At 41.2% G+C, this 128,642-nt stretch overlaps 1 protein-coding gene across 1 annotated transcript; it reads right to left on the bottom strand.

The window, feature by feature from the left end:
* Nucleotides 1–10,709: 10,709 nt before the first annotated feature.
* On the bottom strand, nucleotides 10,710–111,355 carry fgfrl1a (fibroblast growth factor receptor like 1a). Its single transcript, XM_050042065.1, has 8 exons — nucleotides 110,831–111,355; nucleotides 109,126–109,225; nucleotides 71,829–72,101; nucleotides 28,366–28,443; nucleotides 21,367–21,666; nucleotides 17,479–17,651; nucleotides 17,207–17,387; nucleotides 10,710–16,897 (listed from the first exon to the last, which is right to left on the bottom strand). The coding sequence occupies exons 2-8, from the start codon at nucleotides 109,184–109,186 to the stop codon at nucleotides 16,464–16,466; spliced, it is 1,500 nt and encodes a 499-aa protein (XP_049898022.1). The 5' UTR covers nucleotides 109,187–109,225; nucleotides 110,831–111,355; the 3' UTR covers nucleotides 10,710–16,463.
* Between the last annotated feature and the right edge of the window lie 17,287 nt (nucleotides 111,356–128,642).

The following is a 128,642-nucleotide window of genomic DNA, read 5'->3' on the forward strand; positions in this document are numbered from 1 at the left end:
AAATAAAGTCACATCATTCTCTTCCCCCCTTTTTATGTCTCTTCCCTCTTTTACTTTCCCCTCTGCACACACACTCTCACACACACCTCTGCGTGCCTCCAGGCTGTACAAATGAGCCCTGCCACTTCAGAGAGCTAAAGAAAACTATTCTGATGTCAGTGGTAATTATTCAGCAGCGTGTTCCCACAGCTTTGCCACCCCTCCCTCCCTCCTTCTCTCCTTCTCTCTCCTGGTCTCTCCATCTCCATCTTTCTATGTGTGTGTGTGTGTGTGTGTGTGTGTGTGTGTGTGTGAAAGAGAAGCTTCTCTCTTAATCTGATCCAGATTTCACACTTTGTCACTCAGTATTTCAGTCTTGTACCTTTTGGTGCTGTAAGTGTAATCCCCTCTAGGCAAGACACGACATGAACTAAATGATTTCACACCGGAGCTATTTGTCTTTTCAGAGGTGCACAGAAAGTGTTCCTGTTTAGGCCCACGGTGTATAATCACCTTTACTCTTCAACCTTTACAAAGAGGAATAATGAAGATGTTCTTGTGTGAAATACAACCAACCAAAAAGAAACACAGAGAGGATTTATTTAGGAACCATTTAACTTATTTGTATACTCTGAATCCAAACCTTTATTATTATTATTAGTATTATTACTTCCATTTTTTTCCCTGTTAAAGCTTTTTGAGGGGAGTTTGTCTTTATCCAGTGAAAGAGCCAAAGGTCAGAGGATGTTGAATACTGTACAGATTGTAAGACACCTTGAGGCAAATTTTGATCTTGGCTGGGATTTTTTAATGCTTGTACAGTGGAGCATGCTACAAAGTGTTTCTCTTTCTTTTGCCAATATAATATAATATATATAATCAAAATGGGAAATAATTCCCTCCAAAAATGCTCCACATCTCACCGATTGACCCAAGAAAGGAATGTTGCTTTCTCTGGTTGTAGCTGAATTATTTTGGCTGGTTTCATGTAGCCCTGTATAATATATATTGATACAATTATCTGTTAGCTTTCAGATGAATTGTATTAATCATGTGATTGTGTCATCATTTTACAAAATACCATGATCATGAATGAATATATTCATTTTCTTATTTTAAACAAACAAAGTTGTTTAATGAATTATTTCTGATTTAATGCACAACAGTGGAACTGGGTTTATTGCACTGAACTCTTAATATTTATATACACCTGATGAGTTTCATAATGGTGAAGTGTAAATTGTCTTATTTATATGCTGATAGTGATTTCAGGAATATCACTTAGTCTGCACATGGTCGTTGCCTGCAATATATCTATCGAAGAGACAAATATTAACCTGGGAGAGTCTCAAAAGGACCACAAAGAGATGCAAAGGAACCAGAAGGACATAAAATGACACAAAACAACCGCAAGGAGGCACAAAATGACTACAAAACAACCAAAAAGACAAAATTACCTCAAAGACATACAACAACCAGAAGGAGACACAAAATTACTATAAAATGACACAATGACCAAAAAAATACACATAATTACCTCAAAAAGACACCAAATTACTACAAAGGGACACAAAACAATTACAAGGAGACACAAAATACCTTCCAAATGAACAAAAAGTCACACAATTATGTCAAAGAGACATAAAATGACCATAGAAAGACAAAAAAACACAAAAAGATTCCTAATGACTACAAAGAGATGCAAAACCACGACAAAGTTTGTGTGTCTTGCTCCCAAGTAGGAGAGGTGGTGGGGTCCTCTGGATATCTGTGCCCTGGGGCCCAATGTCTCAAAATCCACTCGTAAATTTAAGGTGATATTCAGATTAATACATACAAATAATTCTTTAAGCAGATAGAAACACTGACTTGACACTAAAGTGATCAGCCTGTAGGTGGAGCTATAGTCTATCTCAGCCCTGCATATATCATGATAGCTTCAGTGTGCATTCCTCTGCTGTGTGTGGAGGCCTGTGGACCACAGCTGCCTCTGATAGGGATCTACAGGATGAGGAAGGGACGCTCAGGAGGGCACACACACACACACACACGCACATTCACATCTGCTGCTTTTGAAGAGGGTGAAAAGGATGACATCGAGGAATTGTTGGACACAGGGCAGGGCAGGGTTGTTTCATTTTAGCGGAAGAGAGCTGAATAGGGGCGGTTTATGAGTCAAAGAGGGACAGGTGAGGATGGGTGACCTGGACCACTCGTACAATACACACACACACACACATACACACAGGCATCCCACATGTGAAGGCAGGCAGGCTGTTGCCTTTGAAGGGGCCCGGCCTCCTCCAACTGTCCCATGCATGCTTGAGTGATGTCAACACGGCTGTGGAAAGATTCCTTTCCTGTCACACGCACGCACGCACACACACACACACACACACCAAACGTCCTTATCACACACAATCTCTTTTCACACACCAACTTGCCTTTTTTACTACGTCCTCAAACAAATACACACACACACACACACACACACTGGTGCTTGCGTAACACACACTGACTTTCTTCCCCTCTTTTTCTGTCTTACACACACCGACACACACACACTTGGCAGGATGTGCGGGGAGAAAAAGGGGCCGAAAGACAACACCGAGATTAGGAGGCTTTTGTCACGGCTCTGTGGCAGACTTTAAAGGCCTTGGCTCCCTTCCCCTCTGCCAGATTTCTTTCTTTTCTCACCCTGTCTGTCCACATCCCTCTCTTTTCACGGGGGGAAGGTAAACATTTGGTACAGAGACACGGAGAAAGGGAGGAAGGGTAGAAGGGAGGGATGGGTGGAAGAAGGATGGAAGCCGCCTGTTGCCCCCTTTTAGCCTCTTTTTTGTGTGTTTTTGTTTTCTTAGTTTTAATGGCGGCTTTGTGGCTGTGTGGAGGATGAGTGCAGGGAGGGAGAGGTATGCAAACAGAGCAGCGCTTCAATGCCAGCCAGGTGTCTGTGTTGTTCACATCTGTGTGTGTGTGTGTGTGTGTGTTGCATGCATCTGCGCTATTGTGCCTGTGTGCATCTCTGTGCAAACCTCCATGTGTAGCTGTGTGCACATGCTGTCAGTCTTTTTCCAGAGTGTGTGTATAGGTATCTGTCTGGTTTCAATGAGAAGATGTGTGTGTGTGTTTTTCCCCAGGTGTGTGTCTGTGTGTGAGCCCTTCATGGTCACTGACTCCATTCACCTGAGTCGTCCTTTCACAGTGAAAAGGCAGTTGCCGGTAAAAAAGCTCTTTGGACAGCTTCTCTTCATCACCAACCACAGCTGCTGTTGACTCAAGCACCCAGGAATCTCCTCCGTGGGTTAACACCCTTTCAACCAGCCAGTCACACACCAGGACCCTCTGAGAGCCAGCATAAGGTCCTGCAAGACCTCAGGGTCTCAGGGACTGAACACTTGCTCCAGCAGTGGACGAGACTGAGTCAAAAGCAGCCAGTTTATTGATCGGAGGAAGAGAAGCTGCAAAAAAGAAAAACAAGCCTTTACACGTAGTTATGATGACTTTCTTACTCAAAAATAAATCCTGGTGAAAGTACGCTCTCTGACTCAATCAATTCCATCACTGTTTCTAAAGTGACATAGTTCTGATTACGTGTATATGAGCTGACTTTGTCATTAGGAGGTGGAGAGCATGACACTGAGGCAAGATGACTGCCAAGCAGCAGACCACCACTCCATCCATCGATCCATCTGGAAGACCCCAAGGCGTTCCCAGGCCAGATGAGATACATAATCCCTCCAGTGTTTTCTGGGTCTGCCCCAGGGCCTCCTTCCAGTGGGATGTGCCCAGAACACCTCTAACAGGAGGCGCCAAGGAGGCATCCTGATCAGATGCACGAACCACCTCAACCAACCCCTTTCGACGCGGAGGAGCAGCGGCTCTACTCAGAGCTCCCTCCAGATATCCGAGCTCCTTACCCTATCTCTAAGGCTGAGCCCAGACACCCCACGGAGGAATCTCATTTCGGCCGCTTGTATCCGCGACATCATTCTTTCACTCACTACCCAGAGCTCTTGACCTATAGTCATGGCACCACCACTCAAAACCAACAAATGCTGGTTTATTTAATGAGATTTCTGCAAATTTCCAGCTGGGCTTATAGGGACTAAACAGTGTATTTTAAAGATATACGACCGTTAAATTTCAGTTAGTAGTCCGGGCTATTATTTGCTTTAACACGGAATTGGCTTATATTAGAGACAGGCTTTTAATTCCTTTGATGCACTGCAAAGATGGGAAAAACAGTCAATTTTTTATTTAAACCAGTGTGAATATGTCTTGTTTAAAATCTTTGTTTCGAATAATAATAATAATAATAATAATAATAATAATAATTTGAAGAAGTCATCACTTTTTTTTGTGTCTCTCTTGTTTACCAGGCCGGTAAACCTGAAGCAATTTCGGTATTCTCTGGTGCTCATGGTTTCAGTAAAATGAACTGAATGATTGTATTGTGGAGAATCTTGCCAAGCTAACAATATGTGAAGCATGTTCATATTGACAAAAGTTTAAACATTTATATTTGTATTTGCAATCCAAGCAGCTAATTAACGTTAGCTCCAGCAGGAGGCAAACAATCTGGTTTTACACATCCAAAGAAGTTTTATAAAAATGAACTACAAGGCAACCAGACCAGGCGTCTAATTGAGACAGGCGTTTATATGTCAAAATGTGTAGCCACAACAGGCTAGTAAAAGGGACGGGATCCTAAATCGGGATCAGGCTTTTAATTAAAGTTTTACAGTGCGCAAGATTTTCCTGTGTAGCAATGTATAGAGTAATACAGAACGTATCCCTCTCAGTCGTCTCTTGTGGCCCACTAGAAGTGTAAGGCAGTAGACTGACTGTATTTTCTATTTAATTCTTATTTTCTGTGTTTGGGACGTTTACAGGCGTGTGCAATACGCACATTTTACCCAGTTTATCAATCTGTATATCTCCGTTGTGGTATTGGAGATCTGGTTATCTCCAGGATTTTTGAGAAATTTGAGTGTTTCCTACGAGTATTATTGTCCCTGTAGCTGACATTTAGTATTTTTGTTATTACTATTTTTGAAATGTCTCATTAATTTGTATATACTGATGAAAATGCACTACTGGTGTGCCAGGTCACATGACCAGGGTTTGGGACCTTTAAAGATGGCGTCTCCCTGCATATTCATTCATGTAAGCATCTGAGGAAGAGCTGACATGGCTCGAAACGTCATGCTTTAAATAAATTGCACTTGACTGGAGCTGTTTTGGTGTGCGGACTTTACTTGTTTTTACATACCTTTAAGCCAAAACATAATCTTTTCCAAATCTGAACCAAGTAGGTTTTTTTATGTCTTGACTTAACCACACGTTAACCACAACATGAAAATGAAAATTCAAATGTGACGAAATGTAAAGTTTCAACATGTTTGCTTCATGTGAAATGTACAAATGTAACATGTCTGTGGTTTGCAGAATGCCAGCATTGATGTAGGTGATTGGGATGAGAAAAACTGGACTTGCAAAACCTAAATTTAAAAACTTTAAGTTATTGTCTGGGCAGCACGGTGGTGTGGTGGTTAGCACTGTCACCTCACAGCAAGAGGGTTCCCGGTTCGATCCCGGGTGTGGGAGCCCTTCTGTGCGGAGTTTGCATGTTNNNTGGTTGTCTGTCTCTATGTGTCAGCCCTGTGATAGTCTGGTGACCTGTCCAGGGTGTACCCTGCCTCTCACCCAATGTCAGCTGGGATAGGCTCCAGCCCCCCCGCGACCCTCAAGAGGATGAAGCGGTTAGAAGATGGATGGATGGATGAAGTTATTGTCTTGGTATCCATGGTTACAAGACAACTACACACACATCACACTATTCCTGATAATTTAAGTTAAAGTATTTAAATAGTTGTGTCAACATGCAATATTTGTTTATAAAAAAATGCATCAAACAAGCACAAAATCATAGTAAAAAATATATATATAAGATAAAAAAATTGACATTTCTATGTGACACTAATTCTGTTGACTGAAGGTTCATGTGAGAAGAAATCCAAAACATAACAGTGACTTAAACCCAACAAAGGATTCATCCTTCATCTCAGCAGCTCAGGAATGTCTCCAGTGGATTCACACTGTTCTGCTCAGTCAGCCTCACAGTCGAACACACTGAGGCACAAAGACCTGAAAAACCTAAAGGACTGAGAGGTCAAAGGTCACATTCACAGAAAGCTTCAGCCACAAATGTACAACTCTGACAAAGACTTTTCTCTTCATTTGTTACTGTACAGAAATATTCGTAGGATCCTTTTTGAGTGAAGAAATCTTTCTGCAAAACAACAATAAACATTTCTCAGTGTGAGGCATGTTCAGATTATGACATGATATAACTGACAGTCGGGGAAGAGATTAACATTTCACTAGATTCAGATGTGTCTATTAAACCAACATGAGCCTGCTGAAGCTCTGTCAGTGAGACACAGCTCATCAGGTCACATGTTTCATCCAGGTTAAACTGCAGATAATGTCATGTGAGATAAATAAAAATAAATACACGTGTATTTCAACCAAACGAGCCCCAAGAAAGCATTAAAATACTGTAAAGAACTGTGATAATGACTTTTCATAAAGCAGGACTGATGTGAGCCGTGGAGCTGTCACAATTTTGTTTTTTTAATTAGACATTAAAGGTTAAGATTATTTTAACCCTTTGAATCCTGGAGCGACATCACTTTTCTTGTGCTACTTGCCGAAGCTTTTCTCGAGTATTTAAACCTTTGAGCCTTTGAGCAAACTGGTGCGATTTCTTTAAAAAATATGGGATCAAAGGCAGCGAGCAACTAATCATTATTATAACATTTTAGAATAATGTCATAGAATTAATATAATTTTTAACCACTCTACAGGTCAGTTACTTGTCACTTCTTTCCTTCCTTCCTTCCTTCCTTTCTTTCTTTCTTTCTTTCTTTCTTTCTTCCTTCCCTCTCTCCTTCCTTTCCTCTTTCTTCCTTCCTTCCCTCCTTACTTTCTTCCTTCTTCCTTGCTTCCCTCCTTCCTTTCTTCCTTCCTTCCATCCTTACTTTCTACCTTCCCTCATTACTTTCTTCCTTCTTCCTTCCTTCCCTTCTTTCTTTCTTCCTTTTCCCTCCCTCCTTACTTTCTCCCTTCTTTCTTCTCTCCTTCCTTCCTTTCTTATTTATTTCCTTCTTTACTCCCTTCTTTCTTCCTTCCTTCCTTCCTTCCTTCTTTCTTTCACTATTTTCTTGCCTTCTTTTATTGTCCATTACCATCTTCCCATGTTTTAAAATAAATCAAACCCAGGTTGCTTGGGTTTTAAAGGGTTAAAAGTTATTGATGCCTTGAAAACAAATAAAAGAAAAGAAAACAATATTTGCCTTGTTAATTTGAACATTAGTAAACACTACACTTGACTGAGGGCTGCAGAGGGGACAGGAGGTGTCAGTCCTCTGTGACACTCTGTCCTCCCTTCCTGCTCTGCACATTTCTTCCCCGCCTCACTCGACACCTCCACTCTCTCCGCTCATCTCCTCTCCATTTTCTCATCTCCTCTGGTCGGTGCAGAGCAGCAGTGAGCTCAACACATCTGTCAGCAGCTCAGCTCTGTGTCATCCTCCTCCTCCCTGCTTCTCTTCATCTTCTCCTCCTCTGTCTGTCCTCCCTCCCGACTCTTCAAGTCAATCAAATTCACAGGAGGAAGAGTAAAACGCAGGAGAGGCTATAATCTCTGCGATAAGAGAAGAGTGAATGTCAAGGAGGAAAAAAACCTTCAAAAGTCACATATTTGTCTCGTAAGGTTTCTTTTATCAGGCCAGTTTTTCCTTCTCTTATCTCGCAGTTAGAAAAATGAAGCATGTAAAACGTCTGTCAGAGCTTTAAATCTTACGAATCACCGCCTCCACTGTTTCTTTAACTCCAGTGAAGCTTCCCAGACGCAGCGAGACCCCACAGATCCAGGGTCTGTAAATCCCTGCATTAGGTCACACACTCATGAGTAACTGTTGAACTTGCAACAGTTTCAAAACCGCAGATTCCTGTGAGGGATTTTCCTCCTCTGTGTATTCTCACTGTTTCTTTCCCCCAGTTCAGTCTTCAACATCACAATCCAAAAAGTTATGAAACAGTATATGCATATTAATGAGCCTAGGTTATGTCCTTTTATATGTGTGATGTCTGATCCAATTGAAATGGAATCTGAGCAGATCATTTACAGTCATGGTTAGACTCTGGGAACGTTTTATGAAGTGGTTTTTAATCTACCTGGCTTTTATTTATTGTTTCATCTTTAGTTTCATCGTTCTCAAAAGTGATGTTTGAATGAAACTATAAAGTCCCGCAGAGTAATAACGGCTTAGTCATTTAAATAAATGTCTGTTAGCCTCCCATCACGTAACTGATAAACCACAATAACTCAACTTACCAGACTTAAAACCAGTCGACTGAGCCTTTAAAGTTGTCAACACGTGGTAACCAGTGGCTCTTTCCTTCGTAAAGTCTGTTGCCATATTATTTACAATTGGAAAAAATCTGTTGTTTGTTGTTGGATCAACTTTTGTGGCAAATATGGGGACTGAAAAATCTTTAGTCTGTCTTTGTTTGTGCTTGTGTAGATGGGTGGGTGGGCTTGTTTATTTTTATATATATATATACACATAATTTAACCCATTACACAGCTTTTTGCAAATTACCCATCAGGTACCTGACACTGGTCTTTAACACAGCTGTCAATCACTGTGGTCAAACTGATCAAATATGAATCAAAACTCTGTTACTGCATTGCTTATTTCTCACCTCAAATGTTTTCAGAGACATATTGTAGTGGACTCTTTAGCTGAATGGTAAGTAAACTGCATTTATATGGTGTTTTCTAGTCTTAGCAACCACCCACTGTGGACAATTTGGTGTTCAATATCTTACCCATTGCAACTTTGACATGTAGGCTACAGGGCTGGGGACCGAACCACGGACCTTTTGATAGGTATCACTGGACTACTGTACATTTATTATGTTAATCTGTTCTGTGCACACGACGNATATGGTGTTTTCTAGTCTTAGCAACCACCCACTGTGGACAATTTGGTGTTCAATATCTTACCCATTGCAACTTTGACATCATCATCACTGGACTACTGTACATTTATTATGTTAATCTGTTCTGTGCACACGACGTCTATTGCACGTCTGTCCGTCCTGGAAGAGGGATCCCTCCTCAGTTGCCACGTCTGTCCGTCCTGGAAGAGGGATCCCTCCTCAGTTGCTCTTCCTGAGGTTTCTGCCATTTTTCCCCCGTTAAAGGGAGTTTTTCCTTATCCGCTGTGAGGGTCCAAAGGACAGAGGGATGTCGTATGCTGTAAAGCCCTGTGAGGCAAATTGTGATTTGTGATATTTGGCTTTATAAATACAATGGAATTGAATTTAACTGAACAGATGAACTTGCCCCCCAGGCTGTCTCCTTGGCTCTGATTGGTTGTTTTTATTCATGTGTGGTGGTTTCTTGCAAATGCCATTAAAAGCACGAGGAGGTAGGCAAACAGTATTGTCATGGATGATCTGACTCGTGTACTACTGTCAGGATAGTTTCAGAAAACATGATAAAAAGTTATTTTTATAAATCACCAAGTGTGGCTATGATTATGTTTACAGCTTGTCCTGCTGCCCCAAAGTGGCCAAAAAATGAGTATGGCTGCTTTAAATGTGCAGAGTTAGAGTCAATTTAAATGTAAGGATGTCCTGGATGATGGGTGCCCATGCTGTGACAGCCACAAATGCTCACTAGACCAAAATTCGAGAGCGCCACCTACAGATACTCAACTTCCAAGTCTAAGGATGTTTCACAGTCAAGCTGTCTCTTAGACTGGGTCACCACACATTTTCATGGACGAAATTTAAAACTTTTCCATGACTTTTTAAGGGCCCATAATAACTTTTTTCTTATCCCACTTGCCCAGCATTTCTCAAACATCAGATTCAAACTCTGTTCAAACATAATGTCTGCTAGCTGGCAAACATGAAGGGAGAGAAGGAGCGCACGTGAGGGTAAACAAAACTTTGTCACACATCAACACATAATAGAGCTTCTCCACTGAAAATTACTTTAACAACTTCATCGCACACACAAAAAAATTCATGACTTTTCCAGAACTTTGAATGATTTTCACTAATTCCAGGAGTTAAGGTTGTGATTGTGAAACTGCATGACTTTTCCAGGTTTTCCACGCCTGAGGGAACCCAGCTGAAAGGTGCAGAACAAAAACACCAAATTAGAAAACCCCCCTTCAGAATGTGCACAACACTGTTTAAAGTCGTCTATTATCATCTGGTCCTGTTCCCATGTCCTGCCCTGTTGCCACCTCCGCCCTGCTGCAGTGCCCTGTCCTTTCAACAGTGTTTTCTTTCATCGTCTCCTTTCCCTAAATGAGTCAGAGACGGAGAGACGGAGAGACGCTGAGCCTTCACACCCTCCATCTGCACGCACTGCTTGTACATCTCTCATCTCTCCAGACGGACATGTTGACAGACAAAACGCCGGCTGCAGCTCTCACAATCGGAGGGCTGCAACTATTTAGAGGACGTTCACTTAAAGACAGTCCCGTGGCACCGTGAGGTATTGTACTCCACTGGAATCTCTCGTTGTGATGTAACACACAGAGGCAGAAACTGACAGATCCTCACAGCGATAAATATCTTGTCTTACAGAAACCGTCTCACTTGGACTCAATCTTTAAGAACAAAGACATATAAGTAGATTTAACTTTTTTAATGGCACAGATAACATGATTACAATGGGAGAAAACAAAATTTTAACCTAAATGACTAGACTGTACAGGATTGTCGATACAAAGATTATCGATAAAATTTCGTATATTCCGTCAGCATGTATAAATACGGTATCTTACAATGACATGAACATGGTATTTGCTACATAGCTTACATTACTATTATAACACAAAATCCACTCATGCAGTATAATGCCCAATTATATGAAAAATAAAACATGTTTAAAATAAATTAGAAACACTTTCTGTTTGAATCTCAAGACATTTTTTCGATGTTTCCTGGGCCAATGTGTTGCTAGAGCTACTGTATGGTCCAAAGCATTCTCATTACATTATCTAACACTATCATTTCAACACTAGTGTCAGTCCATGTACGTGCTCGTGCACATATACAGTCTGTCTGCTGGCAGTCCGTTAGCTTTGACACAATGAAACTTACATGGGTTTAACAGAAAAACACGGCACTGACTGAGGGAAAGTTTTACGGTTTGGAAACGTTTCCACACTCCGACATTAGAGGAAAACTTTAAAATGAAGGAACACGCTCCAGCTGTTCAGGGTGACTCTATCCACAGAAGTTTTAAAACAGAAAAGATGGGAGGCCAAGAGGAACATGTCACAGGGAGAGCAGCTAATGCAATATTTCAAGTCCTATTTTGAGTTTGAGCTAGTGAGATAAATATGTGTATCATTTGCTGTTCTCGTGTATTTCAATTTTAATTTGTTCTTTGTAATATAGATGTATTTTAATGATTTTACAGGAAAGAAGACACCAAATTTGGTTGGAAAATTAACAAGACAGACGGCGGGTCACAGGCTGTCTCTGTTGGAGGTATGAGATGCACATTTTGTTGATTCAGCCAGTTAAATAGGACTTATTACAGGTATACAGTGAGACTGCATGCCGGGATGGTAGATATATATCACTCTGATAAATTATCGGCCGATAATGAGTCATTTATATTATGTATAATTCTGATAATGAAGGAAATAGCCAATAAATATAGCTGATAATACAACACAATACAAACATGCTGTTGCTGGTTTGGAAAACACGCTTGCAATGAGGGTTCGATCCCAGTTTGCCTGACTCCCCCCTGAAACAGCGAACTTTCTGTTGCTGCTGTTACACAGGTTAGACCCAGCACTGAAGGAGCTGCTGTTGTCTCACTGAATGGTCAGTTCAACGTCTGCCCGGTTAGCACGCGCTAACATAGCAGCAGCGGCTAACACTGGACACTGTACTGTTAAATGGTCCCAACAAAGTCACTAAAATAAATGAACATTGTAAGAGTCAGAACTGTTGTTGTTTTTGTTGTGTTAACAATAGTGATGTCATTTAGGTTTGGTTAGGTCAGAGCTACAGAATATTAAATCATCCATATTTGCTCACTACATTTTAGCCTCTCTTACACTTGGGTGTGCATAAACTACAGGTTATGAAATTCTTTTTTATCGGTTGTCTGTATCAGCTGAAAACAAAACATATTGTGCATCCCTAACTGCATGGTTTACAGGCTACACCATCTTAAAAGTCTAATTATTCAGAAAGTGAAATAATACACAGAACTACACAGGTTGAAAACAAATCTCAGAAAGGGCTTCAACATGTACAAAACAAAAAAGGAGGCTTGACAAGTTGCTGGGTTCAAAGCTTCTCAGGACAAAGACAACACACCAAATGAGTATTATGATAAATGGGCATCTGTAAAGTATCCGTGTGTATGTTTGTATGTTTCTACTTGAGTTTTAAGATTTATGTGCAAAGATACACACTGTGGAACGACCACATGTGTAACTAAAGTCACCAGGTGATTTCAATATTCCACTTCCTGTCACATGGTTGTTTAAACACGTCCCTGTAAAGTTCTTACTGCTGTATTTCGTCCTGAAGAAGGTCTGCAGAGAGAAACACTCACTCGTGCAATCAACTATGTGACAGAACCTACAATTTCCTCCATATTTCACATGCACATTTTTCTTTGTTTAAACATCTCTGGACAGAGTCACCCCACTGCTCCAACTGTACACATGGCGTGAGCGTGCCTTTCAGAGAGAGCTGTAATGTAAAACAGCTGAAACCTAAATCTTATCTTAGTATATCGTTTTACACAGTTTTTATACAGTGGTCAGATTCATGAGCACAGGAACAACAAGATGGACACCTGAGAGAGAGTCAGAGTCTGCTGTAACCGACTGGACTGAGGAGGGTTGTTGGAGCTGGTTTCCAATGAGATCTGGGCTCATTTAAATTGTTTTTTTTTTTTACGGTATGGTGTGAGAAAACTTCGAAAAACCCATCAGGAGCAGTGAAAGTAAAAATACAATGATGCAGTGAGAGTAAAAGAACAACGTACAGTCATTCAAATACATGAACAAACCAAGTAACAAAAGAAGGTGGGATCAGTTTGTCTCTAAAACACCGCTCAGACAAGACACTCTGATACTTTAGTGGTTGCAGTTTTCTGCAAGTCATAATTAGATCTTGGATTTTAGTGCTCGCAAATGACATTTAATGAACTTAAAACATTTATTTAATTTTGATCACTGGGATTTTGTCAATCCCTGACAATGAGTTTGCTCCATGGGGGTTTTATAATCACTAACAATGACACCACCTAACACATCTGACCTTAATTCTACTCTCTCCATCTTGAGCTTACACTGGCTTTGAAAACAGCTTATTCTGGGATCATTTATATAGTGAACTAATTACTTTACTCACAACAGCTGCTGGTGACCTCCTGTTTACAAATTACAGGCTCTGAACGCCCACACAGGTGTTTTCAGTTTATCCTGCTGATTGGACCTCAGCTCAGGATGAAGCCAGGAGGAGCAGCACTGGGAATTACCAAAGTTAACCAAACTCACTGACTGCATTTACATGCACAAAATATTCTGGGTTTTGCCCTACAGGCGCAGTACAGGCGGTATTCCCACTGAGCTGTTAATATGGATAAAGAAAATGAATGCCTACTTTGATTAACAAGCTCTACAGGCTGTTCTTATGCACTGTTCCTACGTATGATACCAAAAAGGAGTAATGAAGAAGTAAGAGCCAGTAGTTCTTGTATAACCAACATAATCAGAAAGGCTGCGATCACGTGACCAACACGCTGATGTGAGTAAAGAAGGAAGTAGTAAAAAGAGCGAAAGTTCATGTAAGAAGGCAGGTTGAGGTGGATGGGTCAACGAACACAGGACTTTACCCCAGGAGACCGGTGTTTGTGTCCCATGAAAAACCAAGTGAACTTTGAGTTATTTTCAGACACCGTGTTTCTTTTCCTAAATTGAACTTATGTAAGTTAACATTAAGTATGTAATGTCATTTGTGGGGTGCTAATAAATTTGTTAGATATCATACAAACCATTGTATGAGGATACGCTGAGCCCTGACATGTTGTTTATCACATCAAAAATATGTAAAAGTGGAACAGCTAGAGCCACTCGCACCATTTTTGCTTGTTAGAAACAAATTAGGAAATTTAAAAATTTTCCACCTGTGACAGACTTGTGGGATTGACCTTCTTGAAAAGGTCGGCACTGCGATATTTGCACGTGTACAAAAGCCTGCTGAATTCTTTTATAATGTTTAAAAGTAGCTGTGTTTTTTCTTACGACAAGAAACGTGGGCTTTTCTTTTGTTGGGCATGCATCTGTAGCCGGCCTTGCAAACAGTTGGCTGGTTGGTTGGTTTGTGTACACCACACAGAGCTGCAAAAATAAAATTGAGATACATATTCCAAATGAGCTGTGTACATGCCAGAAATGCTCGTAACACCTGAATATTATTGGCACATCTTAGATCAAAGCCTTATTCGAAATATCCAAGTGGCATAGCCTGTTTACATGACCTGTGTGTGATCATGAAATATTAGTGTGCATGTAAACGTAGTCACTGTATTAATGAGAATGATAAAGGTTTGTCCCAACCCTGAAGGTGCGATAAAACTACATGGAGGGAGGGAAATATTAATCAAACACACAACACACAGGTTAGAGGAGGTCTCATCAGCCAAAAGGAGTAAAAACAAGTGTGGAGGTGAACCATGGTTGTGTGTGTGTCTGTGTGTGGGCTTTATAAGACTGAACTGTAATCAAATAGTGTGAAAATGCTTAAACCCCACCAGTAAATGCATTTCAAACACATTTGTATATCTCTGGTCAATAAAACTAGTGGTAAATCTGCAGATGAATCAAAACACAGAATCAGATATGTAACTATTATAATTCATTGCCACTGTACAACACTAAGAGCAGTTAATGTACCTGTAGCTTGGCAGTGGGCGCTGCTGTAGTGATCAACATAACATTCTGCTGAATATATGGCTCTAAATCTGTTTTACTTTAAAGCTGCATCCCATCATTTTACCTTCGTAGCATCTGGAAGGTTTTGACTGCAACATCGTGCATCTTCCAGATCATACTGACAGACAGCTCTGCAGGTGAGACGGCAGCACTTGATCCAAAACATTTCCTCTTTAGATAAAAACAACAGATGCTCCTTAACAAGCCGTGTGAGGAGAGCAGAGCACATGCAAACCCTGTTCCATCACTCTTGAGGTCATACTGCGAGGCGCTTTAGGAAGAAGAGTCGAGGACTTTAAGTTAAAGAGTTTAAGATGAAGCTCCTCTGTTTTGAGCCCTCTAAATCTCATCACAGATTAACAAGAGTCTGTGACATATCCGCTGATCCGACAGCGATCCGCGAAATCTGGAAACAATTCTCAGAAGGCACTGTTTTACAGCGAGGCACTGTCGATGATCCCTTTGCACTGGTGGCTGAAGAGGTTGAACGTACGACACGAGGAGAACTGATATCCTTCATCCCTCTCTTTTAAAGTCAGCGAGTGTCAAACAAAGCTGAAATGGTGATGACGTGAAACAGGAAATGCTGCTTTCCTCCAGGAAGTAAAGAGGCAGAACTGTCAGTAGATGTAGTTATTGGAGTTGGGAGATGATTGCTTCTGGAGGAGCTGCTAAAATCGACCTACTAAGAGAGATCCATGTTGTCTGAACCAGTTTGACATCAGCTCTTTCTCCACACAGTACCCAGATAGCAGCTGGACATTTATCAGAACGCCTGGCAGCCCTCTTTCTTGCCCAGGGTGTGGATACATCAGGAGTTCGCCTTAATTTGTGTGTCCTATGGCTCAGTTGGAGATATACTCTGACATTAAGCTATTACATTACATACATGCTATATTATTCTTTATAGTTAACCCAGGATGAAGTAGCGTGCTAAATGCCATATAATCGTATTCCACTATATACATGAGTAGCGTAGGCAGGCTGTTTCTACTGTCACTGAGGAAGTTGTGGTTGTGTCCAGAGAACTAAAAGGAGAGATAAACTGTTGGGTTGTGACGTTACCTTGAAGCTGCAGAGTTCATTGTTTCTTCAGATAAAGCCTTTGAGCAAAAAAAGAGAGATTTATAATCTACAGAAAATATTTCATATAAAAAAAAGCTTTGAATAAAATATGTTTTGGGATTTTTCTCTCATAGATTTCTGGACAGGCTACAAATAATGATCTTTCTTTACATTCTTCATAGTTTGTGTGTTGAATAAGTCTGTGTTCACACGTTAACGAGGCTGCAGCAGAATGAGGAAGAGTTGCGTGGTCTCTTGTTCTTTGCTGTGTGTGTCAGCAGCTAGTATGGACCGATGTGGAGGCATGCACTGGGACATGTTCATGTAAGAGTGTGAGACACCAGAAGCGTGCTAACACTGGTAGTGAATGTGCTGATGCTGGTGCACTTTCCCGTCCACGTGTGAATGCGTGTGCGTGTGTATATCCGTGTAGATCTTCGGGTAGACTTTGGGAGCCAATCCAGTGCCGCCCTGAGCCAGGAGCAGCTGCTGATGGGCGATGTAGTCCTCGTATGAGAGACAATCTTTATCGCTATTGGCTGGTTGAGGAGGCAGCGCCGGGCAGGCTCGGTCACGGTTGGCCGCAGGTAGACGCTGAGCAGCGGGGAGAGCAGAGGAGGATGAAGAAGAAGAAGAAGAAGAGGAGCAGGTGCGTTTTGATTGGCAGAACCAGAGGAGGGCGGTGCCTAAGATGAAGGCGACACCAGCGGGTATTCCGATGATGACAGGCCAGGGGAGGCTCGGGGATGTTGCTGCGGGAATAGCGTTGTTTTGGGGCTTCAGATCTGCAAAGGAGCGAGAGATGAGGAAATTAGTGATGCAAAATACGACATCATCTAATGTTCAAACAAACTTGCTTTAATGAACAACTCTCAGCTTATCAATAATATATGTCGTCACAACTCTAACGTGGTAACAACCCCATCTGTAAGGACTCTAGGAAATGTATCTAATAAAGCTTAGTTAACTTTTCAGGTTAACTTCCTCTAATGAAACCTGCTGATCAAGTGTCGTCCTCTCTAGTATCGTAAACCAAAAATCACAGACAGTTCTCTATGTGTGAATGTTAGTTTCTCTTTCTGTCTTCCTCTGACCTGGTAGCACAGTCAGGTAAGCGCTCCTGAAGCTGTAGCCCATCGTGTTGGCTCCCAGGCAGATGTACATGCCGGCATCCTCCTCCTTGGCTCTGGTTATCAGCAGCTTGTTGAGGTAGGATCCGTCAGGACGCGACCAAACCTCCCCTGTAGGCAGGACTACAAAGCGGTGGTCTCCAACCTTTGAAAAAAATTACACAAAATGTATCAACTAGTTCAGTCAAGTTGCCTCAGAGTGTTGTGTTTGCCTGTTGCACTGTGTGTGTTTGTACCTCGATGGTGGAGTTAAATTTATTCTCATCTCCAGGTTCGACTCTTTTGAGCCACTGAATAACCGGCTTGACGTCACTGCGGACTTTACACTGGAAAGATGTGGTTCCTCCGTAGTCCACGGTGGTGTTGACGGGGTGAGTGCCAGTCAGAATGGGTTTAGAGTTGGTACGCTCTGAAGGAAGACACCAACACATAAACAAAAGAGAAGTATGTTTAATATGAAATAATATTTCAGTTGACAAAGTGTGAACAGAAGAAATGGTTGCTGCATTTTGCAAACTTGTCAAATTCAGCTGTAATCTCATTACAATCAGAAAGAAAACAGAGTGAGGAGAGGGTATGGACTCTCTCTCTTCAATTTATTTGAACTGAAACTTAAAGAAAACTTTAAGAGCGCAGCAGCCCTGAGAGAATATAATGTGGTTTGCAGGCATTATTTGAACAGTACCTGCTGTATTCAGCACCACATCCTCTCCCCCTGCTGACGATACACAAACAGATCCCTTATCTGTAGCTCCTGCCTTTTCTCTCTCAGTTTATACAGCAGAATAAACACACCTGCCACAGACATTCAATAGTCCCTCTTTTAGTGTCTGTAAATACGATCTCATGAGAGCGTAACCCGAGAAAATTAAGTTGCAGGTGTATGTTTTTACTTTAGAAAAAGGGTTAAGACTCAAAGTACACACTGCAGTGCTGGCTTCCTTTCCTTTGTTGTTCCTAGTGCGTGTGTAGTGTTACGAACAGTCTGCACAGGTTGTTCTAATGTCTCAGGCTGCTCAAAGTTACAATTATTTAAACCTTGAACATGTTCATGTACGTCCCAAAGACATCTGGTACAAAATGATACAATACTAAATTAAACCCAGAGGACACGACACATGCAAACACTGCCAGAGCTCACGTGTAAAAAAAAAAAAAACTTCTGTGTGAAATCTTTGGGCATTCATTTTTCTTTTAGATGATCAGGTAATGCTCAGCAGGGATGCCAAATGGTGCAGGGGTAAAATGCATTTAATGTATACCAAAATTATTTTAATTCCATGTCTGATTACTAGGGCTGCCACTGGGAGACTTCAGCTCATTCAAAACTCTGCAGCTTGGCTATGAAACAGAACCAAGAGGAGAGAGCACATCAGATCAGTCTGAGCTGCTCTGCACTGACTTCCTGTTACATTTAGAATTGATTTTAAGCTCCTCCTCCTTGTATACAAAGCCTTACATGGGCTGGGACCGAGCTACATTGCTAAATTTGCCTCCAAGAACATCATCTGCTGCTGGTTTATTGGAGGTTCCCAGTAACAGCCGGAAGAAGATCGGGGATGCAGCCTTTGTCTGTTACGCCCCAAAGATATGGAGCATACTGCCTATAGATATCAGGGAAGCTAGCTCGCTAAATATTTTGAAAAGAAAGCTAAAAACGTCTCTGTTCACTTTAGCCTTTAACTAGCTCTGACTTCCTGATACAGGACTTTTTATGCTTTTACTTTCTAATTACGCATCACGCTGCTGCAACTCTTTTAAAATCTTACTTGATTTTATGATTCGTAGTTTTACAACTCTTTGATTTTATGAATCAGTTCTGTTTTATGTTCATTCTGTCTGTTTTCATGTGAAGCACTCAATGCTTATACTGCCATTTTTGTAAAGCGCTTTGTGTTGTATTCTTGTATGAAAGGTGCTCTATAAATAGAGTTTTTTATTATTATAATTATTATCAAAAATAATACAACACAGTCTCTGGCTTTTGTTTGATGTCTAGTGTCAAAAAATATTGTTGCATATTTCCAAACTGCCATTAATGTCGCTGTCACACTGAACGTCCTGCTCAGCGCCGCTCAAAGAAACTAATCATCATTTATTCATTATAAACAGCTTAATCTGATTTGACTGACATAAGTCCGGTACACCTGCACTCAGGTAACTCAACTTTTAGATATGTTTGTGGGAGCTTTACTGGTTTTCTGTCCTTTATTCTGGTTTTCTTTCTACCAGCTGCGAATGACTGACAGCCGAGTGAATCTCTACTGATAGAGAAAATGTCACATTTGACATAAACGAGCAGCCATTTGATTTACTTCCTCTATGTGGGTGTGTGTGTGTGTGTGTGTGTGTGTGTGTGTGTCAGGAAAGACTACAGCTGTACTTTAATGTACAACAGATGTGGTGAGTAAAGCAAGAAGAGCTGGTCTGAGCCTCTCAACAGAGCTATCATGTTCAGTAACATACAGTTCAGTGCGCACACACACACACACACACACGCACACACACACACAAATTCGACCCTACCAAAACAGCTTCACATTAAATCATCCAGTGTCAAAACAGCTTTCGCAGCTCTCCAACGCGACCTACTACATCAGAAAACACTCGCAAATCATCAGAACACACATTCTGCTCTCAGCAGTAAAACTACACCTTTTTTAGACTCAAACTGCAGCTGGTTCACTTTTCACACTGAAAAATCCCCTCGCTTGTGTGACTGGTGTTTGCTGACATGCCTGATGATCAATAAATGCCACTGAAGTGGAAGGAAGCTCTTAAAAGCTATTTTAAACTTCTATACTTGGTGCAACTCATTAGCCGGCACACTGGTGCATGTGGGCACTGTGGCTTTATGTTGCAAACGACCACATAAAAGACTTCCTTTAATTTAATTTATAGCATTGAAATCAAAATTTGAACATTGAAGTTGTGGTTGATACTCACCCTGTGGCTCAGATTCATGAATCCATAATCTCCTGTAATGACTACATTAAATGTTGAAAGAGAAACCAGCAGATAACTGAGCATCTTAACGTCTTTCTCTCCTAAAACAGGATGTAAATCTGAAAGCAAAGACCGATCACTGGCATCAGACTCTCCTTTAAAGAGCTGAAAAGTTAATTATGGTGTTGTTGATCATATGAACGTAGGCATTCTCTATAATCACTGTATTGTGAGTCAGAATGGAAACCTGTTTCAAACCCTGCTATTTACTCTGACAGGCCTCTCAGTCAAACAATAACACACACACTGTGTACACCATAATGTATGTTATTGTTTGGGTCAGACACATTCCTGCTGCTGTATCATATACCCACACCACAATTCCAAAAATGTGCTTTCTGATGTGTCACGACGTGAGATGACCACACGCAGACATATCCTTTACATACATTTAAATGTTTTACAGGCACGTTTTATGGCGGTTGCATCTCTTGAAAGTAGTGCTGGAACAATTAATTGATCAACAGACAGGTTTTCTTTTCTGCCGTCACTTCAGGTTTATTCATATGAAGCTCTGGCGAAAGTTCAGTCAGGAAGACAATACTTTTTCATGCTCCGGCTGTACTTTTCTTCCTCACCTTGCCATTCACTCTTTGCACGCATGCTCACACTCTAACCTTGGCTGACAGTGTTCGGGGATGTCAATAGACTCATCAGCTGTTCTACACTGATCTACAATCAACCAATAGCACAGCGACACACCTTCTCTGTCAGCCTATCATCTCACTGCTCCTCATCCTCTTTTTCTCCACCTCCCCATCACCACCTAGTCTTCTCAGATGCAGCCTCTATTCACCTCAGCAGTCATCGACCAAAGTCAGCAGCCACCACCACCACCAGTGTCGAGACTCCACGGGGGTATTGGATATTTATCCAATTGCCGCTCAGATGTCTCACGATCACAAATAATCCTCTGGTGTCCAAAAAACACACCTCTTCAAAACTGCCAAACTGTGTTCTCCTCCCTCTCTGCATTGTTTCCCTTCCTATGGATTATTTCACCCTTTCTTTTTGTTGCACATTCTTCCTAACATTATACTTCAACCAATCTTAACCAAAGACAAAAACTTTAATAACTAATTCATATCTCTAAATCATCCAGTTACTTAGTGACTCACGTATGACTTCCACTTTGTAGGTGGCGTTGATCTCTCCGGCTCTGTTGGACACGTGGCAGGTGTACTTCCCACTGTGCTCTGGTGTCAGGTTCTTCAGACTCAGAGTCCACTTCTTCTTCTTCCCTTCTCCTTCTCCTCCTGCCCCAGCGTCGTCGTCCACCAGCGGCCGACTGTCCTTCAGCCACATGATGTCGGGACGAGGGTTACCGCTCGCTGTACACTTCAGGCGTACTGAGCTGCCCACCGGGCGAGCAATGACGCGCTTCCTCATTTTTGATGGCTGAGTGAAGCGTGGACGCACTGTGAGAGGAGAGAAGATGGAAGGAGAAATAAAACTGTGATTAGAAAGAGATGTAGTTTTGGAAAATGTGTGCTGCTATTATCTGCCTGTAGAATATGGGAGCTTAATGTAAAGTTCCTTTAAACTCAAAACGTAAAGACACAGAAACTTTCCTTCCTCACTCACTCTCAGTCAGCAACAGATGGGAAAAAGTTAAGGAGAGAACAGAAGAAGTTATTAGTGGAGATAAATGGTTTATGGAGCAGTTTTATATTTACAAGCAGTGTTCTGCTCTTCAGACCAGAGGAAACCAGATTGGGAGAGATGGTGGAATTCTTCAGAGTGTCGTATATGAGACTTTTATGAGACGCTCAAAGCCACGTTATCTGAAGAGGCCACCGCACAGAGAAAAGCTTTCACAAATGTTTCAAGCCCTCTGAGCTACAGTGTCTGTTAGCTCACTATTTCTGCTATATAGAAACCTAAACCCTACTAGCATTTTGAAGACATGTTGCTTTCATAGATTTTATTTCTTAACATTTTACTGTTTTTTCCTTGGTATCTTATTCTCAAAATCCTGGAGCTAAGCTACAGCACTGTCCACCTTTATTCTTCTTCCTCTGTGGCAATGCAGTAGTAGCTTAGGCTGCTGAAGAAAAGACCAACTTTCCTTTTAACCCTTTGAAACCTGGAGTGACATCACTTTTCTTGTGCTGCTTTCAGATGCCTTTTGTAAGTATTTAAACCTTTGAAACCAATTGGTACAATTTCTTACAAAAAAAAAAAAAATTTAAAAATGCAATGAGCAACTTGGTAAGAAATGTCCCACAAACTGCAAAAAAATAAAAATAAAATAATAAATAATAGAGGAAAATTAAAAAAGCTAGGGAAAAACTATATTTATAATTCTTATTTTTATAACGTTCTAAAATTATGTTACAGAATTAAAATAATTTTTAAGCATCCTTTCCAGATCATTTTCTTTTGTGGTTGTTTTTAACTTCCTTTCTTTCTTTTTTTAATTTTTTTATTTATTTACTTATTTTCTTGTTTATTATTTTCTCTCTCTCTGTTTTTGTTTTAACTAATTTCTTGATTTTTGATGCTCATTATCTTCTTCAGGTGTTTTTAAAAGAGATCAAGCCAATTTGCTCAAGTTTCAAAGGGTTAAATGAAACTAACTCTCAAACAATGCTCCCATTACTCGCATGTTGACGTGTGTGTGAGCAACATATCCTCATACAACTCTTGATTAACGCAGGATTTGACTTTCGAGGCTCTGTTGTGTCTTCACACTGTTTGTGTTCTCTTTGTGTCACCCATTCAGAGCCAGGCCAACATTATTGTTACTTTGACTAGACACTGACAGAAAGAAGCAGGCAGGTGAGAATGGGAACAGTCAGGTAAGTGTAACACAGTGCCCCCTGGGTAATGCAGTTTATTCAGGGCCATTGTAATCGCCAAGAGAACCTGATGTGAAAAGGGAGGCCAAGAATACAGGCAGTTTGTGAGAAGTGCCGTGTGAAATCACCAGAGACTAAAATGTAAAAGCGCCAGCTGCGTATCAGTGAATACCAGCTCACTTCCATCACTGCTTCTGAAGGACAAAACAGGAAAATCCAAACTACTGTCTGTTAATTATATAAATACATTTCCTCCAGATGTCACGATGGAGCACATTCTCCAAGGGGCTCTCTGAAACTCTCTATAATCACACAGATATTGTCTGCACGTCTGTTTGGCTTCATGAACTGAGCCTGGTTGTTTCCTCGTTGCTTATTCTGAAGTTTTATTGGTTGAACCCTTGTTTATGTACGCAGACATTTGCAGCAACTAATGTGATTACAAATTCATTTTCTGCCCAACGAATATTCTGCACTGATGCGTAACCTTTGAGTGCACACCATGAAATCAATTTCTTTGAAGTTAATAATAATAATAATCTGCATCCACACACAAGCGCTCAGGCTCTGTGTGAAAAGACGACCTCGTTATACTGACGTGTTCCCACAGACTTTGTAAACAAGAAAAATGGAATTACTGTGGGAACAAATTGAATCATCTCAGTCCGCAGAGAATTTTTAGACGTGGTTGCTTGTTGAGATGGACATTTTTTACAGTGTAAGGAGCCTCAGACAGGCTGAGGTCATCGCCACAGGCGGTGCCAGGAATTCCATGTTGTGCTTTAACAACATATGGCAGCGTGCCTCTTGGTATATACAACCTAATTTGCTGTAATAAACCTAATTGTTTGTTTAAGAAAAATGTTTGAATCACTTCCTCTTCTCCCTGACACAAAGGACTTACTCACATGACGGGGAACCTACATGCACAAACACATGCATGTACACACAACAGACGTACACACCAGATTCCCTATTTTCCACTGATCCAGCACCTCTGGCCCCGGGGCTGTACATGTCTGCTGCTCTTAAAAAAGCCACATATTTTACCTCAAATCATGCTTCCATGAGACCTCGCTGTAAAACCAGCTGTGTGACATCACTGTAAATATCCGGTCATGGATGCGTATCTGTGCACAAGTCGTAAAAAGCCAGACAGTGACTTAGCATCACACTAAGCATCCATTCATTCATGCAAATCCTTTCTAACGAAACATAAAACGGCCAGTTAACCCCACACGCCTACTCAAACATCCACATCCCTCTGTACAGTTGCATGATGGGCCGCTCAAAGATATGACAGTCACACAACCAAACTGAAACCTGTTCATCTTTTCATACACACATATCCCTCCTTGAAAACCACGATAATCAGCGAGCAGTGAGAGCAGATCAAAGAGGAAACAAACTATCCAGTAGGGAGGGAGGAGAGGAAATCATTCACAGGAGCGCTTGATTTTACAGCCCTCATGTTCCAGCCACAGCAGATAGCCATCAGCCGGGGCGATAAATCAGCCTCAAACTACTGCAGTTGCGCCTCTTTCTTTGGACACAGTTATTATTCTAGCTCTGGGTAAACAAACAAGGGGGAGAGTTATGTGACGGCTTTGCGCGCTCAAATGTGGAGATTTCACTACGGCTACATTACTCAGCGGAATATAGTTCTCTGCTGACCGGCAGGAAGCTGGGCAGGATGACAGAACAAACATACTCCAAAGGCTTTTAAGTCTTGCCTCTGCCCCCCCCCCCCACCGGGTCTGAGAAAAGCTACTGGACTACAGCTGAACTGTGACCAGACTGAGTCAATAGATCTAACAAAGAGAGCAGAGGATAAATACAAGATCATGATTAACAGTTTAATGTTCTGGCAGTGTCCTACTTTGATGATTAAATAAATTCAACTGCACCGGCCGGAGCGGAAATTAATTAAAGGTGAGGAGGGGAGAGCCAAAGCAAAGTGCAGCTGAACTGGAGAGTGAGCGCAATACGGCAAAGTGCAACTGAAATAAACGGATTTATACTGTCTAAGCTGAACCAAATCAAACAGAAGTTGAGGAGAAAACAGATGGAATGAGACAGAGTGAAGTTCAAATTAGGGTTAGCACATACAGAGGACTGACAGATTACTGAAAACAGACGAATAAAACTGGAGTGACGGCAGAGAAATGGAGAACAAAGAGAAGGAGAGATGGAGTTAAAACAATAAAAAGGCAAAGGTAAGAGAGAGGGCACACGAGGAGGTGGAGAGAAAGAAAAACAGAGTGAGAGGGGAGCTGAGAGAGCGGCGAGGTGGAGAGGGGAGAAGGGGAGAAGGTGACAGCCAGGACGGGCGAAAGGGCAGGCTTGTTCTGGGTCTCAGGGGCCACTTCAACGCCACACTTCACAGTGTAAAAATACTGCTGACCCTCCGACTGACCGCCTTTGATCAGACAGTGTGTCAGAAACAGACAGAGGGAGAGTGTGTGTGAGTGTGAGAGGGAGCGCCTTCTGATTCCCAACTTGGATTCAGAGACTGAGGAGATTTTTGCTCACTGAGGTCATTTTGGCTTATTTTGGCAGGAGCAGTTTAGGTGATGATTTGGTTTCAGGTTCACATTAGAATGAGGATTAGATTCATCTCAATGCAGTTTAATTTTTTTCCTGAGAGATGTGAAAATTGACACCACTGTGATGTCTGTACATTAAGTTCGGCTAAGACTGGACTGGAAGCGGGTGTAAGAACGATCCTAGATCTCTCCAGAGCTAAAAAAATAAGCCTGACTGCACCTCTTAAGCTTAGTCTTTACCACATATATTGTTTGTTTAATCCATAGACAAACAGAGGAGTTAAAAAATGACAATTTGTAGTTTTATTAGGAGTTACAGCTATGTCTTGGTCGACAAGCGAGCCAAGAGGAGCAGTCATATTGTCACCATAAAATTCAGCACAGAGGTAGTGTGAGTAAAGAAATAGAGCACATAACTTCCCATAAAACCACAAAATGTTATTTCTTTATTTTTGTATGTGTATGGATTAAATAAACAAAATACTAGGGATGTCAAGAGAATCAATACTTTGGTAACAAGGCGATGCCAACATTCTAGAAATGCAGCTGTACTCTTTTTTTCTCCAGTAGCTTAGGTACCAGGGATGTGACTGTTCCAGACTCATAGGGGCAGCATTTATACCTACAAGTTTTCTATTCTGCAGACGAAGAAGGATGCCCATCAGCACTGAAGAACAACACCGCGTGAAAGATGGTGACAAGTACAGTTGCTGAGACAGCTCCGCTTCAACTTGTCAAAAAGAAAAGTATTGTTGCAATCTGCAGTGAGCTCTGCACATTTTTTGAGCTTCAGCGTTAGGTAAAACGCTGTGCTTGTCACCTGTAACTGTTTACCCAGCTGTCAAATTATAGTGGGAAAGGGGCAGGACAAATAGCCTACTACAAAAACCAGCCGTCACATCTTACATGTACAAGTGCTGAACAACATCCATCCATCCATTTTCAATCTCTTATCTGAAGCCAGGTCGCAGGGGCAGCAGGCCGAGCAAAGCACCCCAGATGTCCCTCTCCCCAGCAACGTTTTCCAGCTCCTCCTGGGGGATCCTGGGGCATTCCCAGCCCAGATGAGATATTTAATCCCTCCAGCGTGTTCTGGGTCTGCCCTGGAGCCTCCTACCAGCGAGACATGCCCAGAACACCTCTAACAGGAGGCGCCCAGGAGGCATCCTGATCAGATGCCCGAACCACCTCAACTGACCCCTTTGGATGCAAAGGAGCTGTGGCTCTACTTCAAGCTCCTTCTGGATGTCCGAGCTCCTTACCCTATCTTTAAGGCTGAGCCCAGACACCCTTCGAAGGAAACTCATTTCAGCCGCTTGTATCTGTCCTCATTCTGTCCATCATTACCCAGAGCTCATGACCATAGGTGAGGGTTAGAACGTAGATGGACCAGTAAATCAAAAGCTTTGCCTTCCAGCTAAGCTCTCTCTTCATCACGACGGTCCAGCAAAGCGCCCGCATCACTGCCAATGCTGCGCCAAACCGACAATCCATCTCACGTTCTAGTCTACCCTCAATTGTGAACAAGACCCCGAGATACTTAAATTCCCTCGCTTGGGTGAACAACAACAATGGACGAGATATGATAGTATACTGTGCTACATCTTACATATGTTCGCACAAAATCTCATGAACCCACACCCACTAGTACTCATCAGGAATTGTTAATTAATTGAAATTTAATGTCAGTGTTTTTATGAAGGAGTGTGCAGGATTCATTGTGTTGTTTTTGTTTTTTATTGTGGTATTGAACTGGGTGTTGAACACTGGAATTGCACTGGTATTGGTATCAATTTCTACATGTCTGGTATCTTGACATGCCTAGAAAATACAATTTGTGGACAATTTGGCCTGAGCCACGCTACCTTTTTACCCCTGCTTCCTGTTTTTTGCTGCTAACTGCCTGCCAGTTCACATGTGCAGCTGTTGAAGATTTATCATTAAATTTATCAATGAAATACGACCCAGGAAGTCCAGTCAGAGTAACCGATTCATGTGTTCAAAGGCTTATCAAACACCAAAACACAGCACAATGTCTTGTAACAATCTGTTGTCTCAGTGATCACAAGGTAAACAGCGGATACCGTGTTCATGTGAGATTATCTATGTGATTGGCTGTTTAGCTTTGATGCTGTGTTATGACGCTGCGTCGCCAGACTGGCCTCATTCAAATAAATATGGGGGCTGTGTTTTTCCACATAGGGCTGAGGTTGGTTTGAACGCAGCCAGAGCATTGAGTGTGAACGTTTGGCTGTGTGTGAGCAGACAGAGGCAAATACATACAGAGAAAGAATGTGTGTGAGAAAACAAAGCGAGGGTAAATGTTTGTTGACATTTAAGTGTGAGTATGCACGGACGTTTATGATGCAGAGATCCACAGGGAGAAGGGGAAGGAGAAAGAGTGGTGGATAAAAGGATAACAAAAAGCAAAGAAGGGTTGAGTTACATGCAGGGGGACCGGAGAGAGAGGGGGGGAGGAATGTGTCCCACCAAATCACACCTCACACAAATAGACTGCCCTCCACTCTGTCAGAGCCAATTATCTGAGCAAACAACCACCCTGATGTGTGTGTGCTTTGTGTATGTGTGTGTATGTGTGTGGGCCTCACCTCTGACAGTGTGCAAGGGTGTTTATTGCACAATCTGCTACTGTACTTTTTAAAATGCTACACACTCTCAGCTATCTAAAGTGTCACTTCTAGGATTCCCTCTCATCTTCAAATGTTTGAATGCCTGCAGTGACGCAATCAGAGGAGTTGTGAGCGGTTACCCAGTTTCCCAGCCAGATCCGGGGTGTGTTCAGAGTCACCATTGGTCGTCGCTGCTCCGCCTCTTGAACTGGAGTCATCTGGTGACGGAGAGAGAAAGACAAGACGCATCATTAGCTAATAATCGATCATGAATAATAAAGCAAATCCCAAGCATCAGACAAATAAATATTCACTTGTTCTTTCATCGCCGTGCTGAACTCTCTTGATGAAGCCATGATTCCTACACCCACATTTCGCTCCAGTTATAGAAAAATAAACATTTATCATGTGCACAAAGCTCAGCTGGGTCTCAAACAAAAAAAGTCACGAAGCTTCACAAGTGTTTGGGAATTAGGAGGGATTATTTAGGGAGGAGAGTTTTTTCTGTTTCCTATCAGCATCTGACAGTTGTTTTATAAGACGCAGCTGTTTCAGCATGGGGTCGTGATGTATGATGGTTTGTCCAACATAAATTCAAGATATCAATGATACATTGGTCTGCTCTCACAAATTGGATGCAGACTGTTACAAGTTCAGGGAGGTGGAATGCAGAAGCACCGCTGTTATCACTGCAACATCTGATAATATTTAGAGCACACAGGCTTTTTAGGTGAAAGCAGGCCGGTGACGCTGCTGAAGTGTGGCAGGTAAAATCTGGTCCAAAGGTGAGACGGAGGTGTTAAAACTCAGAGGAAAGGCGACACGTACAGAGACTTCTGGTGTTCAAAACCTTACTTTACATCCAGCAGTCTGCCCTCAACACTAATGTTTTGTCAGCTATTTTTTAAAATGTAATTTTAGTCCTTTGTCAACAGTTCTGGATAATTTTTTATTATATTTAGTCAAGTTTTAGTTGACTAAAAGCCTGGGCATTGATGTCTTATCTTGGTCAAAAAAAACAAATTTTAGTATACTAGACTTAGACTTCTTCAGTCTAGTCCAGACAAAATCAAAAATGTCATTTTAGTCAAACTTATTTCACATATGATTTTATGTTATCATTATCAGATGAAAAAGTTGAATGCAGCTTTGCAGAAAGTGTCTGGTCTAGTTGTCCGATGGTATCAGTGGAATGAATACATCCGATATGGGCCCAAAGTCCTGTTCTTGTCACTGTTTACTTTAACTTGAGTAACTAACTCAGAGTCTATTTTTAGCGGAGCAGAGCAGGGAGCTACTTTTAGGACGCTTCTGAAATGCCCTGTGGTGCGTTCTGGTGAAATCACAAGCATTGTCTAGAGTGGCTGCGGTCAGCTCTGGCGGCCGTGGTGTAGCCGAAACATGACACAGCTGCTCCCTGTGGAGTCCAGTAGTGACTGTGCTTATTGTGGGTGTGGTCTGGCGCAGCACAGGACATGAAACTAGTGCAAGTAGCTGAGGAAACAGAACTGCTGCATTATAAAAAGGTGCCCCATGTGCAGGGGCCGTGTCCTTGCCATGGCGGCCATGGGCTTGATTCTGGCTACGGCCCTTTTCTACATGTCGTCCCCTCTCTCTCTTCCTGTTTCATGCTGGACCTTTCCTATGGGGCCATTATGGTAGCAAAATAGCTGCAAATGTGTATTTAGAATCTGTGTGTGCGTAATCAGATATGTTAATGTGTAAAAAAATCTACAAATCTGTATTCAGATTTGCAAGTGTTTTGCGATCTTGTGTAAAAAAATCTACAAATCTGTATTCAGATTTGCAAGTGTTTTGCGATCTGTAAATCTGTACACAGATCTGCAAATGCGTACAGAGATCCGTAAATATGTGGGCAGATTTGTAAATACCTATGTCTCAGTCTCAGTTAACTCAGTCGGGCCTCTCAATTGGCCCTCTTTGTACACGCGATTTTTGCTACTCTTCTGCCGTGTGAGATCCGCAAATGCGTGAGAAGATTTGTGTCTGTAACTCAAAGTGTGCGTCACCCTGAGCACAGGCTGACAGGCTTAAGCTGCCGCAACCTTCAGTTTGTTTTGCCCTGAGCACAGGCTCACAGGCTCTACTTTGCCGCGCTGTTTTGTTGTATGGACAGGCTTCAGCCTTGGAGGCCTACGGATTCTCGTTTGCTCTCTGTAAGTACATGTTCAGGTTTTCTGCAGTAGTTGTCATGAGTAACTTAGTATTGCCAAGCTTTGTTAAAATAAAGTCATTTTATTATGAGTTATTTTAACAAAGTGCTACCATAATGGCCCCATACTTTCCTATCTAGTGGTAGCAAAAGCGCCCAAAAAATAAGCTTAAAAAACAAACAAAAACAAAACAAAACTGTGCTTAGTCTTGTCTTTTTTGTCAACAATATTCCAAGATGACACAGTCACAGTGTTAAATGATGTCAGTGACGTCTCCTCTTTATCTCATTCCTGAGGCCCTTTCTACATGTATACAGACATTTTTGTGAATGGATGTTTTCCTCTACGTTTTGGTCTCATGTTTATGCACAAACAGATTTTTTAAAACGCCTTAGAAGGTGCAGATTTTCAAAACTGTTGAGCTTTGGGGAAAGGATGATATCATCTCCTTAATTTGCACATGCCCATTTTTGCTTTATATAATAGGCGGGCGCCAGGCACAATGACAAAGGTGGACATTCTTACCAGTTTGTTTCCATTTCATCAGCACTGCTCAGTCTAATGACTAATAACTACTTCACACTTAACCTAAGTACTGCTGCAGCACTTCACGGACAAACAGCGGCATTCGCTGTACCCGTCTGATACACCTCAGCATCAGCAGCTTTGGATTAGGCCCGGTCAAATGGTAGCAGATGGGACAATTAGACAGTGGGATTGCTGTCAATGAGGAGAGAAAGGAAAGCTTTCAAGTGTCTACAGCATCACTTGTGTGTTTGAGTGAGCTCCTTTATCCTACTTATGAAGGGGAATCAACAGTGATGAGACCTCCAATTGGTGGACAACAAACAAAGGGGAAAATATCTACATAAAAAAAATTCTGTTTGTGTGCAGACAGGGCCTAAGTCATGGAAAAAACATTGATGATGAACATATTTAGTCTTATTTTATGTCAACAATATCACTGCTCAACACCCTGCCATGCATTTAAAACTGCTCAGCAATGGACCAGCTTCACATTTCTTTTTCTTTCTTCACATTTCTTCAAACCAGAAAACCGAATGACAAATAACATGATATGTCTGTCCTTTGATGTGACGGCGCCACAGACTTGCTGCTACTACAAATCACTGGTGATGAAAGATGTGAAATTAATGCTACAAGTCCACTAATATGCCTCTACCCTTAACCTTTCAAATGACTACTTCCTAACTTCTGCTGAGAGGCATGATCATAAATTTGTTCACTAAATATCTGAAATAAGCCGGGGAAAAAAATTCCCCAAGAGTACCTTTCAGGGAAAAAATGGCGTGCTACAAAGATCAAACTCTTCCTTGAATACCTTCATACTGTATGTGCCTGTATCATACCCCACAGTGTCATGTTGCTTCTACTCTCACGCTGGTGTATCAGTTTCCCTCGCTCAGTGTGTCTTCCCACATTGATTATCAAGTAGATACAAACATCTGTCCGGACCTTCACGCTAAGAACCGCTTCAAGATGGAACCAATGTATCCGAGGGGCCCTTTAACAGGGAGGAGGGGAGGGCTGATACGATGCAATATCAGGTCTGTCAAAATACATGAGGGGGGTGTGCGGTTAACTCAGCTTGAACCTGAAACTTCAACCAAAACCTGATGGTCGTTATGGAGAAGAAGAGAACTAAACAGCCTTGGACCACCTGCAGTAAATACGTGAGAGTGCCTGCATAATTGTAAATGGATATGTTTATCGTGCATGTTGGTTCATATACAGATCTGTGCGTAGGTTTGAGAAGACCACCTGAAAGCTCAGAGCGTTTAAAGCAGCGCCAAATGTCTTTAAAGCATCACTATTTGGATGATGGAGTGAAAGACGCATTTGAAATGCAAATACGAGGCATGACCTGCATCCTCGGGGCTGGTATTAATAGCATACAGGCAGGCTGCGTGGTGTGTTTGTGATATGAATTCCTGCATGGGTGTGTCAGTGCATGTGTGGGTGCGTGCGTTCTGGCGTTATTTAACTAAGTGGTAACTTGAGGTGGCGGTATTCCCGTTGCACCTCTCTCTTTCTTCCCTCCCTCCGACTCCCCCTTTATCCCTCCCCCCTGCCACATGCACGGCGTGTTCTGAGAAAGGGCAGCGTGTTTGAAGCCGAGCGGCACGGGGGTCTGATCTGAAGGGGGGAACATGGTTTAGCACTCTTAACAGCTACAGCAAACCCTCCTCCAGGCCTGGTGCGAGCCTGTAAACCTCGCTTGGCAGACCTCCTACAGACGCACTCACAGAGGGGGGCTGGACTGCTTCAACTGTCCATACAGTGCAGCCATACATCCACAGTATGAGAGCAGCTCCAACATTTAAAACACATACACGTATAGCAGCTGTATATTGTGATAGTGACGCACATCAGCAACAGGCAACACAAAATCTGTTTGACTATAAACACATGATGTTGCACAGACGACCAGCTGACTCCTCCATTATCACTTCACTCATGACTTGAAGAGGAAGCTTTCATCCAAAGATGTTCAGAGAGCAAACTGTATGTGTGGGGCGTCACTAACTAAAGTGTTATTAACACCACACTTGAACACAACTTAGTAACAGAAGTCTCCTGCTAAAAAAGCCGTTCCCTCACATTTATGTTCTTTTATAACCGTCTAGTCCTCCACTGAGTTAAACTGTAACAGTATCTTTCAGTGTGAAACCTGCAAATCACATTTCTGTCAGCGTGTTAGACATCCAAGCTTCAGAAACCGATTCTTCCAGCAGAGTGAGTTTTACACCTTTCTTCAGTTCTGTTATACGAGAGCAAAGTCGGGGAGGTTTGATTTAATGTTTCACTGTTTGGTTCAAGCTGAACACACGCAGAGTAGAAAACATATTCCCTCCCTGCTTCAGCTGTTTTCAATAAACAAAATGTTTTCTTCTGATCCCGTTCCACCTTCTAATGCTCGGCCAGATACTTTGGCTGGTGATTACAACAACTAATCCACACAGAGACACACTTAAATGGCCACATACACACACACACACACACACACACACACACACACACACACACACACACACACACACACACACACACACACACACACACANNCACACACACACACACACACACACACACACACACACACACACACACACACACACACACACACACAGACGTGCGTACTTGAAGGCAAGTTGTAAAAGCAAGCGTATGCACAGTGTCAGTAACTCTGATAAGCTTGAGGCAGCTATATACTCAAAGAGTCCCAAGCTGATCCTAAGAATCAGTCTCAGGCCAGTCCAGGTATACTTTAATAGAATCAGCTAAAGTAAAGCCAATCACTATTCCACGTTTGTCAACCTTAGCCAGCTAGTGTTGCAGCGAGATATTCTGGCTTCATTTTTGTACAGTGGAAGAAGTAGAGATGCATTGTCCATCATTATATACAGTCTATGATTTTAACATTTTGGTTATTAGAAGTATCACACCAAACTCAGGATCGGCAGATATCAGTATTTAATGATCGAGATCAGGGGTGAAAAAACCTTTATTGGGACATTCCCAATAAACGAATTTAAGAAAGGTGCATAAACTTCCAACCCCCTACTCAATCCCCTTTGCCTGGACCACACCCATCTTCAAACTCTACCCTCATTTTGATCTCACCTGCACACCTGTAAAGTTTCGTGACTGCATCTTGCACAATTGCAACGTTTTTTTTGTGATCCATTTTTTATTATTTGTATACCAGGATGGTGAGCCTCTCTGCAGTCATACAAGTGACAAAAGGCAAAGTATGATACCATATACCCCACCCCCACCCCCACACTCCACCCTCCATCTCCCCTGCTTCCCAGGAAACCCATAACCACTATAGTCATAAACCAACAACATTAAGACACAAATCGATTAGATAATTGAGCTTATTTCCTCTGTCATACATGATGACTTTATCACTCTGACAGACAGAAACATTAACACCTGGCAAAATACTCTCTGTATTCTGTGGAAGTTTCGGCTATAAATGGTGTCACCAAGACCACATTCTGCCATGATGACACACACAAACTCACAACAAACAATGGAACTGAACAGCTCTTGTGAAGACCACCAGCAACGCAACCAACACCCGAACTGTCCATCAAGCATTGTGAAGTTCATGTCCCAGATGTATCACTTTGAAATTATACTTGTGATAGATGTGAGAAGACATTTTTCCTTATGTGACCATGCAAGCATCGACTATAAAGACACTAAACTTCCCCTAAAGTCCACAGTTTGCACTTCTGCAACCTGGTGTCATTTAAGTATATTCACTCTATAAAGGTATAAAACATATCTGCCGGTCCAGGTCATGGTGATCCTTAGTGCTATATCCCAGGAACTTGGACTTGTTTGAGTTTCTTGAAGACATTTCACCTCTCATGCAAGAAGCCTCTTCAGTTCTCACTGACCGGTGCAGAGTTGCAGGCTTTAAACTCTGTGGCCATGAACCCTTTCAGAGTCGTTGAGGCTTTAAGAAGCCTCTTGGATGAGAGGTGAAACGTCTTCAGGAAACTCAAGCAAGTCTAGCTGCCTACAATGTACCACTTAGGCATATCTGCCATACTCCTTTTAGCACTTGTGAGTTTTGAGGGTGTTTTTTTAAGTCTCTTAGTTTCTCTTATTCCAACCTTCTTTTTTGTTTCTTTTCAATACCCCCTCTTTTCATCTGCAGGGGGGAAATGGTCCAACAGTGTGCTACATTTCACACTTTCACTGGCGAGGTACCCCTGTGTGAGTGTGTGTGTGTGTGTGTGTGTGTTTGTATAACCCCTTCTTGTATTTACATTAAGGTCTGTAGAGAAAAGGCAGCAATTGGACATGAGCAGGCTCAGAAATATGAGTCCCAACAGTCCAGTGTGAATGTGTGTATGAGTGTTTGTATGTGTGAGTGTGTCCAGGGGGCCAGTGTTTTCCTAAAGGGTCATGTCCTTCCAGGTTTTAATATAGAGTCACTGGATATGTGGACAGAAACTCTGTGTGTGCATGAGTGAAGGCTGGTTGTTTCAACATCGGGGCCAAAACCAGCCTGATGAGAGTTTGTGTTTCTGACAAACCAAGTAAACCGCTGTTAGTCCTCTAAAACTGACCACGCTCACAGTTTCAGGCTCTCCACAGGCACAGCTTGCCTCACACTTCATCCAGACTTGGTTATTCACTTCATAATTTAGACGGGAGCTACCACAAGTGAACCAGTTTTACATAACTCTGGAACAAGAGGCATTGTTCAGTTAAACCTGGGTCCTCGGAGGGTTTATTTTTGCTTCTGCAACAATAGCTCGCTTAAAATATGGCAGGGGATTGCAGTTTTGACCAAAGTTGAAGTTTAACCCAACTGTATGATTTGTAACTGATCAGAAACCAAAAATAACCTTCAAACTTCACATGGACTGCAATTTGGCTCTAATTTTAACTCGATACATAGGCTGCCTAGATGAGGCACGTTTCAAGAAAGTTATCTTTATCCTTTTTAGGAGGTTCAAAGTTCAATCTTGACCCAAGAAACATCAGTTTAGAAAACAATCTCACCACCAAGTCCATTTAGTAGCAAAGGCCTTCTATCATATCTGTGGCTTACGACCATAGTACATGATCTTTATCAGCAGAAAAAGTTTGCTCTTTTGTCACAGAATTGTAGATGTTATTCTTTTTTGCTGAACAATTCAAGAACTTATTTCTTTTCGCGCTTAGAGCAGGAATTGAAAGGTTATGGTCTTGCTCCTTCACCAATCTAAACCGCTGTATAATCAGTCAAGTACCATGTATCATATGAGACTAGAAGACCTAAGGAATCCTTTGGGTACCAACAATGTTACACTAGCTTGTCGGGTTTAAATGATGCTCCAAATTTAAGCTAAACTTTGGTGATGTCAAAATCTGGCATGTACATTTTCACAAGGGTCCCTTGATCTCTCACCTCAAAATGGGTGCTATGGGTACTCACAGGTCTCCCCTTTACAGACACGCCAACTGTTTTGGGCAAAAACCAAGCCATTTTCCTTATATTTTGCCAATTGTATTTCAGTATTTCTGCACACCGGGGTCCATAAACAGTGTTAGAATTGGGTCTGACTGGAAAGCTGAGACTCTTGTGGATTCAATAAACCAAATTTTACTCATGTGTGATGATGCCATTTCATTGTAGACTTGACACCACTGTATAAAATGACCTATAGTGACCTCTAAGATAATCACAGCCTCATGAAAGTTCACAACGACAAACAAGAGACCTTGTGCATTCAGATAGGCATACTGACAATAAGTTGTTTTTTTTAGCAGTTTCCTGAACAGAAGCGCTCCAATAAAATCACCTAAAAAAGTCGTTCTTACAGAAATCTCTCAATGTCAAAAGTTTTTCATACCGAATTCCATCACAAGCATGGATTTTTCAAGCTCTTGGTGTCCTAACATGGTATTTTGGAGGGATTTTTGACCAATTTTGTAAATTCTTGAGTGGTGAAAAATGGTTCAAATTAACACCAAATCTGAGAAACAAATGGTATCAACCCAGAATTACTGCAACAACTTATGAGACATAATTAAACATGGGATTGTCCACCATATACTTCCATCTCTATGTTCTAAACCCCTATACACTCTCAACGTTCAAAGCTTGAATAGAGGCCTAACCCAAACACAATGTTTATTTAAGATTATGACAAGAAGAAGTGCTGAACTGCATCTCAAATAAATCTTCAAGTTCCCAGATTATAGTTATAGTTATAGTTACCTCTTCTATTTGGCATAAACTGTTGACCTGTAACGTCACCTAAAGATCCCATCGCCCCTACTAAAGACATGATGGCGTGATGATGGAAAAATAGATCTAACAAGAAAAAGAAGTTTTTAATTGCAATAATTAGTTGTTTTATCGCTGCATGTATTTTCTTTTTCCCTCATTTTTGGATAAAAGGAATGCCTGTCTCTATTTAATCTTTCTCAAAACAATGGTTATTCGGCCTATTAGTGGGACATTAAAGGTTTTACAAAGCATCTGTTGCTGCGTAACTACTTCCCCCAAAACACTGTTTCATTGAGCCTGCAGGAAATGATGCACAAAATATTTTCTGTTATGATAGTGATAGCCACTTTGACTTGAACAAAAAAAATATGTTTGAAAAACTGAGACATCATGAGCAGAAAGTTCAAAATCGAAACGTTCGAAGACCTTTTAATATGTTTGACAAGTAACCCTCTGTACCACAGAGATACTCTGATTACTATTTAAAAGAGCCGAGGCAGCAGGATAAGATGATAAATGTTGTATTTGGGCGTCAGACAGATGAACTTTAGAACCCCATTCTTCAGTACAGTTTTGTAACGATGGATCCTCCCCCAAACCGTCTACTGTAACAACCAGCAGGATAAACACCATTCGTCCTTCAGCAGTACGTTGGCCTGTCAGTGCACTGACCCCCTACTAAAACACACACTGTCATTATAACTCCATCAGTTCAATGATACTCTGGAAACAATGAAACCACATGTATCTTATGTTATAAGGCCATTACTGCTGCTGCTGCTGCAGTAACACAAGAGAGTTAACGTGTTCTACAATGGAGGGGTTTTGTTGTTTGTGGGTGAAGAGAAAACATCGAAAATCTCTCTCTTTGTTTGTCTGACACACATGCTGCATTTAGACCCGACGTTCCAAACATACTTCTCTCTCCAGCCGCAGTCATTTTGGGAACATTTATTTGCCTTCAGTTGCCGCAAGTTGCAACATTACACAGTGTCATGGTAATAAATGGTTAGATTTACATGCCGTGGCTCCAGATCTAAAATGTAATCCTGTGGAGATGTTCTGTGGAAACTTTCTGTTTGCAGCACAGGTCGTGTTTCATATGTCATTAGCAGCTCATGTAATCCTCTGTGGACAGTAGGTGTTTAATGTATTTGGGGACAAGCCAAACCATCTGGGTGTACACTGCCCTACAAAGGCAAAGTGCAGGAACTATACAAACAGAGAAAACAGAGAAAAGGCCTTTAGAGGTTTCAGACTGTCCACCAAAAAATATTGTAGGTAGATTAGTGGTAATATATTCATGCAGTGTCTTCTCAGGAAGAAGTTTTCATGGATAAAAGCCACGACCACTGATCTGATCTATGACTCCAAAGTGCAGATACAGCACTCTGCCTTCGGTTGACATTTAACAACTATACAGGTACTGCAAAAGCAAAGTGCAGTATTTAAAATCTAGATGTGAGAAACAACAGAAGAAATTTGCTTTTGCTAAAATTAGTGATCAAATCACCTATTTTATATGTTCTAATTTTATTATGGACATTGAAGGCGGCAGTAGCTCAGTCCATAGGGACTTCGCTTAGGAACCAAAGGGTCGCTGGTTCAAGTCGCCATACAGACCATGTATGGAGTATGGGCTTGTAGCTAGAGAGATGACAGTTTGCTTCCTAGGCACTGCCAAGGTGCCCTTGAGCAAGGCACTGAACCCCCCAACTGCTCGGGTGGCCTGTCAAAGGCAGCCCCCTCGCTCTGACATGTCTTTATTTAATGCATGTATAGGTCCTGTTTGTGCATGTGTGTGTATTTCAGGCCTGTGTGTATATGATTGAAAAAAAACCCCTGAATTTTCCTTCTAGGATTAATAAAGTACATATTTTTCTTAGAATAGAGGGTAGAATGGAGCATGAGATGGATCGGTGGTTTGGTGCGGCTTCTGCAGTGATGCAGGTGCTATGCCAGTCTGACGTGGTGAAGAGGGAGCCGAGCCAAAAGGCGAAGCTTTTGATTAACTGGTCCATCTACGTCCCAACCCTCACCTATATTCATAAGCTCTGGGTAGTGACTGAAAGAATGAGGTTGCGGATACAAGCGGCTGAAATGAGTTTCCTCAGAAGGGTGGCTGGGCTCAGCCTTAGAGATAGGTTAAGGAGCTTGAACATCCACTTCAGGTTGAATTTATGAATTCTGCCCTTACATGTAAAATACTTGTTGCACTTGTGGTGACGGGCGCTGTCAGCATCGCCTTCAGTGAAGTTTAACTATACTTTTGAGTGTTTAGTTCTCTTCACTATTGTCAGTAAGAGAATGCTCTAGATGTGTGTGCGTGAAAAAGGCAGAGAGAGCTGGCCCTCCCGCCCCTCGCACATACAATAAGCTCAGAGAAAGATCTCTCTTCTGGATTGAGAATAATGAAAATTAATCTTAGATGAACGTCTTAACCTTATCACAAATTAGAAACAGAGCTGGTAAGAAAAAAAGGAGAAGATAAGATACCATTCATGCAGCCTAAATAATGAAGAGAAGCTTAGAGAGGAGCTTATCAATGCCACAGTCTTTAATAATTCAGCTGCAGGACCTGTTTAATAACTTAGTTTGGTACCTGTCTCTTGTCATATCCTCAAGAGAAAAAGTTGATATGTGTGTAAGTGCACACAAACGTCCACGTGTGCACATGTGTACTACAGATCTGTCGTCCACACACACACAAACTCACACACGTCACCGTGATTTACACTCTGGCCTGCGGAGAGGCTGTGTAGCCTTATGGAAATCATTATAAGTTGGGCTGCTACACAGTCCTCCATTAACGGCATGAGAGAGAGACATTCAAAGGAGCTGCGACAGAGAAAGAGAGGGAACGAGACGGGAACTGACTGAGTTTTAGAGGAGGTCAAGAGGCGGCAGGACAGAGATGAAAAGACAGAGAGGGAGAGAAAAAGGCGACAATGCAGATCGAGATTTATTAACTGTAACCGCAGAACAGACAATCGTACACTGCAGTTAACTGCTACTCTCTGTGAGCGACAACACTGGCTTACATGACAGATTAACAGCTCGTGTGTGTGTGTGTGTGTGTAAACCCAGAGCATTTAGTGGGCCGTGATCACATTGGTGACGTGTGTTTGAGGTGATGACATCTCCCAACGTTCATTAAATCCCTAAATCACTCACGCATACACACACAGTGCCAATTTCTAAGTTTAAGGTAAACATTTTTGCAATTAAAAGTTTCTGGAACATTTGATCTCATCCTCATCATCATCATCATCATCATACATATGTAGGCACACACATGCACACACTGACACCTGACAGAGTTTTTAGCTCCAGATATTCAAACCTCCCTCCCCCCGCCTTCCCTCTGCCCCCCTGGACCGAGCCAAGACAACAAAAGTTTTAATGAGCCCAACTTTACGATGCTATTTACAAATGTGATTACGTGTCGTGCCATTCTGGGCTCGGGCTCTCTGAAATATGATGAACACACGTCAACGTTCAGCCGGGAATTGCTTCCAGCTTTATGACCTATTTGGTACAAACCTGTGTGTGTGTGCGTGTGTGTGTGTGTGTGTGTGTGAGTCAATCACACACACACACCAGAAACTATTTCATATAGTGATCTTGGTATGTGGTTGATTACCAAGGTTTTTTGCTGGCAAGAGTTTCAGAGTGAAGGCAGGTTTACCGTCAGGAGGCTACGGATGCCTGTGTGTGTGTGTGTGTGTGTGTGTGTGTGTGTTACTATGAGGGTCTCACTCCTCCCTTTGCAGATTTAGGTAAAGAACTTCTATCAAAAAAAGATAGAAATAAAGAGGTTGTGGAGGTTCTGCTACATGCTTTACATATGGGAGAAGTTTCAGCTCTGCAACCTCGCAGCTAGATGCCACTACATCCTACACACACACACACCTTCAGGAGTAATAATGCACAATAATCCCTTCAGAGAGTCCTGACTAAAATGTGCCTTTGAACAGGTATCTTAAGAGAGACCTGTAACTATGACAAATAAGTTTGATCGGTCGTGCACTTGATGTGAAGTCTTGGAACTTCAGAGTTGCCTGTTTCAGTTTTTCCGAAGTCACTGGATCCAGAAAAGCTTTCCTCATTGATTCATATCGGATCCTTAAACTTCTTTTAAGTGGAATAAAATGTGCAGTGTTTAAGTTCAATTGAGTTAGGCTGCAAATAGAGTAACTGTGAAGCTCTCTAATGGTCAGACAGAGCAGGAGTTTGTTCCAAGCCCTAACAGCCGAGGAAGGATTGCATAAGAAGCACTGAAGTCATATTACAATTCCCCGCAGCTTAGCTGCGATGCAAAAATGCTTTGGACCGCTGACAAGAGTGGATGGAAGTCCTTCAATTCAACACTAGTTCTTCTTCAACCCATGGCCAAAAAAATCCACCACACAAGGGCGCAGGTTTTGTTCCAACACTGGGGCCAGACACATATGAAACGGGGGGTTTGGGGTCCTCCGCCAGAAAATTCTGAGCGGCAAACATTTAATTTCCTGCATTCTGGTGAATTGTTATGCATCATTATATTTCATTTTTGTGCTTTCCTATTTTCAAGAGGACAAATGCACAACTTCTAAATATTGAGGAAATCTCCCCTCGCACACTGGTTAACCACACAAATTTTTATTTTATTTTATTTAACCTTTATTTTACCAGGAAATAGTCCCACTGAGATTCAGAATCTCTTTTGCAAGGGAGTCCTGGCCAAGACAGCAGCATAATAGTTCCACTAAAAACACAACATAACTTCTAAAACAAAGGCTAAAATCCGCAGCTGATCAATTACATTTAATTAAATCAATAAAACTAACAGATCAATCACAAACCTATAGCACTGGACAGACATCTCCACTCCCCAAGATTTTTGTTAAAGGACGTAACTTTAACAACAGCTGAAAATGACTTGGTTGCTCGTCCAGTTCAGCTTCAATGACACCAATTATATACAGGTCACATGGTAAAACCAATACAAAAATGACAGACGATGTGCACATCCAACCCCAGATGGATACAGATGGAGGACAAAAGCAACATACAATAAAAAAACAGGGAGGCTAAAATCTTGTAAGTGTTTAATGAATCAAGGGGATGGACCATCAAGGGGTGAAAAACCTCACCAAGACCTTTGTTAATTATAATATTCAATATTCAAGATAACAATTCTTTTGTCTAAAGACTTCCAGTCCTGTCTGAAAAGGGCAGCACACAGAGAAACATGCCTGGTCATCAATATGAAGAGCTGACCACTCAGAGCTACAAGCTTTTCCTCCAGCAGCATTATTACTGCTTTTATAACCTTGTGCCCAGCCGCTCCGCCCGTGTAAGTTCTGCTTACTGCTGCAGCAAAAACCAACTGTGTATATTCTTAAATCAGATTGGAGATGTTGAGCATTTCAAGCTTATCTGACCCATAATCCCGTGCTCTCCACCTTCTCCGTCTGTTGCGCTGCTGCAGAGGTAAACACTGAGTGTGTAAGTTTCTACAGTGAAGTCAAACAGAGCTCAGTTTCACTTACAGACTAAACAAAAACAGTTTTAGGGGGAAACCTTTTGTACGCCAGCATCACGTTAGAGAGAACAAGAGAAATAAAGAGTGAAGGTGCATGAATATGTAGCTGTGTGTGTGTGTACAAGTGTGTGTGTCTAACTCTAAGCAGAGCTCTGTACAGTATTTCCTGAAGCCGTGTGGACCGCAGTTTGATCTTGTGCCATGAATGGGCTCAACGCACTAATTACAGCCACCTGTGTTTGTGTGTGTGTGTGTGTGTGTGTGTGTGTGAGGTATGAGTGGCTACATGAGGGAGGAGGGTGACTGTATGGTCATGTTTCCACTCACACATACACTCATTTAGGGGAAAAAATAATGTAGCGTCATACTTTGTGAAGGCAGAGGTGCTATTTTCCACTTTAGGTTAACCTTCAGTGTGTGTGTGTGTGTGTGTGTGTCAGGCCTGTTATATTCATTTTGGCCTTGGCCATGTCTCACAACCAGGCAGCGGCATGTCTGAGTCCGTCAGTCCAGCTGTCAGTCACTCAGTAAAAACCTTTTTGAGTCTAAACATACATGAAAACTCAAATCTATTGGGCTCAGTTCCCATTTTGAAGCAGGACAAAGACAGAGAGTGAGACAGATTGGGCCAATTGCTTCATCGATCCACTGACGTGCCACTAAAGATTCTATCCCGACGCTTGCAGCGGCTTCCTTTGAAGCTGCGTTTTCCATGTGTGCAACAAAGCCTCGTGATGCACATTTTCGCCTTTAAATAACGTGTGACCAATCGACTCATTTCAGAAGGTATTAAATCAAATGAACAAAAATGATCTTAAAGTCCCAGTTGTCAAATTGGAAGAATGTGACATTGGGGTAAACATCTCACTTCTAATACTGTTTTTAAATTTAATCAAATCAAGTTTATCTATATAGCAAAAAACAGCCGCAGTTGACCGAAGTGCTGTACAAATTAAAAGAATGACACACACATATATAGCAATGTAACATGTACACAAATAGAAAACAGAATAACACCAGTAAAAGATTGTAAAATACTAAAATATTAAAACCAATAAGAGCAACCAAAAGCCATTGAAAACATGTATGTTTGTCTTAAAAGTGTCAATGGAGGGGGGAATTTGATTTAGAGTGGAAGGATATTCCAAAGCTACCGTAAAGGCACGATTTCCCTTACCCACCAGCCTCGATCGTGGGACAGTTAAAAGACATTGTTCTGAGGATCTAAGAGGTCGGGAGTTGGAGTAGGAGCAGAGAAGTTCAGCAATATACTGGGATATCAGCCAACGTATGGCTTTTAAAACAATTAAAAGTACCTTGGCCCCCATACTAAAAAAAATGTCTTAGTCACAATCATAAGGTTTGTGGAGGGCGAACAAAACTGGATCACAACCGGACCACAAACACCTGCAGCCGGTGGAATTATCCCTCCTGGCTACCTTACAATCAAGACTGTGGTAAGGATGACAAAAAAAATTGGGATTTATTCATCTTGTAACATGTCTACGTTTAGAGGATCATAACATATCAGGTATGCAATCAACCAAATGCTCCTGCTCAAAATAAGAACAAACAATTCTATGAATGTAAGTTTTTGAGCTGCAACAAGGGCCAGCATGTTGCCTAGAACAGATGGTACGGCTTGTTGTTTTCAGCCAGGCTTATTTTTCAGAAAGCAGCAGGTAATGAGAGTATAAAACAGTCAGTAATACAGGTTTTTAAACTACTGTGAACTGCGGCAACCATGAGATGTCCTTGAGCATACGGTCATAAATGTGCGCACAAAATATTAGGCTGACTGGTCCAGTAGTTTGTGAGATTAGCTGTTGACAGACAGACAAAACGCACGATAGAAAGACAAACAGTCCTGATCAAGTCAAAAGGGGAAAAAAAACTACATCAAAACATTTGTTTACAAACTCTCACACAACTTGTGCAGTTTAATCCAAGTTTGCTCAGTACATCCCAAACACATGCATGTACTCGTCGTTTATGCAAAAGTGTTTTTAACAGTAACATCTTTGTGTAAATGCATGTGTTTGGGAAGTACTGAGCAGACCTGGATTAAATTGCACCAGCTGTGTGAGAGTTTGTAAACAGATGCTTTGATATAGTTTTGCTGCTGTTAAACACAGACCCCTATGACCTCAATTCATCAAGAAAGTTTGTTTTTTGGCTTCTTCATTCACCATGGGGGCACGTGAGGAAAAACAAAACTTTTCTCCACCCATTCAATGTTAGATGGGGTGACTGAATGACGTAGAAATGGTCATACGGTGATGTATTCCTTTAAAGCTTTCACTTTAAAATGAACCCCAAACAGGTAGACTCACTACTGTCTTACCCTTCAAGTATTATTCTTTAAATTACCAGTGTCTTTCTTTGTCTTAAATAGGAGTGTCTTTCTTTGTCTTTTCCTTGTGTGTTTGTACTTAAGTGTAGCTGATTATGAACAGCAGGCGACTACTTGTGTAGCAGGCTACGAAGCACGCGCACACATTGTCCTTACAGATAAAACAACTGGTTTTATGGCAAAGTAGTAAATATTAATATGATCACAGCTCAAAACATCTGGTGCTCTTGTGTTTCACTCCTCAACAATGTAACTGTTAAGTTTTTTTGGGTGAGTACAATTGGCTTCAGATGAAGGTCAGGCAGTAGTCTAAGTGTTGAATATTAAATTAAAAAAAAAAAACTGTCGTTGAGAACAGCAAAGCCTCCAAAGTTCCCAGTTCCTCTTGACAAAATCCTCAATAAGCTAAGGCTTCCAGGTGACTAATTTAAGCCAGGGAGCAGAGTTTTGGCTAAAACTGCGGGCAATAAAATCCTGTTCCAGGAAGTAAAATCTACCACCCCTACAGGCTGAAAATAGTTCCAGACCCCTCGGCACGGCAACTTTTATAGATCCACTGTACAGCTGTATTATATTGCAGCGCTTTTTCCCCTCTCACACTGTCCTTCTCTACGTTAATTCACATTAAACTCTGCAGTGCCTTGTTAGCGCTCTTGTTCACACTGACTCAGGATGAACAGTAAATAACATCACACTTTTGTGGTTTCTAGGAGCAGTCAACTTCACAGCTGTCACGTCAAATGAAAAATTGGTCAATCAGACACTTTTAAGCCTGTCTGCAAGCCTCTGAGTTGTGCAGTTGTTTCTCCAGCCAGGAAAGAAAATGCATCACTTTACACTTACGATACTGAAAACGCACACTCACTACTGGGTGGTGGAACGTCTTACTTGGATTATGGTGTCTGATCAGTAAAGATTTGTATACGTTTATACAGACACTGAGCGAATACACACTTCTATATTCTTTTATTGTATTTCTTGTTTTTTTATACTCCTTTAAAGATAAATTGAAAGTTGTGGATAGTGGTAGATCTTATATGGCCTCTGTTCAAAATAAGTTTTGCTTTTCTAACACATGCACAGTCAGCACTCTTGTGGTGCGTACAGTCCACAATGACACATTTGCTAGTACTTGGGCAGATGACGTAATGTGTGTCTTTAAGCAGCAAACACTATAAACTGTAGTCAGAAACCTGACAGAGGAAACAGAACTAGTTGTGCGTAAATGCGCACAGTGTCTCTCTTAATGAGGAGTCCGACAGCAGCCCTGCTCTGCTCTCTGCTATGTTCACATTTTAGAGAATGTAATTAATATTTTCCTCATTGTTTTATCCCATTCACTGGTCCCTGTATGTGTAACAAGCAGAGTGTGCAAGCATTGTGAACCTGACTATGTAGGTGCCTCTAACTATCTGAATAATGCGCACTTTAAACTGCAGTGTGTTTGACTTTAGACCAGGTTTTTGTTGGTCAATGGTCAATGGCACTGCCTCAAAATAGCAATCCCCCAACAATGTGTCTGACCACATCTTATTTTAAGACCTAGATGGCCATGGGCACACACATGGGTATGTTCATACATTTGTTACTTACATAAGTTGGCGCTGGCCGTGAGAATGTCAACTGCCTTGGTCTGGCTACTTTATGTTGGGTGTAAGATAGGGGCCAAAATAATGCAGATGTTGGGAAAACTAACCTTTATACTTCAGACAGCAAACAGATTATTTGCAATCAAACTCTACTGTAGTAACTAAAAACATCCAGCCAGTCATCCACTAGTGAAAAGATTTTAGCACCATCAACCAAAATGCAACAAGAAATGTACCATACATCGCCAGTAGCCTTTGTTTTTTAGCTCTGTGAATGTGTTTCAGGGTGGATTTTCCTTCGGGTATCCTAAAGTAAGAAACTAAATCTCTCTACTTTCCTACTGCTGACCCTGGCCCCTGACCTCCCTGCGAGGAGGCATAAGAAAGGAAATTTTCCCACTCGGGATCAATAAAGTATCACATTATGTACTGATTGTGACTCCAAGAATTTCACTGAATCTTTCTGCAACCGCTGCCTCGCTGCAGCCGTGAGGGGAAGGAAAAGAGAGTTCAACTGTGTCGCTTCCAGCTGACACAGCACAAATCCTGCCCCGTTCAATCTCCATCTGATATTATCCAAATACACAATATGTGATTAACATGCCACATTTTTATGGGGCGTTAATAAGTCCAGATCCATTTTCCGGCAGAGTTACTCCTAGATTCAGCGCTGGTATATTTTCAGACGCTGCGGCCAGGCACGGGCCATTTACCCTTGGCGGTCAGGTTTAGGTTAACAACAAGGCCTGGGTTTGGTTATGACATGAAAAATGTTGAGAAAACCAACAGTGAGAAAATAGATGAAGCACCCCGGCCTCCTCAAATGCTGAACATGGACTGTGTCAGAGCGTAAAATATCAACAGAGCGATGAAATAACATACAGGCACGAGGCGCAAGTGGTTCCACACACTCGCTCATAAACGTCACACAGTGATGGGGTTTATGAGTTCTGAAAACATACAGTTAGGGATCAAGTTTTCGGTTTCTGTGTTTGTGTTAATATAAACGCTTGTGCATCTGGATAAGTTCATTTAGTTTTTCTAAGCCACAGAATAAAATGGCCTCCTTGTCTTCCTCCTCTTTTTTGTTTCATCCTTCCTCCTGTCTTTCCATGTCCATGTGTGTGATCCTGCATTAATCCTTGTATGTACGCTGTGTATATGCGTGTGTGCTTAGTCATGTAGCTGTTTTAAATCACTGTTCACACTTCACTGACGGAGCAGCAGGGTCAAGTGCAGAACACAGACTGAGATTTCCCTAAAATGGAGACGCCACACAGAAATCTGGCAAACATACAGCCGCAGCCTAAAGCCTTGACCCTCCACCTCAGCAGATGAAGGTGACGGAGGAGATCCAGTCAAGGACAGAGATGGTTCAGTGGAATTACTGAATTACTTCATGTCCGCTGCTCACAGGGGGGCTCTGAGATCACAGAAGTGGAAACAGAGTATGTGCGTCAACGTATAGTACACACACGTTACGCATATTACACATAAAGTCAGACTCACAGAAGGTGAGGTGTAATAGAATAATATAATATAAGTGATGCTAATATGATGAAGGTCTCTGACCAAAAGCTTGGTTTTGTTAACACACTCAGTGCTGACAGTGTGCAGAAGTTCACTACTGTCTTTTGCATGACTTCATTCTCCATTAGACACCTGTGCACCAGGTGTGCATCAGACAATGTTCCCATTAACAATGTTAAAAGATGCTCTCACTGATTTACTTTGCATTTTAAGGCTGATCTAACCCTGTGGCCACTGTCTTCGGTACGAGGAGAATTAAATCTTAAGATTAAAGGGATAGTGCACCCAAAAATGAAAATTCAGCCATTATCTACTCACCCATATGCCGAGGGAGGCTCAGGTGAAGTTTTAGAGTCCTCACATCCCTTGCGGAGATCCAAGGGGAGAGGGGGTAGCAACACAACTCCACCTAATGGAGGCTTATGGCGCCCCAGATTCAAATGTCCAAAAACACATAATTGAAACCACAAAATATCTCCATACTGCTCGTCCGTAGTGATCCAAGTGTCCTGAAGCCCCAAAATAAAAAGTTGTTTGGAAAAACGTCATTTGAACTCTGTTTTTAGCCTCATTGTAGCCTGTAGCTCTAACTGCCTCTCTGTACACTGCACTCACGTGTGCGCCCTTGTGCGAGACCGTGACACATGGGCACCGCCTTTATGTGTGTTCACGTGCTTTCGCTGGTCTCGCGCATGCATCCCCTGGGATCTCCGCAAGTGATGTGAGGACTCTCAAACTTCACCTGAGCCTCCCTCGGCATATGGGTGAGTAGATAATGGCTAAATTTTCACTTTTGGGTGCACTATCCCTTTAAGAACTAAGAAATCTTGATTTATTCTTCAATTGCACAAGATGAAAAATAAAGAAACATTTTTGCGATTATTCTGACAACATTTTGATTGGGATATGAGTCACGGGTTTAGTATGAATATTGCATTTGGCCATATTGTGATTTTGATAATATTAAACTAAAGCCCAGTTTACACCCTAAAGGCTTGATGTAAATCCCTGCCAGTTGTCTCAAAGTTTTTGAAAGGAATTCTGGAAAATGTAGAATTACTCTAGAGCAGTGGTTGCCTATCTGAGGGTTGAATTACACAAAAAAATGTGAGATAACACAGAGTCTGCAAGATGACAAGAGAAGAATAAAGACTTAACTGAAAAACACAAAATTCTGACTATTTTTAAAACTTTTTTCTTCCAAGACATTGGATAGTTTCACTTTTTTTAGGGCCTCTAAATTTAATTTTCGACACATGAAACCTGTTCCAAAGGGTCACATGTACTCCTTGCTGTAAAGGTATACTATATCATGGTTCCCAACTGGTGGGTCACGGTCCAAAGTGGGCCATGGGTCCATTCTGAATGGACAGCAAGTGACCACAAACATGTCAAGTTTGTGTAACTCAAATTTTATTTTTAAGCACAGTAAATTCCCAGCACAGAGCTGCCATTTCCTGCTGTAGAGTGAGTGACTAATGGACAACTATTTGACAGCAAACTAGCTCAACAACATAGCCAAACTTAAGTATGATGCTGAATAAATTAAACTGTGTGGACCTTGAACTAATGACTGGGGAGAAATCAGGACCCTGTGGCTGGACCAGTTGGGAACCACTGCTATATAGGATTATCAGTTACTGTGTGTAAAAATGCTCGCCAGCAAACAGTACAGTGACAATAAAAGCCAACCCCAGATTCACTTTTGTTTGACGTTTCACCTTGCTATAATCATGTTTTTTCTGCGCAGTGCTGCTTATGGTCTGGCACCTTTTTATAAAGCCCTGACCTCATCTGAGCGCTGCAGGGGTACACACCCATAAACATCCCTAACACAGAAAACAAGAGGAAAATAAGAAAATACAGGCAGAGGAAAGAGTGTCTGAAGAAAAATACATCGCCACACACTTCTAGTGGATCCTCAGTGATCATTTAGAGGGATTATTTTTGTATGAGTCTATACATTTGTGTAAATCCTGCATGGTTTCTTTAAGAGTTTATAACACGAAAATTTAGGAAGTGCTCCTCCAGAGTGTAACAAGAATTTCAACCGCCGCCGTGTGTATTGTTTCCTGACAGGATGCAGGAGGTGCACGGTCTGTTTAAGAGGCATCAGGTCAGATATATTTAGCAATTTGCTCTGACCTCAAACCATCCTGGCTTATAAAAACTACTGTCATAGCCCAAAAATAGATGATGTCCCCATCCGTAAAGAGAAGCCTCAGTCCTGTGTGAAGGTCTGCTGCACAACAGGAGGCAGAAACATTACAGTGATTCCTTACAGGATGATTTACTTATGTGGTCCACGTATGTCATTGTTTATGTGCCCTGCTGTATTAAGAAGGAATGATGTTCAGTCAAAAAGCGAGACAACAAATGTCCTGAGTGCGAGTGAATATATTTGTGAATATGGTGTGTGTGCGTGTGAATCATGTTTGTGGGTTTGACTTGACTTTAATTAATTTTTATGTGCATGTATCTGCCTGTAGTTCTGTTGTTAGACAGTGTGTGTGTCATTGAAGTGTGTGTATGTGAATGAGCATGTGAACATGTGTATGCAATGTGTATTTATTATTGAGTGCTTAAGTGTGTATTAGTGCATCTGCCTGCATTTATGTGTGTATCTGCCTGAAAGCGAAGACATGTGTGCTATCTTTTGCATCCAAGTGCATTTGTGTTGTGTTGGTGCCTGTGTGCGTGCGCTCGTCCAGCTGCTGCCTGTGTAACTCTAGTAAACATCAAGGCAGCGCTTTACTTTGCTGAATTAACGAATCTCTCACATCCATCGCCACGCGCCGCCTTTGAAACACACACCGCCAGCCTCGGCTCAGGACTTTGAACTCTCAATCACTCTCTCCCTCGCCCACCCTGCTCTTCCCTGTATCAAATTATACTCCAGTTAAATATCTACTCATTAGTACTTTAGTAGTTTTCTCCCCATTTGACCTCTTTCTCATCTTACATCCCTGAATTCATTTTCACGACTCGGGCTGGAGGTGTGATCGCAGCTGTGGGGCGACAAGAGGAGGAGACGACTGAAGAGAACATTTCTACTTTTGGTTTTCGACAAACTTCACAAGCTCGTCGTCTTTAATCTCACCTACTTCACTGTTCCCACAAGACTCATCTACTCTGACTGTTCATCCATGATTCCTGATGTTCTTTCAGTTAACAGCTTGTACAGTCGGATTCATTTCTTATCTGATGTGTCAGATAAAAAGCTTTCGACAGGCAAACTATTCAAGTTCTGTATAGCACAGTAGCAACTACAAGAAGACAGTCCAACTGAGCTAAGTTCATATTACACATCTTTTGAAGTCGTCAGATGGCTGTACTGTTCACACTACACAACGTGCTGTCTTGTAATCAGAAATCTTGAAGTTGTTGTGGTTTTCACACCACATTACTGACCGGCTACAAGATCTTGAGTATGTTATTTGATTTGTGGATCACACACAATCCAGGGTCAGGGAGTGTTTACGAGAAAAAAAATCAAGTGGCAACCTCCGGGGCTGAAAAATGAACCCAACACTGAAGTGCCAAGAAGTGCAGTTCCTCGTATGGCCACTTGAGGCTGGCTCCAGAAGGGAGTCAATCTCCACAGACCCCCATGTAACAATGCCCAACATTATAGCAGAAATAAACATGTTTACAGCCTGGTACAAAAACCTGCTTTGGTCTGTATAGTTCATGTGTACGAGGCGTGAATTTTTATTTAACTCACCCATTCTCATTAAGGCTTAAAGTTAAACATAATTAAGGACAGGGTAATTGGAGTGACGGGCTGTCTGCCGATAGTGTCCTCAGCTTCTCAGTCAGATCCACCCCTCGCTTCTCCACAGCTCCAACCTCTAGCCCAAATATTTTCACTTCTAGCTCCAAAAGACTAAGATGGAATCGGCCGAAATGCTGAACCCGAGGCTTCTAAACAGGGGTCCACAAACCAACGGGTGACATCACAGTGGCTATGTCTATTATTTTATAAAGTCTATGGAAAATATCGAGGTCAAAAATGTGACAAAGCAGCGTTCAGATGAAGTTATTAGGCTAATAACTAACAGAAACATAGTGTGCAAGAGTTCACCTTTCATCATCTTTTCCCCTCTCTCCATCACACACACACACACACCTTGGAAAGCATAGGCATGCCGCTTCTCTGTCTTCACAGCTTGTCTCAGCGACTGCAGATTTGTGAGCACCGAGTCAACACTGATTTGCCTCTGATCTGGGGCTTTTGTCGGCAACTTGTACATGTGCATACTGGTGATTCAGCAAAGGTGAAATGTAACTCAGTACATTTACTCAATCATTATACCTACACTACACTATACAGAATCTGAATCTCACTCTGAGTTACTTTTGTCGTTCACAAACTAAAGAAATGAGAGATAATTTTTGTTCAGTTTTTACGGAATAAACAAAGGCAAACTGTTCGGTTGACATACAAAACTTGAATTAATAACAATACTAATATTGTCAAGAATATCATTATCGCAAAAATATCCCGAAGTATTGTGATATTATTTTAGGACCATATTTCCCACCGCTACCACCCAGTATTCCAAAGAAAATAAATAATCTACACTTTCTAAATTATAAGTGGCTTTTATGTGACCCATGTCTGCCTACCGCTGCTTTAAACCGTGCTCCCTGCTGGAATGTCAGACAGGCCTTAAAACAAGTCACACTTCAAAGCAACGACTGGACCTCTTAAGTGTGTATCTGTCATATGCACGTGCACAAGTGTGTGCGTGAGCTTGTTTGCCTTGCAGGGACTTGCATGTGTGGTTGTTCCTGCATACATCTGCATGCATGCTTACTAATGTGCCAACGAGTGTTTGCACGCCCTTGGGTGCGTGTTTCAGTGTATGTGTCGAGAATATGCCGCCGTCTTGTTGAACTTCAAAGATGCTGGCACACTCTGCAGTGTGAGGCTACATGCTGACAGGCTGTCTTTGATGAACAACTATTTACAACAATGTAAAACTAACCCCGCTCATCATGATGCGCCGCTGGGCGACGTTTCAACATGACTCACCCCGATGCCTGCTTTGTTCGTCTCTCATTTGCGTTTGTGGATTAATAATAATGCAACTTTTCATCTGCGCTCAGTGGGATGCTCGCTTGCTGCTTACTCACCTCCAACAGTCGGTGTTTTTCTGGAGAATATTTCATCAGGACAGATGCTTGCAAATGTTTGGTCTTGTATGTGTACATGCCTGCTCCAAGTTTCGACTCTGAACCTGGGTAAAACTGAGTAACGATGCATCAGACAGTCAATCGTCTCTAGTATGTCCATGTAGTCAGAGGTGTCCTTGTATAAATAAGCAACATACTGCTGCTGTCATGTAAAGTCCTCTTAACCCTTAGGGTCAGCCAGGTCGAGGGAATTTCACACCCTTTAGGCTCAAAAAATTCTTTGAAATCCCTGTTGATTTACATCCATTAACAAAGACACTTTAAACAGTAAAAACAACACCATATTTCTTCACAGTGGCATTTAGGATCCCACATGTTCAGAGTCTAAAACAGATAGAAGCAGAAAACCAGCAGTAGTGAAGCAGTAGTAAAAGGGCCTGCGTGGGCTGACAGCGGCTTAACTCTGCGGCCTGTTCTCATCGTTTAACGACATGTCTGACAGCATCTACACATCCTCTCCTCTCCTCTCCCTTCCTTTCTTCTCACTTCTGTTTCCACTTTTTGTGAGAGCTTTGGTCTCCGGGCCAAACAGAGTTACAGCCGGGAACCGAAAAGGACACACTCTGCTCGTCACGGCGGCTTAAATCCGACCAATGTTGGCATGAAGCGCTCCAAACCCTCATAAAAACAAGGCTCGTGTACAGAGAAATTGTCTGAGGATGTTAGCCATGAATGGAAGCGTGGACAATCTTGTAGTAGCTCAAAACCTCTGGGAGTTTAAAAGGAATTTAAAAGGCGTAAAATGTAGTGTGCTTGACAGAGAATGAGCCACTGAGGGATGTGCACAGATTTAAATCAATATTTGGGAATTTAGACAAAGAAAGAAACAACTCTAAAGGAGCAGTGTGTAAGATTTAGAGGGATTTAGTAGCATCTAGCAGTGAGGATTGCAGATTGTAACCAGCTGAAACTTCTCCAAGTTAGAATTCTTTCAGTGTTCATTGCTCAGGAGGTTTAAACCAGGAGCCAAATTATCCGCAGAGGTCTTCTCCTTTTCAAAACATTAAAAACCAGGTGATTCAAACAGGTAAAAACACTGCATAAATTAGTTTCACGGTGCAAATCAGCGTTTCTCCCGAGCTGTTTGGTTCGTTGGAGATGGGCTGCTAGCCCAGCAGCATTACAGTACGGTTCAGTTCCATTCAGTTTCCACTGTGAAGAGTTGTGGATGGTACCAATGGAGCCGTTCTGTAAAGTCCCTATTTTTGGTCCCCCCTCTGTTGGGGTACTTAGCACACAGATCTGGTACTAACAGGTGGAGCTGTGAACACTGCAGTCTGATTGGTCAATAGAGGACGGTCACTCTGCTCAGGGCTGAGCTGTGGCTGGTTTTGAGGCTCATGTAACCACTGTTCATACTGTGGAGAGTTTTACTAGTAGACTGTAAGTCTTGTCGGAGAAAAAATAATTTAATTCACTGGGCCGACAGCTGGCGACTTTTATTGTGAAGCGTTAACTTGTAATGTTACTCAATGCATGAGGTGATGACGTGAATCCAACAGCACAACTTAAATTTCAATGTGACGACTTTGACCATCACTTTAAGTTTTTAAATGACATACACTTTTCGTAATGGGTGGATCTTCAAGCGTTAATATGTATTCATTTCGACCTAATTATGTGAACTGAATATATTCTTATCCTCTGTTGGGGGAAAAAAAGCGTTGTGGTGCATCGTTCCTGTGGGCTACGGCAACACTAAACCCCTGAGCTTGCCTGAGAAGGACTAAATGCACAAACCTGCTATTTCTAAATATCCCATGGAGAGAGACTCTCACTGCAGCCTGTTCTGTTTTGCTCTGGAAATGTTGGCATGCAGCCTCGTTCTGTGGACGATAAACGAGGTGCAGACTTCAATCTGTGTCACCGATAATGAGGAAATACAGTGAGTGCTGGACGGAGCAGTGAGTGACAACAACCCCGCCCACACTTAAAGGTATAGTTTGCAGTGGAAACGCTAGGGTCTATGTACCATGTCTGCAGGGTTACTTTCGGTTCCAAAGGTACCACACCAAAAGTGTTTGGTGGAAACGGGGCGTATGGGTGGTGTTTGGTTTGTCTGTTCTGGCTACTGTATCAACATAGCAGTGCAACATGTCAGACTCCATGGACAAGGACCTGCACCTGATGTACAAAGGGCTCATTCTAATGTCACAAAAACACAACAACTCTCATTTTCAGGTGATTATATACACTAAGGAAAATGTACTTATCATATTATATTCCATTTTTGCCAATATATCCATCTAAATCCTACACACTGGACTTTTAAATCTAAAAATGTAGTATACATGCATATACACTAAAGCAAAATCGAGTCACAATAGAGGAATGTAGAGTAGAGATTATACTCATGGCCGCAGAGTGTGTGCGTGTGTTTGTGTGTGTATCAGTTTTCAGCATGCTGTCACACTGATCAAACTCCAGGCTGATAGCAGAGGCGCCGCAGAGCCATCGCTGTGTTTGCCTAAGAACCATGGGGAAAAACTGCACACGCACACGCACACACACACATCCAGAGAACACAGGGAAAACATATTGTGCATGCTTTTATGTGAAATATAATGCAGTGGAATGCAGCAACATTATGCAAGTAAGCACATGCTGACACGCACACCTGATGGCTCCAAACAAAACCCGTCTGTTAGAGCTCATTTCTTGTTTTACTGTGACATTGTCTGTTTCGAATTACACATCATTTCATTTGATATTTCAGTCAGCAGTCATTTTCTGTAATCAGTATTTTTTTTGTCTGCATTTTTTCACCACAGCTATGTTAAATGTTTAAAAATACAAGTGATAAAGGCATTTTATCAAACTTCCTGGAGCTGAGATATGGCACGGTGGCCACTTTAAAAAAAACAACACAGTTTAGTCTACCCGCCTTCTATGACCACATGACAGGAAAACACTGAATAGGCAACAAGGCTCTATCGAATCCAGATAAAACACTGGCGTTGGGATACATAGCTGAAACTGTGATAAACCTTTTGATAAGTGGAACAAGTTTTTCCATGCCTGCTGCTTTGTTTGGTCAAATACAAGCATTTTTTCCCGCTGCATCCCGCCTGCTTGTTGTCAGTGAGGTGAGATTGGAAAAGCCAGATGCAACTGCTGGAATCTGAAGAGTGACAAAAGCAGAGTGAAGGGGGGGAATCTCTGAGCATAATTCGCTCTTCACGTCGTCATTAAGACATCAAAGTGGCTGCAGAAGATACAGAGCTTTTCAGCGCTGACACAAATGCATTCTCGGGGAGAAGAGTAACGAATGAGAGAGAAGAACGGCAAAGAAAAGAAAGGAGGGAGAGGGAGGAGGAGGAGGAGGGACGTTGCGTGTTGAAGAACCAGTCTTTGGCTTTGATGATGGCGCAAGAGCGAAGCAGCAAAAAGCAGACAAAAGTTTCTAAAACTTCAAAAGAAGCCTTTTTGTAGCGCAGGTCCGCTCTCTCTTTCTCCTTGATTCTCCCATTCTTCCCTCTCCCTCCTCTCTTCAAACATGTCTTTGCTAATTGCCAGACCCTGTCCTGCCCTTCGCAGGCTCTCCACTCCTCTCAGGTCTATTCAGCAGGGGGGTTGTTACAGCGGGAAGGCCTAATAACCCGCTCTGAGTGGGACAATGGAGCCTGCAGGGCCAGCGACAAAATCCCAGCCCTAATGAGAAAAGACTCCTTCAGCGAACAAGCAGGTCTGTCAATAGACTGGCCTATTATTGAGTTACGGGGTGGGGGGTGGGCTGAGGGCACAGCGTGTGTATGTGTGTGTTTTTAGCCTCCAAATTGTGGGTGCATCACTTTTTATATGTGATAGAGACATAAAGTAATAAAGTAAAACTAGTTTATGAAATGAAAAAAATCTAAATCAGAGAAACAGGACGAGAGTGTGTGTTTATGTGCATGTGTCTGCATGAGTGTGTGTGTGTGTGTGTGTGTGTGCTGCTACCTCCTGAGGGGAACAATAGTGAACAGGACAAATCCCCCAGACCGCATAATGGCCACTAAGCTGTCTATTCACAAGTACACAGCTCCCCTGCTAACTGCTCTGATCAGACACGAATACCCGCCCTCACCCATTCACACTCCCTCCCTCCCTCCTTCTAATATTTTCTGAAACTTTCCTGTTCTTCTTCTCCTCGTTCATGTATCTCTCTGCATGGCATTATCACCCAATTTTAGTTTGAAAATTTTATCTCGGCATAAATGTCAGCGAATAACAAAGAACTTTCAGTATTTTCCTACAGTAAAATATCCTGCTTAGTATCCTTCTTGGTGACAATTCTCTACAATAATATCCAAATTTAATGAATCCCTATAAAAAATTTTGTTAGTGTTTACTTATTCATTTTAAAAATCTATTAATGACCCCCAATATACTGTATATCAGAATTACCAACAATCGGGGTTCCTACAGCTCGACTAACGTTGGGACAACTGTTATAGGGCAGCCCTAAAATAACCATTGCATGGAATAAGTGATGCTCATGCAGTACCTCAACTTTCTGCTTAGGCGTACACCCGAATGTTGATCAGGGATCTTTTGCTGCTGATGTTGGATATGGGGGTGGGGCCGTTGTGGAGACAAGGGTAGAATAGAACTGGGAAATGTCTGGTGTTTCTTGGCGATTTTCTTTTTCACTCTGCAAGTTATTCCCATCATGCTGAATTTAAAAACTCATATGCGCTGCCTTGCTTGTACAAGTTTCAGCCATGCAGCAAAATCCTAGTTGAAGAGCCAGTGATCAATTTTCACTTCCCCGTGTTGTCTACAGCAGTGGTTCCCAACTGGTCCAGCCACAGGGTCCAGATCTCTCCTTAGTCATTAACGTCCACAAAGCTTAATCTGTTCATTGTCATATTTGTGTTTGGCCGTGTCGTCAGGTTAGTTTACTGTCTCTGTTAAATAGCTGTCTGTTTGTGAGTCACTCTACAGCAGGAAACAGCACTTCACAATTCAAGCTCTGTGCTAGAAATTCACTGTACTTCAAAATAAAAGGTGTTTTTACAAACTCAATACATTCATGAGTCACTTGCGGTCCAATCAGATTTGACCTGTGACCCACTTTTGGACTGCAACCCACCAGCTGGGAACCACTGGTCTCAGGTACAGTGACAGCCAGCTAGCGGACAGTGGATACTCTGCTCTGAGCATCCAACCCAGAAACAAAATATAAGTGCTGTTGGTTCCCCTATCCTGATCTGTGTGATGTTACTGTGAGAGGCATTTGGTTTTAGTAACTATTTCTAAAAGGTAAAAAACAAAAAAACAAAAAACAAAAAAAACGTTTGGAGATTGTACAATGCAACATCAGAAAAACACAAATCAAAAAATCCTTCCTTTTTGAAAGATTGATTTCATATTTTTAAATACCAATTAACACCTTAATTTTAAATGACTGATTTTAAAGCCTTTTAAGAACCCTGACTTTTCAGTTTTGATATGTACCTAAACATTGTTTGATTGATTTATCTTTTTTCCTCTTGGTCAAAACTTCATCAAATACCTCATCCCTGTGTTCCTTCATCTGTCGTGCTCCCTGCCTCTCCCTCTTCTTTCTTAATCCCTCTTCTCCTCTCGTCTTTCCTCCCGTCTCCACCTCCTCGTCCTCCCAATCAATTCTGAAGTGCCTGTGTGTGTGTGTTTGCACTGATGAGATTTTGGAGAGGTTAACCCCTCTGCCGTGAGAATGCAGAGTTGCTGTAATTGCGTGTGAGGGACTGAGAGCTATGCAGAGAAGGATGCTGAAGCATCTTGTTTCCTTTCAGCTGTAGGTGGGGTGGGGTTTTGGGCTGGCTGTGGGTGGTTGTTAAGTGAGGGGGGAGTGCAGGACACATTTCCAACAAGCACCACTCTGAGAGCAGAAATGGCCGACGCCCCTCTATAGATTAATTTAAATACACACCCACACTCAGCTAATGACTTTGCTAGGTAGCTAGGCACAAAATTAAGCACACTAAACAAAGCTTGTTGTGGGTATATTTCCTCCAGAAAGGCAACAAAGTCAAATGTAAATTGTGGTATGCTACTCTTCAGTTTAGTAGTAGAAGCTGCATTATGTTGAACCACATTAAGAATAAAGCTAATAAGCTAATAATAAATTCAGGCTACACTTGCTCGCTAGCCGCTGCTGCTCACTTGCTGATAACAGCTGGTTACACCGCCCTGAGCCATGGTGGCAGGACAGTGTTACTGTAGGAAAATGGTTCCCAACCTCCAACCTCTCCTCCCTTTTATGATGTTTTAAACTGTATATTTTTAATACCATTTTAGGTCTACATGTAAAAGCCCAACTAGGGACAAGACTTGAAAATTAGCAATGGCTATAAACTCTCTGTGCAACACATCATTCCCATACTCATTGGAACTAAGTGAAATTGCATTGTCCCTATCAAAGAAAATCTAATCTAAGAGCTGCAGCAGAGGCTACCTAACCAATACAGACCGGATAGTGCGCTCTATGCTTCCACATTTTAACGCCGTCGTTTTTCTGTCAGCAAATCCATCATAAAATAAAATAAAAGGCAGAACATTTATAACACAACACATTAAAATGTCACCACCTCTGCATGGATAGTGCTTTGAAATGTGGTGCTGGAGCTCACTGAGTCAATGAAGCACTGGACTATGAGGAAAGCAAGTTGTGTATTTCACGGCAGGGTTTAGTATTTTTGAACGAATCCACAAAAGTGCCAATAGTAGTGTGATTATCTGACTTTTCCTTTTCTTTACTTAAAAAAAGAAACCAAAGTTCTCAAATGTTAAATGTCGTCTGAAATTTTTGATTTCAATCAGGAACAGTTTCAGATCAGTTTTTGATACTGGATGTTACTGACACTTTTCAGTCTCTACCAAAAAGTATTGAGGTTCAATAACCAGTGCTGCTGGTACCTGCATTTGTCATTAATGTGTTAATATATCTATACACTTCATTTTAACAGTTTGCTTTTGAAATATGTGTCTGAGGTGCAGTGAAACGTCTCCTCTCCCTCTCCCTCACCCACTCTTGCCTGCACACTTCTCCTCATTATCACCAGTGCTTCTACCATCTACCGTTTTCTCCCTGCTCCCTCCTGCTCCTGCTGCCCCCTCTCTTCCCCTCCCTCCTTCTCCCATCTTTTGTTACTGTTGGACTCACACTGAGGAGTTTGGTCTTAATTACATTAAACAAACTGAGGAACTGCAACACTTACAAGCAGCCCACATCCTCATATATTCAGTTTCACATACTTTCACTCATTCTTGGGGACAGAGTGTACTTCATGACATGAGTAATAGTGCACCAAATGACCCGTGTTAAATTCTGCTACATTTGTTACTTATCATACTTATATTTTGTACTCAGAGGATGCCCGCTATGCCAAAACACACACCGGGAAGTAAAGTTACACCTCATATTAGCTATGGGAGAGTTGCTGTGGAAACCCAGAGTGAAAACACGTTTGCTGTAGAGTTTCAGAACAGCTGGCAGAAGAAGTTAAAGGCAAATTCCACCCAAAAACAGAATTTATAAGGGGAAGACAGTGTCAGAGGGCAGAGGGCAGGTATCAGGACAAAGGGGACACGTGGAGCAGTGGTTCCCAACTGGTCCAGCCACAGGGTCCAGATTTCTCCTTAGTCATAAGTTCAAGGTCCACACTGGTAATATATTTAGTGTCATACTTGTTTTTGGCCATGTTGTCGAGCTAGTTTGCTGTCTCTTTTAAGAAGCTGTTTGTTAGTCACTCACTCTACAGCAGGAAACAGCACTTCAAAATAAAAGCTGTGCGCCAGAAATTCACTGTACTTAAAAATAAAGCGTGTTTTTTACAAACATGACACGTTTCAGAGTCACTTGAGGTCTATTCAGAACGGACTTGCAACCCGCTTTTGGACCGCGACCCACCAGTTGGGAACCACTGATGTAGAGGACAAAGGAAGTGCTGCATGACGCCTTAATGTTTCGACAAAGAATCAATTTTACTTGTTAATGCTTCCATGTCTGTTTTTTTAATGAATGCAAAAAAATAAATAAATAAATAAATAAACACAGGTGGCAACACAGGTTGCGTTCACAGTAAATCTAACTCAGCTTCTATGTACAGGGGCATAGCTTTTGTTACAACATTTGGACGGATTCGGGGACCGCACTTCGAAGTCCTTCGCCGGAATATTTTGATAATCAAACACTTAATTTTCTGCGCTCGATAGAGAATTTTTAAGTGTATATGTCTTTAATTTTGTCCAAAAAAGTCATCTGCTACTTTCATGTTTTTATTGGCGGGGACTAATGCACATGCTCTAAATATTGAGAGGGATGTGTCCCCTACGTCCCCCCTGAAATCTACACCTATGCCTATGTAGCACCAAAGCTGGAGGATTTAAGAGAAGGAATGTAGTTCGGGAAGCTGAACTGAAATGATTTCAAACCTCAGGGAGAGACAATACCATTTAAACTCGCCAAAATCACAGAAAACCTGGCATTGCTTCTGTTTTAGGGTGGATTTCTCCTTCAGAATGACTCACTGCTCGGGTCCTTGAGAAACAGGCCCGCTGACTGACAGATGGCATCTCGTATGGAGAATTGAAGTTAAAGCTAGCAGAGGGTATTTAAGACCCATTAGGGGTCTAGGGGAGCTTGACTTGGCATACAATCAGTAGATTCAAGCCATACTCACACACTCACACACACACATGCACACAAATGCACATACACAAATGTAAATGGAGCATGAAGGCAAACAGAAGGGGGAAGAATGAGGAGCTGAAAGACACTTGAGAGAAAGACATCTTCTTCTGGCTGGTGAAGCGGGGGGAATAAGACCATGGGGGGTTTGTGTGAGAGGGGAGAAGAAGACAGAGAGATGAAGCAGGTAAAGTTAGGATAAAGACAGACAGATCTGAGACAAGGACAAAGAAATGAGATGCAGTTTTGGTGAGGAGGCAGTGAAACATTAAACAAATAACTTCCTGTAAAAATTTGTTTTTTCATTCACATCATTTTTTCAGCTCTTTCTCCAGGCTTGGGATGTTAAAAGCTTAAGTGTTGAGGTGTTTTTACAGTGCACCACTATATCAATCTATCAGTGCAGCGATACTCTCAAGTGTTTCCTTTCTTTCCTCTCTTTATGAAGTTTGAGTTTCTATAGTTACACCAGATACACATCTCTTGATCTCCACAGTGTTTTGAATTTAAGCTCATCTCAGCCTGTTAGGACACGAGATTTCCAAAACTTTTTTTGTTCTTCAAACTCGTTGACGTCTTCAGACTGAAGCCAGGAAAAAACAGAAGCTTTATTATTTTCTCTCTCTGTGTGTGTGTCTCCGTCCTGTCCATCGTCTTTCCGTCTCTTTGCTGGAAGTGAAACGAGGCAGAACGAGAGGATGTGGGACAGACAGCCGTGAAATGGAGGCCAGGGCCTCTGAGGAGTGTGTGATTTTGTTCACATCTGTCTGTGATGTGTGTGAGCGCATGGAAAAATAACCTGGTGTTTTCCTTTCCTGTGTTGTTGGTATGTACGTGCACTGAAACACAGGACATACATCTGCATCTGAGTATGTTTGTCTCAAGTGGACTCAACAACAAGGCAACAAGACAACTGCTTTTGAAACATGACTCCAATCTTTCTCCCCCTGTCTCTAACTCCACAATCCCCACATGCTCTTTCATACGAGCACAAACACACACACACACACACACACCAGCATGTTTACATCTCTGTGTGCCACCCTGATTTCCGGAGGAACAGCTTTGTCTATCTCAGTGTAAGGGCGGCATGTTGTTACAACAGGACCAACATGGACTGAACGGATTTGATTCAAAGCAGCATGAAATGACTGTGATGGGGAAAGAGAAAAATTGAAGCATTTGTACTCACTCACTCAAGTCTGTTTAAACTTTCTGCAGTTGTTAACAAATCATTCACTAAGTTTTGTTAAACTCTGAGCAGTGGTACAACCGTTCCTATCAGGTAATCGCAATGTCCCTGGTTCGTCTCTGGCGGGGACCTTTGCTGCTACGCCCCTCAATCTCTCCCTATGTTTCCTGTCCGTTTAATACCAGCGGTTCTCAATGATGCTGCAAGAATTGGTCATTTCCTTTGTTACTGTACATTTATAACAATGACTAAAACAAGAAGTATATGAAGAAAAAATCTATTAACTACATTTTAAGCATATAAAATGAGAGAAATGGGTGATTAATATTGAAATCACTGTGATATACCTCATTTCCTCTGAAGGGACTTAACTCGACTTAACTCACTTTACCAGGTCCTTTTCTCTATTTCGTTTTCCACTGCAGGTAGCACCCCCTCAGTGTAGTCGGGATTCTCATTTGATCACCATAAAGACGCTGCATGAAACTTCTTTGACATCGTCTTCAGTGTAACACTTGTTGATTCCTTTCATTGGCACTAAGAGAAGAACGTCTGCACTATGTCAGTTTTACCGCGTAGTGTATGCAGTGCATTGTGGGTTTTTGTGGTCGTGACTAACAGTAGCTTGATGATTTAAAAATAGCAGGTTTGTGCAGGATAACGCATTGAGCGTTTTCAGCTCGCTTGGAAGCCAAAAAAGTACCAGATACTATATACAACTTTAGATAATGGAAAAACACAGCAGAGCGAGTCAAGTTGAGAAGAGCCGTGCCGTACCATGCAGTGGAAATGCAGCATTTAGAACAGGGTGTCTACAGGTATTAGACACCTAAATTAACGGTTTTAAGACTAGTTTTAAGATACATTTTTTAAATTGTAGACTGATTTTTTGACGTATCACTTTATTCTTCTTCAAGCATTTCAGGTATGTACAAAGGTAAGTAGTAGATCCATGCAGAGGTAGATTTTATGCAGGAATATGGTGATTAGAGTGGCATCACTTTCACAGAGGGAAGTTTAAAGATGGATAAATTAAATAAGATCAAATGTTTGTGGCAATAAAGACGTCACAAATTCAAATTTAAGACCAGTTAATGACTTTTAAGGCCTAATATATATAAAGTTGAATTAAAAACATTTGAAGACTTCTGACGGGCGTGCAGACACCCTGTAGAAAACCTGCAGCAGTCAGACATAGTAGCTATTGGAGCAGTAGAAGAGTCTGGGAACTATTGGTCTATACCGTCAGCTGTTAAATAAAGGAAAAACTCAACAAGAGAAGCTTCTGGATTTACTGACTTATCAGCATTATTAACATTTGTTTGTTTCCTTAAGTACAAATAATTCATTTAAGAATTCAAAGAAACAAAGCTAGTCTCTTACCCTTTGGTTTCTTTTATTCAGGCAGCAACAAAGAAGCAAAAGGAGAAAAACTGGAGAGAAACTTCTACTGGGATCAGATTCAAGGCCAGTAAATGCAACAATATAGTTCAAAAGGAGGGGGGCAAAACCACTCGATGATTTCTTTTTCATGTTCTGTAAATCATGATTGAGACCCCCCAAAAAATTCCCCTATGAGGCCTCAAACCCTCAAAACCCTCAACAGAACACCAACTGAGCGGTTCCTGCAACCCAGCGAGCTGCAGCTCCACGTTCACCCCGTGCATATTTCTGCCATTAGTGAGAAAGTGCTGTGTGTGTAACCTGAGCAGCAGAATCTGGCGGTAAAAACACTAAATCCAAAACACACACACACACACACACACACACACACACACACATGCACACACATTCAGAAAAATACAGCAAGACAGGCACAGCTGCTCTGGTGTGTTTGTAAGAAGGTGGGTGAGGGTGTGTGTGTGTGTGTGTGTGTGTGAAAGAGATTGGGTTATTTGAGATTGTTTTAAGGCACTGTGCAATTACACACACACACATACATTTATCTGTGTGTGTGTATGACTCATACCAATTAGGCTGCAAACCTTGGCCACCTCTACATCCTCTCCAGACGAGGCTCCAGATATCTAAATTAAAAACTACGTAATGTGAGAACACAAAAACAGAGGAGGTATCAGGATGGAGGAACTGAGGGATATAGAGATGATGTTGGTCCGCAACCTGATCTGATGTGTTAGTTTTTGGCCGGAAGACAGCTGCAGTCTCACACAGGCAGCGCGGCTAAACTGGAGAGAGAATAAACCTGAATGGAGCGTGATTTGTTTTCAATGAACTGGATGTAAAAGCAGACCAAAGCAACAATTTGAAACAATTTACTTTGCATGCAACATCACAGTGAATTGTCATGATAATCAGGACTGAGCCGCATGACGTCAGAATGTCAGTCTGCATTAAGTGATAATTGATTTTACCCTGAGTTCAGCAGCATTAGTGAACTAATCCTGGCATAAAACTGCAGAGCTTTATTTGAGAAAATGTAGAACAGAATCATTTTTCCTGAACGATCCTCCACCAAGTCCTGTTTTGTGTATATTTTCCATTTGTCACATTTCATCTGACGCTTCCATTTTTCTCATTTCAACACTCATTACGCATCTGCCGCATGACGAACATAAATCACATAAAAGCTAATTTATTCAAACATACAGTATGTCTACGTTTGATATCTTTCTCTGCCTGTCTTTTCCTCTTTGTTCTCCAATTACGACCAGATGTCAGCTGCGATGGCTGAGCTCTTAAATCACCACAAATCATCACACCAGTCACTTGGACCTGCATGCACACACACACGCACACACACACTCAGACAAAAGTGTGTTGATGAAAATTTTCATTAAAAGTTAAAACTGCATTTTCACATTCACACACACACACGACTCCAGACCGCTTACTTCCTTCTTTCTTACGCACAGCCTCCCAGCTCTGCTCCAGACACGCTCCCATTGTCATCACATCTGGTTTGAACTATAAATTTTCTATCATTCACTCTTCTGCGAGGAGGGGAACAATTTCGGAATTTCATACAAGCGACTACGAGAGACAGACAGCAGAGACAAAGAGAGGAGAGATCAAGAGAAGGAGTGGGAGGAAGAAACGAGAGCTCTCCTGGCGCTCCGTTTTTTGAAGGACGTTGAGGTTTGTTGAGCAGAAAAATATCTTTCTCAGTTTCACTTTACTGGTGGTCCCATAAATCTGGGCACACCAACGCATACATACACAAGCCCTCTGATAAACATGCACGTATACACACACGCACACACTATTTACTCACGCAAACATTTGCCAACCTACACACAATAAAAGAACAAACACTTGAAGGAATCTTCTAATTTCCTCCGCCAACAAAAGCCTGCCTTCACAAAAACGCCTCTCCATCACTCCCAACCACTGGGCAGCGGTACAGTGGATGTTTTACGGCAATGCTATTACGTCCGGGAAAAATGGGAAACTGTGAAAATATTGATACAAATTAAAGCGTGGTTGGAGAAAAAATGAGCCAGGCCGGCTGAGGAAGGAGGAATGAGGGCTGAGATTGAGTGTTAATAGGAAAAAGGTGTTAAAGATACTTTGGGTTAGAAATTGAGAGGGAAGGACAATAAGACGCAGGTGTGGGCTCATTACTGTGAAGCGGAGCGGTCATAGAATAATTACCGCGGGACCACACAGGAGAGGAGATGAGATGAAAGCAGGGAGGAGGAGGAGGAGAGCTGGGAGGAGGCAGAGCAAAGCAGCAGCAGGAGGAACACTGAGCAGAGAAGCAGAAAACAACACTACTAGCTGATGAACACAAGCCATCACTTCTTAGATGGAGACAACTGCACCCCTGTATCCCCCCTCATCACCCCCACGCTCTGAACATCATTGCCTATGCAGATTGTTCCAGCTATGAAAACACTGCAATCCATGCTAACTGCCTCTCTGAGGAGATGCTGTGGCATGATTCCTGGCTTGAATTACAGGGAGGGGTCATCTTTGAAGGTTAACCTGGTGAAGCATAAATTATCTCTGGGTACCATCTGTATGATCTGCAAACATGTAGTGATGTAGCATTGTATTCTTGTACAGCATGTGAACGTTTGGTGGCAAATTTCCTGATCTGAGTTTGCTCGTAATATGATGCAGTGAGGTGTTTGTTACCTTCTCACCTTCATGTGTGAGTTTTTTTGGGGCAATTTTAACCAGAATATATGTCCGTTTTTTAAGATTTTAAAGCCTCGTTTCCACAAAGCAGTCCAGTTCAGTTTAATTTAGTTCGTCACACATGCAAATGATTATTTTTGCATTTGCCAAAAATTGTGGATGGTGCCAACAGAACTGCGCCATACCTTCCCATTGTTTTGTTACCCCTCTGTTGAGGTACTTAGCACACCGATCAGATGCTAAAAGGTGGAGCGCATTGTCAGCCTTGCTCTACAAGGACTTTTTAAACATCCAATCAACAGCAACAAAGACTTGAAACACTTCAGCCTGTTCTTTTGACGTTCCTGTGTTTTGCTGATGAAAAAGAAATACAGTGAGAGCTATAGCTATGACGTCTACATTTAAGATTACCGTCCACAGTAAGACGCAAAAGAGATCTAGGGTTTAGGTTCATTTCCGTACAGGCTACCTACTGGTTTCAATTTATTTGATAGGGACAGATACATATACATAGAAAATTGCACAGCAATTAACCATTGCAATGTATCACAGCATTTATAGCTACTGCTAATTTGCAATGCCCGTCCCTAGAAGGGCCTTTAAAGGAGCTATATGTAAGAAATCTAAAGCAAATAGTCGTAAAATCATCCTAATATGTCACAGAGACTAAGGAATAATGTTCATATAACATACTGATCTCACTGACAACAATAGTACAGCCAGGATATTCGCATTTAAAAAAAAAATTTACGGTCTGCAAATCATGTTTATGTTTTGAATTTGTGTTTTGGCCTGTTGTGCCACCCACCGCCATCTACCAGTCACGCAGTCAGTAGAGCCTCAGCATCAGTTACAGTTACGACTGAGCTACAGCAGCACGGCAAGCAGCATTAGCAGCCGGCTCTTCAGCTGTATCCCGGCAGCAGCGTTAGCAGCAGCGTTAGCAGCAGAGAAGCCGGACTTGCTCGAATGGTCCGCTGGAAAACCGAAGATCAAGGACGCGGCGACGCAGTCCTGCCACGGCAGCTGCCCGTGGGCAAACAAATCAGTCTCCAGCGTGCCGCTGTCCAGCAACCTTGAATCTGTAGGGGAGGGGGGGCGGACACGACTTGCGGCAGTATTTTGAATTTGAGTGCAGTAACTGTTTTGGCCACATTCTCACATACAGCGCATTTAAAAAAAGAAAACATACAAAACAATATACACATACACAACAACAACAAATACACATTTTTACATACAGATACACATCATGCCTATTGTATACCTACCCTACCTCCCACCCCACCCACCTACCCACCCCTACACATGACTACATAACTGATTCAAGTGTACTATACTGAAAGTATTTGGTGGCTTTAGTTAACCAATAAGCACCTTAGGGTTCTTCATCAGTTATTTCCCTTGGTACCTCTATATTTAACTTTACACATTTAAAATCTGACATTTGACACTGAGCAAACTTCACATGCTAGGGAAGATTGTTTGTAATAATTCCACCATATTTCACAAAACACAGAGGTCATATGATGATACAAGTCCCATATGAACTGGCATCTCAGTGTAATGTTTTTTTTTCTCCACACCTTGTTCTGCCTTTCTCCTGATTGAGAATTACGGAGGCTGCATTGGCAATTATAGATTAAAGTTTTGACAGCATGTTGGGTGCAAAGTCGGAAGGCTTATCTCACTACACAGAATGGATTGATCATGAAACCAAGCCTTGACATCATATTCAGGGAACAGTGGTGCACGGGTTGACCAACAACCCGCAAGTCACTAGAAAATATCAGGTGGGCAGGTCAAAAAAATTACAAGGCGGCGTTCAGTTACTAATAACTCACAGGAACATGGTGTGCAATAGTCCACCTTCCACCTTCTCTTCCCTCCTCTCTCTCAAACATATGTTGTGGCTCTCAGTCCTCGTCCCAGTCCTCAGTTCTGACAAAAGTGTGACTACAGTGCAGTTAGCAGGTTGTGGATAAGGTTCTGGTGGTTGATTAACGCATATTTTTTGCAGGTTGGGTGGGTGCAGGTATTAAAAAAAGCCTGACCTGCACATTGCTACCGGGGAATAGTGTCAGTAAATCTGAGTACAATACAGATGTCACTTGCAAATGCAGTGCATGAAACACAGATGTGTGTGGGGGTAATGTCTAAATAACGAGGTCCCCTGGTAACACTAGTCTGGTGTGAATATGTCTTTAGTGTCCAGTGAGACTAAATTAAATGACACAATCCAACTCCACTCATGTGGGTTCACCCAATCCATTGTTTCTGCAGGATACAGTATGTGTGTGCACACATATATGAAAGTGAATGAAAGGGACGATGAATGAGCCTGAGCGAATGAGGAAGCTAGGGAGTGAGAGAAGGAGAGAGAGAGGCAGCAGCTGTCTGCCTGGATGACCTCAGCGGCAGCTGCTGCCCCCCCCACCACCCCGCTGCCCTCTGTATGCCAGCTTGCCTTTGAAGTTCAGGTCAAGACCGATACAGCTTTGGATCACATACCGATAATGATTACTGCAGAATAAAAGAGCTACTATTTACTGTCAATATGCCAGTTTATTGTGCCAACAAGAGGGGCTGGGCAATATATTGTTATTATATTGATATGAGACCAGATATCGTCTTAGATTTTGGATATTTTAATACTGTAAGTGCTGTTTTTTACTAGTTTTAAAGACTGCATTACAGTAAAGTGATGTAATTTTCTAAATTTATTCGGCAGTTCAAGCTGGTTTGCTTTTACCCACTTGGTCATCATATTCACATTACTGATGACTATTTATCAAAAATCTTGTGTAAATATAATGTGAAAGTACCATCAGTCAACCCCACAATATTGTCATTGTATCAATTGAGGTATTTGGTAAAAACATTTTGATGTTTGATTTCCTCCATATCACCTGGCTTTTTCATCGAGGATAAAAATGTATTCCAACTACAACAACAACTGGAATGCAAACTTGACAGAAACAGAAAAGTACCTTCAGGGAAAGTGACAATACTGCTGCATCTATAAGAAGAAAACTAATCTAGACTCTCTTTTAAGAATGTACGTTTGTTAATCGGTCTATTGTCCCAAACCATTAGCTATCAAACAGTTTTATGAACATAAGGTGCAAGAAAGTTTTCTGCCAGCAGGACTTCACTAAAGATTCCCACTTTGGGTACGAAAAACTTAATCGCACTCATTAAAATACAGAAAATATCGGCTGGTAATATCTGTATCATTTTACTCGAGCTGTCTTTGAAGTGCCGACAGTGGGAAGAGGGAGATGCTTTAGTCTGACTCTCTGGAACGCTGGAACCTGACACACACACACACACACACACACACACACACACACACACACTGGCATGTAGACAAGCACATGGAATGATGGGCACACACACACACAGAGATGTGGAAACAGTGCAGCACATAGACACACACTGACATGCATTTGTGAATGTGCACTGGCACACTGTTTTCCCTCCAGGTATTTTGTTTACATGAATGGGGGGGGGCAGCTATCTGAGTCCCAGTATAGAAAGACACCCACCTGTATTTAGGCAGGAAGGTTTTCAGAATCCACACGGTCACAGACTACAGTCACCACATGACAACTCACAGTCTGTACGACTGAGACAAACACATAAAAATATACACATCCAGACATGCTGACAACCGGCTCAGCTTTCTGGATGTAAAATTGGAAAATGATTATGTCGAGAAAAAAAAAAGAAAAAACGAGGGAGAACAAGGCACAACAATGTGTCTTTTATAGAATCATCAAAATTGAGACACACACACACACACACATACACAGACTTGACATTTCATACTACACTGACGCAAGTCCTACACACACACAAAAGCATCTTCTTAAACAAATGCCTCGTTCATAATCATACAGGAACACACAAACACAACAATTGTTGTCTCACACACACACACACACAAACACAAACTCAGACAAAAGCAGTGCTTCATTGTCTGGGGAACTACACAGATTTGATTACTGTATAATGGCCCCACCAACCTATCCTGGCTAATTATATCCTGGATACTCACACAACAGACAGAAAAAGGAACAAAACAAAGACTGAAAAATCACGTGTGATGAAGAAGAGAAGATGTGAGTACGGTAGACCAAAAGCAAACTTAAATTAATGGGAAGAAACAAGACAGGATTAAAGAAATAAAAGAGCAAGATCTTGTGCTTTGCTCATGGATGGCTGGTTTTTATCAGTCTGTCATCATGTGAACACACACGCAAACACTCGCCCAAAAAAATACACACCCCCACACTGCTTCAGCAAGACTTCTCCTGTACAATCACGTCGTCTTCCAAATCGTTTTATGTGTAACTGCTGACAGTGGTAGATTTATGCCAAGTTTGTCTGAAAAATGCTGTATAGCACATAACTCTGGGTTGTTGTTTAATAGTACTTAAGTAATATATCAAGTCTGTAGACGTGTGTTTCAGTACTGATGTCTCATGTCATGGTTAAATTGTTTTCACAGACTTACCGATAACGATGAGTGTGTAGTTGATGTTCACGCTGCCAAATCCGTTGGTAGCCTTGCAGATGTAAGTCCCTGCGTCGTCAGTCTCCACCTCTTTGATGCGCAGAGCGTGCTGTAACACCCTGAACCGTGTCCAGCCACTGTGGATGTTGCGGCCGTCTTTGGTCCACATGATGAGCGGCGGCGGGTCGCCCTCCACGGGGCAGGGCAGCTTCATGGTGCGACCCAGGCGGATGCTCTGCCGGTGGGCCACCCGCTCTGACACCCTGGGTGGACCTTAAAGAGTGGAAGGGGAAAAGGGGAGTTATTAAGATTATGAAGTTAATTTAACAAAGTCATATTTTCAGATATATATACACATTTTTTTTTTTTCATGACCGCCCCACCAAGAAACTCCCTCTTCAGACTAGTAACATAAAGTTTAATAAATCAGATTACAGAGAGTGTAAACAACCAGGTGACCTGAGTGCATTTTTGTTAGCAGCGGAAGCAAAGTCCAGTTGTTTGCACTGGACATCACTGGGCCGTGGCTACTGTAGTCTAGTCTTTACACTGTTTAATTGCACACAGATCTTTTCCTAAATAGGTCTTCTGACACACTTTGGCAGAGATACAACGTCTCTAGTAGGGAATATGATCCACTGATAACAGCCTGTAATCAGGTTTGGCTTGTATATATGCAACCAATGAATATTTTCATTATCAACTGCTTTTTTGACTATTTCTTTTGTCAATGAAAAGTCAAAGGACAGTGAAAAAGTGCTCTAGAAATTTCCAGAGCCCAAAGTGACCTCTTTAAATATTTTGTGTTGTGTGACCAGCTGTCTAAAACCCAACAAGACTCAGTCAAAATGTAGTATATGGCTGGACTGTGTATGAAACCTCAGAGAGCTTTTAATTTGAACAGGAAGTGGTGGCATTCATTCAGTCATGGACTCTGTCCTGTTGTTGTGGTCCAGCCCAAAATTCGTGTAAATATGTATCATTTAACACAACCCTCCCCTCTTCAGCTTCACCTTTAACAACAGTTTGTAAAACATCCTATGGACACAGATAAATCAACAAAACTGATTGATTGGTCAACCTCTAATTACGAGCTGTTACTAAGGTGGTAGCACCCGTTCTGACATCTTATTTCCACTTCTCCTCATAACGGTGGCAGAACCCGTTCTGACATTGTAACACGTGAAGTTTAAGGCTTGTTTGCCATATAGAAATGTCTTTCTTCAAACAAATTGATGAGGTTAGCCTGTCTTTCTCTGTCTAAAACTGGTATTTTGACTGCAGTTAGCTAGTTCATTCCACCATGCTATTATGCTAACGTTACACAGGCTATAAAAAATAAGACCAAGATGTCACTCATTTTCTGTGTCAAGAGTATGTGGCAAAAGCTAGCAGCTTGCTATTAAGTAGTTAGCTCGCTAATTCCACTGTGCAATCATGCTACAGTGGTTACAGAAAATTAGGATTAGGCTACAGTTATACAGGAGTGTCAGCGCCCACTGCTCTGTCATCTCGAATGAGCAACAACCAATGGGGAAACGCCAACACTTCCATCACAACTCACTCAAGCCAGTTCATCACTCACTCATTCAATTAATCACGGACAAACGTTTGTGTTTATAAGGCTGGCGTTGCATGCTGCAGTCCAGCCAAATACGTGCAGTTTACAATCATTTATGTCAAAGAAAGGCAGCAAATCTTAAATCTGGAGAAGCTGCAGCCAGCGAATGTTTGGCATTTTTTCCACAATTTGTGCTTGAAAAATGACTGCCATGATTGATTAAATATCAGAATAGTTAGGATGTTCTATTATTATTATTGACACTGCTTTGAGGGATACCCTGGACGTGCCCATTACCAGATTAATGCACTGTGCAAAGAGTGGTTTCACCAAGTATGTGTGGCTGCATCCACACAGTCAGGGGCATGTGAGGGATGGAGACATTTTGAGTGAAGTAGGTGTGTCGACAGCTTCAGCATCAAGGTTAAGATGACCTCTCGAAATGTGTTTTCATCATCTTCATGTTTGCAGCGCCACACCTCTCATTTTCACCACCAGTCTCAGAACTAAAGACGCCTCAAGATATGGCATTTAACACACACAGGAATTATCCTCTGACCTTTAAGAAGTTCATTATGGCTTAGCTTAAACACTGACATTTTACCACAGACAACAATAGAGACCCCAGGGAGCAAACACAAAGCTAAGCTAATATGGACTGAGATGTCGTGTCGAGACATAAAATCAGGCGTGACCTTGACCGCTCAGTAGCTGCTCTACTGTGAAACTACACACTAGATAAACAGAGGGAGGTGAAGGAGCAGGCTGACTGACTGGGGAAGGTGGGAGGAAACTGTGTGGAGAAGTGGGGGTGATGGAGAGAACAAATAGGGGGGAGGACGAGGAAAAAGAGAGGAAGGAAGGTGTTAGGGAAGAAAGAAAAGGGAATGAGGGAGGATGGAATTTAAGGGAGTAAGTCTGAGGAGAGACAGGGAATGAAATATGGCCGAATAGGAGAGCAGTACAAACAAAGGCAAACAGGAGGATAGAGATATGGAAGCATACTGTACATGTCTTCTCATTACTCCTTTTGGCTTAAAACAATACGCTCCAAATATAGCAGTAAAACACATAATAGGTCACCATGTAGCGGACAAAGTGTCCTAACTAACTACAAAAGGCAATTGTATGGAAAAACCATAAGAAAACAACCCACTGCAGGTCGTGTCCTGTAGTTAAAGAAAGATTTAAAGGAAGGACAAAGGGTGGCTTGATTTTAACAATGTGCCTTATCTAGAAGAATACATTTAGTCTGATAAAGAAACATATCACCTCGAATATAAACATTTAAGGTGTGTTTAATTTATGGCCCCCTTGTCTGATACTTTCTTGTCACAAGGGAATTAACACAGCCTGATACCTTTAATTTGCCCTTGTGAAATAGGGATTTAATACACATGTTTTTAGTCAGCTTTTTTTGATTTGTGCAGAAGTAAGGGAACAGGAAGTTGGGATGTGGTCACAGGGGAATTATACGGGGTCCCACAAGTGGACTAGAAGAAAGTTAGAAGTGGATAGAAGGTAAAAACAGTTGACAGGAGGAGATGGGGTTTGAGCTATCAACTCTGCCGTTACTGAGCGACCTACTCTACCCCCTGAACAACTTTCAGCCTTCTCCCATGTGCTGGCTTGGCTTGGTTTGGTTTGACTTGGTAAGTTTGATTTGCTTCTCCACTACAACTGTTGCTTGAAGGTGTGTCTTTAACTGATGACGGCTTGTCTTAAGTGATGACATTTTAATGCAGCAGGCGGCTCCACAACTCCCTATTACGATTTTGCTGCAAGGTTTTTTTTCCCATCACACATCAGGGCAGATCAGAGAAGTTTACCTGTTGGAGGTGAGCTGTTTGCAGAAGTGCAGTAACCCCCAATTTCTATCTACTCTGTCTGCGCTAGATACATAGCAGATACGCTCCCATTCTAGTGAATAGCTTCATTTCCACAGCGCGCCGCTTCGTCGGAGATATGCGCCAGGTCTATTTTTCAGCAACTGAGTGTCCATAGCACGTCAAGCCACATAGCTCAGATCGCACCAAACCGCAAACGGAATGCACACAGCATCTGGAAAATTTAAAAATACAAAACAATGCACGGACTACGGACTGTAAACTCTCAATCTTTTTTAAAAATCACGTCACATCCTGTCACACAAGTTGTCAGTCAGTGCGAGGGTACAAGCCGAAAGGAGAAGACGTAGTGTGAAATTGCAGGAGTTTTGGGAGTGAACGGTGATTTTTATCGCGCGATTTCGCAGTTCCCACGTGTGAGCTTGAGGCTTCGCTATGTGGCGTGGCGCTCCAGAAATGCATCCAGTAGGTGAGGGTACGCACCGTCGGTTGCTCCAGATCCACGGCGCAGACAGAGTATGTGGAAATTGGGGGTAAGAGCCTGTTGTCTGCAACACTTCTTCAACATCTCACTGTGTCTGCTCCTGCCTTTACTCTTCCTCCCTGTGGTATGAGTAGACTTGTTTTTATTAAAGAAAAGCTGCTGACCAAGTTTCTCTACTTTGGTGCTAATTTCCTACAGATTTATACAATAAAAGTCCCCCATTATTTTGTTATGTAGAAGCTTTTATTGTGAAGCTGCATTGTAAGGAAATGTTGAGTTTTCATCAGCAGTACATTAACAGACTCCTGTACCGCTAAAAGCAAACATGAAACAGTATATCAAAGCAGATATCTAAACTAAGTGACACTATGAGGCCCTCCATGAGCAACGGCCCACTTGTTGAGAATCACTGTTCCACTGGTTATAATGTTTTACTCATTAAAGTAAGTTCTGGAAACATGGTTGCATCACTAGATTCGAGTGGTACGATGAAGTAAACAAGCCATAAGTTTGTCTACCTTACTTAAAACACCTAATTTGAAGGTAAAACCAAAAGTGAGTGCCCCCAAAATGTCAGAAATGATTAACTGCACAGAAAAACTACCAAAGCAATAACAGTTGGTCTGTAAATGTGACAGATGTATAATTTTACTTATCACATAATTTATGGATTTAATTTTAATTTTGTATTTGGTTTTCTTCCACATAAGTTTGGCTTCTTTTAAAAGTTTGTTTAAAACCTGTCTGATGGTGTTTTTAGCCCTGTCAGACTTCATTTTAATGATGCTGCCACATTTACGTATCTGTAGGGTTTAAATGTTATAATTAGTTATCTGGAGAAAGCCTGGGAGAAAAGAAAGAGGGCTCTTTATGGAGGTAATCAGAAAAGCTTGTTTTCATGTTTTGTTTTGTACATGCGAGACCAGAGGATGGTTGTCCAGTAAGTGTCTTGTAATCCCATGTGGGATGAGCCTAAAAAGGCAAGACACTAAACTAAAAATAAATGAATGAATGAATTACTGATGTTTTTCTTTGACATTTGCAATTTTAAGTACAACTGAAAGACTTTCCCATGAAAAATCTTTAGTTGCAGACAATTAGCTGCATTCATCTATATTCATACATTGTTTTGCATTTCTTTATGAAGAGTTTAGCGTGAGCAACAGCAGCCATCATGGCTTCACATCCTTCCTACAGGGTCCCAGACTTCAGAACATTCAAAGAAAAAGACGTCACATCATTGACTAGCAGTGGCCAGCTGTCAACTGTCACCTAAACCAAACAAAACAAGGATCTTGATTTATTCCTCCGATGAGCAGCTGTAGATGTCAGAGATGAATAAGGTGAAGCAGAGTCGGACACATCGAGCTGATTATAAAAAAGGAGAACAGTAGTCTTGTAGCATTTGCTGTCACGCCGGACTGTTGTTTTAACAGGGGAGCAGGAGGTGGACACAATGATGGATGGATTGAGGTGAAATGTGTGAAAAAGACATTAGTCACACAGAGGTATTCATGGGAGCCTTTCCTCCCTCCGTCCTCCTCGCTCCTGGACAGGGAATGCGGTCGTTGAGCTGTATGGCTTTCTCATCAGGGGCTGGACAGCTCACTCAGCTCACTCATTCTCCTTTTCCTACTTTTTACCCTGATTTCCTTCTCTTCTCTCAATTTCTGTTTTGCTTTTTCTTTTTACATATTTTATATCTACCTCTGTGATTCTTCTTTTCTTTCTTTAATACCTGCTTCTTTCTTTCTTTTGCATATTTGTCCCACTTTCACTCTTCTTTCTGCATATTCCCCACTGTCTCTACACACCGTGTCCCTTTAATGTTCCTACGTTTTCTTCCTCTCTATTCATTTCTTCTTCTCTTTTCTTCCTCCAACAGATTGAAATCTCATTCCACTGAACTCTCACTACTCCCCTGCTACCTCTCTATTTGCCCTTAACCCCTCGCTTCCCATTACTACCTCCTCCTGTCCTCTCTTTTCCCCTGTCATCACTCTTTACCTCTCTCTTTATTTTGCTCTCTTACTCCCTGCTCTCTCTTTTCTCTTTCATCACACTCATTCACACCATCCTCTTCGTCCACTGCAGTATCTCTCCTTTCTCTCCTGTGTGATTTACTGGTCTCCTGCCTTTTTCGGACCCGCACACACATAACTTCCCCAGTTTCTTCCCCAGAGAATCACAGACCCAGGACCTCTAACTGAACCTCTCAACTTTCGGCAGTTAACCTCTCCTAAATCTACCTCCACTGCCTCCCCCCTTCTTCTTCTTCTCCTCCCTTTCTCTCTCCCCGATGAAGGGAACACAGACCAGCCACCTCCTTTCCTCCCTTCCTTCCCCTCCTCATCGTGGTCCTCCTCCTCCTCCTCCTCTTCCACGGTGCATGACCGAAGTAAAGTCTTTTTAAATCTGTCTCTAGGGGTGAAACTGGAGCGAGTAAAAAATCTATTCTTCTCTTTCATGAGACGCACGGTCAATGTGTGCGTGTGTGTGCATCTCTGCACATGTGTGGGTCATTTTTAACATATATGTGGTGCTGAATGTAAAAAAAGGAGCTACACATGCAGTATGTATCATGTAAGGCTAATTACAGTCTCTGTCTCTTTGTGCTTGAGCATCTTTGTCTGTTTATATGCTGTTTAGGAAGCCTGTGTCTGTGTGTGTGTGTGTGTGTGTGTGTGTGTGTGTGTGTGGTGGAGGAAAGAAAATTGCAGGCCTTTAAATCTTTGGTCTGTTTAGTCCATCTGGGGCTTTATGGTGCTCCCTAGCCTGCAACTGCCTCCCCATGACAATCTAAAGTACCTTGAAGATTGTTTGTCGGCCCCCAGACACACACAAGCGCACACACACTGTGCACACCCTCCCTTTCTTTCCCCTTATACGCAGGGAGTGTGTAGGTAGATTAGGCATGCACGTCTGGTATTCTGTAGCCTAATGACAGGAAAACACAGCCCACGTCAGACACACACTACTCCCACAGAGGCAGAACCTTCCAGCTCGGAGCTGCACATCCTCTGCATGGATGGGAGTTGAAGGCCAAATAAAGCAGAGCAGAAATCAGTTCATACACTTTGTTCTCTTACTAGTTACTCCCAAAATAAATACACTGCTTAAATCCCATTTATGGAAAAGCTTGACTTTTTGGGAAATATGCTTTTTCATGAGAGTTAGATGACAGGAATGATACCGCTTTCACATCTGTCTGGAGCCTGAAGACGCAACCACAAATATTGATCAGCCCCTCCAGGATTTCGAATCGTATCAACTGATGCAAATTCGGCCAATACCTGGGAATTCTGTGCAACCTTTCAATTCTGTCCATTCATAGCAACCTCAAATTTGATTATTTAAAACAGGTCAAATCTCAAGTCACTGTAGAGCTGCGCGCAGTGTATTGAGTTTCCCATGCCCCTCCTTGTCACTCTCTTGCTCTCTGTTTATCAGTCACCTACTGCTGCTGGAATTTAAGCATCACGTCTGGGACAGTCACAAACACAGTGACAGAGCCAACTTTTAGCATCTTAAGCCCTATTTTTACCAAGCAGTTTTTCCTGTTTCCACTGTGAAAAGTTGTGGATAATAGCATTGGAACCGTTCCGTACCATCCCCCTTTTTGGTCACCCAACTTTGAGCATTACTTTAGTTTTTAGTGTCTCTCTTGGATGACATAAACTTTTAGGAATGAGTGGATCTTCATATATTTCTCAATCCTCACAAAAAAAAACCGCAGAGCGTCATTCCTGTGGGCTCTGGCAACACTACACCCCCGAGCTTGCCTGAGAAGGACTAAAGGCACAAACCACTATTTTTAAATATCCCATGGAGAGAGACTCTCACTGCAGCCTGTTTTATTTTGTTTTGTATTTTGTTGTGGTGGAAACACTAGAGTCTAGGTACCATGTCTGAAGGGTTACTTTTGGTTCCAAAGGTACCATACCAAAATTGTTTGGTGGAAACAGGGCTTTACAGCTAATATTACACAACAGTTATTAACCGGCTGAGTTGTTGTTGATGTTAGCCGCTGCTGCTGCATTAGCTAGTGCTAACCAGGTAGAGAGAGTGTGAGGAGAGCAGCTCACAGGGATGGTCCTTCAGCACTTCGCTGAAAACAGCAAAAGCTGATCATCAAAACTACAGTTTACATTTTGGCATACTGTTACCATTAAAAGGGTGCCGAATAAACTATTGGCAGCTCTTGTCTGCAGCGTACCCATGGCTATGCGGACAACTATCACTGGACTACACTGATACTGATGAAAACTTGAAAATGTGATCATTCTCAGGCAGGTTCTGGAGTCATACAGATCATCTTTTTCCTGTTATTTCTATGCAGATTTATGGACATTAGGGAAAATGACCTAAGAAGTGTAAGTATCTGGAAATATGCGTACCATATATGTTTTTTATTTTTTTATTTAAGTGAGTTACGAATCCAAGAATTTCGACTCAATTTCCCCTCTTCGGTGTCTGTCTCTCACATTTGTCTGGCTCTGTCTCTTCTTGATTAATCTACAGACATCAATTCTGGTGCTGGTCGTCACACTCAAGTGCAGACAGACTGTTTTTGCTGCTTTGGCCAACACGTACTTCAAGTATACCTTTGCATTTTCACACGCTAACATTAGCAGATGAAACACAGTAGAGTTAAAGTCATTCTTAGTATGTTTTCTTTGGTTCTCAGCTCTACATACTTCTTTGAAATTCAACGATCATTGCCAGTTAATGTCTGAGCACAGTGCTGTTTGTTTAAATCAGACTCACTAATACCTTTCACAGACATTTCCATGAGTGAAATTTTCTTAGATGAAAAGTGATCAGTGCCATAACTGGCCGACAAAGTAGGATTTGTAACACATTTTACTTTTGAATAAGAACTATAAACACCTTCTCTCCATTCACCACAAAGGTAAAGTCGAAGAACAGTTCTAGCATCCAAATACTTTGTCATTTTTCAAAAGTGCTGAAAAAATACCTGCTAATTTAGTCAATTTTTGTAGTGCATATTTTGGCAGAGTGTGACGGCCGGGACTGCCCTTTATGTTTTGGTTTTGGATCGAGAGTTGGCTTTTTAATGCCCTTAACGTTCCACTGGTCTTAGAGTCAGATGGGTCTGCAGAGTCCAACACAACGTTGTTGTTGGCAGGGAAGTGAGACTGGAGCGAGAGGGGAGAGCTGAGGAATGCTTTTGATGGAGAGCACTTAACAGCGGGACACAGCGTTGATGTACTGCGCAAGGTAGAGGTGTGTGCGTATGTATGTGTGTGTGAATGCATGCTGAGATATAAAAGACCGGAGCACTGAAAGACAACTGGGTCCTCAAGAGGTCATCATTATTATCAGATCAGTTATACAAGTAACTTTCTTTCTTTCCTGTACTTTTAAATAAGCCTTGAGTTAATAAAATAGGCACAAGGATTATCCTCCCGCAATGTGGTTCAATGAGAATTTGTGTGTGCACAACTCAAATTACCCCAATACCCGTAAGTCGGCTATTTACGCAACGCTTTCGGTCAAACCCTGTAATCCCCTGCTGCTATGGTTTTGTATCCAAATTCTCTTTACAAGCCTGAATCCTGTTATCACATCAATACTTTCTAAATTGATTATGACCACTGGGAATGCTTGCTGCGTGACGCCGCATTAGCTGAACCAAACTGATGTGTAATTTTTTAGTCAGGCTGCTTACACTGTCAGATTTATCCCAACAAAAGCCGTCTGACATCTGCTGATTGTCTCTCCTTCTCGTCCTGTACTGCACGCTCACACTCTCTAACACACTTCAGGCCTGTCTTTGGCCCGAGGCAACAGGCGGACTGATGGGTACACATTAAGTTGTCGTTTTCTTCAGGTACACATGCTCACACTTTGTCGTTCTGACCCAGTCACTACCATCCCAACAATACGTCAACTGCTGCTTGTTACTCTGTCCTGACAGTTAACACTAGGCCTGAGGCCAGGGAGGATACACGGACATCACTGAAGGGCTACACACACACAGACACACACACTTATACACATAAAACCCAGGGCTTACACTTGTCTCACACACCCACACACAAAAGAAAAACACACAGTGGCCAGAAAAACTTTGAGGAATCTGCTGAGTGGTTGGTACGGCAACCTGATCCCCTGAGCGACTCACAGCATTGGCTTTCTGGAAGCACACACACACACACACACACACACACACACACACACACACACACACACACATATAAAGGTATAAAACCTACTGTAATCCTTGTTTTATTTGTCTTAATTAGACATTTTATGGCCTGATGATAATCTCACACCTTTCCAAGAAATGTGATTTGTTCCCTTACTTTCCCTCTCTTGTGACTATCTCCATCATTACCTCTCTTCTCATCTTCTTCTCTCTTCTCCTTTAACTGCAGTGTTTTTAATAGCTGGTTATACTGTTCCACCTTTCTTCTCCTCTGGTGGCTGCACCTGTCTGCTTTTCACTGGAGGAAAGGTTTTCCACAATCAGGACTTAACTCTAACTCCTGGAGGAACACGTTAAAGCTCAAAGATTTTCCACAACCTGCTTTAGAAATAACACCTCAACTCCCACACATACACAGCGCCTACACTGGCACCAAAACTATGTTGCAAAGTTACCATATAGTCACACTGTACAAAGACCAATGTTTGAATGTCATGTTAATGTTCAGAAACCAGCGGGGTAAGGTGCAAACTCTGCCACAGACCTTTTCCTGTTGGCTTTATACTCGGCAAGAGCAATAAATTTGCTCAGTTTAAGCCCCAAAAAGAACTTAAAAAAAGGGCAATGAATCATTTTAACGACACACTCCACCCAAATGAACACAAGAGAAATGATTCATGAAGACGATTAATTTAACTAACCGAGGGGAAAGGAAATTATGGGAACAATCTGAACAATTTTTCAACTTTGAAATCTCGTCTTATGTTTGTAACTGTGGGAAAAAATTCAACATTTGCTATTAAAACATTTACAGAGACTGGTTGCCTTCTTTGTTTAATTTATTGCAGCAGCTGTGTAAAAACTACAGCTAGCTTGTGGCTAACGCCCCCATGCATTTTAATTAAAACTGTTATGTCACTGTGAAATTAAGAGTTATTTTTGTGGCATTACAGAAGAATGGTTTTCATTTGTTACTGAATGTCTGGTTTGGTTGTATTAGAACAGCTTTACGTATGACTCAGTGTCTCTCATGGGAAAAATTGTAATCACACTAAAATGCCATTTGCAATGCAGAGGACACGTTCACCAGGCAGACACTTATGGAAAGAAATATCTTTGCCAGACTACACTCTGGAACATGCATCTGTACTATACACTCACTGGCCACTTTATTAGGTACACCTGTTCATGTCCTCCTCTGCAAATAGCTAATTAGCCAACCATATGGCAGCAACTCAATGCATTTAGGCATGCAGACATGGTCAAGACGACTTGCTGAAGTTCAAACCGAGCATCAGAATGGGGAAGACAGGCGGCCCTATCTACAGTCAGTGTTTGATTTGTCCGTTGGGGGCTACAGTAGAACAACATGGCAGACCCTGTGGGAGAGGACCCGCTCTGTATGTAGATATAAACGGCTCCTTTTAAGGTACCGAAAACACTACAATTCTTATTTTCAGGTGATTATAAACTAATCAAAACATAGTTATGAATTATATATATAATTTCTGCCAATAGATGCCCCAAAATCCTAAACACTGGACCTTTAACCGCAAATGTTTTCAGTTACTTAAGTCAAATGTCAACCTTTGAAACCTGCAGTCCAAATTCCCAAAACAGACGCTGCGGTGGTTTAATCTCATTAAGGCAAGACAGAGGATACTCAAACATGGGAAAGGTGGAAGCGAGGCTTTTAAGGAAACCGAGAACATAAAGTTCTGCAAACCACCAAGAACCTGAGGGCGGTTTGAACCTAGAACATTCTTTAAAAGCTTATAAAGGGCTTTACTGAAACCACATCATGCACAGTGTGTGTGTGTGTGTGTGTGTGTGTGTGTGTGTGTGTGTGTGTGTGTGTGTGTGTGTAACAACAACTTGGGCCCATTATATAAATGCAGATTAAGGGAAGTGAAGAAAGTACAGTAAGGGAAGAAAAGGAGGGAACATAATGTGTGAGAAATAAAGTCACACACACCCACTGAAGCAGAGAGTTAAGAGATTCAGGAGTCAGGAGGAATAAAGAGGGAGGAATTAATCCTCACAAACAACTACCTGCTAACATTTAAGGACTTACAAGTAAACTTTAGACTGGACAGGAACTGACAATTTAATGAGTACCTTGGATTAAAAACCGTAACAGAATGTACTTTGCTTTCTATAGCCTTGTATAACGTGTACATCCGGTGAGACAGTAAGAAGAAAAAAAAGACTGACAGAGCTAGAGATGTCCTCAACGGTCCATTAAGCACTCGCAGTCACGACTTGTTGAAAACTGATCCGGCAGTTGCTCACAAAGAAGACACAAAATGATGTTTTCTCTGTTACGTCTGTCTTTCACGGACCGAGGCAAAAGGTAAATTAGATTTTACACAGTTTGACAGTGAGTGTATTAAAACACCACACCTGTCTCCTGTGATCACAGAGGCTCTACAAACAGCCGTGTGACCTGATGTGGTTTGTTTTACATTACGGAGAGTATACTCAACTGTCTGAGGCATACAGCATATTTCATAAACAGAAATAAGGAAAGGACGGCCTGACTACCTTATTCTTTATATCACAAGAGGGAATCATTAATGCAAGCTTATTTTGGAAGTCAGCTAATGTGATTAAAAACAAACAAACAAAAAGATCCTGTAAGTCATAATAATGAGAAATAATGACTTAGTATCTCAAATTAATAGCATAATATATTACAATATATTAAGACACACACAAAATAATGAGTTAGTATCTCAAAATAATGACAAACTTTCTCAAAATGTTGACTTCAGAACTCAAAAGTCAAAATACTATGTCATGGGATACTTATTGTGAGCTACCAAGTCATTATTTTAAGAAAATGTTGCATTATGTTGTGATACTGAGTCAATATTTTGAGATATTAAGGGATTACTTTCAGATATTATACCATTATTGTGAGCTATAAAGTAATTTGTTCAAGATACTGTCATTATTTTGAGATACCAAGTAATTATTGTGAGCTCCTAAGTCATTATTTGGGGAAAGTTATTCATTATGTTGTGTTACTGAGTCAATTATTCAAGATGAGTCATTACTTCTGAGAAAGTTTCTCATTATTTTGAGAAACCAAGACATTATTGCATGGAAGTTTTGCATTATGTTGCAATACTGAGTCAATATTTTGAGATATGTCATAATTTTTGAGAAAGCTTCTTGTTATTTTGTGAAGCCAAGTCATTAGTGTGAGCTACCAAGTTATCATTGTGGGCTTTCAGGTCATTATTCTGGGAAAGTTACTCAATATGTTGCACTAGTGAGTCAATAATTCCAGATAAGTCGTTACTATTGAGAAAGCGTCTCACTATTTTGAGCAACCAAATCATTATATTGTGAAAGTTTCTCATTACATTGTGATACTGAGTCAATAATTCCAGAAAAATAAGTCATTTCTTGATAAAGTTTCTAATTAATTTAAGTTATTATTTTGAGATATTACGTCATTATTTCGAAAAAGTTTCTCACTGTAATGACTTACTAGATCTTTTCATTCACCATCACACTGGCGGAAAATGGGCTTCCATATTTTGATGCCATATGCAGATGGTCATATCATAAATTATGACTGGCAACAAAGAAATCAGAGCATCCAGGGAAATTTAGCCCATTACCTTATAGCTCGTTAACTAAAGGCACAAAGACAGAAGGAAAGAAAGTGAAAGGTAAGCAGGAAAAAGACTGAATAAACGGGGTAAGCAGGCCCGCTTCGGACTGAAAGTAGGTCAAAGGCCAAAAATACTATTCCAGTTCAGTGTGTGCATGTATGTATGTGTGTGTGTGTGTGTGTGTGTGTGTGTGTGTGTGTGTGTGTGTGTGTGTGCGTGTGTGGCTGGTCAGTGTATGGAGGCTGGGGACTGGGTTACATTTTAGGGCAAAATAAGACCTGAGACAGACAGGGAGCAGACGCTCTGATCCACAGCCAGCCACCAAGGACTGTGACAGTATACTCAACTTACCTCCTGTCTGAATCACCAACATATAAGCATAAGTATTTCTCATAAATGACTATAAACGTGTAAGTGTTTTTTCAATAAATCAAGCAACCGCATGAGATAAACTACCAGCTGCAGATCTGTATATGTCAGACAGCTAAATTAAGGTTTAAGAAAACAAATTTCTAGTTACGCACAGACATTAAAATACAAGACAAATGATGTCAGGAAACTAGTGAGCAACATGATGTGTGTTTGTGATTCCTAGAGCAGACACAGATTTATCATTTAAGGTCTTATAGCTACATACTTTGTTTTAAGAAGCAACAGTTTAAATGTCGAGAAAATTCAGACATGCAGACATGAAAACCATTTCGCTCACGCCAACCTTCACCAGTGACTACAAAGTCAGACTGAGTCTTTACCCAGCAGTGCAGCAGTGGCAGGTGTTGTAGTTGTATGTGAGGAATCCGAGGTCGGGGTCAATTTACTTATTCAGTCAATGTCAGGTTTCAGTCAACAGCAGTGGGCACATCAGCGAGCACTGACCCTCTGAACCAAAGCACAATTAAACACACCCTCTGTGGTAAACAACTACATTTAGCTGCACTGATCTCAACAAAGCAGCCGTCGTAAATACATCCGTTTGTAAAGTGTGTGTGTGTGCGAGTGTGTCTGCAGATTGCCTCGTGCCTTAAAGATAAGGGGAGACATAGTTGGCTCGAGATAAGAAATAGTTAACACTCGTGAGTGTGGGTGATTGTTTGTGTGCATGCATGTGTGTGTGTGGAGTAAACCGGTGTCCTCGACCTGACTTTTATCAGCATTTTGGAGGCAGACGCTGTTACTTATTAACAGCAGTGATAACACACACACACACACACACACACACACACACACCACCAACTGCTGTGGTCCACTTTAATGATAAAGAGGTGCATATTTGCTGTAAGGGAGCCTTTCATATTGACATAACACATATAAAGAAGGAGACGGAGTACGATGGCGAGGGAGAGACTGTTTCATATAAACATCTCAACAGGTGGGCGTGGCTTCCTGCAAGTTAAATAATTAAAGATAAGATACAAAGGGGTTGAATTCAAATGGGTGACCCTGGAAGGCTAAAACACCACCACACTTTTTGTGTTTTGTTTACTCAAACTAACAAGGTCCTTGAAAAACTCTGACAAGTAATTAGTTACTTTATAAATATACGTGAGTGCTAAAAATAGACATCAATATTATTTCAATTACTATATTTAAATAAATAATAAAAGACCTGTCTCACTTTTAAATGTGGCCATGTTAAAGGCGAACTAATGTTTTTTTCAACCTGGGCCCTATTTTCTGATCTACTTTTGTCTAAATGAGTGATAGGATGTTCAATATTTGACATTTCTCCAGTACGAAGTTTGGGCTGACCTGCCTGCAGCCCGTGAGCGCACGCTATATTAAATAATAGGGCACTCAGACAGCGTCAAACAACGTCAAAATACGTCCACTAAAAGAGCATTTTTTTTCACACAGATAGGTTCGGACTGTTAGTATAATTATCCGACAACATAACGGAAAGGAGAAATGAATGTCTGTGTTTACCTTTAGCTGGATTCGGACATGTTCCTCTGCCTGTTGCAATTTTAGTATATGTGCTACCGAAGTAACACTGCTCCTTCTCTCTCCTCGTCCGCTCTTCAGTTTCAATGAGCTCTGCATCCGTGTACGTCTGTGTACTGGTTGGTTACGCTTTGGAAAGATTAAGTTTTGGCTTAAAATACCTGTTTTTCATGGCACATCCCAGCAGGAAATGTAGTAATGTCTACCTCTCCTTAGCTTTTATTTCTGCTGCTGACTTTGTTTTCCTATATTTGATATTTGATAACAGAAGTTTAACCTGTTGTTTTTTCCCCACACATTACATCCCAGTTTATAGATGCACAAGGTCAACCTTATTTATATGGCACGCATGAATTCAGGCCATAATTTCAAATGAAACAGAAATAAACACAGACTCAATCTGCATCTTCTACCTTCTTCTTCTTCTTCTTCCTGTATTTCCTCCATTTTCCTGTTTCACATTTCCTTCACCTGTGTGTTTTCTGCTTCACTGGGTGGAGAGTCAGACATTCCAAGCATGCACATAACACGTAAAGCACACACACACACACACACACACACACACACACACACACACACACACACACACATTCCACACCAATCCTCAGCCGTGACTAAGTCCATTTGTTCAGCTCAGCTCACTGTCTCATTTTAGGCTACTGTGTGTGTATGTGTGATTGCATGTGCTTAACATATATCTCTTTTTTCTGATCTCTCCATCCTTACAGACACCTTAATGTCTCCCAAAGGCTTAAAAGGAAATAAAACAACAAAATGCAGAAGGGAAATACCCTGATGAAAACGTAACAATCTGACCTCATATACGAACCTCAAAGTTGTGGCCTATAAAGCAGCAGAGGTTGCCTCGGCTCTGAGTGACCTGTTTTACATACATCTCTGCTCCACACTGACATTATCTCAGGTAACGTGGGATCGAACCGTCACGCTTACATCATGCACACACCTGTGACAGAGGTGGAATCTACGCAACGTTTATCTTGGTGTCAGCTGATGGCAGGTGAGGGTAAGGAGGCACAATCGGGAGTTATGTTATCAGGAAAACTCAGCTTCACCCCTGTGACGCAAAAATCATCTCCAATCTGTGGCATTACTAGAATACTGAAATATATGAAACATTTATACCCTGAGCATTTTGATAAACACGTCTGAGCTCAAAAGGCAAGTAGTGCAATCAAGTTTGATGTCAGAGACTAACTTAATGCTTTACTGGATCATTTGAAGATATTTCCACTTTTGACTTCTGTATGAAAGCAAAAAAAAAAAGTGCAAGTGTCGGTTTTCACTTCACTTTCACAGCGCCCATTTTCCAAAAGTACTATCAGACTACGGTCAGGTTCTGCTCAAATATAGAAGTGCTTTCTATATAATATAGGCAAAAAACCTTCAACCTCTCAGAAAATTTGGGGTCCCTTCATTAACGTTGATGGATTTAACCAATCACAGGAATGCGACTGTTCCTGGACTAACCCTAACTTAAACTTTTATATTGATTTTGTTATTTAGTCTGTCATATTCATATAAATGACAAAAAATGGAGAAAATGGAGAATGGAGACAACTTCTTATTTTTCTTTACCAACTTTGATCAGTTCTGACCCACTCATGAATTTATTAATACATGTTTGTACATCAAAATGTCCTTCAATTTAGTTTTAGTACATCCTCTCTACATCCTTAAAATAATATTTTCAATTGCATGAATGGAAAGCTGACACATTTTTGGAACTGCTCCTGCACTATTATTTGAACATCTGCTAATAAAAACAAATCTTTACAAATAAAAATAAAGAAGTACTTTCTAACTTTTGCACACATGGCCAGTCGCTGCATAAAGTGGGCATGCTCGTTGTGTTGTCGCTTTCAGGAAAGCTACAAAAATCGAAGTCCACCTAATTTCAGCGTCAAACAGGTGAAAGGAGGAGACACATACTGACCCCTCGACTTACAGTAACACTTATCATGACTTCACAATGCTTTTGGGAAACAATGCCCAGTTGAGAAGAAAATGTTTGTCTAGAGCTTTACTGTTACTCATCAGTATATTTGAACAAGTAAGAACACTGGTTGAATCATTCCTTTTACAAACTAAATGTGCGTGCGTGTGTGTTCCCGACACATACAGTATTTGCCATGACGCACAGGGTGAGCCAGGAACAGAGCATGAGAAGTGTTGATTGATAGTGGACACTCTCCACCAAACACACACACACACACACACACACACACACACACACACACACACACACACACACACACACAATCCAAGAATACCACCTGAAATAAATCAGTCATCATGTCACTTGAAGCTGTCAGTGTGGACTAATCTCTCAGTCTGCCTCTCTGGTGTTTTCTTCATCTCTTGTTCTTGTGTTCCTCTCATCGTCCTGTGTATATGTGAGTGTGTCATAATTACAGCCTGAAACTGGAAGAAACACAGAACCCACCACATTATACTCCTGTCTTCTACCTCTATATTCCAGTGGTAAGCTATTTATGAGGAGGTCTAATCAAGGACATTAAGTGAAAACACCTGCGCAGCTGAGGCATGGGAGAGTAGAGGCTTCAAGTGCTACAAGTCAAAGTATTCATTATGCAGAAAGGACACTTTAAATGTGTGTTTATTAGTGTATTGTTTTTTAAATGCAGCCTTTGTTGCAGCCTTTGTTGGTGGAGCTAATTTTAACTACTGACCATCCTGATCATGTGCACACACGAGCAAACGTACCGTAACATTAAGTGGCTCAAGCAAACACTTTTTCTTTTTTTTGTTTTACAAGCAATGTTTTTAGGAGTTCTAATAATTGACACTACACTGTATAAGAGTGAAGTTATTGAATATTATTTCCCACAAAAAAATCACCCAAATTATGCAAAAGCACATTTTAAATAAAGTGTTGTAACCAAAAGGAGACTATTGATGTGTGAAGTGATTTTGGGGAACCTTCACTGTATAAGAGAAAAGTTACTGAAAGTGTTTTTAGTTAGCTCTGTCTTTTTGGTGTTGCACTTCGTAGACGGTCCCCACACACTCGTCTCACACACTCGTTATTTGTCCAGCTTGGAGTACAGTTTGTTTTGATGAAAATTAAGGTTATGCCTTATTCTCTACCTTATTACGGTTTGAGAGAGACAGTTCGAAGTTCAAATCTGCTAATATCTTTTCAGCTTAACCGAACTGCCCTGAGTTGCGTTCACAAAGGCCAACAGTTGGTTGCAACAGTGTTTGAAAGTGCCAGTTGGCAAAATAAAACTGTATACAGAATACAGAACCATCACATTGGTGTAATGCTACAGGTGCAGTTACAAATGACAGAAATACACCAAGTGCATTGCTTGTAAGCAAGAAGACACCTGACAGAGTTTGTTGACAACTGGAGGCGAGACAAAATTTGATGGAGGCGGCCACCTCGTAATGCTCTGCGCAGGAAAACCATGTGATTACTCTGCGTGATTTTTATGGAAAATCAAAATCTGTAAAGTAAGCCTAACTAAAAACTACAGCCGTCAACTACATGTAGAGTGGAGTAATAAGTCTGATATGTCTTTCTAAAATGGACCAATCTAGTGAAAAACACATATTTGGCAATCTTACTTTTTTTGACAAACTGAAGGAGTACATATTCCTTTACTGCTGCTTCTTCAGCCAATTAAATCACTGGATTATCTAAAAGACGTACAGTCACAAAATTGAAAAAAGGCCTGTTATTCTCAGCTCATGAAAAGTTGACATTCTGGAGAACAGTAATGCTAACATGACAATATACACATAAACTAAAAGTGCTTCAGACACAACTTAAGAAAACAGTTTGACTCTCAACCACTGAGAGCAACAGAAATTCTCTCAACTAAAATGTCTGATCCAGTGTGGTTAAAGCTATACGTCTAAACTTCTCAGCCTCCACTACAGCACTGATCTGAGAGCTTTCTTTTCCCCACGTTCTCCATTTTCCACCAGATCTCGCTGCCTCCCCTAAAGCTGCGACAACACAACCGTTAAATCCCAGAAAGCAGCCCATAAGTACCTTTGTTAATTACATGTGGAAGAATAGGCCTGTTGTGTCCCTGTGTGATAATGGTGCCAGCACAACAGAGGGATTACCTCTGGATAATACGTACGCTGAGCTGACCAATGTGATGAAGGACCATGTAGTGGGAAATAATTAACACAGTTAACTGGTCTGCAGGCCTTTCAGCTAGACGTCAGCGCTGTGTGGTTACTGGCAGGGGATTAATGTCCGGGGTTACTTCACTGCAGCTGTAACCAATATCTGGAGATACTCTGTTGTATTTAAGTTTCATAGATCTGCTCAATGTTTTGCTTGTTACTTTGGGAAAAATGCAAGAAAAGCCACTCATGCTATTCTCTGCTGCTTTTCAAATTATGAACAATAATCAACACAGGATGCACTGTCTACTTTGGCTGCATGTGTAGTCCTGAAATAGTTGTGTCAGAAGTTCACGCTGCAAGTCTTGAGGTTATCGACTTTTGGCTGTTACGAGCTGGAGTTCTGGCTCAGTGTAGACATTTGTTATGCATTTATTGATTTTTTAATATCAAGTTATCAATTTTCTCTACATCACCAAAACCCAAATCACAAATTTGAGTCAAAGGGCTTTACTAGTTGTACAGCATACAACACTTGGAGTACTTGGGCCTCCGATTTGGATGAGTAATAACTCCCAAAATAAACCTTTTACAGGAAGAGTAAGAGAGGGGGGGGTCCCTCTTACAGTATAAGCAGACATGAAAGAAGATGTCATGCGTACAAAACAGTAACAAAACCCAATTTACACTTTCAGAGCCTGGGTCACTGAGCCTTTACAGACTGATTTAACAACTTGAAGTCCAAGAAACACATGCAAAGCCAGATTAACAAGTGAAATCACTGGATGCAAAAATAAGGGTGTGCCATATCATCTCTTTCACGATAGTACTGGTATAATTTCATGATTGTGATACTTGTTGACATATTGACGTCATACCATTTACCCACAACAACAACCAGCATGGCTGAAAGCGAAATTATTACAGACTGCAGTGGTTCCAAAAAGAGAAGCAGCTTCCTGAATGGCGTCCTGAATGTTTTATGAACAGCCCCGGACTCTTTTAGCGACTTACTGCTCAGAGGGAACTCATTCAGCGGCTCCTCCAGTAGCAGCACAGCGTCTCTCCCTCTCCTCTCTCGCTGTGCACACACAGGAGTCAGTGTCGTCAAGTGATTTTTTCATAAACCTTTGGTAATGTAAATCTACGTGACGTTTATAGCTTCACAAAAACCTCCTTATATGTGAATGTGTGATAGTTCTGGTACCATAACAGCCTGTCACAGGTTACAGCGTGATGGTTAGAGGAGAAATGGCAGAGCATAAAGGTCCAGGTGGAAAAAAAAACTCCAACTCAATCATTTAGGATTTTACTAAAAGAAGGTTGAGTTGAGTTATATATATAGATCCCAGGGGACATTTTTTGTATTTGGGAGCTGTTTAAATGTGTAATTTGTGGTAGATTTTATTTTGTTAAACTATTAATATTGTATACAGAATCTGAATCTCACTCTGAGTTACTGTTGTTGTTTACAAACTAAAGAAATGAGAGATCATTTTTATTTCGTTTATACTGAAGATGGCTGAATAGTTTCAGAGGCCTTTCCAATGCTGGAATTCTTTGGGCTGGGTCCGACAATTTATGTAACTATCTGAAATTCAATATTCACACTCACTTCACGCAGAGATTGGTGGCCTATGTTGAGGTGAAAAAGTAATCAGGGTCTTAACAAGCTCTTTTTTCATTCTTTAAACAAACATTTCTGTCACTTTTTCTGTTCCTGCCTCCATGACCACTGGCTTTCACTCCACCTTTGAGTTTGGATGTTCAGAAGAGCTAGAAACACTTTTGCCTTCTTAAGTTGTCGGACAACACATCGCGACAACACAAACTACCTATTTTCTAGTATAGCTCAGCCCTTACAGATTTCTACAATTTTTGCAAACCTTGTAAATCTTGGACATACCATACTAATTTTGTGACTTTAAAAATGTATATGTGTGGCCACACAGTCACAGTCACCAGTGTATACGTCCCCCCCAGAGTTCCCGTCTTGCTGAACCCACCCCCACATCTCTCACAGTCCTCTCACATTCCCCCTGCAGTATGGATTCCACATCGACAGCTGGCACTGCAGAGAAAGACGAGTGCGTTTGTGTCCCCTCATGTGTGGTGGTTTTCAACTTAGTGCCATGTTTTAGTTTTAGTCTTTTGGACTTGCCACAACAAGGGAAACCATCTCTGAACTGTTTCTGCTGCCATCTGTGAGCCTATAAATAAAGAACACTACAGCATTTCCTGCTTTTATAGACAGCGGTGAAAAACAAGGAACAGGCATATTGATCTTTCCTTGAGAATACTGTACTTTTATATTAAATAATGCTATGTTTATATGTGTGTTTATGTGATGTGATTATACATCTACAACCAAAAGACTGGGTACAACATGAGTAAGAGCTCAACAGAACGAGCACAATACATCACAGCTAGAATCTACAGCAACAGCTTACAAAAAGTATTTCCTAAAGCCGTCCGCCTTAACATCCTGCCCCTGATCAGCCTCCACTTCCTGGGGTCAAATGTCATCTGTACGTCTGATAAACAGCCGAGGAGAGAGAGGGTGGCTGACTGTCCACAACATGTCAATCATACCTGTGACTGAGGTCATAATGGTGGTATTTTGGGTTTAGGGTCGTCTTTGTGTTTCTGTCCGTCTGTCTATCACAGGTAATGACATACACACACACACACAGACACATACACACAGCGGCCCTGAGTGCTGCATGCCACACCAGACCCAATCCGACAGACTGAAGCCTAAAGAAAACAAGAGTCTGTGTCTCCTGTCCCAGCGATCACCTTTCAACATCTCATTTGTAACGCCATCAGGAATAACAGCTGGAGACTGTGTGTGTTTACGTGTGTGTGTGTGTGGTAGATGGGGGTTAAAGGGGCTGGGAAGGTTCTGACTGAAGGGTAGACAAGGGAGAGAGAAACCAGCAGAGACAAAGAAAGTGGCAGAGGAATTAAAATGTCAGAGAGCGAGATAAAAAGTGACAGAGAGAACAGACAGATCAGAGAGAGACGATGTGAAGGCAGTGGAGTACAGACAATTAGCTGAGTGACACTCATGGAGACCTCCCTGTGGACAGTTTTTACTTCTTTGCTTTACCTTTAAAAGAAAATAGTTCCTGATGAAACCTGGAACATTGCGTCACTGGAAAACACGATCCAATCTGTCTGCATGGTTTGATACCAGAGGTACAGAGGAAATGTGTTTTCTGTAGGGATGCACCCATTGTGAAAGTCCCACTGCAATCACTAAAATTTACATTCACAACATATTTGGTGTGTGATCACACTGACAGACTTCAGCTATTTCTTTTATCATGCCTCCACTGCCCAGACTCAATCTTATTTGGGTTTATTAGGTGTGTCTGTGTCAATTTAAACATTGTATTAATGTTAACGACTGAAACTCCCACGCCCAATAAAATGCATGCGGTGAACCATAAAAAGCATTCTGCCACAGATGGTGCTTAACGTACCGTAAACATATGTAAAAACGCTTTTTGTGCTTTGCATTTGTGAACTTTATCTGCATTTTCTTGTATAAGTAAGCCATGTTTCACCACAGCAGATACAGAAAACTCTTCTGATATCGTAGTTGTCCATGATTGCTGATGTGAAGACTTCAGGAAATCAAAACTATATTTTAAACAAATTAATCTCTCATAAATAACCCACTGGATTCACAAGACACTGAAAAATCAGTGTTAAAAATGTGCAACAACTGCACATTTAACCCTCAAAACAAAGATTTTCACTCCAGGGGACACTTCAACTCTATGCTCCATTTGGATCGCAACACAAAAATAGAGAAAAAACATAAATCAGCGTCTTCAGTTTGACTGAACGGATTCATGTTCAGTAATTCAGTTTCTAACAAACATGTCAATGAGGTTACTGAACAGAGACAGAGAGGAGATAAAGGAGTGAAAGCAGAGTGTGTGTGTTGTCCTGTGGGGTTCCTGGTGTGTTATTACAGTCTCCTCTGGTGCTGGCATGTGCTTTCTCTGACCCTACCTCTCTCACACAGACCCACGCACACACTCTCCCTGACCCCTCTCCCTGATCCACTGGCTGACCTTCGACCTGCAGTGCTGTAGCGTTGACCAAACATACCCCAACCCCACTGAGACCACAATACAGCACTGTGGCGCCACGACCCACACAATACTGCACTATGTAGGAGAGAGACAGAGAAGCTGGGAGAAGAAAGGGAGTAAGAGACAGAACAGAGAGAGAAACTTCTACGTATGTAAAACGTCACATTACGACAAGAGATGTCCATAAATACAACTACAACACCATGTTTCTGATCTTTGCAACAACAAAGAATCAGGTTAACTGTCATGTTTAATCATTATTTAAGTAAATGAATCAGACCAAGGACACAGTGTGTCATAGATGTGAAGTAACAAACAGTTCTTGTTATGGCGACATTTTTCAGAAAAGTAATGTGCTGTTGAAAAATGTCTCAATTTTATCAGCCTTGCTCTTAAACTTGCAGCAAACAGTGCAACACATAGTTGGAGTTTCGCCACATCTTCAGCTTTGCTTGAGCTCAGTGACTTTGTCTTTACCTGCTGTCATTTTCTCATGAGTGCCCAATGGGTACAGCACATGTGCAACTCTCAACAGAGACGAGAATGAAGCAAGATGGCTCACTCTTTAGTACTTAAGCTTCAGAAAATGTGTGTAATTCATTTTTACCACTTGCCAACCTGAGTTGCTAGATTTACTTCTCTGTGTGGCGGTTTACTTGCCCAATGTTGCAAATGTTGAGCCCTGTACTGTATGCTGTGTTTGCAGTATAACAGTTTCTCTAAATCTTGTGTCAATTTTCCACTTCTCCCAGATTTCCTTTAACTTATTAAAAGTCTTCTACAACAATCAAACTTGTGCTGTGCAGTCAAACACAGTTCAAACACAAAGAATGACTTATTTATTCTAATGGAGGTCCCAAAGATTCCAAACGTACCAACTACATTAGGCTAAATCCTGGGGAAATACGCATAAAATGATGTTCAAGACATAAAAAATATTCTTATTTGCACGAATGGGGCAGCTCTGAGTTTCAATATTTCGCTCATTGTATTATCATAAAGCTTTTTAAGGGGGCAAAGGGTATAGCTGTACGTCAAAGGCCCATTGTTCCTTAACATCTCTTTCTTTGTCTCTCACTATTCTCTCCACAAAGCCTGATCCTGCTACGTTATCTCCTCCTGTTGCTCCTTTCTCTGCTGCACCCCCTCCACAAACACACATCACATCTTCACATCACTGTGACACACCATCAACCCCCACAGAGAGCGTCCAGACAGCCCCATTACCACCCACCATTAGCAAAGTCAAAGCAAACATTGACTTTATCTAAATGTGGGCTAATAGCCTCTAACATTAACAGGCCCTGTAAAAGTGGGGAGAACAGTGGTTGCAGAGACGGGGTGTGGTGGAGAGGCCGCCCCTAAGATCCACATTCAGTCCCCTGCAAATGGGTTCATGACAGTGCTGGCTCATTTCTTTCAGAGTACAAAACACAGACAGTGATACATGCATGTGATGTTTCAACTTTATTCCTAACTAGAATATTGGCTGAAGATCCCACAGAGACATCTCACTCTAGATTATCCATACAAGACATATAACTCTTCTCTTAAATCTAAATTTATAATTTAAATACAAGACTTTTTTTTAAAGTGACAATCTCTGTCTTCTCTTTTCTCTGACAGCCACAGCTCTACTTGTCCAAACAGCCAACAAGACAACATTTGGCCCTGACATTAGGATTTAACAAGAGGAACTGAAAGAGTCATTTGTGCCCTTTGAAGCTTCCCTTTGTCTCTTAATCACCACGTAATTAACAAACACACATGCACTGAATGTTTCTGCTTTTCTCTTATTTGAGAGACAAAGTGATCCCAGTCAGCAAATACAAATAATAAATTGAGCGGCATAATAGAGTCACCTAAAACACACTTACGTTTTTCTTCATTCCGTCTTAAACATTGTCGTTTCCAGATCTAAAACTAGGTGACATTAAATACTGAAGAATATTTACTCATTTCTTTGTCTAATGTTTGAGAAAATGCATTTTTCTAAAACCCTTACATGTGAATGCTGATGGAAATTTCACCCATGTTTAGTAGTGTGGATGCAGCTCTCCCACTGCACACACTGAGGCTGGGAGGCAGATGCCGCCACCACCACACGGCCATATAACGGTTATCAGCATGTCAAATGGTATTTACGATAGTGAGCTGTGACTTGGGACGCATTGCATGTTTAAAAAACAGGACTTGGGGATTTACTGATGTGAGTCTATAGAGTGTGTGTTTACAATGAGGTAAAGTTGTGTGTTTGAAGCATCTGTTTGAGGTTGTTTGCTCTGCGAGGAGTCAAGATGTTCTCCTCCACTCCTCACATCAACAGACAGGGCAGGTTCTTACTAAAACTAACATAATATGTTTCACCATGTAATGTAATAACATGGTTAATCAGTGCTTACTTTAGTTAGCTTTCATTCAGAGTTCAGTGTGTGGGAAAATACACAACAGTGTGGGTGTAGTTTAAACATAAAACAGTGTGATTCATTAAATATTAACCCTTTTTATTTATTGGTGACACATAACTCCTTGTTTGATGGAGGCCTGTGTAACTGAAGCCTGTGCTTTCCATACTGAAATACTCAGGTAGTATACATTTAACACCAGATCTTAATATTCAGTGATTTAGAATTGCATTCTCAGCCCTGCAAGTTGGACACTACTCAGGCTGTGACCATTTAACTTCAAGTTGATCCAGCACGTAAATGATACCAGAGCTTAAATGATTAAATTATTATAGCCGTTGATTACTCATTCGACAGAAAATTAACCTGAAACTATTTTCATAAATGATTAAACACACAATTTTCAGGAAAAAACTCCACTGGTTTAAGCTTCTCAAATATGAGGTGCTGCTTTTATGTTTTATATGATTGCTAACGGGATATTTCTGCGTATTGGTCAGAAAAGAAAGAGACATTTTAAAACGTCAACTCAGACTACATTTTAAACACTTTTCTGACATTTTATCGATCAATTAATAGAGGAAATAATTGACTGATTAATTGACAATGAAACTCATAAGTTGTAGCCCTAAATCATTTACACAATACCCATGATTCTCACACATTTCCATGGACAAAATTTCAAAACCTTTCCGTGACTTTTTAAGGACCCATAATGAAATTTGTTCTTTTTTTTTGCCCCTCTTGCCTGGCGTTTTCAAACATATAAGATTCAAAATCTATTCAAACATAATTTCAGCTAGCTGGCATACACAAACGAAGAGACAGAGCACAGGGAAAAATGAAGTCACATACATGATGGTAATGGAATGTCAAACATCAACGCATATTAGAACTACGTTACGCAGACAGCTACAGAAAATAAAATTGCCATTATGCTACATTACATGGAAGGTTATCCGTGTAAGTTTACTGTAACAACTTTATTACACACACCAAAATACCATGACTTTTCCAAAACATTCAATGATTTTTACTAATTCCATGACATAACCAGGTCTGGAAAATGTGATTGAGAAATTTCATGACTTTTCCAGGTTTTCCATTACCATGAGAATCCCTGATTCCAAAGAAGCTCTAATACTGTCCAAAGACAAGGATTTTTGACCACAAAAGATGGACAAGTCTACTTTTGAGCACAGGGGGAGAATAGTGCTTGTTTTTGCATCTGCCTGTGGCCTTTAAAGGCCCACACACCAAACCGTTATCATAGAATCAGTGGCAAGGAAGGCCAACTGCTGCGCTGCCTCATGTCACCTGTGTCTTGGCCAAAAAGTTGCACTTGAACACACCGAAAAAACTACTGGAAGATTGACAGGACGGATACAAGAAGGAAGAACAATGAACCGTTTCTGCTCAAGAGCTCAATGGCTAATAAAGATCTTACCCAATATAACAAGTTTGTTTCAATTTCACACCCTCTTGACTTACTCGCTTGTTTACCTTCCTCAGTTTTGTTTTTTCTTTTTTGTGCACTGAACTACCAAGAGTGATTTCACTCACCAACAGGCTCATCTGTTTCTGACACCAACTCAGGCTGAAACCGCTAAAAAAAGCCAACAAGGGCCAATAAGGGCCGCCTAGTGCCAACAGTCAGTATGTTTACATTCACAATTAAGTCAAGCTGTGGTTATAGATCGACTACGCCATTTAATTGGACTACTGCACGGGAGGGGAATCAATTTATTGACCGAAGTATGTCAGACTCTGATACCATAGGTGGTGATGTCACTTTTATGTCACAGACCAAACAATCGACAAACAAGTTAGCTACAGTTAGCTAGTGGCAAACAGGTACCATGGTGGACAGCTTTATAGCTCTGTACATTGCATACGTGCCGTGCGCTTAACTTTGTGTACAGATGAGATGCACGCTGGATGTATGTCATTACCTGCGTCTTCTTCTGTTACACATTTAATGCTATTCGACATCCAGGTCAAAAGCCCGAAGTGGAAACTGTGGAGCATGCGCAGAGTGCCTTGGGTAGTTTGGATCCGACTGACTGTATACATGCAGGAGTAATTCGACTCCCAATCACATTATCTTGGTGTGTTAGTCTGACTTTGAGAAACTCAATTTAGTACGTTTCAGTAGGACTAACATGTTACCATGTATTTTAATGTCTGGTTTAAGTCGTACTAATACAATAAATCGATTTTCTCTATCGTCATATAAATGTACTGAGTGCGGGACACAAACTAGGGTGACAGAGTTTCACCAATGGCCGACACTGACCAGCGGCTGACTGGTGGCTTGGTATGTCAGGGCCCTCAAAGGCACCTTTACTTTCCTCTGTCATGTTCATGTGGCTCCCCCCATTCACCTTCCATTACTTCATGTGATTTGAAGTAAAGACAAATATTTTTTTAAGAGTCTGACAGGTCCAATAGATGGTAGAAACGCATCACATTTGTCTAGTGTTTTAAATCTCATGCACTACAATCTCAATAGGGAAAACTGCATCCAGTACTGCGACTGGCACCTCTATTCTGTCTGTTCATCTTTCTATGTAGTTGTCTCTTGTCTACGGAAGTTTAAAGCTCTGCTAGTTATCCATTGCTCGCTCCTCTGATGACTGTGTGCCTCCTCTTCCAGCCCTTTTTACCTCACCGCAATTCTCTCCTACCCATCATTGTTAGTGTTAGCATGCTAATTACATTCCTCAATAATGAGTGTGTGGGACAGGAGGTTGTTAAGTGATTGTGGGCTGTGTGTGTGTGTGTGTGTGTGTGTGTGTGTGTGTGTGTGTGTGTGTGTGTGTGTGTGCCTACATGCGTTAAGTCATTTTTATGGGTAAGGTCTCCTAGTTGTATACGTTTTCAGCATCTGTGTATGCGGTTGTTTACACTATCTACAGTGATGACGCTCTCTTGTCTTTCTCTGTTGCTGCATGTGCATCTCTGTGTTTGGCAGCTCAGTACAGTGAAGATGCATTTTTAATGTGTTTGTGGCTCTTTACACTTGGTATAACAACAAATGAACCCTCTCATCTCTGTGTCTGTTTCCTCTCCCACCCTCTGGGCGATGGGTGGTCTATACGGCGCGGTCACCCGGAAAACATTAAATTGTTTAGACAAAACTTTGCATCAGGAAACGATGTACATAACCCACAGTCATCATCTAATTTCTTGGTGTATCTTTTCTTTCTTTGAATCTGCTTCAAAAGGACTGGGGTAGAAGATGTAGACAAGACAAGACTGTAATGTGGTGATGCACAGTGTAGGTCATTTCAACACAAAATATCGCAGGTTTAAGCAAAGACAAAAATGAAAATCCGTGCTGGAGTAACTTCAATAATCATATTATCATTATCCTCTCTGCCCTGCTCCAGTTGTTTGACCGTGAAGCGTTTAACAGCTGGCTTACGTAAATACCATCTGACATGCTGATAACCATCTGACATACACGTGGCAATTCACATCACATGCACTGTTAATGTGTGTGTCTGTGTGTGCACGCGGAGGCAAGCAGAAGCACAGACATGCACTCACCATTAAACAAACGCTTGATCTGTTCAGCGCATTCCAAATGTCTAACGTTTTTGGTATTCTCCTCCTCACCTGCCACCTGCCTCATCATCAGCCCCGAGAGAGCTACAGAGCTGACAGTTTACAGAAGATTTTCCATTGAAGATAAAGTCCCCTTTTCAAAGTGCAACATCTGCTCTTCTTAAACGGGTCTCTCTTTAAGATTGATAAATGCTGGAGAAGAATGGTCTCAAAGGATGCTGTAACTCTTGTACTTGTGGCCGCAGCGGAAGTATTACAGTGGAATAATTTTATCTACATTTGATCAGGAGGAAAAATACATTACCACCCAACAAAATGGACTTTTGCTTTTAAAGAGAAACTCTGGTATTTTTCAACTTGAACCCTATTTTCCTATGTTTGTGTGTCCAAATGACCTGTGGGAACAATTTTTGAGATTGGTCCAGTTTTGAGAGAGAGTGCTGCAGCCAACAGCGATGAAACAGGCTGCAATGTCACCACTCAGGGCAGGTGCACTCCGTCAATTCACGTCAACTGGAAGTGCTTGTTTTTGCCACTGACAGGCTCAGAATGTTATTATGAGTGTCTTATAACATTGCAGAAAGGACCCTACAGAAATATGAAATGTTTTCCTACCTTTAAATTCGTACTAATGGGAAGTCTCGTTCTGAAAAGTGCCTTATTGGCTGGAAACGCTTGAAAGAGTCAGAGAGAGGAGTGCTGGCAATAGTTTGTTGTGTTGGAGTGCAGAAAGGGTATCTCACTTTTAGCAGAATGCTTTCAATGTAATGGTGGAACATTAAACTGATTTTGACAATGGGAACCATTGTACCAGACCTTCCTGCCTGGTACGGTCACCTTAACTGTACATCCAAGAATAAGCTTTCTAGGATTGTGACAATGGCAAGTAAAATAGTTGGCAAGCCACAAAAGCCCTTGACCCAACTCTTTACAGACCGGGCGGGAAAGAACGCAAGGAGTATCTTAGTTCTCACGCTCTCTTTAGCCAGTCTGAACTCTTGAGGTCCGGGAGGCGCTATAGAGTCCCTCTGGCAACCAAAAATTTATTTAAGAAGTCCTTCATCCCAAGTGCCATCATTATCCTTAACTCAATAACATGACTGATGAGCATTTCACAATGTTGTCCTTTGTGTTTGGTGCGTCAAAGACAAATTTCCACCCATGGTGGACAATAAAGATATATTCTATTCTATTCTAAAAAAAAGAGTCTGTGAGATTTCGGAATGAGGCTTCTTCTTTGGCAAGACTTTGGCATAAAGCGGAATGAAAAAAGCAAAAATTACAGAAGAACGTTTAATTTCTCTGTAGAGTCCTTTCATTAATGTTATAAGACACTCACAAGAACAATCTGAGCCTGTTAGTGGCAAATTACACTTGCCTGCTTATACATGGTATTACCATGTGCTTGGGTGACCCAATCACAAGTGGACAACGCTACATAAAATAAATACATATCTTTTGTAGTATAAATGCTAATGCATCCCAATACATCCCCAAAAAGGACCACGTCATTAAGGACATGGAGGTTTTTGGTGAGAGCACACTAACACTTTATAACCTACCCATTTCACGGCGAGTTAAATGAAGTATTTCGTGACCGTCCATCAGTTTGCCATATCTCCAAATGTACCGACACAACCACTAATGTGACTAGCAAACATGCTAGCAAGAGTGTGGACATAATGACTGTATGTGGGGCCCTTTTCCCTTTTGACCTTCTGGTGTAAGAGATGTAGGCAGTAACAAAAATCTGAGCACGTGGTCAGCAATGGACGCATAATAGACACAGGTTTGAATGGCAATGTGTCTCGGCTGTCCACCTGTGTTCCGATGACCGCAACATATGTTAATACCAGGTATAAAAAGGCTCTTAGGCCTCATAAACTGACAGGGCACACCTGGCCCAAGTGGTTACACTACAGCCTGTTTCGCTGTCGGCTGCAGCCCTCTAAATCAACATTGGACCAATTTCAAAAATTGTTGTTTGAGTCACTTCAGCACAAAAAAATGGGAAAATAGGGTCTGAAAAATACTGCAATTCCCCCTCAAAGGAATAGTTCAACATTTTGGGAAATACGCCTTTTTACTTTCTTGACACAGAGTTAGATGAGAAGATTGAGAAGAAAGTGAAAAAGCCTATTTCCTAAGATGTGAGACAATTCTTTTAACAGTGTATAAAGTATTTTATGAAGGATCTTTCCTTTCCACTGTTCACACTTGAGCTTAACTCTGTCTGGAGCTGCAGGTAGCCTAGAATGCACTGGCCTCCTACTCCTAGTCTTTGACCCCTGTATTCAACCTCAGTGTTGTTCAGCTAACACGGGAGAATGCTAATCTCTCAGCTGCTCAGTCTCATGCTCAGCTACACAAACACACACACACACACACATGCACACAGTGGCCCAGACACTGGTTCAAACAGCGTGGTTGTGTAAGCCTCTGGAGTGCAGTTTATGTGACTCTACATCTGCTGTAATAAGAGGCATAAATATTGTGTCTTTATCTCTCTGTCTCTATCTCTCGGCTTATCTTTGTCTGCCTCCTGCTCTCACTCTTTAAATACTTTTCTTTTCTTTTCTTTTCTCTCTTCACCTGTATCTGTATCTCTTCCACTCTTTCTTTCTTGTTCCAGCCCTCCATCTCCTAATTTCTCTCTTTATCTCTGCGTGTTGCAGCAGTCCAGCAAAGCTCTTAGCTGTTTCACTGTTTCTGCTTCCATTTGCCAATCTGTGATCACAGTGGAAAACAGCCTTCAGTGCCATCTGATGCTCAGCCCTGACCAACTCCAAGGACACCCAGGAAAAAGTAACTACCAGAAACAGTCTTTAAAACTATTTGGCCTTGCTAGTATCTATTCATTTATCATTAAATGAATCATTTTGTTCTCTTTTTTCAATACATACAGCCATTTCTTTAACACAATAAGCCATACTGTATTTTGCAGAGCGGTTATAAGACACAACTTCCTGGGTTTGTACAATAGCAGCCTCACATTTACTGTAACTGAACCTTGTGTGCAAAGGGGACTGCCCAGAAAGATGAGGCCACAAAAGAGTTAATGTTTTCAATTTTAAATCATGTCGCAATGTGTCTTATGATATCTTGCTTTTTATTGTTCATTGTTTAGACAGTTGCCCTGAGTAACCCACCTCCGGTATGCATATATCTCTGGAACGTCTCAGTAGTCACCAAGTCACTAATAAAAATGCTTCTTTACGTCATTTGAGTGCAGTGAGGGCGGACTGTGAAAAAAAAAGAAGAAGCTTTTCCACAAATATTTCTATTAAATTAGTCAACTGTTTTATATAATTTTGTACTTCAGCTCTTACTTTTCATTACCTATTTAATGTACTGAATTGCTCTGAATTAATTCTTTATTTTGCAGCATGGTTGCAAATGGTCAAATACAGTTAGAGTAAGTGATCCAGTGAATGCCTGAACTGTCACTATGATATTTTCTGCCTTAGTTTTGATTTATTTAAGTAGTAAAGTGTCCTCTTGTCTGCAGAGTCCCACCTGGCCCAAACCCTGCTGAAGGACTGGGACAGTTACTTCCCATATATCCATATAAGGCTGTCTTCTATGGATCCTTAATGTAAAGAATTTAAGATACGCTCATTTTTCAGCTATGGTGGAATACTGCAAACTCAATATGGAAAGATTCTGTTTGGTTCCTCAACACCCATTGTCCAGGTGCCACTGGTCAAAGCCCTTTGAACAAGTGTGTTCTGAGTTTGTCACACCACAGAAAAATGTGTAATTAACTACCCAGCCAAATATGAATGTTTAAAAAAAATCACCAAGGATATAAAAATAGGTTTCAAAATCATGAAAAAAAGCAGTGCTCTCTGCCGTGAGACGTTGGCAGCATGTCCACTGAAGGCCCTTAAATGAAGAACAAGCTTCTGCGAAGCAACAGATAGTTAGCAGCTAGCTTACTCAGTTGCACACACAGTCTAAGGTAGCACAGCATACATACCCTGTGCCGAATAATGAGTGTCATCCCACAGTAACAGACTCTCGTTCAGTAGCTAACAGCAGCTAACATTAGCACAAAGCGCACAGCCACAGCAGGGAACAGTAACTGCCAGCAGGTCAGATAGTCAATTCTGGCTGAAAGGTGCATTCATGACGGCTATTTTGCTCGTGTTCATATGATTGTGGTATTTAACAAAGATGTCCATTCATGTATTTATTAGACTGAAAGCGCAAAGAGAGCTTCTGGAACGTCGCAAACTCGCCGCTAACACAGAGGATGAACGAAACAACACCGATGCTATGTGCTCTAACGTTAGCCTTGACATAGTGGGCGAGGGGTTATGTTACGGATGGCTCCAGTGAGTCATCAAGCCTAGATTTCAGGCCGCCCCAAAAAAATCACAGGCACACAACCTGGAAAAAACAGTGTTTTCTAACATGTATAATGTGTTTAGAAAGAAATCACTGATTTTGCTTTACCCGGATCTTAAAGGCCCAATGAAACTGCATTTTGAGAGTATCTAGCTTCAATATTGTAACATATTCCTGAGTGAAAATTGAAAGGCAGGTTGGATATAAAAAGGAATTTGATTTTATCTTTAAAAAGTGGAACTGCAATCTGGAACCGTCACAGATACCACTCTCCTCAAGTGAATAAATTCTATCCAGCAGCGCGTAACTACAGTAGGAGAACGTAAGTTTTGAAATGGCGAACACCAAAAGACACACCGATGTAGCATGCTGTCGCTAGCTAACTGCTTAATCTTTGCTCTGTGCAGATAAAAGTTGCAGATGGATTGATGAGTGGATGCCATGATATTATTGCTTGAAACTGGTCGGTACTATCTTGCACAAGCACGCCATATTTTGTTTTACAGGGAGAAAACATGATTGGATTTTGATATAAGATGTATTTTTTAATCTTTTTTTGGTATACATTGTTAAATGGGTGCACAATGTGACTGGGGACGTGATCTAAGGGGGTTGAAAAGGCATTTTAAATTTAATCTTTACCCCTTTTCTGAACAGGAAAGCAACAAAGTGGCCAATGATGGCTCAATGGTTGTACTTGGCAACCTACACTACAACTGTTTCACCAGGATCTCACACGTCTTTGTGTAACTATTGTGGCCAAAAGTGACTGTATCAGGCCTTCGATTTTCTAAACAACTGCAATATAATGTCTCTCATTTTGTTTGAGATTTTTCAAGAAACAGCTGCAACGTTTAAAAAGTGCAACACCATGAGTAACTTGCAGCAGTTTGGTGGAGGTCATGGTGGAAAATAAAAGGCCTAGGTGTGAGCTGACTGAGAAGACAATTTCACGACAAATCAAGTTACGTTGGCAAAAACGTACCTACAAGCACATTGGACTACAGAAATCAAAAACGGATTTGGCTTGACCTTGGCACTTAACATTATCCTAATTTAGACTGTTATTTTTTTGTGGAAAATTATCCAGGAATTAGACAGGACTGTGAGTAAATCTTGGGAAACATTCAAAGATCGTAAATTAAAACAATTTGTTCCTGCTTTTTTTGTCCATGCTCCAGACAATTCTTCTGTTGTGGTAAACACTACCTTAAGATGAGATACAGAGGCCAGATGACATGCTTCATTACTCAAGCTCAAAACCACAAATTCACAATTACATGGTATGAACCTCAGACCACAAGGCCACCAGAACCCAGCATCCCTCTCATCACACACTCTACAATACTCTGTAGATGTCTTTCAGCTGCCTCTTCAGAATTCTTTTGTCAGTGTTAACAAAATAAATAACAAAAAATGACAGTAATTACTTTCTTTAAAAAATGGGTTGCATATAAATAAACTTCCTGCCTACTTCTGACCTAAAATGAAACCTAACACTTTACCATTTTTCTTGTTTAATCAAGAAAGATTTGTCAGGCAACTCAAGTCTCATCCATCACAAGATAAGGGAGAGGTTCAGCTTCTAATAGGTTCCTATAATGGCATTTTGTCCCCTCTGTCCTCTTCATGCTCTCCTGCCCTCTCCCTCACATCCCCTCCTGTAATCTGTTTCCTTCCCTCGTCCATTATTCTGTATATCTTCCTCACTCCTTCCCCCTAGTTCCTTTTCTCCTTTCCCATCTTTCCTTCTCTCTTTTATCATCCAGTCTTCCTATGTCCTGAGGCCCTCCTTTTCTCTCCTTCACCCTCTTCTCTCTCCTCTTCCCTGCCTTCTGTCCCTCTCTGCTGCCTGCCCTGGTTTCATTGACAGACTGCAGGCGGTAAAGGGGGGAGGAAATGCTGTAGCATTGCACAGCAAACATCCCTAATAGGCTAATCTAATCTCATCTCTTTGCGGTCTATGGGCCTGTGTTTACTTTCGGCCCTGTGTCTGCACGCTGGCTCGGCTTCGCCTCGCTGAATGCAGCTTTGTTCCCGCTGAAAACTCATCATCGGTGTGATCTCTGGAACGGGCGCCAACTCCGCGACCGTCTGCCCATAATGCCTGCAGGCTGGGGATCGTTCTCATCTATGACCAGCGTCTGTGGCTGTTGTTGTTTGGTTTTGATTTTGTTTAATTTCATTGGAAGAAACAAGGTGGCGTGCCAAGTACTGAGGGTGCTACTCCGTGTCTGACCCTGACCACCAATCTCCCTGTGGGGCTGTTCAACTTGGATTTTGAGCTGAAATACTACATGTTATACGACAGCCAACAAGGTAGTATCTTTGTTAAACAACCAGCAGGTAAAAAAAAACACACACTACAAGTCTGGAACTCCAGGGCGAGTGCAAGTATACCTGACAGTAACTGAATAACCAGTCAAAGTCAAAGGTTCACTGACTATCTACACAGCGAAAGCACTCTTTAAGTAAAGTTCACACAAGGACAAGTGTCTGCAGATATCCCAGAAACGGAGCAAATGTATCAGTGCAGAATGAGCCAATGAGGGACAACAAACATGTTTGCAGAGCACACAACTTAAGTACTTCCAGGAACAGCGGATAGAAAAGGCGAAAAAGATGGAGGATTGGGTTCATTCCTGCAACTACTACTGTCTTACCATCATATTTTTGACTTGAATAAGATTGTCTGACACCAAAGTCAAGCACATAAAATTAAAGACAATGACTGTCCAGGTTACTTAATATCGAAGTCTATGGTATAGGCTTGAAAATCATCCGAGGCACTCTGACTGTAAGTAACAATACTTCATTAATACAAAGGATTTTTTGCCTTAGATGCTTTTTAGACTGCCAACCTATACCCATGGACTTCCACATTAAATAAGGTAGACAGTCATTGTTTTTGTCATGCAAATCCTACTGAGGTTGGAGCAGCAGCATGACAGCAAGAATGCAGAAATAAAAATTTCACTACAGTAGGTGAACCATTGGAAAGTACTGCCACATATGTAGTGATGTCAGCTGCAGTGATTAATCTTACTGCTGGTATTGATGACTGTAACACTCCAAGCTTCCAGTGCTTCTCAGAATGTATTACTCACCCCTGGCAGCAGTGGACATCAGGAACACCTCCAGCAACAGACAGACCCACAGAAGCTCCATTTAGGTTTAATTTTCTGGAAGAATTTCAGCCTGTTTGATCTGAAACAAAATGAAAGGGGAAAAAATGAAGTTGCTTGTTGAAGGATAAGGTGTTATATGTATATCTAGGAGACAATGACAATTTTTTTTTCCCCGCTTGAAGGTGCATTTTAATCTTTCAGATGCCATCTCTGAATATAAATCATCAATTTATCAAAACTGCTGTAACGTCCACCAACAGGCTCTGATTTATTCCACAAAATTCACCAGCCACATCAGTATTTCACCATCTGACGGGCCGTTTTTGATTAATTGCAACCAAAATAGCTGCTAGCGCAAAGGAATTAAGACGTAATTTACTACCAATTGGCTGACAGCTGGTGAGATCTGTGAAAACCTGACCTCGGATTTCACACGAGGAATAACTTGATAGAAAACAATGAAGTTGTTCCTTAATAAAATAAAGTATGAATGTAAAAGTCTCTAGTTTCTCTGAATCTGAGAGACCCTTTAATTCCTTTGCAGATGTTTAAAAGCCTACAAGGCAGACGTTAGATAGATACATGCACTCACTTCCAAAATGTTCTTCTATTCAGTGTACTCTGTCTGCTTTACCATATTTGGCTCTACAAAAGTCAGAATAAAGTAAGGTGTTCATCACCGGCTGGACACCGCGATAAATCTGTCCTAATGCTATCGCACGGGAGCAGAGATTTTCCGGGAGTCAGACTATTTTCCTCGCAGATTTATTCCGTCCACCTGTCCATATGTCTCTCCTTACAGTGGTTTTAATCTTTCCGCCACATAAATTCTGCCCTGAACCCTCTGAGATCTTATTTCAATACTTCACATGCTGTATCTTTGATCAGCATCTGTCAAACCTCAGCGTCTCACCAGAAACTTCTTAAAAGTGCATTGTAATTGATTTGATTTGTGGTGAGCGAGAGTAGATTTTCAACCTTCGAAAGTCACATTTGTTATATGAGTGAGTGTCTTACTGAGAGAACAATCTTTATTCCCTAAAGTTACGATAAATATCCTACAAAGCTGCTGTACGTGGCTATAAATTTAAGGAGTAAAAGTGTCTTTATGGAGGAGGACAGCATCCAAACTGTCATTGTTTGCATTATGATGATCCCAAACTGGATGTCTGATGAATTTGTTTATCACCTGTTTTAAAATCAATCATTTACATGCCGATTAAGTAAAAAAAACTAAATTATAAACCCTGTTTTCTTGCTTTCATGCAGTATGACACGTTCACCCTCCCATAATAAACAATATCTAACTATGTGAATGTGTTGTCTATAGCTGTAACCACTTTATACATTTGGTTTAAGTTAACCTTGCAAGAGCTGAAACATGCTATAACTGTTTCACACAGATGTGGCAAAACTTAACTTACAATTTCTGTACATCTATGTTGTTGAAAAGTGTATAAGAACATGACATAAATTTGACTCTAAATCAAACAATCTAAACTTAATCAGGGCAAAACAAACTCAGTACACTGATAGGAAAAGAAACATAATGAAAAGGGATAAAGGAGGTAATGCAAGTTCACTTTAAACTCACTCTAAGTGTGACAGACAAGCATTAAGACCCTGTGGGTGCATTATATAAATAATACACTGACTTTAGGGTTATTAATAAAGTTGGACTTACTGTAAAAAGTGATGAGATATCCACAGTCTGTTACCCTCTGATGACCTGCAGGTATACCATGCCTTTCTCCCAGAAAGAGTCCTTAAATGATTTTAAGATTACGATAACTTAATCCGTGATTCAAGCAGAGAATAATTCACAAACGCAAAGGGACGCGTCTGTCACCGGGACTCCAACTCGCTGTGAAGACTTTACCAAAGTGCACAAAGTCTTCTGTGACTAAACGAGCAAAAAATATGAGAGTAAAAGCATATAAAAAATCTCCAATGCACAGTCTAAGGTCAAACACGTGAGGCTGTAGTATTTCTGAATGACAGTCCGCATGTAAAACGCTCGAGGCAGACCGCTCACACAACCGGGAGAAGAAAGACAGTAAAAAAGAGGAGAAACTTTTATCTACATTTTCCGCCTGTTTGCGTTTCTAGTCACACACTTATCTGCAGAATGAAAACCTGAGTGCTGTATCCACATTGCCTCCAGCAGCGGCACAGGCACACCGTCCAGATTTCAGCCGCAGGCGAGAAAACAAACTGCGTCGACTGACTGTCCGACTACGGAACTTTCAGCCAATCAGAGGGCAGGCCAATCAGAGAGCGGGCCAATCAGGGAGCAGGAACGTGCGGGACAAATTTGGAGCGGTTTAGGGGGAAACGGAGGGGACATTAATTTCATTTAATCATTAATTATTAACAGATATGGTGCACGAAGTGGGATTTCCATTCTTAATTAGCTGCTATATTATCATCATTATTATTAGTAGTAGTAGTAGTTGTAGAAGAAGAAGAGGAAGAAGAAGAAGTGGTAGTAGTAATAGTAAATAAGCAACTATATATTTGTTTTATTTATATGTAAGACTTTTTAGAATAGCGATTGCTCTCTCTGTTTTCTATTGTATTGTATTGTATTCATGAAGTCCTCTGCATGTACAGTATTTGCACTGCTTTGCTCTGTGGTCCCTGAGAACTCACTCCAAGTCACATTACGGACCAACGCCGCCACCTCATGGCACTTGGACGTTATTACAGCAATATGCTTAAAGAAGATGAAGCTGGCACATTGGCTGAATCCAAATGTCCTCCCTCTAAACTTGCGGACTGAGCCGTCGAGGACTTTAGTTATACTTAATGTGATGTATTTACTGGCATCACATCAGAGACTGCAAGCAACTGATGGACAGCCCTCAATACTGTTTTACTCGATGCTGTGGAAACGTTCAACTATTGCTGCTGTCATATTTATGTCATATAAGTTGATAATTAGTGCTCACTCATCCATCCCTGCGGATAACAATCCCAAAAATAACCTTTCTTGTGACTGAACTAAAATGTAGTAATACATCTCTATATCACAGGCTAAATATTCAAAACCAGAAATGTTTATAACCAAGGACAGGACTATAGGCCTACGTCAATAAATTTGCGTATTACTTACATAAGAAGACCTTATTTTGTTGTTTTTGGTCAACTTTTTTTTAACCTATTAAATTAGAAAAGTCAGAAAAGTCTGCTGAAGTCTGCACCCCAAGCAGACTCTGGAAGTCTGTAGAAACTCTACTTGAGGCCCTTTGTGGACTGGTTGAATTGTGGATTTGGAGCCCTCAGCACTTCCAGACTTCCTGGGAATGTGCCTGCAAAGTCTGTGAGTCTGCAAGTGCAGTGAAGTCCAGACATTTGGATTAAGCCATTGTATGTGACACACATAACAGCAGAAATGGTATATGTAGATGTCCTGCCGCATTAATGGCCAGGGAAAGTCAGCAGATAAATATATGTTTAGGATTAGTTTCTCTCTTTCTGTTTCAGCTGATAAATCACACATGCACAAAAAGAAAAAGAGCAGTGTGGGGTTATCAGTGATTGACGGTGGTTGGCAAGTTGATCTCTGATCTGTCCTGTTACAAACAAGTCCCTCAGGAATATGTTTTGGTTGTCCAGAAGTCCTGTAATTATGCAGAGCAATGAATTGTCGTTGGTAGAAGGTAACTAAGTACATTTACTCAAGTACTGTACTTGATACTAGAACTTTACTTGAATATTTCTGTTTTCTGCTACTTTATACTTCTACTTCACTACAATTCAGGGAGCAATATTGTATGTTTTACTCCATTACATTAATCAGATTTTGTTGATTACTAATCATCATACTTCAGATGATACTGCAGATTCAGATTAATAATACAAAATATGATGAGTAAATAATAATGTATTATTAGAGGCTGAGTTCTCTTACTGAAATTCACAGGCTACAGTGGTATATATAGTAATAAATAAGCCTTCCTTTTACCAGCTGCATCAAAGGTATGCACATATTAATGGAGCAATAATTATAATTCAGTAATATAATAACCATCACTCTGAAATGGGCCATTCTGCCTAATGAGTACTTCCATCTTCTGTGTTTTAAGTGTATTTTGATACAAAATCGTTTGGACTTTTACTTTGGAGGAATATGGACTCTAGGACTTTTACTTTTAAAAGAGTATTTTTACACTGAGGTATTGATGCTTTTACTTACGTAGATGATCTGAGTACTTCTTCCATCACTGTGCATTGTCCTGCAGACTTTGTTTTCAACCCTTTTTGAGCTTCTGTCTCCTTCTCAGCAGAGCTTCAGTCTCTCTCCCCATCTGAAAAGTATTTCCCAGATGTCAACCCATGCTCTGAAATCATAAATCTACTTTTTATCTTTGTTTTGGACTAATATACTGTACCTCAGTGTACTATGATAGCTTGATACAAACTTTGATAAACATTCTCAGTGGCACTTTGGATGATCTTAAATCCTTGTATGCCATACTCATTCAATAACAGTAACAATAATAATCTTTTCAAGTCTGTAGTGTAATCTTATCAAAACATTATAACAACATTATAAACCTTTTGTTTTAATATGGAAACAATGTTTACCTTGATCATTCTATTCCCTTTCCACCCTGTAGAAGAGTAGTGCCATCTCCTGGTGATAAGAGGAACAGCACACTAGCATCGCCGTCCTGCGGAGGTGGATCAATCACGGGACAAATTATTTAACATCCTGTAATTAGTCCCAGCTCATTTATAAGATAATATTTTTTCCCTCCTATACCGGAAGCATAGTTCTTGCTTGGTACATAGGGAAACAAAGTCTTGCACAACTGAAACAGGACTAATTTGTTGTCCTGAAATCAATCTGATTATGTTTAATATGCTCACAGTGACAAACCCACAGAAAATTATTAGGCTATGTAACTCCTGTTCTGATGGGTCAGAGCTTCTAGAGTTATTCTGCCCCCAGGAGGCCAATAAATAGGCAACAACTACTTCGGACAGATGCAAAATCATACAGACAACGTTACACTATTTCACATTTTCCACACAGTTTAACACGAGTTATAATCCCAGTTAGCACATACCTATTCAACTAAACTCCTTTGTATATCTGACATTTGGGTAAAGTTGGCAATGTTAGCCAACTTTTACCTTGTTGTCCTGCTGCTTTTATGTTAAATCCTCTCAGATGATGCTTGAGCTCCTGAAAGGCTGAACAGGTACCATCTCTTCCGAATAACACACTGAAGCGGAAAAGCTATTTTCTGACAAGCTAGCAGTTAGCGTTAGCGTTAGCGTTAGCGTTAGCCACTTTTTCATAGAAGAACCACTTCAAGTTAAATGTGATTAATTTTAGGAGTGGTTTGGTTTATAACAATATCCCATGGCTGGTGCTCAAGTTTTTACTACAGAAAGTAATTTACACCGTTACTAACAAACGTTTGCTAACTGCGAATAAGTGACGTCAAGAGTCAAAATACTTTGAGCATGCGCACTGTGTTTTTTTTCGCAACGGCACTTGACATTGAGAGCATGATGCTGTCAAATAGAAGTCTTTCCCAACTGCCTACATTGTATGACAATAATAATACTAACAGCAACAGATGATTATTTAATGAAGCCTGATGATTTCCCAAGAATAATACTGATTTTTAAGTCACTCAGTTCCAGTAAAACCACAGTTTTTGCTCGTGTTAACAGGTGGGGCTTTGGGCCTTCCATGTTTTGTAGGCTAAGTGAGGGATAACAACACCAGCTGAGCCCATGCAAAAACATCCGAAACCACAGGTGTTAATTTTGCCCAGGTAACTGCAGGTATGGGAAAGTCTTGTAATATTCAGTAGATCATTCAGTGTTGGTCAGTCTGTCTAAATTTAGTGGTGTAGGTAGGCTAGCTTACGTTTAGTCGTTTAGCTTCTTTTTTTTTTTTTATGACGGTTTAGATTTTGTTCAAATCATATGTATATGCATTTTCATACCAAGAACAAAGTTCTATAAAATATTTTGTCTGAATTTTGAGAAGTGCATCATTTTTGCCACTGGGAATATTTTTTTTATCACACCCGCTAAGAAAGCATGTTAGGTGGGAAGTCGATTTTATGACTCAGTATCTTCATACACATAACTCTATGAGCCATGAATTTGGTAGGGACACAGACACAGTGGTTTACAACAGATCCAAATGCTTGAAAGGCACTAGTGGATGTCCTACTTTTAATTACTGGCCCTTGAACAAAAAGTAAGTAAGTAGCCTATATAGAAAGTTTTATGGGAATTGCATTGGTAAGCAATAGCTTTGGCCCATATTTACTTCCTGTCAGTTGATGTCATTCACACTGCAAACCATAAATCTAACAAGATATAAGAGTTATTATACAACCGACTACCCATGCATAGATGTATATTGAGCAATGAGGACAGAAACTGAAATAATAACTCTGAATAAACTTAACGTTTAACTAAAAAGGTCATAGTGCTGTCAGGTGAGGTGAAGATTGAACACAGCTAAAACAGGTGAACACAGATACTTTAACAAGGACAAAATCTGATACAAAAGGTCATTATTCCTCAGTTCATTGTACATTCACTTATTTGCAAAAAAAAAAAAAAAGCAATCAAAACCCACTTCAGTGTCTCCGGTGGTCCTCCTGTCTGGGTATAATAGTCTTCTCCTCCAAATTGTAGCTTGACTGTTGGACAGAGCATGTACAGTTGACACCCAACACATGTCATCTGATGGAAGGCACGAATATATCCAATAACATAATCTTAATCAGGTGTCTCCAACCCTGCTCCTGGAAAACAACCTTAATCAATCATACCTGATGCTAATAATCAGATGTACTAGAGAGGTGTCTTTTTTTCAGCACTCAATATAAGCATGGGCAGTTGATTGGGCATAATTAGTGACTTATCTTGTTCAATCTAAAGATGAGGACAATCTGGAAGGAACTTTAAACTTTACACACAGAATGCCCACACACATTTTAACACAGATTTTTGCCATTTTGGCATCTCAAAATGTCAATAAATCGCAATCTTGGCTTGCCATATTTAGGATTCTGATGACGTTAGAGCCCTTGAAATTGGGTACAACATTGATTAAAAACAATATCTTTTAGCAGGAATTATGGAAACGTCCATATCTATGTACTCTGGGTCAGTGGTGTAGTGGTAGTTGATGATGTTACTGAGGAGGAAGTTGGTACTCTTCTTTATATTCTGATGACTATTTGGCTGACAGTTGATTGTACCCTGTATACCTGCATATACCCTCAACTACATCACTGCTTCAGGGGGACTGCTTGGCACCCCCATATCACCCATTTTCATTTTTTTCTATTTTTAAGGACCAGTAGTTAAAAACATGACATCTGCTTGTGCTTTTTAATCAATTGGATCTGTTGAACAGATGTACAGTTGTACAGTTCCACCGTATCTGTGCCCATATCAGATTTCATGGCTATAGGAGTTATATGTCTAAAGACATTAACCCCCCAAAATGACCTCCTGCAAGAATTTTTAGGGGCTGAAAATAATAATAATTTTATATAATGAAATAATAATAACTAATAACTAAATGAGGGCAAATCCAAAGTTTTCCTTTTTGGCCCCCCTGTCTCCATCAAAGGGATTTCTGACCAGCAGCCCCTCTAAAACCCCATGTCAAAAATCTTGGCATGATATTTGACTCAGCCTTTAAGTTTGACAAACAAATTAATGCAGTAGTGAAAGCCAGCTTTTTCCAATTCAGCACCATTTCCAAAATCAAGCCATTTCTCTCCCTCAAAGACCTGGAGACAGATAGTCATCCACGCTCTCATTTCCTCCCATTTGGACTACTGTAACTTTCTGTACACCAGTATCAGTCAGTCCTCTCCTCACAGGTACCTGGAGGAGAGACCATATCACACCTGTTTTGGCCTCTCTTCGCTGGCTGCCTGTAAAGTTCAGAATTGACTTTAAAGTCCTCCCAGTCTGGCCCTCTCCTACATCGCAGACCTCCTAACCCCTTATTCTACGTCCAGGTCCCACCTCCAAACTGTGAAACAGCATCCCCTTCCCAATCAGATCTGCCTCCTCCATTGACTTGTTTAAGTCCAGACTCAAAACGTACTTCTATCTTTTAGCATTTGAGTCCGCCTGATGTGGCTTTCTCTGGCGTGTGCCTGTGTGTGTAGTGTCTCTGAATATGAGCTGCACCTGACAGTTATGTTGCCTCTTGTGTGTGTGTTTTTAGCGACTTACTCCTTTTGTACAGCACTTTGGTCAGCGCGAGTTGTTTTTAAATGTGCTTTATAAATACATGTGAGTTGAGTTGATGTGATTTGACACAGAATGACTCAGAAACAGCCAGTGGAGATCCTAACAATGTAATCTAAAGCTTAATCTTTTTCATTTACCTCCAAGTTATCAAATCCACTGGACACACAAAGAAGAACTTAAAATGTTTAAAATGCTAACAACTGCTAGTTATAGGATATAATAAAAATATGTGTTTTAAATTGTCGTTTAAAACTGTCAGTGTTTTAGGGACAAAAGCAAATGATTTCATGATTGTCTGAAATGAGCTGAAGGATATTTTAGGACACCCAGACACCAGATCAGTTAAACAGTCATTTAATACAGCCATCTCTACTGCAATGATTTTTTTTAAACTGTGAAACACAGCAGAGTATTGTCTGTGGCTGTGCTCCAGTTCCATGGCTTTAACCACTGTGTTTTATTTCAGTGTCAGGAGACGGCAGACCAAACTCCCCGGAGTCTAACAGAGTGTCTGAGCAGCTGGGAAAAAGGCGATCTGAGAGAACTTTTAATGCTACCTGGAGATAAATGAGAGAAATTCAGAAACCAGAGAAAAGAACCAAAGTCAAACCATCACATCCTAGTTGAATAGACTAAAAGTATTAAAAGATGAAAAGACAAAGAACAACAGAATTTTTGGGAGTCATAAAATGCAGTCTTGTTCTATAAAAGGTAATATTAAAAACAGCCTGGACTGAGGTCATTAAGTCAAAATCTCTCGCTTAAAGTCTGTCCTCTGCACTTTGTACTGCTGCATCTGCATGCGGCTATTGATTGATGTGTTCTATTTATTATAGGCCTCTGGTATATTTGATTGTTTATTATAGGTCTATCTGAAACTATGAAAGTTTGTCAGTGGCCAATAGAGGAAGAAGTGTCTCTGTCAGTAACTGAGTGTGACTACAAGCTTTGTGTAAATCGTTAATGTCTCCATTCTGAAAAAAACCCCATAACAGTTTAAACACCTTTTCCTTCTTTCAGCATTTTAAATCTTGCAATATATTGTTAGTCGAGACGCACAGTAAAGTTATAAAGAAATCTTTGGAAGCCAATCAGATGATTTTTCATTTATAGAACTTTTTTTCTTCTTTTGAACACAAGAAATTGTATTCAGAAGATTTTACCCTAACACTTCCCCTGAGAGTGAAGTGATCATTAGATCATAGGTCGCCATCGTATTTGAAATGTGCATTTGTCTTCTTCTCCAGACTTTTATTTTGACAAAGTCAAAGACATTTACACCTTAAATTAATACAGAAAAGGCACAAATTGGGGCAAAAAAATGTGTTTGATGATCAAAAGTTTCTGTCAGAGGACCCTCGAGTCCCCCAAATTAACATTAACACAATGTTAGAAGAAAACCTTTGCCCTTGCATGAGATGGAAGATCATTATTACTAGGTTTGTTATTATTATTATTAACACTCCAACAGCTCATAAATGTAACTTAAGGTGACTGAATTCCTACTTGATTAGACTAGATGTAGCATAATGCAATTATTAACCAATGCATTAAATCTGAATAAATCTTGTCAATACTAAATATTATAGAAGATAAAATAATATAATTCAATATATGAATAAATACTAATGATTTAATGCAGTTGATAATCCAGTGCATTATTTTAAGGGGTTTTATTACAGTTTAATTCCATGTTTTCCCCAGTAGATGGTAGCAGAGGGCTTTATCAATGGAGCAAAGTGACACACACGTACACACACCTGCATACACACATTCAGTATTTTATGTTTTCATTCAGCTATAGTTGCAAAAAAAACCTGCTTTTCTTGTCAAATCATCATGACAGATGGTGGGAATATGGTTAAGTATGCTCCATTGAAATCCATGCACTGTGACAGGCAGTAGGCTAGAACTATTTCGGGTGAATACTGGCATGTGTGTGTGTGTGTGTGTGTGTGTGTAGAGACAGAGACAGAGAGACCATGTGTCCTTTCTCAGTCCTGTCTGAATCTCTGAAGTCATGTCTTTTCTCTATCTGAAGAGACGTCATGTGCGTAATAATGTATCCCATGTAATTACTGCAGAGTGTGATGGTTTTCACCTCTTGTAACAGCTGCCTAACATATCATCATCTGATGAATACCACTTTTGTGAGAGGCAGATTTCTGCTCTCAGCTCCTTTTATTATATCATTACCCTCTGCTACACTTCCTGCTCCTCTCTGCCCCAAAGAAACTGCTCAGCAGCAGCCAGGAGTCCATTTGTTTTCTACAAGCAGAGAGACTAAGTGAGAGAAGTGGTCAGCCAGCGGTGATGGTCGCTGCCAGTTTGTCAAGAGGAGAACATGATCATGACTCATCCAGCGCAGAACATCCCCTGTCAGCAGTGGATTACTAACTTTCCTACATGTCGTGCTATCACTGCAACCTTTGTCCTTCTGCAGCTGGAAAGTCATTTTGAATAAGCCAGACAATAACAATTGGCTATGACAGATGTTTTTTCCTACATGGGTGAGGGGTGTGTATTTGTACTGTACTTTTATTTCAGGATTGAACACTTCTCAAAGGGACAGTTCACCGCCAAATCAAAAATACACATTTTTACTCTTACCTGCAGTGCTGTTTATCAGTCTATATTGTTTTGGTGTGAGTTGCAGACTGTTGGAGATATCAGTCGTAGAGATGTTTGCCTTCTCTCAAATATAATGAAACTACTATACCCAAGATGATCTTACTCAAGATAATCCACAGACCTTGTTGTGAGCAGTGGGGCCCTGGGGCCAGATGGCGCCATTGAAAATCTTGGGGTGGCACACCAAACCATGAGCCACAACTGAATTTCAAGAATTCAGTTATACTGTTGAAGCATGTAGGCTAGTTTAAAACCATGTCAATACCAGTAGTCAACATTTTGAGTTCTCTTGAATACCATTTCATCATCTTGTGTATCTGTATATACATGAGTTAGATGATTCATTGGTCTTTAAATAGGTTGGTTGTCCATTTCCTTACAAAGACAAACATACAGCTTTAATTTAAAGGAGTACATTTAGTGTAAGAAAGAAATCATTTACTTGAAACAAGGATTCTGAAGTTGAGAGGAGACTTGTGGGTAGGCAATCCCATTGAACCCATTTTCATTTATGTATCTTGAGGTGAGAGTTCAAGGGACCCCTTTAAAAATGGCCATGCCATGTAGGAACTATTTTGTCCCTACTGATTACTAACACACTAAAACCAACTGATAAACAATCTCCACACCAACACATCTTGTGTATAGTGTCAATTTGATGGGTTGTCTTCACATAGGAAAGGTCAAGCAAAGAGAGATTTGATGTTGCATACTAACAAATTAGAACTACCAATATATGCAGTTTCCAGTGTAAATGTGAGACAGGCTCTCACCAAAAAACTGCCATATAAGTTGACTGCGCAAGCAACTTATTACGACCCATACTTGGCGCTTTCTAGCAGCTGTAGTAATTATAACAGTAGCAGAGGAGGAATTGATGATGGAGCATAAAATCGACAAAGTCTGCGTAATTTTGTATAAAAATGGAAGAAGCACCTACAGGATGGATGGGAGATGTTGTGGATTGGTCAAACAAGCACAGGACATTCACCCAGGAGCCCAGTGTTCGTGCCCTGAAGTTGACTTCTTTTAATAACTATATAGAGTGGTAAGCTAGTATGTGGCGCGTACTACACTAGTGACATGTGTGATGTGACATCTGTGATGTCTGTCATGTGACATACGTGACGTTATGTTAGTAACAAAAGTCCTTATAAGGCAAACCATGATGTTTTTTTAAACTTAACCACCTTGTTTTGTTGCCTAAGCGCAACCACAAAGTTTTATCAGACTGAATATGCCAGCTTAAAAAGGTGTGATTTTAAGATGGAAAATGTACAGTTTGCATACAGTTTCTTTCGAAACGCACTACGTCAGTACAACACCACAAATTTATGGGTTTTTTTTTCTTCAACAACAAATGTACATGTTACATTTAGCCAGCACAGGCACGTATTTCCGTTTAGGCAACAAAAGCACATGGTTGGGTGTAGGAAAAAAGAACAAGGCTTGGCTTTACATTTATACAGGAAGCGAACACGGCCTCACGGGTGAAAGTTAAGTTATTTCCCCCTGACACTGCCAGGCGCCATTGATAACAGCGACTGGCCGCATATCATGCCAACGTGAAAGGATGGCTATTTTCAGAAGTGTCCAACGCTGGAAGTCACTGACTAAGTGCGGTGTTCGATGACTTCTGAGTGAGACTGGGTTGGTAAAGTTGACAAAACAATTTTGACCCAAGGTCTACTTACTTATTTCTTTATAAGCTTTCAACTGTATCACACGGTCTTCATCAGCAGATAGACCTCACTCACTTGTGGAACTACAGATGTTCAATATTTCCATTATTCTGAGCCTCATGTTGACTTGATAAACATCGTGGTATATTAAGTATATGAGTTTGATTTATTGCATGAGACTTTAAATCTGCCTCTGCTGATGATTACGATGAATCTTTGATTGCAGCAGACCAGTTTATTAATCTAAAGCATGTATGACTGTTGAGTTAAGGCTGACTATGATGTGGTTTATCCTGTAATCACTTCACCATGGTGGCACTATGACAACATCAGAAACAATCCTTAATAAAAGTCTTGCACACTGTGCCACAGTGCAAGTAATATTTTGTCCTGGGGGGTCAGTGGGCAGAAACCTGTGAATACAGCCTCCCAGTTCAGTTAGTTAGGACATGGTTGTTTTCATTATTAGGTTTTACTGGGCTTCAGCCAGTGCAAGAGGGCGTTTATATTCTGCAGGCGCAGCAAAATGTCACATTCAATCTGTACACTTTGTTTTCAAAAGGTCATAATTAGCTAGCAGTTTTGAAACAATTATGGCCAAAGTGCACCAATTTCCCTTGAAGCAAAACATAGAATTACTCATGGAGAGCGAAACTGAATGGTGTGTATGTGTGAAACACTTGTGGTTTGGTATTATTCCATTCTTACTTCTTCATCCGGTATCAAATGCTTTGTCTCCGTATCAGCTGCAAAAGTTAAATGTAACGTGGAGAGACAAGCTGTCCAACTCTACATTTTAAATCTTTTCTACAGGGGCATGAAAGCTGTTAGATTTAAGCAGTTTAACACTTTTAGATGTAGCAGCAGCTGAGAATCATTACAATTTATTAGCCAGGTTGGAGAAGGTTTGGTGATAGGAGGTCACACACTCACACACACACACACACACACACGGGGGGAAATTAAACAGCAGCTGCAGAGACATGGGAAGCTGTAATTTATTCAGCATCACCATGCCTGCTCCAATTTACCTGCCAGTTCAAAGATTTGGAAAAGCAATCTGCTGAGTAGCCAGGTGTGCTGCTGGCAAAAACATTTTTAGATTTGGCAACAATTTTTAATAGAAAATCTGTTTGTTATTCTTGAACATTACATTAGTTTAGGAACAGTGTGTAGGATTTAGTGGCATCTAGCAGGATTATGATTTCTTCAGTGTTCATTGTTCAGGAGGTTTTCACTGGGAGCCAAATTATCCGCAGAGATCTCCTCCTCTTGAAAAAAATAACAAACACGTTCTCATTCCAATTAGTCAAATACGGCTGCTTTGTCAGTGGGCCTACACGTGAAAATATGATGCACTACGTACCCTCTTGCGTCAGTTTTGGATGTTCAGAGATTGTCTGTCAATGTCACCTCATTACATGTATACAGTCTGTCTCAAAACAAACTTGCAACATAGGAAAAACACTTTGTTAACACATTGTTACTAACATAATGTCAATTATGTATGTCACTAGCTAACCATGATACACATACTAGCACACTAGGTTGTTATTAAAATGATGCCATTGAACCACGGCTCCTGGGTAAGAGTCTGGAGTTTGTTTGACCCATCCATGACCTCACCGTGTACAGACTTTGTCGCTCTTAATACCAGGGTAGTTGCCGTCTGCGTCACAAATTGCTGTGAACGGTATTTGATAAGTGGGGTTGTTGCCCACTGCATCAGAAACAGCTGTGCGAAGGGTGCCTCTGTGCGTCCGTGTTCTTCACCAAGACCCACTGACATAGTGGCAGTTAGAAATCAGTGTTTGTCCAACAATGTTCAGTTTGTTGCAGAGGGGCCGCTACCCTACCTCCTGCTCATGTGTGCTGACCTTTTTTCCCTGACAGTTTAAGATGCAGACGCTCAGGAGGTTTTAACCAGGAGCTGAATTATCCACAGAAGTCTCTTTCCCGATGAATAAAGCAGTTTCACGTTTAAAATCAGTGTTTTTCCAATGCTCTTTGGCTCATCGCGGGGCTGCTAACTACGGTGGCCAGTGTAAACACGTAAGAACGCGAATGGCCCTATCAAGAGCCAGTGTTTGGTTTGTCTATTCAGGGCTACAGTAGAAAGATGGTGGTGCAACATGGCGATCTCCATGGACAAGGACCCACTCTATATGTAAATATAAATGGCACTTTCTAAGGTAACGAAAACTGAATCTTAATTTCAGGCGATTATACACCAAAGAAAACATACTTATTATATTGTATTCCATATCTGTCAATGTATCCCCCCAAATCCCACACGCTGGACCTTTAAAGCAGCAGTACAGCTAACTCTAAACTACATAACATGATAACAGTGCTGCAGAGCAAATACAGAGTTTAAAAACTCTCCAACCAAACCCAAAATGTGTAAAATAAGAAATGTTTCATTTTTACTTTGCCGTCCTAAAGAGGTCAAATGAGTGATCATGTTGTTGTTGCTAGGGTGGCCTGACCAGTTGCTATGCCACAGCCTCAGCTGTTGTAGGAAATGGCTCTGGTTAATGTTTGAAAGGAGGGAGGGAGAGAGGGCGATGCAGCCACAAGGCTATTACTGTGCACTTGTGTGTATTTCTGTTTAAGCATGTATTGGTGTATTATCGATCTATTGTGTCAGCCTGTGACTCTCTGAAGGTAAATGTGTACATGTGCTCAAAGCATGTGTAGATTGATAGTGTGCAGCACTTTGTTGTGTCCTTATACCTTGAGCTGTTTCTGCATATTATATACATCTAATGTGTGTGTGTATGTTGTAGTATGGCGGTCTCACCTCAAGCCTGAACCCAGCGTAGCCGCGGGGAGGGCCGGGCATTTATGAAGGAATTCTGTAATTTTCAAAACTGTGGTTTGAGTTTCACTCTTTTTAACAAGCTGGTTTGGGCACTGATAATGGAAAACGGCTGCAGAGAGAACGAGAGCAAGAGAGACGGGGAGCGGGAGACTGTGAGAGGGAATTTGGCAACCTTTGGATTCACTTCCCATTTCTCAAAATATGTTTTTTTTTGCCATGTGCTCCTCTGGGGCTTTTTGCATTATCATTTCCGTTCTAGTTAGACGGCAAACTCTGGACAACAACGGGAAAAGTCGGAATAACGGATATAAAGAGGGCATGAGATAATTTAAAGTTAATAGGCGGAACCCACCGAGTGCCATGAACACGGAGTCTTGACCCCAGAAGCAGAACCAGAAAATTTAAAAAACTTGACTGCTGTATTACTTTTTATTTTGTTATTGCACTGGGATCTGTACCTAAAAACAGGATTCAAGTGTGTGTTGTTTTTTTTCCCACCTTGGAGGCTTGATCATTTCTGTCTCGCTGTTGTGGTCCCGTCAAAATTGACCAATTTTCAAACTTGCTGTTTTGCAAATGTGTTTTATTCTGTCTGCCTGCCATGAGGTTTTTATGACATGCTTCAAACTAAATATCCATAAAAACTGAACTGAGAACCGAACTTGGCTCGTACTCACGTTTAAAAGACCCAATTCATGCAGCCAAGCTTGAGACCCGCTCGACCACACTTTGTTATACTTCACCTCCAAATGACAAATAACTGATCTGGATAACCTACCTAGACAGAACAAAACACAGCAGCCCACTTGTTCTTTTACTTTTAATTCAAGTCAAAATAATAATATGTAATAATTGTAACTGAAAATGTTTAAATATGAACTCCTATTAAAGTTCTTACACGTGTATTTCAATCTACACTTTAATGACATGCAAGTAATTGCAGTGTTGGAAGGCAACAGTGAATCAAATGCTGCACTTTTGAGGTACTTGTAATTTATCTGTGTATTTCCATTTTATGCTTCTAATCCAGTACATGTAAGAGACAAATATTATACATTTTACTCTACTACATTTATTTGATAACTGTAATTACTCAGCTTATATTATTATTATAAATAATAATAATGATAATAATAATAATGAAGAAAGTAAACCCTTCACACTCTAAAACTACCATTATGGTAACATATACACTCATAAATAATTAATTTACTTTTTATATATTTTGCTTCTACTATTAAAATCACTACTGTAACTACAGTGTACTACTGCTGCTGCTGATCCTACAGCTACTACAACTATAATCCTTCAGCTACTGTAACTAACGCCGCAGCTACCTGATGCATTCTGGAAGTGGCACTGCTGCTGCTGCTGCTGCAGGACAATGATACCTGTGCTCCTACAGCTGCTGTTTCAGCTTGTGTTACAAAACCTGTACAGTCTGTAGGAAACAATAGGCGTGTTTCAAGAAGAACGTCTTGTTCCACATCTGGATGCCAGGTAGTCTGACCCCCCGCCGCACCTACACACACACACACACACACACACACACACATGCATCAGTCCAAGCGACCATGGGGGCCTGTTAAGCTAACGGGAGATATTTAGCCCCCAGACTGGGGAAATAAAAAGTGTAATGTAATGGAGCAGCTGTAAAAGCACAGAATGCTACAGAACCAAATACAACAGGACGTTCCCTAACCTAGAGTGACTTGGTGTAACCAAACCTGAGACTGGACTGATTCAGGGTCAGCGCTGGCCTCAGTTTGCCCAGTGATGATGTCAGATGCAGAATGAAAGCAGGTTGTAACAGGAGCGTGTGAGACTCCCCTGATGACTGTGACACAATCAAATGTTTCAGTTGTTTGTTTTTCTGGTTGTAAAATGAAAATGTTTCATGTTATTTTATGCCTTTTTATCCATTTAAGTATAATGTGGGTTTTTTTTCCATTTCTTATACAGTACAATAAAATCAACTTGTTTTAAATAATTGTACCTGTTAATTATATAATGCTTTCTAAAATATTTCATCTCTTCAACCTTTTGAGAAAACTTTTTTTTTTTTAAATAAAATGATAATGATTTGGAGTGTGTAAATATTTTGATATATCCACATTATACCATAATTTTATTTCAGTCCGTCTTTTGAAGCTAAAGGTGTTGCTATTTCTACGGCAGTCCATCCATTATCTATACCTGCCTTTCACAAGGGGAGGGAATGAAGCCTATCCCAGCATTCTTTAAACAAGGACATTTAGGCAATTTGAGCATATTGTAAATAAAGTGGACTAAGAGAGAACTAGACTGCACCTCCCCTTGACTCTATTTTCAGGCTTTAGAAAATCTAGCCCTTAACAGGAGACTTTTGCCAATCACAGGTCATTTAAGAGAGAGGGTGTTCCGACAGGCTGTTCTACAAATGCAGATGTACGTGCATGTGCCTTTGGTATAGCAGAGAATCCTGTAGGGAAAGTTGCTACTCTAGCACTGGCAGCAATTGTTTACACTGCAAAGCAACCCCCAAAAAAGAAAGACAGACTTATCAAAAGGAGAGTCTAAAGGACAGTTGGACAATACATAAAACAAATCACATGTAACTATCGGCAAAGAAGTTCAGAGATGGGGAGAAAATGTTGCTCACTTCTGCTTCAAGTTCAAGTTTATATAGCTGACGTTAGGTTGAGCCTTGAATCACAGCGTGTCCCTTCACTTCACTCCCCGCTGCCACAGACCACCTCTCTGGGAATAGAGTGGGTAACAGCTCTGAAGATGGAACCCCAGGAGACGGCTGCTGCAACCCAAAGTGTTCTCATCCCAACTCGTCAAATATCGCCACCTTGTCAGTGGACCTAACATCAAATTATGACATGCTTTGTACCCTTCTGTGTCAGTTTTGGACGTTCTGGGACAGTGTGTCAATTTAGTTTAAAAGATGCCATTGCAACAAGTTGAAAACATTTAATTCTCTGTCTCAGCACTGTTGGGAACAAACAGCAGCAAATCCTGTTCATTGTAAGTGATGAGAAAGAGAAAGCAACACTGTGAGGAAAAGCTTCCTGGCGAGCATTCAGCATTAAACTTCTCTTAAACTAACTCACAGAAGTGATTTTGTCACATTTATGATCATCTGGGGGCTGCAAAGCACAATATGTAGAGTGAGAGGAGAAGCTCTGACTGCATGTACAGTTGAATATTTACATGTTAGCTGAGCCTGTGTGGAGTCTTTAGTGTTGCTGTAAACAGTGTGTGTATACGTATATGTGAGTGTGAGTGTGAGTGTGAGCTGGTGGCTTTCTGAGGTGTTGTTTCATACAGTTCCCTCCACTCTGCTCTGAGACGTTTCATTAAAAACATTAAAAATAAAAGTTTTCATAACAGCGGTATTATTAACTTCATTTCTCGCTCCCCCAAACTCTGAGGTAATGCAGAGCAAAGAGGGATTTTATGAGCACTTAACACTAATGTTACACTAATGCTGCAGTCATGAGCTCATGTTCTGAGCCCCCCCACCTTTCACACTCAGTCCATATATATCTCACTTTCTCTCACTCCCTCTGCACTCTTAAAGGTGTTGAACTTTGTTACAACCTTGGGTTGTACAGTTTCCTGGCTATGATATCCTGTAAGACCAAATATCACTGATTGTTTTACTGTTTTTTAAATGGCAAGATTTTTTTCCCTTTAACCTCGTCTGTGTCAAATGTAAAAGTTTCATCTGCATTTATTTTTTAAAGGTTTAACTGCGTCTATATGCTTCTCAGGCTGTTTAAGTTTCTGACATGTTATGTCTTTATTTCTTGACATTTGCGTTCCATTCCATTTGTTCATTTTTCTTCCTCACCCACTTTTCGTCTCGCCTCCTATCCCATCCCATCCCATTCTATCCTATCCCATCCTATCCCATCCCATCCCATCCCATCCCATCCCATCCTATCCTACCTTATCCTATGCTTTCCTATCCTATCCTATCCCATCCCGTCCTGTCCCGTTCTGTCCCGTTCCATTCCATTCCGTCCTATGCTATCCTATCCTATCCTGTCCTGTCCTACTCCCCCCATATTTGTCTCTGCCTCTGTCTCTATTTTTCTGCATACTCAGACCTG

The sequence above is a fragment of the Epinephelus moara genome, chromosome 4 (assembly GCF_006386435.1).
Source record: "Epinephelus moara isolate mb chromosome 4, YSFRI_EMoa_1.0, whole genome shotgun sequence".
In the NCBI taxonomy this organism is placed as follows: domain Eukaryota; kingdom Metazoa; phylum Chordata; class Actinopteri; order Perciformes; family Serranidae; genus Epinephelus; species Epinephelus moara.

Coding starts and splice junctions, on each gene's coding strand:
- fgfrl1a (XM_050042065.1), bottom strand. CDS start 109,186: ATGGAGCTTCTGTGGGTCTGTCTGTTGCTGGAGGTGTTCCTGATGTCC. Junction 72,102..109,125: donor GATGTCCACTGCTGCCAGGG/GTGAGTAATACA, acceptor CCACTCTTTAAG/GTCCACCCAGGGTGTCAGAG. Junction 17,388..17,478: donor AATTTAACTCCACCATCGAG/GTACAAACACAC, acceptor TTTTTTTCAAAG/GTTGGAGACCACCGCTTTGT.